This window comes from Coregonus lavaretus (assembly GCF_964263955.1).
Source record: "Coregonus lavaretus genome assembly, chromosome: 12".
Taxonomy (NCBI): Eukaryota; Metazoa; Chordata; class Actinopteri; order Salmoniformes; family Salmonidae; genus Coregonus; species Coregonus lavaretus.
The window spans coordinates 40,493,062-40,637,240 of record NC_139999.1 but is presented as its reverse complement, the minus strand read 5'-3'; the positions used below and the strand labels follow the sequence as shown (position 1 = coordinate 40,637,240).

General features: G+C 42.8%; 6 protein-coding genes across 8 annotated transcripts in view; 3 read left to right on the top strand and 3 right to left on the bottom strand.

Moving 5' to 3' along the window:
• LOC311138387 (isotocin receptor-like) overlaps positions 1–6,394 on the top strand; it is a gene marked incomplete at both ends in the record, with an annotated part of 17,211 nt that extends 10,817 nt beyond the window's left edge. Inside the window, one exon of the mRNA XM_084173054.1 lies at positions 6,141–6,394. Within this exon, the coding sequence (XP_084029180.1) occupies positions 6,141–6,394 (254 nt within the window). The remainder of the gene's footprint in view (positions 1–6,140) is intronic.
• A 9,117-nt stretch (positions 6,395–15,511) lies between these two features.
• LOC311138835 (caveolin-3-like) lies at positions 15,512–17,523 on the bottom strand (the record flags this gene model as incomplete). Its single annotated transcript, XM_084173640.1, has 2 exons — positions 15,512–15,853; positions 17,401–17,523. 2 exons carry the CDS (start codon positions 17,521–17,523, stop codon positions 15,512–15,514), a joined length of 465 nt encoding a protein of 154 aa, XP_084029766.1.
• Positions 17,524–20,453: 2,930 nt separating this feature from the next.
• On the bottom strand, positions 20,454–21,722 carry LOC311138049 (caveolin-2-like; the record flags this gene model as incomplete). Its single annotated transcript, XM_084172698.1, has 3 exons — positions 20,454–20,604; positions 20,893–21,080; positions 21,483–21,722. The coding sequence occupies 3 exons, from the start codon at positions 21,720–21,722 to the stop codon at positions 20,454–20,456; spliced, it is 579 nt and encodes a 192-aa protein (XP_084028824.1).
• Positions 21,723–56,016: 34,294 nt separating this feature from the next.
• LOC311138386 (synaptoporin-like) lies at positions 56,017–61,154 on the top strand (the record flags this gene model as incomplete). The annotated part of the gene is made up of 5 exons (XM_084173053.1): positions 56,017–56,040; positions 58,059–58,183; positions 59,607–59,805; positions 60,298–60,489; positions 60,774–61,154. 5 exons carry the CDS (start codon positions 56,017–56,019, stop codon positions 61,152–61,154), a joined length of 921 nt encoding a protein of 306 aa, XP_084029179.1.
• A 13,638-nt stretch (positions 61,155–74,792) lies between these two features.
• Positions 74,793–88,689, top strand: LOC311138642 (sodium- and chloride-dependent GABA transporter 2-like). 2 transcript variants are annotated; one of them, XM_084173417.1, is made up of 15 exons: positions 74,793–74,967; positions 79,875–80,083; positions 80,680–80,814; positions 82,082–82,222; positions 82,561–82,651; positions 82,792–82,924; positions 83,025–83,159; positions 83,538–83,641; positions 83,999–84,123; positions 84,308–84,420; positions 84,597–84,734; positions 85,081–85,183; positions 86,182–86,282; positions 86,694–86,864; positions 87,528–88,689. In XM_084173417.1, the coding sequence occupies exons 2-15, from the start codon at positions 79,879–79,881 to the stop codon at positions 87,687–87,689; spliced, it is 1,857 nt and encodes a 618-aa protein (XP_084029543.1). In that variant the 5' UTR covers positions 74,793–74,967; positions 79,875–79,878; the 3' UTR covers positions 87,690–88,689. The 2 variants fall into 2 exon arrangements, with proteins under 2 accessions (XP_084029543.1, XP_084029544.1); XM_084173418.1 differs by lacking the exon at positions 74,793–74,967 and adding an exon at positions 76,000–76,135.
• A 22,730-nt stretch (positions 88,690–111,419) lies between these two features.
• Positions 111,420–141,179, bottom strand: LOC311138647 (peptidyl-prolyl cis-trans isomerase FKBP5-like). Of its 2 annotated transcripts, none has more exons than XM_084173426.1 (11): positions 140,944–141,179; positions 121,652–121,784; positions 120,610–120,754; positions 120,167–120,309; positions 119,772–119,886; positions 118,552–118,708; positions 115,180–115,270; positions 114,850–114,933; positions 114,171–114,356; positions 113,591–113,830; positions 111,420–112,856 (listed from the first exon to the last, which is right to left on the bottom strand). In XM_084173426.1, the coding sequence occupies exons 2-11, from the start codon at positions 121,754–121,756 to the stop codon at positions 112,743–112,745; spliced, it is 1,380 nt and encodes a 459-aa protein (XP_084029552.1). In that variant the 5' UTR covers positions 121,757–121,784; positions 140,944–141,179; the 3' UTR covers positions 111,420–112,742. The 2 variants fall into 2 exon arrangements, with proteins under 2 accessions (XP_084029552.1, XP_084029553.1); XM_084173427.1 differs by lacking the exon at positions 140,944–141,179 and adding an exon at positions 125,131–125,151.
• Between the last annotated feature and the right edge of the window lie 3,000 nt (positions 141,180–144,179).

The following is a 144,179-nucleotide window of genomic DNA, read 5'->3' as shown; positions in this document are numbered from 1 at the left end:
GCTGGTAACCCAACACACATTGGAAAGGGGTTAGGTTAGTGGAGGAATGGCATAGGGAATTCTGGGCCATTTCGGCCCAGGGAACGTACCTGGCCCACTCCTCCGGCCGGTCCTGGCAGTATGTTCTAAGAAACCTACCCACATCCTGGTTCACACGTTCCACCTGCCCATTACTCTCCGGGTGGTAACCCGAGGTGAGGCTCACCGAGACCCCCAACCGCTCCATAAAAGCTCTCCAGACTCTGGAGGTAAATTGGGGACCTCGATCAGACACAATATCCTCGGGTACCCCGTAGTGCCGGAACACATGGGTGAATAGTGCTTCGGCGGTTTGCAGGGCAGTAGGAAGGCCCGGCATAGGGAGCAAACGACAGGCCTTAGAAAACCGGTCCACAACGACCAGTATAGTGGTATTCCCCTGTGAAGGAGGAAGGTCAGTGAGGAAATCCACCGAGAGGTGAGACCATGGTCGTTGTGGAATGGGCAGGGGTAGTAACTTACCCCTAGGCAGATGTCTAGGCGCCTTACACTGGGCGCACACCGAGCAGGAGGAAACATAAACCCTCACATCCCTCGCCAACGTGGGCCACCAGTACTTGGCACTAAGACAGTGCACTGTCCGGCTGATACCAGGGTGTCCAGAGGAGGGTGACGTGTGAGCCCAATAGATCAATCGATCCCGAACCTCGAGTGGAACGTACTTCCGACCCTCCGGGCATTGAGGTGGACTAGGGTCGGTGCGTAACGCCCGCTCGAGTTCAGCATCGACCTCCCACACTACCGGTGCCACCAGACAAGACTCCGGCAGTATGGGAGTGGGCTCCACGGACCTCTCCTCCGTGTCATACCGCCGAGACAGTGCGTCTGCCTTACCGTTCTGTGACCCAGGGATGTACGTGATCTTAAATGTGAACCGGGTCAAAAACATATTCCACCTCGCCTGGCGAGGGTTCAACCTCCTCGCTGCCCGGATGTACTCCAGGTTACTGTGGTCCGTCAAAATGAGGAAAGGGTGTTGAGCCCCCTCAAGCCAGTGCCTCCACACCTTTAGGGCCTGTACCACGGCTAACAGCTCCCTGTCCCCTACGTCATAGTTTCGCTCCGCCGGACTGAGCTTCTTGGAATAAAAAGCACAGGGGCGGAGTTTAGGTGGCGCGCCGGACCGTTGCGAAAGCACGGCTCCTACACCGGCCTCTGACGCGTCCACCTCTACCTGAAATGGCAAAGAGGGATCCGGATGCGCCAGCACCGGGGCTGAGGTAAACAGGTCCTTCAGCCTCCCAAACGCCCTGTCCGCCTCGGCTGACCACTGCAGACGCACCAGACCCCCCTTCAAAAGAGACGTTATGGGAGCTGCCACCTGTCCAAAACCCCGGATAAACCTCCGGTAGTAATTCGCAAACCCCAAAAACTGCTGCACCTCCTTCACAGTGGTTGGCGTTTGCCAATTACGCACGGCTGACACCCGGTCTACCTCCATCTTCACCCCTGACGCAGACAACTGATAACCCAATAAGGAGACCGACTCCTGGAAGAACAGACACTTCTCTGCCTTGACATACAGGTCGTGCTCCAACAGCCTCCGCAACACTCGGCGCACCAGGGCCACATGCTCGACTCGGGTAGGCGAGTACACGAGAATGTCATCTATGTACACGACCACCCCCTGCCCCTGCATGTCCCTGAAGATCTCATCCACGAATGATTGGAAAACTGAAGGAGCGTTCATCAACCCGTATGGCATGACAAGATACTCGTAATGGCCCGAGGTGGTACTAAAGGCTGTCTTCCATTCATCGCCCCCCCTAAAGGCGCCTACTCACCTGGAAGGACTCCCCAGTGCGAGACCTGTCGTCTTCTCCCCTAGGAGGCCATCCCCAGCACCTAGCCTTGGTGTGTCCTCCCCGACCACAGTTGGTGCAGGAGATGGACCCCCTCGTCATCCGGCCCCTCCTCTCTCTAGCGCCAGCGCCCCCAAGCTCCATGGGGCACGGCTCGGAGGCGCTGGAGGGTGAAATGGACGGACCCCCCTCGGGACGTCCGCGGGTAGCTAGCAGGGTATCCAGCCTGATGGACATGTCGACCAACTGGTCGAACGAGAGGCTGGTGTCCCTACAGGCCAGCTCCCTACGGACGTCCTCACGTAGACTACATCGGTAGTGATCGATGAGGGCCCGCTCATTCCACCCTGCATCCGCCGCTAGAGTACGGAATTCTAAGGCGAACTCCTGGGCACTCCTCTTCCCCTGCCGGAGGCAGAACAGACGCTCCCCCGCCGCTTTCCCCTCCGGGGGATGGTCAAACACCGCCCTGAAGCGGCGGGAGAACTCGTCGTAGGTGATGGTGGTAGCGTCGATTCTCCTCCACTCTGCGTTGGCCCATTCCAACACCTTACCGGAAAGGCAGGAGATCAGGGCGGACACGCTCTCGTGTCCCGAGGGCGCCGGGTGCACGGTGGCCAGGTAAAGCTCCACCTGGAGAAGGAATCCCTGACACCCGGCAGCGGTCCCATCGTAGGCCCTCAGGAGCGAGAGTCGAACTCCTCTGGGTTACGGAGCGGGAATGGGCTGACTTGCCGATGGTGCGGGCAGGGAGGATGGTGGTGGAGGTGTCCCTCGGGTCTCCCAGCCTCGGATGGTGGTGATCACCTCCTGCAGTGCGGACCCCATCCGCAGGATCTGGTCATTCTGCTCGCAAACCCGGTCCTCCAGCGTCGCCTGTGCTGCTGCGGCTCCTGTTGATTCCATTCTTAGGGTGTGTTATTCTGTCAAGGTAGATGTAGGTGGGTGTGGTGGTGGAATCAGGCGCAGGACGCAGAACGTTAGTCCAACAGACTTTAGTAGATGCACACAAAAACAATCACGAATAAATGCCCTGAGGCGAAAACTCCGCACGTAGGCGAAAATAACGGGCGCACTAACAGGTGCGACAAAACACTCCAAACAATATGGAGAGATAGCTCAACCGAGCAAACAGTAGAATAACAGCCTACCGGCACGACAGTAAAACAATAACACACAACACTAGACAAACACAACGAGAACTATTAGGACACTAATTACACTAAACGATAACAGGTGTAACAACAATCAGACAAAAGCAAACGAACATAGAAACATGCAACGGTGGCAGCTAGTATTCCGGAGACGACGAACGCCGAAGCCTGCCCGAGCAAGGAAGAGAGGCAGCCTCGGCCGAAACCGTGACAGTGTTAAACAAATCAAAATATATTTTATATTTGAGATTCTTCAAATAGCCACCCTTTGCCTTGATGACAGCTTTGCACACTCTTGGCATTCTCTTAACCAGTTTCACCTGGAATGCTTTTCCAACAGTCTTGAAGGAGTTCCCACATATGCTGAGGACTTGTTGGCTGCTTTTCCTTCACTCCGCAGTCCGACTCATCCCAAACCATCTCAATTGGGTTGAGGTCGGGGGATTGTGGAGGCCAGGTCATCTGATGCATCACTCCATCACTCTCCTTCTTGGTAAAATAGCCCTTACTCAGCCTGGAGGTGTGTTGGGTCATTATCCTGTTGAAAAACAAATGATAGTCCCACTAAGCCCAAACCAGATGGGATGGCGTATCGCTGCAGAATGCTGTGGTAGCCATGCTGGTTAAGTGTGCCTTGAATTCTAAACAAATCACAGACAGTGTCACCAGCATGCACCCCACACCATGACAACTCCTCCTCCATTCTTTACGGTGGGAACTATACATGCGGAGATCATCAGTTCACCCACACCGCATCTCACAAAGACACGGCGGTTGGAACCATAAATCTCCAATTTGGACTCCAGACCAAAGGACAAATTTCCACCGGTCTAATGTCCATTGCTCGTGTTTCTTGGCCCAAGCAGGTCTCTTCTTTCTATTGGTGTCGTTTAGTAGTGGTTTCTTTGCAGCAATTCGACCATGAATGCCTGATTCACACAGTCTCGTCTGAACAGTTGATGTTGAGATGTGTCTGTGACTTGAACTTTGTGAAGCATTTATTTGGGCTGCAATTTCTGAGGCTGGTAACTCTAATGAACTTATCCTCTGCAGCAGAGGTAACTCTGGGTCTTCCATTCCTGTGGCGGTCCTCATGAGAGCCAGTTTTATCATAGCGCTTGATGGGTTTTGTGACTGCACTTGAAGAAACTTTCTAAGTTCTTCATGTCTTAAAGTAATGATGGACTGTCGTTTATCTTTGCTTATTTTAGCTGTTCTTGCCATAATATGGACTTGGTCTTTTACCAAATAGGGCTATCTTCTGTATACCACCCCTCCCTTGTCACAACACAACTGATTGGCTCAAACACGTTAAGAAGGAAAGAAATTCCACAAATTAACTTTTAAGAAGGCACACCTGTTAATTGAAATGCATTCCAGGTGACTACCTCATGAAGCTGGTTGAGAGAATGCCAAGAGTGTGCAAAGCTGTCATCAAGGCAAAGTGTGGCTATTTGAAGAATCTGAAAATTTTGGTTACTACATGATTCCATATGTGTTATTTAACAGTTTTGATGTCTTCACTATTATTCAACAATGTAAAAAATAGTAAAAATAAAGAAAAGCCCTTGAATGAATAGGTGTGCCCAAACTTTTGACTGGTACTGTATGTTATGTCGGAAAAAGTCAGTTATACATTTTTCTGTCCTAGTTAAAAACAAGTTATCATCCATTAGGCTTTGATTAAATTTCCAATACCCTCGCCCATGTGGAAATTCTGTAATAGTACTATATATGCCAATTATTTGATGGTCCCACCGCATTCTGTCCCCTATCAACACTTTTTTCACTTTTGGTCCCAGAGAGAATGACATAAGAAAGTAGTCAAGAAGACTACATCCATGTGATACCAATTGACACCTGTTTAGCTGTTCAGCTCTCAACTGTCCTAATTGTTTGTCAGTGCATTCCTACTCATGTAATAATAATATGCCATTTAGCAGACGCTTTTATCCAAAGCGACTTACAGTCATGGGCGCATACATTTTTACGTATGGGTGGTCCCGGGGATCGAACCCACTACCCTGGCGTTACAAGCGCCGTGCTCTACCAATTGAGCTACAGAGGACCACGTAATATAATATAGTCATTCTATTTCTGTGGTTGTACTGTAACATTGGGTACTGCTGCGGTCTTCTTTAGGATCAAACACTTCTATACCAGATCGAGTTTGCCCTTGAGGCTTTGTCCTATATATCTTTATAGCCTAATGTATATTCAACAGTCTGTAGAATGAAGGAGAGGCTATGGGGAGAGAGAGAGAGAGAGAGGCTGTCACCATATCTCATCTTCAACTCTGGCTCTGATCATAACTCACACAGACAGGGAGTGGGAGAGAAGATGTACACACTCACTTCATCAGCCTCACATACAGTACTGTAAGGAGAATGGAAAACTGGTATTATTCTTTCTATTGTTCCTTCGCTTGTTTAGGTGTTATACATTATATATTAGGAAGCTTGCCTTGCATGAATGCATTATAAAACTAAATAAAAAGTTGAAAGTTCTCTGTTGATGATGGATTACATTTTAGGCCCACTTGATGCCTGAGGGATAAAAGTATATTGAAAGCAGGTGCTTTCACACAGGTGTGGTTCCTAAATTAATTTAAGCAATTATAATCCCATCATGTTTAGGGTAATGTATAAAAATGGTGGGCAGGCCATTATTTTGGCTACCATGGCTATGCCCCCATTGGATGACAATGCCCCCATCCACAGGGCACGAGTGGTCACTGAATGGTTTGATGAGCATGAAAACGATTTAAACCATATGCCATGGCTGTCTCAGTCACCAGATCTCAATCCTATTGAACACTCGTGGGAGATTCTGGAGTGCCACCGGAGATAGCGATTTCCACCATCAACAAAACACCAAATAATGGAATTTCTCATGGAAAAATGGTGTTGCATCTGTCTAATAGAGTCCAGACACTTGTACAATCTATACAGAGGTGCATTGAAGCTGTTATGGCTCGGGGTGTCCCAACATCCTATCAAGACACTTTATGTTGGTGTTTCCTTTATTTTGGCATTTACCTGTATATTGAAAGCCGTCGCCAGGTGGAAATTACAGTATTCAGGAAGCCTTCAATTTTGAATTCAAAGTCTCCTTCCTTCTCTCTCTCTCCCTCTCTCTATCCTAGACATGGCGTTCATCATTGCCATGCTGCTGGCAAGTCTGAACAGCTGCTGTAACCCGTGGATCTATATGTTCTTCGCTGGCCACCTGTTCCACGACCTGATGAGGTGCTTCATCTGCTGCTCCTCACTGTACCTGAAGGCCTCACAGTGCGGAGGGTGTGACCGCCAGCAGAGCCGCAGGAGCATCTCCACCCCCACCTACGTCATCAAGAACCATAGTAGTCAGAGGAGCATCACTCAGACCACCAGCACATGAGGAGTGAGGACCATGGAGGAGATGAGTGGGGGTGGGACAGGAACTCGCTACTCCCGAAAGCCCTTCTTCATACCAGTCAGAGAGGGGGTTGCATGGTGAAGACTTAGATCTTCACCATGCAAGGCTTGTGCAGCTAAGTGCATCGTTAGATGCTTTTTTTGCCCCTTTATTCACAGGATATCTTAGCTAAACATAGAATCAAGATGTTTAGGCTATCTGTCTGACTGTGACCGCGATAACTTCAGAACGAAGTTGAATACAAATATAAAGTTGCCCAAGTATTTTCAATTGTTACAAGTGAAGGATAAAACGATTCTTCAAATGAAAACCGAGATGACTGCATTGAAAGATAAATAAGCTATATGGGCCAATACTGTGCCTTCAGAAAGTATTCACACCCCTTGACTTTTTCCACATTTTGTTGTGTTACAGGCTGAATTTAAATATCCCATAATGTCAAAGTGGAATTATGTTTTTTTTAATCATTAAAAATGATAAGCTAAAATATCTTGAGTCAATAAGTATTCAATCCCTTTGTAATGAAAAGCCTAAATAGGTTCAAGAGTAAAAATGTGCTTAATAAGTCAACACACAAGTTGCATGGACTTACTTGGTGTGCAATTATCTGTAAGGTTCCTCAGTCGAGCAGTGAATTTCAAACACAGATTCAACCACAGAGACCAGGGAGGTTTTCCAATGCCTCGCAAAGACCTATTGGTAGATGGGTACAAATAAAATAAAAAGCAGACATTGAATATCCCTTTCAGCATGGTGAAGTTATTAATTACACTTTGGATACACTGCAAAGATACAGGTGTCCTTCATAACTCAGTTGCAGGAGAGGAAGGAAACCGCTCAGGGATTTCACCATGAGGCCAAAGGTGATTTTAAAACAGTTACAGAGTTTATTGGCTGTGATAAGAGAAAACTGAAGATGGATCAACAACATTGTAGTTACTTCACAATACTAACCTAAATGATAGAGTGAAAAGAAGGAAGCTTGTACAGAATACAAATATTCCAAAACATGTGTCCTGTTTGCAGTAAGGCACTAAAAGTAAAACTGCAAAAAATGTGGCAAAGAAATTAACTTCATGTTCTGAATAAGTGTTATGTTTGGTGCAAATCCAACACAACACATCACTGAGTACCACTTTTCATATTTTCAAGCATGGTGGTGGCTGCATCGTGGATATGCTTGTCATCAACAAGGACCATGGAGTTTTTTAGGATAAAAAGAAATGGAATAGAGCTAATCACAGGCAAAATCCTAGAGGAAAACCTGGTTCAGTCTGCTTTCCAACAGACACTGGGAGACAAATTCACCTTTCAGCAGGACAATAATCTAAAACACAAGACCAAATATACACTGGAGTTGCTTACCAAGACGACATTGAATGTTCCTGAATGGCCTAGTTTTTTATTAAATCGGCTTGAAAATCTATGGCAAGACTTGAAAATGGCTGTCTAGCATTGATCAACAACCAACTTGACAGAGCATGAAGAATTTTTAAAAGAATAATGTGCAAATATTGTACAATCCAGGTGTGCAAAGCTGTTAGACTTACCCAGAAAGACTCACAGCTGTTATCGCTGCAAAAGGTTAACATGTATTGACTCTGGGGTGTGAATACTTAGGTTAAATGAGATATATCTGTATTTAATCTTCAATAAATTTGGTAACATTTCTAAAAACATGTTTTCACTTTGTCATTATACAGTATTGTGTGTAAATGGGTGAGAAAATAAAAATATTTAATCAATTTTGAATTCAGGCTGTAACAACAAAATGTGGAATAAGCCAAGGGGTATGAATACTTTCTGAAGGCACTGTATATTTCAATCATATTGAAATCAATTTCATGTTCAATCAATTGAGTTCTATTTTGCCACTAGGCTACTGTCTGTAATTTTTGCCTCAATATGTTTAATGTTGTGTGACAACATATGCGCAATGATGTGCCCAATCTATGATTTAGTGTATTATTATTGGGTAAGGATACTTGCTTATTTGGGAAACACTTAAAAAGTTGGCACGATCATTGTAATGCTTAAGTTACATCACAACTGGGAAACAAGGCCCAAATCTCCAGCTCCTGAGGACCATGGAGGAAAAGCAGTGGACCACCAGATATCTGTAAGATCTTCTCATGTAAGGTTTGAGGTGGGATAGGTACTCTCTAAACCTGAAAGACCTTCATCCAAGGCCACAGAGTGGGGTGGGAAAGAGACCTTATTCATGCAAGGATCTGCAGTGGGTGGCCAGATACCCTGAAAGAGACCTTGAAAGAGACCCTCAACATGTGAGGGACTAGGGTGGCCAGGTATCCTATGAAAGACCTTCATCATGTGAAGAACAGGAATGGGTGGCCAGATACCCTGAAAGACACCTTGAAAGAGACCCTCAACATGTAAGGGACAGTACTGGGGTGGCTAGATATCCTAAGAGAGACCTTCATCATGCAAGGCCCCACAGAGGGATGGCCAAGATGTGCCCTCTACCCCTCACATAGGCCACCATATAACACTCAGAGGAGGAATCCATTATATATTACTCTCCACTCCACAGGCTATTCTCTACCTGTATGGCTTTTTCAGGAAAATATTAAAAGAGACTGTGTTTCCGCGCCAACCTTTTCTCCTCCCCCCTCTTCTTTAGCAAAATGGTTATATTGGATTCTAATTTATATAAGATTTGTTTCTACACACAGCTCTATGACTCTCTCTGTATTTCTCAGGTCTAGCTAGAGAGAAACTCAGCAGAGCTTATTCACACACCAAGCTGACCTTTCAGTCACCACAATAACAAAATGGGAAATAGAATGAAGTTTCACAATGAAACCTGTTCTCTTGGTGACCTTACTGCTCAGCCAGGGATATTGCATTATTATTGATCTCTACACAGAGAAATGTTAGATTAGATTGCCTATATCTTCAAACCATGGAGGGGATATCAAATACACCCTTTTCCCTATACACTATACTACTTTTGACCTGGGCATATAGGGTTCTGGTAAAAAATAGTGCACTATAGAGGAATAGGGTTCAATTGCTGACGCAACCTAAGTTATGCTGTAGCTTTGTAAAATATTAAAACGTGCATATGCTTTTAAATGTGCTCCAACACTATTGAATGTATCTTTTTTCTTTATCGTTGTGTGGGTGATTAGATCAACGCAGGTGTTATTTTGTGTGTATATGTATCTGCTCATTCACATTCACCTTTCTAATTCACCTTACAGCAGGGGTTGCCAAACTTTTCTAGCATGAGAGCTACTTAAAAATAAACAAAAACGTCACGCGCTACAATTTAATTTTATAGCTTTCAAATAGGCAATTCTTCTTTTCTCCTCTACCTCGGTGTACAAGAGATGTGTTTTTCTGTCAATATACCTTATAAAAGAATGGTTAATAAACAACTCTAAGGGGGCCCCATAACATTTTGAAAATGATGATAATGCCCCTTTAGTGTAAGAGCTGTTTGTAAAGACTGCCTGAAATTTCTGCCTGTTTTGGCTTTCCATGGTGACATAACCATGCGGTCAATTAATTAGACCAATAAGAAAGAGAGTTCCAAACCTTTCTGCCAATAACAGCTAATTTTCAGTTTTCCCCTCCCCACTCCCAGACAGTCCTAGCAAAATTATTACTTGAGAAATTGCTCTTTGCTAAGAAGCTTTTTTTTATTTTTTTTTTATAAATATTTCATTTGAAAACAATCACAGTAAGGTACTTAATTGTTACTCAGAAATGATTTAATATTGAGATAAAAACGGCTATATTGGACCTGTAAGTAAGAGAGGAATGTGTTGGTCTAGCGATGTTCTTCTGTTAGGCGTACTGCTGCAGCACACATCATGGCAGAGTTTGCAAAACAATGGCCACCCAATTGATACAAATAATCATGATATCTTTCTGTCAAGTAAGCCAGCCTGGTCTTATAGACTAAAGGTAACATAGACAATTTAAAACCGGGACTCTAAAATTAGCATGATACTGTATGTTACGTTTGGTATGGTTACATAAGACAGATGGTTACTTAAGGCAACAACGAAAGTGGGGTGGGCGTATTAAGCGAACATCTAGCAACCCAAAGGTTGTGAATTTGAATCAACTACTTAATACTTTTTTGCTACTTTGCAACTACTTAGCATATTAGCTAACCCTTCCCACAAACCCTAACCCTAATCTTAATCCTTTTAGCTAACCCTTCCCCTAACCCTAACCTTAAACCTTTTAGCTAACCCTTCCCCTAACCCTAACCTTAACCCTTTAAACTAACTCCTAAACTTAACCCTAACCCCTAACCCCTAGCCTAGCTAACGTTAGCAAGCTAGCTAACGATAGCCACCTAGCCACCTAGCTAGAATTCGTAGCATATCATACGAAATGGGTGATGGACATCCACAAATTAATACATACAATACGAAACATAATATATCATACTAAATTTAAGTACATACAGCACCCGATGTCACAGGAAGGCCAAAAAGATCAAGGACATCAACCACCCAAGCCACTGCCTGTTCACCCCGAAGGCGAGGTCAGTACAGGTGCATCAAAGCTGGGACCGAGAGAATGAAAAACAGCTTCTATCTCAAGGCCATCAGACTGTTAAATACAGTGGGGACATTTTTTTATTTAGTCAGCCACCAATTGTGCAAGTTCTCCCACTTAAAAATATGAGAGAGGCCTGTAATTGTCATCATAGGTACACGTCAACTATGACAGACAAATTGAGATAAAAAAATCCAGAAAATCACATTGTAGGATTTTTTATGAATTTATTTGCAAATTATGGTGGAAAATGAGTATTTGGTCACCTACAAACAAGCAAGATTTCTGGCTCTCACAGACCCGTAACTTCTTCTTTAAGAGGCTCCTCTGTCCTCCACTCGTTACCTGTTTTAATGGCACCTGTTTGAATTTGTTATCAGTATAAAAGACACCTGTCCACAACCTCAAACAGTCACACTCCAAACTCCACTATGGCTAAGACCAAAGAGCTGTCAAAGGACACCAGAAACAAAATTGTAGACCTGCACCAGGCTGGGAAGACTGAATCTGCAATAGGTAAGCAGCTTGGTTTGAAGAAATCAACTGTGGGAGCAATTATTAGGAAATGGAAGACATACAAGACCACTGATAATCTCCCTCGATCTGGGGCTCCACGCAAGATCTCACCCCGTGGGGTCAAAATGATCACAAGAACGGTGAGCAAAAATCCCAGAACCACACGGGGGGACCTAGTGAATGACCTGCAGAGAGCTGGGACCAAAGTAACAAAGCCTACCATCAGTAACACACTACGCCGCCAGGGACTCAAATCCTGCAGTGCCAGACGTGTCCCCCTACTTAAGCCAGTACATGTCCAGGCCCGTCTGAAGTTTGATAGAGTGCATTTGGATGATCCAGAAGAGGATTGGGAGAATATCATACGGTCAGATGAAACCAAAATATAACTTTTTGGTAAAAACTCAACTCGTCGTGTTTGGAGGACAAAGAATACTGAGTTGCATCCAAAGAACACCATACCTACTGTGAAGCATGGGGGTGGAAACATCATGCTTTGGGGCTGTTTTTCTGCAAAGGGACCAGGACGACTGATCCGTGTAAAGGAAAGAATGAATGGGGCCATGTATCGTGAGATTTTGAGTGAAAACCTCCTTCCATCAGCAAGGGCATTGAAGATGAAACGTGGCTGGGTCTTTCAGCATGACAATGATCCCAAACACACCGCCCGGGCAACGAAGGAGTGGCTTCGTAAGAAGCATTTCAAGGTCCTGGAGTGGCCTAGCCAGTCTCCAGATCTGAACCCCATAGAAAATCTTTGGAGGGAGTTGAAAGTCTGTGTTGCCCAGCGACAGCCCCAAAACATCACTGCTCTAGAGGAGATCTGCATGGAGGAATGGGCCAAAATACCAGCAACAGTGTGTGAAAACCTTGTGAAGACTTACAGAAAACGTTTGACCTGTGTCATTGCCAACAAAGGGTATATAACAAAGTATTGAGAAACTTTTGTTATTGACCAAATACTTATTTTCCACCATAATTTGCGAATAAATTCATTAAAAATCCTACAATGTGATTTTCTGGATATTTTTTTCTCATTTTGTCTGTCATAGTTGACGTGTACCTATGATGAAAATTACAGGCCTCTCTCATCTTTTTAAGTGGGAGAACTTACACAATTGGTGGCTGACTAAATACTTTTTTCCCCACTGTAGCCATCACTAGCACATTAGAGGCTGCTGCTGCCTATTGAAATCACTGGCCACTTTAAGAAATGGAACACTAGTCACTTTAATAATGTTTACATATCTTGTACTACTCATCTCATATGTATATACTGCATTCTATTCTATAATATTCTTCTGTATCTTAGTTCATGCCGCTTTGTCATTGCTTGTCCATATATGTATATATTCTTAAATCCCATTCCTTACTTTTTTGTGTGTATTGGGTATATGTTGTGAAATTGTTAGATATTACTGCACTGTCGGAGCTAGAAGCACAAGCCTTTCGCTACACCCGCTATAACATCTGCTAAACACGTGTATGTGACAAATAACATTTGATTTGATTTGAGAATAATTACAAATACTCTGAGACCAGGTTGCAGCGGTAAGCCTACTTTGCAGTTAACTACCCACAAGATGGTTATCATTAGCATCGATAACTGGCTACATACAGAATGATAGACAAATGCACGCACCAAACGGTTAGACGGGGAATATTGTTGGAAATTAATTGGCAGATATTGTGTTACGTTTGGCTTTTCAAACAATAGAGGCTAACCAGTAGTGGGATAATGTCAGTGTGGCTTTGATTGGATAGTAGCCGGGAGCTTTATGTTTATGGAAGTTTGTGATGGAACACATGAAAAAAATGCATGTACTTTCAGAATTACTTGGCGAGCAACTCATAGGTGGGCTGCGAGCTAATTGGTAGCTAGTGATCTACCTGTTGGAGACCCGTGCCTTACAGTGTTTAGAATATATAACAGGAACTAAAGATTCCCTTCATATTAATTATTTATTTGAATGTAAATAGAATAAATGTATCACTAATGTATGAGAAAAAATAAATAATTTGTCTGCTTAAATTTCTGTTCTTCTTTATGCATAGATAGAGGACCTTGGTCCATCCACACTAAATAAGCTAATAAGCAGTCAGATTGTTGTCAGTATGAATGAATGAATAAGGTGTCATGTTTGTAAAGGTCTTGTTTTACTCAAGTCCTCTCAATGTCTGATTCAGATCAAGTCACTCCCTGCAAGGGAGCGGTGAACAACATGCAGAGGCTGGAAAACGTACCTTATAGTTTGACCTAGTAGCCAAAAATGTAAGATATTTTTTCTCAAAAAAAGTGTGGGTTTACTTGGGTAGTGTTCATTAGGGCACGCAACAGAAAATATTTTGCAATGAAAAACTGAAATGAGTGTTTCTTATTGGACAAGTCCAGGTAGTCACTCCGTTTTTCAATCCTTTTTTCCCATTTAATGCCTAATGAACATGACCCTGGGTTCGGTTATAACCTTTACTCTGTGTTTATAGATCCATGTTTGGAGTGTACCATGGAGTGATGACAATTTGTCTCCACTTGGTAATTTTGTACATATGTAGATATTTGATTTTCTAGAATTACTACATGTGCCCATCTCATTGATTTCAAATTATTAGAGGTACACAAGTTATTTTTGAAATAGGTCACTGTAATTATATCTACTGCCACTGCGTGTCCTGCGCGTAATGGTCATATGGGCAGGTATTCCAACAGTTTCCAACGTAATCTCTTTTTTTACTGTTGCCTAGGTTTTAACTTGAACCGATTTGTATATATATAATCCTTTATGACCATATGTACCTCTGTGATTAATTATGATTGACTATGCTCTAAAGTGAATTGAATTGTTTCCACACACACCATGCGTCATCTGCGTAATGGTCATGTGAGGTGAAATGTGTATATTTCAGGATGTGAGCACTCAGTCTGTTTGACCTGATGAAGATCCATTTCAGATGAATTGGGAGCATAAACAGTCTGCAGGCCTTCCTGTTCTTTACTTTATCTTTAACATAAATAGGATTTTATGGTGAATCTTTATATCAGAAAACAGAATATTCCACATCCTTTGTTGATGGTTACCTGAGTTGAATAAGACCAAACTTGGCATCTTTATACTGGTCATCTCTAGGTCATCAGATAATTTTCTGATATGGCTAAACATGTTGTAAATTCCTATAGATTGCATTTCCATATCATTCACACATAGATACATTAGATATACTCTTCACTACTGGCACTAAGACATGTTTGTGTAGATCCATCTGGCCTCACCCTTGCCTGAGCATACTGGGAATTCCTTCACTGAATATTTTCTACATCAATCACGTACTGTAGGCAGATTCAAAGTCATGACTAGAACTAAAGACAGACATCACAGCTAACTGTAACAATAAACAATTCATTTATTGTACAATCAATGTGTGAAAAATGACTAAAAAGAGAACACAATCAAATAACATTTTGTAAAATAGAGCATGGAATTGGCTTAAGTAAACCATTAAATCAATCAAGCATGGGGGAGTGTTGTTTGTAGTGTACCATGTTGTATAGACCATGATTGACCCCCCCCATCTACATGTACAGATGTAGGATCTTAATTTGAGCCAGTTTGCTACAGCAGGGAAATAATCCTGTAGCAACAGGAAATTATAATTATTATGTAGATTATAATTAATGGACAGTTTTGTAGGGGTTGACACATTTTTCATTAGGGAAAATCAATTCTGACTTTTTAAAGTGGAAATGTAAAACTTTAGGAGCCTTTTTATACCTTGAATACACTAAAAGTTTGAATTCTCAGCAACAAAAGAGTGATCAAATTAAGATCCTACATCTGTATGGCAACCAGGTGAGAGCACTCTTCTTTTTGTCTTCTGATTGAACAAACTAATCTCCATCAATTACAAGCTCTGTTTGAGTCAGACCCAGACCCAGCATCAGCAACCAGACAGGAGGCCAAGGAATTAGCCTACTTTAGGATGGAGAGTAGACCGGGCAGGACCATCCCCACCCTATACAATTCTCAATCTGGCCCATGCTTCTGAACCTTACATCTCCTTCCGTAGCACCACCCGAACACTTGAGAATATCTTTCCCAGGGCTTCGAATAGCGGGTCACAGAAGGTGTGGATGGCCAGGGAGTAGATACGGCTGAAACACTGGGACTCTATCATGCAGCTCTTAATGCAAGGCACCACAGCCCAGATGTGGCAGAAGGAGAGACAGGCAAATAGGAAGCCCCACAGTAGAGCCATGGGGATCCCCAAAATGGCAGACAGGATGCGGTAGCACCAGTACTTGGACACAGTGAAGGTGGTGTAACTGGCCTTCCACACCCCGTCCAGACTGTGAGTCCCGTCAGGCTCAGCGATCACGTCCTCAAAGTCCACCTGCAGGGGGAGACAGAGAGGCCATTGTAATTGATATCAGGATCCCTCTTCTGACACAAATGCCAATTAGACAAGACAACATTATGCTAGCTTCAGGAACATCTGTACTACAATTAAACCTAATATCTTACTCAAAGCATTATGGGTATTGTAGTACATAATGCTACAGCCAATCACAGCTAGACCTTCTTTTAGCTAAATTATTTTAGCTCAAAACTGTTGCTTGACCATCATTATATTTTGTGAAACCTCTCACTGTCCCAAGCAAATACTTATATCATGAGCAAATATCTTAAAGTAACTGTCCAGTGAAAATCTCATACAGACATAATGTTGTTGACTTATCCTATACTCATATTTGTGGCCAAAGCATACATTTGAGAAAGAAAATAAAACACTTCAAAAACCCCACCTCAAACTTGTATTTCAAACAGACCGTTTCAAAATGCCTGCTACTCCTGAGGAAGATGAGCTGGCCAATCAGCGGTCTACTCGCATGAATATTTTAACGACCAGTATACGCCCACACCATTCTGTTGTTGAAGTAGGCCACACCAATCCAACACAGAAAAGCTGCTTTTTAACATACTTAATTGCAATTTTTTGGAAGAAAAACTATTTCAATCATATTATAATAATTAAGTATAATATTTTATATAATATTTCATAGAAATTTGGAGACACTGGACAGTGTCTTTAAGAAGTCACTTATGACAGGGCAAATGGATACATTCTCATAACATGAACACATAGATGTTCTCTTTCTAACAACCTGCCTGTTTTAAAGTCACAGATCTAATTAAAGGAACAGTATTTGTAAGCTACAGTCTATATGATATCACTACCGGTACTTACCAATACACTTACTGTATATCTATACAGAGGCCCATTTGTGCTATAAAAGCCACAAAAGCTGAATGCTTAATGAGCAAATCAAAGAATACCACAGAAAACCATCAAAGACATTATGTTAAAAAAATGAGATTAGAACAAATTCAATGATGTCAGTCTTGGCAGATAAACATGTTTAACTGCATCTCACACCCTTGCATTGGCCTTTCCAGAAATAGAGCTACTATCTGTAGCTGGGCTGGTAAAGCACTACAGGAATACAGGCTATTTCAGGGAACATTTTGATGGGGCACAATCGTAACCCAAAGGATAAACAGCCAGATCAAGTTATCCACCAGGCTACTCCATAGCACAAGCAATAAATTATAATTGAATAAGTCATTAACATAGACACATGTGCACATATAACAGAGGGACTTCCTTCGTTTTCCTCCCAACCTGACTCGGAACCCTCTGTACAATGAGACAACATACTGCCACTGACACAAAAAAGCCAAGGCATTTCCACATCCAGTCCGGGGCGACAAAACTTCAATAGGCCCATACTTAGCTATCTGGTGCACACACGCACATGCATGCACACACACACACACACACACACACACACACACACACACACACACACACACACACGCACACACACACACACACACACACACACACACACACACACACTTAAATGTAAAGTAGCCTACCTTCACTACATCCTCGTTGACTTGCTTGGGGTCTCTGTTGATCAGGTCAATCTCTTTATGATGTCTGTCCGTCTGGAACTTCTGTTCATAACCGTTGTTGATGTCAGCCATGGTCACGGTCATATGTTAGTCAGAGGAGGGGGGCAGAGAGGTACAAGGCAGGTCCCAGGTCCTGGAAGAGTACAGGGGTCCGAGACGAACGGTCTGAGCAGGGCTGTTATCTATCCTGGAGCTGGGCAGTAGTAGCTTTAGTAGAGTGGGGAGTGGGCAGAGTGGGGAGTGGGGCAGAGTGGGGAGTGGGCAGAGTGGGGAGTGGGGAGTGGGACAGAGTGTGGCTGTGCCCAGGCTTCTGGATCACCACTCACTGTGATGTCACTCCTGGAATTCCAGCAGCACCCAGCAGGCAGCTGCCACTACTGACAGCCCCTAGTTGTCCTGTCAGACTGTAGCCACTGTAGCCATAGCATGGCATAAACACACAAACACACATAGACTACAGGGGCAGCAGGTAGCCTAGCGATTAAGAGTGTTGGGCCAGTAACTGAAAGGTCACTGGTTCAAATCCCAGAGCTGGCAATAAATATCTGCCGTTCTGCCCTTGAGCAAGGCAGTTAACGCCAAACAACAACTGCTCCCTGGGCGTCGATTAAGTCAGAACCCCTCTGATTCAACATATTGTGGTTGAATGCATTCAGTTGTACAACTGACTAGGTTTCCCTTTCCTACACATTGACAATATATTGTAAACACACACCGGTGTGGCTCATTCTCCATCCACACTCATGCCATACCTCACACTGGGACCCTAATCATTTCTTAAAGGAGAGAGCAGACCTACTATATGTTGCATTTCACACTTCCCTGATGGTTCACCACAGTTATTATTGTAGCCTACTACATACAGTGTAAAGATATATCTTTTTTATTTTTTTATTAGGGGGTGAAAATGAAGATATTGGAAACAGTGTGAAGATATTGGAAACCTCCCACCAGTACACTAACTGTAAGTGTGCTTTGTCATATAGCAATGCTCAGATATAGACAAGTGGTGTCCCTACAGAGCATTGGATGACATTGGATGTATGATACTCATGCAAAAAAAAAAATTCAATTTTACTGAGCCATTTACTTTATGTTCGTATTCTTGTCTTACGTATTATTGTTGTTGCATTGTTGAGAAAGAACCTGCAAGTAAGCATTTAATTGGATGGTGTATACCATGTGTATCCCGTACATACAACTAATAAAACTTGAAACTTGACACTTTCTATGAGGCATCTATTTATAGTACCTTATGATACATTACCAAGATATGTTCTGGTTATTCCCTCCATGCAGAGACTTGTCGTATATGTTTGAGCGGGTGGATCTGCTGCTAGGACAGAAAACTGTGCAAAGATCTGAGACTGACGTAGGCCTATGCAGTATGATACATTTACTTCTATACCTTAAGTTGCGAGCAGACTGTGGTGATAAACAACATAAAAATAATTTCCCTTCTCCATAAAACCTGAGACTCACCTAAAATACAACTTGGCAGGAGATGTATCATGCTGCTGATGATGGAATGGACCATGAACATCTGCTTGTTTCCATAGCAACCACAAAACTGTAACGTAATTAATTAAGTGACACTCTTTTCATCTCCTAATTCACGTTGTAAGTATTTTGCAGTATACAGTAATAAAATGGTAGGACGACTTTACTTATGAAATGGTTTAAAACAACAACAACAAATATATCTGCTTTATTTCAACCACAGTTTCCTTCACTTGATTGTAATATCCATGGGGTTGGGTAACAGGATATTTTGTTTTGTTTTTGAAAAGTGGTACCGTATAATCCAAATGTTTGATTTATTCCTTCACACCCTTGGTTATCTGATCATGTAAAATCAAGCCTTTTTTATACTAACATCAGTACAGGACAACCTCCTCACCTCATTGAGTGGTGCCACTAAGTACTGTCAAGCTAATCACATTCAGACCAGTCACTGTGTGTGTGTGTGTGTGTGTGTGAAACATGGTTCACTTCAAATACAGGGAGTTTGCCTGTGCTATTGTTCAATTCATTGAAATGTCCCATTTCCTATTCTGGGGAATGCAGAGGGCTTTCCAATGGGAAGAGAGGAGTGTCCAGACCCTGAGCTGTGGAGTGAGGATAAAGGGAGAGCATCAGAAAGGAGTTCATCCTACTGGGTGTTAGCATAAGAAAGGCTAATCATACATAATGAGGTCACCTGCAAGCAGAGTGGGTGTAAATGAATAAATTCAACATTTGGATTGTACCACCTTTCAAGAACAAGAGCCCCTTTACCCATCTATTTGAATCTTATTACTGTACTCAGTACAACGTTGATATTCAGATAAGTTGTGTCTATTAGAAGAGAGGGGATATTTCAATGGATTGATTTTGTATAAGAAAACAAGTCTGATATTGATATATTGATCATAATCTATAACACTTTATTTAAGATATATTTCATTTTTATCAGAATAGATAAAGATAAACTTGATATTTTCTACAATACAACAAAAATAGTGGAGGCACATTTTGAAATGTGTGGTCAGATTTGAATAAGATAACACTATATTCCAGTGCTGTATCTGAATTATACTAAATGTGCTCATCAAACAAGTGAATAATCTAACACTATCGCATCATGTGAAAAAGTACACTTCAAAGCACACTTCCAGTGTAAACTAGTTAAAATGTTTTACCCTAAATGATTGTGGATCCTTTACACATTCTCCTTTTCACCTTAACTTGTGACAACTTCTCAGATAGGTAACCAATCTTCTTGTTGGAGCTTTATAAACACTTTTCTCCAGTCTTGATCAATCGCATTGATTTCAGTTCAGTTGTAAGGTCCAATGTTCCACCAAAAGGCCTGTAGTTGTGCCCCTGGTCTGATCCTAGAGCATCCTACAAAGACTTTGTCCAGCACTGATAGTCTCCCCAGAGGGCATTCCATAGTAGGGTAACGTTCTGAAAAATCCCATATACCCAATCCTGATATTCCCATTATCTCTGTGTGAAGCGCTATCAATCTTTCATTCCTGTGTCAGGCGAAGTCTGATTCCACTGTAGCACCTTGAGGCACTAGTGAGGAATGGGCGGACACCAATGTCCAGTATGATGCTCCATAGGCTCTGCAGCCAGTATGTGATAATAAGGATGTAATGGACGCATGGGCTAAAGAACCTGTCAGGGTTAGATAAAGAATACATGGAGTAACAGAAGAAAATAGAAGAGAAGAGAAGAGAAGAGAAGAGAAGAGAAGAGAAGAGAAGAGAAGAGAAGAGAAGAGAAGAGAAGAGAAGAGAAGAGAAGAGAAGAGAAGAGAAGAGAAGAGAAGAGAAGAGAAGAGAAGAGAAGAGAAGAGAAGAGAAGAGAAGAGAAGAGAAGAGAAGAGAAGAGAGAATTTCAACATGTTGACTTATGGTTCATAAACTGTACTCAGTGGGCAGTGAACTGATATTATATACTTACCATATGTGTAGGAAGCTGAGGATGGCGAAGAGCAGTCCAGTGATGATGGACATAGGGACGGCCAGCAGGACGGTTACTATCCGGTAGATCCAGACCCTTGTGACCTCGAACAGGGCATTACTCCAGATCCACACTCTGTCTCCGCTACGCACTGACACCGGCTCCGCTATCACATCCTCAAAGGTCACCTAAAGGCAGAGTCATAGTCTCAGGGTGGACGTTCACACAATGACTTATGTTTCCTTTCAAACTACTGCACAGAAAGTACATTTTTGCCACTCAAAGAAATATGGATAAAGTGCAGTCAATGACATGCCCACAAGAGGGCAGTACAAGCATTGAAAACCAACTGTGACATGCCACAGACTGTATTACCGTATAAAATGCTTCAGATCTGTTTGCTAGTTTAAGAAATTAGGTTTGACTAATTGGGTTAAGACAGATTATATGCTTGACCCCACATCACCTAATATTACGATTGTGACAGAATTACCCTTTTCAGATGACAATCCAGAAAGCACAAAGAACCCACTCATGAAGTCATGCAAATTGCTAAAAATGAATAAACACAACAAATGCGCTTGAAATACCTTCAGACAGTCGTTGACTCCTCTAGGGTCTCTCTCATTCAGCAGGGGCTTGGTGTCACTAACGTCAACTAACGGGGACACAGCCTCCTCCTCATCCATCCCATCCCCCAGTTCAGCTTTCCATAGCAGCTGAGGCTCCACACAGTCCTCATCCAGGTCTTCGGCAAGGTCTTCATCATCAGAGTCTCCCAGGTCAATCTCTGTCCCCACTGGATCTGTTTCCCTCATCATGGTGCCCATTCAAGGGAACAAATAACGTTTTTCTAATTGATTTGAATTGAAGAAAAAAAATGATTAAAACATGAGAGAGTAGAGAACAACAGGACTCACAAGCCCAGGGCCAGAAAGAGACTCGCTCTGCCCACACACATACCTACACACCCACCACACTCACACACACTGTCAAACTGTGACACTCTCAGGAAGAGGGCGACCAACCAGGCTGTTTACAAGGGCGTGGCTAGCAGCAGTGGGTTATATTGGGAAAGTGAGACTGGCCTGGCTGGAATTTTCAAAGGGGCTTTGGTGTGTGGATCACTTCGCCATACCCAGGCTCAGGCCCAGGGAGAGACCCTCCCTGCTGCAGGATATAAATACCTAGAGAGGGGACTATATTCAGCCTGCTTCTGGTCCTCTGTAGCTCAGCTGGTAGAGCGCGGCGCTTGTAACGCCAAGGTAGTGGGTTCGATCCCCGGGACCACCCATACACAAAAATGTATGCACACATGACTGTAAGTCGCTTTGGATAAAAGCGTCTGCTAAATGGCATATTATTATTTATTATTATAATATAGACTGATCTACTCATCTGATCCAATAGAGACTTTACATTACAGAGGACAATGACAACTCAATAGGTTACTGGTTTTGACTTGCAAAATGTATGAACAGAAGTAAAAAGACACTTTCCACTTGATATGAAAAGGAGAAAGAAGAAACATGGTGCACATGAAAGCTTCCTAGAGTGAGCCAAAACTGTGATATGAATGTCATAGTGATATGGCAACAGGATCTCACAAACACACTTACATACGGACACCAAAAATAGATAGGTTATGCGTTCTTGTGATATCGTTGGCCAACCCTGCACTCTGTGACTTATTCGAATTCATAACTTTCCCTGGCCCGGTTCCCACAGGAAGGTATTGTAAAACAGTCCAGGCTCGTATTCAATAGTGCACATGTAGCATAACGCTTTGCAAAGGAAAATGAAAACTAGCATTCTTAATTGACAAGTTCAGGTAGTCTCTCACTGTTTCGGCCCGTTTGCTCCCATTTTGTTCCTAATGAATATCACCCATACTTCGAAGAAGAAGAGGATCAACTAAAGTGTGTAAAGGCTGCGGCACAACACTGCCCCCTTCTGGTCTCTCAGGGAACATCATCCTCACTTTTGATAGAGGCAGCTGCCCTCAGACACCACAGCTGACCCAATTTTCTCCATGTTGGGGAATAAGAGATTTGTAAGTCTAGGTTGGAAATAAAATATGTCCCCAAATATGTCCCATGTTCCAAGAGGAATCAGATATTTTACCTAATGGTGACGCTCTAAACATGCTCAAATTCCCATTGGAACACAGCCATTTTAAAAGCGCAGGGCTTGGTCAACGTGCCATGCCTTCATTTTAAAGATACCTAAATAGGAGCTCCTGCATGACATGACTGCGCTATAGTTATGCTATGGATATATTTCATTAACCTTTAATAATGTGGTTGGGACCTGCTATAACACCTTCATGAAATGCTTAAAAATGTGTAATAAATATGTTATAGATATGTAGCCAAAGAAAATGGAAACCCAACCGGTAACCAAATGTGTGTTCATTGTGGAGCCATATTCTCAAAGTTTATTTGTCACGTGCACAGGATACAATAGGTTTAAAACCATGAGAGCTCTTTCCCAACAATGCAGTGATAATAATAATAATATTATATAATAATATAGATAATAGTAGAAAATATAATAAAAAATAAAAGTATGAATAAAAAACACACAAGAACTACGATGAGAGTTAAAGAATAAGAGAATGCAAGTATATACAGGTCAGTGCCAGTACCTTATTCAATGTGCACGGATACTGGAGTGGTTGAGGTGGGTTTATACATATAAAGTTAATTTTATCTGGATATACATGTAAACCGGGCTGAAAAGTGACTGGTAGCAGGAATACATAAATACTTATGGTAATAGTAATATATGCATGTAAACAGGCATAACAGTGACCATTAGCAGGATAAATAGATAAATATTAATAGTAATGGCACCCAATAATCAATGGACAGCAACATAATGGTGTAATAAATGTAATCAATAATCATTTTAGCAGCAGCGCAGGTTGTGTCTGAGTGGGTAGAGACCTGTGGACGGGCATAGAGAGAGTGTGGATAATCTGTGGGAGAGGGAGAGCAGTAGTTGTTAGCCATTTAACAGTCTTATGGCCAGGGTATAGAAGATATTTAGGATTCTGTTTGTCTGAGCCTTGATGCACCGGTACCGCATGTCGGACGGGAGCATAGAGAACAGTCCATGTCTCGAATGGCTGGAGTCTTTGGCAATTTTTCGGGCCTTTCTCAGACACCACCTGGCTCGCCTTCAGTGAATCACTGTGCCGTCCACACCACCCTCTGTAGGGCCTTCTGGACGTGGGTGGTGCTACAACCAGTCAGAAGGCTCTCAATGGTACAGCTGTAAAAGTTCCTGAGGATCTGAGGGGCCATTTCAAATTGTTTCAGCCGTGCCTTCTTCATGACTGTTCTGGTGTGAGAGGACCATGTTAAGTGATGTGGACACAGAGGAACTAGGAACAGAGGGTGTGCACCCCCCGTGTTTCCTCTAGTCCACAATCAGCTCCTTGGTCTTGCTGATGTTGAGGGAGAGGTTGTTGTCCTGGCACCACACTTCCAGTTCTCTGACGTCCTCCCTGTAGGAAGTCTCATCGCCGTTGGTGATCAGGCCTACCACCATTGTGTTGTCAGCAAACTTGATGATGGAGTTGGAGTCGTGCATGACCACACACTCGTGGGTAAACAGGGAGTACAGGAGGGGGCTAAGGACAGAACTTTGGGTGGCTCCTATGTTGAGGGTCAGTGTGGCAGAGGTGTTGTTGCCTACTCTCACCACCTGGGCTCTGCCCGTCAGGAAGTCCAGGATCCAGTTGCAGAGGGAGGTGTTCAGTCCCAGTGTCTCGAGCTTGGTGACGAGCTTGGAGTGAACTATGATGTTGAATGCTGAGCTGTAGTCGATGAACAGCATTCTCACATAGGTATTCCTATGTGGGAGAGGGCAGTGTGGAGCACAATTGGGATTGCATCATCTGTAGATCTGTTGGGGCAGTATGCAAATTGGAGTGGGTCTAGGGTGTCTGGGATGATGGAGGTGATGTGTGCCAGGACCAGCATTTCAAAGTACTTAATGATTACAGATGTTAGTGCTACAGGGCGGTAGTCATTGTGGCAGGTAGCCTTATAGTTATTGGGAACAGGAGTGATGGTGGTCAGCTTGAGACGTGTGGAAAACACACTGGGACAAGGAGAGGTTGAAAATGACCGTGGAGATGCCTGCCATCTGGCCTGTGAACGTTCCCTGGAATACTGTCTGGCATGTGGCTTTGCGAGTGTTGATCAGATTAAAAACCTTACATCACCCAGTCATCTGGGACGACAGGGGCCCTCGTGCACGGCTCAGTGTTGTTTTTGTCGAAGCGTGAATAAAATGCATTGAGTTCGTCTGGTAGAGAGGCATCATAATATAATACAATATAATATGCCATTTAGCAGACGCTTTTATCCAAAGCGACTTACAGTCATGAGTGCATACATTTTTTGTTTTTTTTGTTTTTTGTGTGTATGGGTGGTCCCGGGGATCGAACCCACTACCTTGGCGTTACAAGCGCCGTGCTCTACCAGCTGAGCTACAGATCACGGCTAGGTCTTCCTTTATATTTCATAATGGACTGTAGCCCCTGCCACATGCAACGAGCATCGGAGCCGGTGTAATAGGATTCAACCTTGTTCCTATGTTGTCCTTTTGCCTGTTTGATGGCTCTGCGGAGGTCATAGCGGGACTTCTTGTATGTCCTCAGCCGTAGCCTCAGGGTTGGCTGCGATAGCCCTGTGTGAGGTAGCCCTGTCCTTTATTTTAGAGCATACCTCTGTGTTAATCCAGGGCTTTTGAATGGGGAAGCAGCGAACCTTCATTGTGGGAACAATGTCAGCGATGCATTTCTTGATGAAGCCCGAGACAGAGGTGGTTAGCTCGTCGATGCTATCGGCGGAGTCCCGAAACATATTCCAGTCAGCACTAGCAAAACAGTCCATATCTCAATTTGGACCATATCTCTACGGAGCGTGTCACTGGTACTTCCTGTTTAAGCTTCTGTTTGTAAACAGGAAGCAGGAGTATAGAGACATGATCTGATTTGCCGAAAGGGGAACGAGGGAGGGTCTTATATGCTTACTTGTGGGTAAAGTAACAGTGGTCTAGCACTTTATCGCCATTAGTGGCGAAGCAGATGTGTTGATAAAAGTTGGGCATCATGTGTCTTAGTGACGTGGAATTACATTCACTGGCAACAAGAAAAGCAGCCTCCGGGTGCATGGTTTCCTGCTTGTTTATAGCCTCGTATAGTTCATTAAGTGCCAGCTTGGTGTTGTTGTTGTCCTGAGGTGGAATATACACTGAGTACACTAAACATTAAGGACACCTGCTCTTTCCATGACATAGACTGACCAGGGGAATCCTGGTAAAGCTATGATCCCTTGTTGATGTCACTTGTTAAATCCACTTCAATCAGTGTAGATGAAGGGGAGAAGACAGGTTACATAAGGATTTTTAAGCCTTGAGACAATTGAGACATGGACTCAATATTAGGAAGGAGTTCCTAATGTTTGGTATACTCAGTGTATACAGCAGTCACGATGACAGATGAAAACTCTCTTGGAAGGTAGAAGGGTCGGCATTTGACTATCAGGTATTCCAAGATGGGTCAAGACTTCCTCTGCACTAGAGTCAGCACCCCATCTGTTGTTGATGAAGAGACATACCCCTCCCCCTCTGGATTTCCATGAATCCGATGTCCTGCCTGCACAGTGATTAGAGAATCCATCGAGTTGTATCTCACATACATATCACAATTATTATAATGAATCATATTGTAATGTGGATAACGTAATACATTATAAGTGACACACCGATGTCCTCTCACATAATTAGTTGCATGAACTCACTCTGTGTGCAATAATAGTGTTTAACATGATTTTTGGATAACTACCTCATCTCTGTACCCCACACATACAATTATCTGTAAGGTGTCTCAGTCGAGCAGTGAATTTCACAAAGACCAGGGAGGTTTTCAAATGACTCACAAAGGGCACCTATTGGTAGATGGTAAAATAAAAATATGTATATCCCTTTGAGGATGGTGAAGTTATAAATTACACTTTGGATGGTGTATCAATACACCCAGTTACTACAAAGATACAGGCGTTCTTCCTAACTCAGTTGCCTGAGAGGAAGGAAACCGCTCAGGGGTTTCACCATGAGGCCAATAGTGAATTTAAAACAGTTAGAGTTTAATGGCTGTGATAGGAGAAAAACAGACATTGCAGTTACTCCACAATATTAACCTAATTGACAGAGTGAAAAGGAGGAAGTCTGTACAGAATACAAATATTCCAAAACATGCATCCTGTTTGCAACAAGGCAACTAAAGTAATACTGCAAACAAATGTGGCAAAGCAATTAACTTTTTGTCCTGAACACAAAGTGTTATGTTTGGGCCAAATCCAATACAACACATGACTGAGTACCACTCTCCATATTTGCAAGCATTGTGGTGGCTGTATCTATCACGTTTCAGGAGAAGACACAGATGCAGACAGTGTCGAAGTAACAAAAACGTATTACAAAAACAGGTGGCAGGCAAACGACAGGTCAAGGGCAGGCAGAGGTCAGTAATCCAGATCAGTGTCCAAAAGGTACAGAACGGCAGGCAGTCTCAGGGTCAGGGCAGGCAGAGGTCAATAATCCAGGGTGGTGTGACAAGGTACAGAACGGCAGGCAGGCTCAGGGTCAGGGAAGGCAGAATGCTAAAAACTGGGAAAACAGGAACAAGGGGGAAAATGCTGGTAGGCTTGACAAAACAAAATGAACTGGCAACAGACAAACAGAGAACACAGGTATATATACACTGGGGATAATGGGGAAGATGGGTGACACCTGGGGGGGGGGGGGGGGGGGGGGGGGTGGAGACAATCACAAAGACAGGTGAAACAGATGAGGGTTTGACAGTATCCCCCCTCTAGGGGGCGTCCTACCTGGCGGCATGCCTGGTTGACCGGGGTGCCGGTGTTGAAACTCAGAGACGAGGCCTGGGTCCAGGATGTCCCTAGCGGGGACCCAGCACCTCTCCTCCGGGCCATAGTCCTCCCAGTCAACGAGGTACTGGAATCCCCTGCCCCGAGGTCGATCCTTCAGGAGACGCCTCACCGTGTACGCCGGTTGGCCGTCGATGAGACGGGTGAGAGGGGTGGGCCTGGAAACAGGAGACAAAGGGCTGTGAGACATGGGTTTGATCCTAGACACATGAAAAGTGGGATGTATACGGAGGGTACGGAGCAACAGAAGACAAACAGCAGAGGGGCTAATGATCTTGGAGATGGGGAAAGGGCCGATAAACCGGTGGGAAAGTTTGCGGGACTCCACCCGGAGGGGCAGATCCCGAGATGATACCAGGGAGCCTGGGTCCGGTGGCGGTCCGCTTGTCATCGATACCTGGAGGTGGTCTTGAGAAGAGCCGACCGGGCTCCCCACCAGGTACGACAACAGCGGCGGACAAACATTTGTGCAGAGGGTATGCCGACCTCTTCCTCTTGCTCTGTGAAGAGTTAGGGCTGATAACCCAGGGAACACTCAAAGGGCGAAAGACCCGTGGCAGAGCAGGGAAGGGTGTTACGCGCGTATTCGACCCACACTAGTTGCTGGCTCCAGGTGGTGGGGTTGGCGGAGACCAGGCAGCGTAGAGTCGTTTCCAGGTCTTGGTTGGCTCGCTTCGACTGGCTGTTGGACTGAGGGTGGAAACCAGAGGACAGGCTGGCTGACAAACCAATGAGTGTGCAGAACGCCTTCCAGAACCGGGACGAGAACTGAGGTACCCCGGTCGGAGACCAAGTCCACTGGGAGTCCATGGATCCGGAAGACGTGCTGCACCATGAGCTGGGCCGTCTCTTTGACAGAGGGTAGCTTGGGGAGAGGAATGAAGTGGGCAGCTTTGGAAAACCGTACCACAACTGTCAAGATGGCGGTGTTTCCATCAGATGGGGGAAGACCCGTGACAAAGTCCAGGGATATGTGAGACCACAGATGGTTAGGAACAGGCAGAGGTTGGAGGAGACCAGCCGGAGTTTGCCGAGGAGTTTTGTTCTGAGTACAGTTGGTGCAGGCGGCGACAAACACAGAGACGTCAGGAACCATGGTAGGCCACCAAAAGCATTGTCGCACAAAGGCCAGGGTCCGACAGGAGCCCGGGTGGCAGGCAAGCCAGGAGTAGTGGCCCCACTCCAGGACCGAGGAGTGGACAGCATCAGGAACAAACATCTGGTTATCTGGGACCCCACCGAGGTTCGGCTGGGAACGCTGTGCCTCCCGGACCTGCTTCCCTATTCCCCAACTGAGTGCCGTCGCCAAGCACGAGGTGGGAAGGATGGTTTCAGATTCCGGGGGTGTAACCGCAGGGCTATAGCGGCGTGACAGCGCATCTGGCTTGACATTCTTAGAGCCCGGTCAGTATGAGAGGGAGAAGTTGAACCGGGGGAAATGCAGGGCACACCTAGCTTTCCTGGAATTGAGATGCTTGGCGGTGCGGAGATATTCCAGGTTCTTGTTGTCTGTCCACACAATGAACGGATGTTCCGCCCCCTCCAGCCAGTGCGTCCACTCCTCCAATGCCATCTTCACCACGAGAAGCTCACAATTCCTCACATCGTAATTCATCTCCGTGGTGGTGAGGCGATAGGAGAAGAAGGCGCAGGGAGGGATGTAACTTGAGGTCCAGGGCTGAACACTGGGACAGGACCCACCCCTCCGACATCCAAAGCATCGGCCTCCACCACAAACTGGGTCAGGATGAACCAAGATGGGAGTAGTGGTGAAACAGTGTTTGAGGTCCCGGAACACCCGGTCAGCAGCTGGGGACCATGTGAACGGAACTTTGAGAGAGGTGAGTGCACACAGGGGGTAAGCAAGGGTGCTGTAACCCCGGATAAAGCGGCGATAAAAGTTGACAAATCTCAGGAAACGTTTCTGCTGTACTCTGGACGTTGGATTCCCAATCCACCTCCGCTCTCACCTTCCTGGGATCCATCTGTACACTCCCTGCCATGATGATGTAGCCCAGGCAGGGCTTCCACTCGTCCCCCTCCCATATCCGCACCAGGTGGTAGGCATTCCGTAGATCCAGATTGGAGAACACGTTGGCCCCCTGGAGCGGCTCGAAGGCCAAGGAGATGAGTGCTAGCAGGTTGCGGTTCTTCACCGTGATGACGTTGAGGCCCCAGTAGTCGATGCACGGGCGCAGGGTTTTGTCCTTCTCCACAAAGAAGAATCTGCGCCGGCGGGGGGAGTCAGAAGGACGGATGAACCCGGCAGCTAGGGAGTCCTTAATGTAGGTCTCTATAGCCTTGTTCTCCGGACCCGACAGTGAGTACATTCGTCCCCGAGGCGGAGTGGTGCCTGGGAGAAGGTCGATTCCGCAGTCATAGGGTCGGTGCGGCGGAAGCGAAGTGGCCCGGGCCTTACTGAACACCTCCCGGAGGTCCTGGTACTTCGCAGAAATGGCGGAGATGTCCGAGGCAACTTCCGAGCCCCCAGGAAGACGTCCCGGGGCAGGCTGCGCTGACTTCAGACAATGAGTGTGGCAGAACAGGCTCCAGCCCATGATGGCACCAGTAGACCAGTCAATAAAGGGGTTGTGTCAGCTGGAGCCAAGAGAAACCCAATATCATGGGAACCTGAGGAGACTTAATTAGCAGGAATTGGATCGTCTCGCTGTAGTTCCCTGATACTCATAGGTTGATGGGGGTGGTATTGTGGGTGACCCGACCTATAGAGCGCCTGTCCAGCACTCTAACGTCCATGGGAATAGAGAGGAGCTGAGTGGGGATGCCCAGCTCGGATGCCAGGGTAGCGTCCATAAAGCTCTCATCAGCCCCAGAGTCGATGAGTACCCGGAGAGATTTCGACTGGTTCCCCCACAGCAAGATGGTTTGAAAAGGGGGTGCGAGTGAGGGGAGTGGAAAAGTTATCCATATGGCCCACCAGAGTACTCACTCCTACCGGTGAGGCTGGTCTTTTAGTGGACAGGTGGACACAAAATGACCACTAGTCCCGCAATACAGGCAACTCTTCGTGTGAAGCCTGTATTGCCGTTCGGCTGAAGACAGCCTAGCTCTGCCTAGTTGCATCGGCTCGGGGTGAGGTGGAAAGGCAGACTTCGGAGACTCTCTGGGAAATTCAGGTAGCCTTGGGTTCTCTCGGCCACGAAACCATCGGGGACTTCCGGGATGCCTCGGAGGTGAGGTGGAATCCTTGGGCGGGTGAGAGGAATCTGACTTCTTCTCCTTCCTTCATTCCCGTAGTCGCCCATCGATCCGAATGGTCAAGGAGATGAGCTAATCGAGATCCGTCGGTAGTTCCCGGGCTGCAAGCTCATCCTTTACTTCCTCCGATACTCCGTGCAGGAATGTGTCGAACAGCGCTTCCGGTTTCCAGGCACACTCAGCTGCCAACGTGCGGAAATCCACTGCATAGTCTGCCACACTGCGGGATTCTTGCTGATGCTGGAGTAACTTCCAGGCAGCCTCTCTCCCGGACAATTGAGCATCAAAAACCTTCTTTACCTCCTGCATGAACTCCTCCAGACTGAAGCATACAGCCGACTGTTGTTCCCATACTGCCGTAGCCCAGGCGAGAGCCCTCCTGGACATCAGCGTGATGAGGTACGCCATCTTAGAGCAGTCTGAGGGGAAGGAGGATGGCTGCAGTTTGATGATGAGCAAACACTGAGCGAGAAATGCCTGACAGGTTCCCGACTCTCCAGCGAAGCGTTCCGGGGGAGGTAAGCGGGGTTCTCTGGAAACCGGGGTGGCCGGGGAGGCCACGCTGCTAACAGCCGGGTTACTGAAGGGCTGGGAGGTTACCGTCATGGTATGCTGCCTAACAGACAACCCGCGAAATTGCTCCAGCAATGTGTTAAACGCTCGGTCATGGCGTTCGGCCAAGGTCTGGAACCCTTCCATGAGACCACGAAGCAACTCTTCGTGCCTTCTAATGGTGGCTCCTTAGGAGGAGATGGCATTGTGGAGCTGGTCCGAGTCTGCTGGGTCAGTCATGGCCAGTTCGTACTATCACGTTTCAGGAGCAGACCCAGATGCAGTCAGTGTCGAAGTAACAAAAGTTTATTACAAAACAGGGGACAGGCAAACGACAGGTCAAGGGCAGGCAGAGGTCAGTAATCCAGATCAGAGTCCAAAAGGTACAGAACGGCAGACAGTCTCAGGGTCAGGGCAGGCAGAGGTCAATAATCCAGGGTGGTGTGACAAGGTACAGAACGGCAGGCAGGCTCAGAGTCAGGGCAGGCAGAATGCTCAAAACCGGGAAAAATAGAAAACAGGAACTTGAGAAAGACAGGCGCAAGGGGAATAACGCTGGTAAGCTTGCCGAAACGAAACGAACTGGCAACAGACAAACAGAGAACACAGGTATAAATACATTGGGGATAATAGAGAAGATGGGCGTATCATGTTATTGGTATGATTGTAATCATTATGGACTGGGGAGTTTTTCAGGATAAAAAATAAACAGAATGGAGCTAAGCACAGGCAAAATCCTAGAGGAATACCTGGTTCAGTCTGCTTTCCACCAGACACTGGGAGTTGCCAAATTACAGTTTTGACTTAAAGCTGCTTGAAAATCTATGGCAAGACCTGAAAATGGTTGTCCAGCAATGATCAATAACAAATTTGACAGAGCTTGAAGAATTTTGAAAAGAATACAGGTGTGGAAAGCTCTTAGAGACTTACCCAGAAAGACTCACAGCTGTAACTGCTGCAAAGGTGATACTAAAATGTATTGACTCAGGGGGTTGAATAATTATCTAATTATACAATTACATTTACGTCATTTAGCAGACGGTCTTATCCAGAGCGACTTACAAATTGGTGCATTCACCTTATGATAACCAGTGGGACAACCACTTTACCATTTATTTTTATTTATTTTTTGTAGAAGGATTACTTTTATACTATCCCAGGTATTCCTTAAAGAGGTAGGGTTTCAATTGTCTCCGGAAGGTGGTCAGTGACTCCGCTGTCCTGGCATCGTGAGGGAGCATGTTCCACCATTGGGGTGCCAGAGCAGCGAACAGTTTTGACTGGGCTGAGCGGGTACTGTGCTTCCGCAGAGGTAGGGGGACCAGCAGGCCAGAGGTGGAAGAACGCAATGCCCTCGTTTGGGTGTAGGGACTGATCAGAGCCTGAAGGTAAGGAGGTGCCGTTCCCCTCACAGCTCCGTAGGCAAGCACCATGGTCTTGTAACAGATGCAAGCTTCAACTGAAAGCCAGTGTAGTGTGCGGAGGAGCGGGGTGACGTGAGAGAACTTGGGAAGGTTGAACACCAGACGGGCTGCAGCGTTCTGGATGAGTTGTAGGGGTTTAATGGCACAGGCAGGGAGCCCAGCCAACAGCGAGTTGCAGTAATCCAGACGGGAGATGACAAGTGCCTGGATTAGGACCTGTGCCGCTTCCTGTGTAAGGTAGGGTCGTACTCTGCGAATGTTGTAGAGCATGAACCTACAGGATCGGGTCACCGCTTTGATGTTAGCGGAGAACGACAGGGTGTTGTCCAGGGTCACGCCAAGGTTCTTTGCACTCTGGGAGGAGGACACAACAGAGTTGTCAACCGTGATTGCAAGATCATTGAGCGGGCAGTCCTTCCCCGGGAGGAAGAGCAGCTCCGTCTTGCCGAGGTTCAGCTTGAGGTGGTGATCCGACATCCACACTGATATGTCTGCCAGACATGCAGAGATGCGATTCGCCACTTGGTTATCAGAAGGGGGAAAGGAGAAGATTAATTGTGTGTTGTCTGCGTAGCAATGATAGGAGAGACCACAATTACCCAAGATGGCGTAGCAGTGCGGTCGCTTTTATTCATTGTCCCTGTGTAAATATCCCGTTTCTAGTTTTTTTGTCTATTTTGTATATATTTCTCAATTTTTACTTTTCATTCTTTAACTAAATATACTTTCCTGCAACCCGCCTCACCCAACGTGGAAAGGATTCTATTATTTCTTTATAACTTTCATCAAGAACCGTAAGCCATAAGCTGAAAATAGTGTAGCTGCAACTGAATGGCTACTTACTATTAGTCACCGTTAGCGTCTTCACCACTGTCCGTGGCCTACACTATCCACCAGCCATCTCTAGCTCTAGCCTGGACAATTCGTCGGCCAGTCTGCACAGCGTGCTATCGACCCAGCGTGTTATCGACCCAGAGCTTATTGGACTTTCTGCCGGAATCACTGGACCCTAGCGCCGGATCATCGCAACCAGCTAGCTAGCTGCAACCTGTTGTTGGCTGATTACCATTGCCCTATAGCAAGCACCAGTTAGCCTTGAGCTAGCCTCAGGCCCATCTCCCGGCTATCTACCTCTCTGTCAACCGGACGGGACCTCCTAGTGTTGACACTGAGCCCCGCCGATCCAACACGACTGGTCTGCCGACGAAATAGTCTGATGTGGTTTCCACAGGCTTCCCGTTGCGATGACCACGAAGATCCATCTGCCAGCCCCGGCCCGCTAGCACACGCAAACTACAACTGTGCTCCCTGCTAGCTGTGCTGAAGCACCAATTTGAACTGCTCTTATACTCACATATTGCTGTTCACTGGACCTTATGATCACTCAGCTGCACAGCTGATGCCTGCTGGACTGTTCCTTTACACGGTACCCTGTCCTGTTTATTCTGTTTAGCCTTAGCCCAAACGTTATCGCTATTTCCAATTGTTGTCTTAGCTCTCTCTAATAACACCTGTGACTGCTTTATGCCTCTCTCCCATGTCAATTATGCCTTGCCTATTGCTGTTTGGGTTAGTTCTTATTATACAATTTCACTGTAGAACCCCTAGTCCCTCTCAAACTGCCTCAAATAGTTCCTTTGTTCCACCCCCCATACACGCCGAGACCGGCTCAATCGGTGCCTCCAGTGACGCTATCTCTTTCATTGTTACCCAACGCTTAGGGTTACCTGAACTGTACTCATATCCTTCCATATCCTTTTCTGTACATAATGCCTGAATCTTTTCTACAATGCCCGGAGAACTGCCCCCTTCATTCTATGTACCCAACGCACTAGAAGACCAGTTCTTAAAGCCTTTAGTCGTATCCTTATTCTAGTCCTCCTCTGTTCCTCTGGTGATGTAGAGGCTAACCCAGGCCCTGCAGCCCCCAGTATCACTCCTACTCCCCAGGAGCTATCATTTGTTGACTTCTGTAACCGTAAAAGTCTTGGTTTTCTGCACGTAAATATCAGAAGCCTCCTTCCTAAGTTTGAGTTATTCACTGCGTTAGCACACTCCGCCAACCCTGATGTTCTAGCAGTGTCTGAATCCTGGCTTAGGAAGGCCACCAAAAATTCTGAAATTTCCATCCCCAACTATAACATTTTCCGTCTAGATAGAACTGCCAAAGGGGGTGGAGTTGCAATCTACTGTAGAGATAGCCTGCAGAGCTCTATCATACTATCCAGGTCTCAGAGTTCGTACTGCTTGGTGACCTAAACTGGGATATGCTTAACACCCCGGCCATCCTACAATCTAAACTAGATGCCCTCAATCTCACACAAATTATCAACGAACCTACCAGGTACAACCCTAAATCCGTAAACATGGGTACCCTCATAGATATCATCCTGACTAACTTACCCTCTAAATACACCTCCGCTGTCTTCAACCAGGATCTCAGCGATCACTGCCTTATTGCCTGCGTCCGTAACGGGTCCGCGGTCAAACGACCACCCCTCATCACTGTCAAACGCTCCCAAAAACACTTCAGCGAGCAGGCCTTCCTAATTGACCTGGCCCAGGTATCCTGGATGGATATAGATCTCATTCCGTCAGTAGAGGATGCCTGGTTGTTCTTTAAAAGTAATTTCCTCTCAATCTTAAATAAACATGCCCCATTCAAAAAATACAGAACTAAGAACAGATATAGCCCCCGGTTTCCGAGCTGGTCATGGGTGCACTTCAGCCACGCTCAAGGTCCTAAACGATATTATAACCGCGATCGATAATAGACAGTACTGTGCAGCCGTTTTCATTGACCTGGCCAAGGCTTTCGACTCTGTCAACCACCGCATTCTTATTGCCAGACTAAATAGCCTTGGTTTCTCAAATGACTGCCTCACCTGGTTCACCAACTACTTCTCAGATAGAGTTCAATGTGTCAAATCGGAGGGCCTGTTGTCTGGACCTATGGCAGTCTCTATGGGGGTGCCACAGGGTTCAATTCTTGGGCCGACTCTTTTCTCTGTGTATATCAATGACGTCGCTCTTGCTGCTGGTGACTCTCAGATCCACCTCTACGCAGACGACACCATTTTGTATACATCTGGCCCTTCATTGGACACTGTGTTAACAAACCTCCAAACGAGCTTCAATGCCATACAACAATCCTTCAGTAGCCTCCAACTGCTCTTAAACACTAGTAAAACTAAATGCATGCTCTTCAACCGAACGCTGCTTGCACCCGCCCACCCGACTAGAATCACTACTCTCGACGGGTCTGACCTAGAGTATGTGGACAACTACAAATATCTAGGTGTCTGGTTAGACTGTAAACTCTCCTTCCAGACTCACATTAAGAATCTCCAATCCAAAGTTAAATCTAGAATCGGTTTCCTATTTCGCAACAAAGCCTCCTTCACTCATGCTGCCAAACATGCCCTCGTAAAACTGACTATCCTACCGATCCTTGACTTCGGCGATGTCATTTACAAAATAGCCTCCAACACTCTACTCAGCAAATTGGATGTAGTCTATCACAGTGCCATCCGTTTTGTCTCCAAAGCCCCATATAATACCCACCACTGTGACCTGTACGCTCTTTTTGGCTGGTCCTCACTACATATTCGTCGCCAAACCCACTGGCTCCAGGCCATCTATAAATCACTGCTAGGCAAATCCCCGCCTTATCTTAGCTCATTGGTCACCATAGCAACACCCACCCGTAGTCTGCGCTCCAGCAGGTATATCTCACTGGTCATCCCCAAAGCCAACACCTCCTTTGGCCGCAATTCCTTCCAGTTCTCTGCTGCCAATGACTGGAACAAATTGCAAAAATCTCTGAAGCTGGAGACACTTATCTCCCTCACTAACTTTAAGCATCAGTTGTCAGAGCACCTTACCGATCACTGCACCTGTACACAGCCCATCTGAAATTAGCCCGCCCAACTACCTCATCCCTATATTGTTATTTATTTTGCTAATTTGTACCCCAGTATCTCTATTTGCACATCATCTCTTGCACATCTATCATTCCAGTGTTAATACTAATTGTAATTATTTTGCACTATAGCCTATTTATTGCCTTACCTCCATAACTTGCTACATTTGCACACACTGTATATATATGTATTTCTGTTGTATTTTTGACTTTGATTTGTTTTACCCCATATGTAACTCTGTGTTGTCGTTTTTATCGCACTGCTTTGCTTTATCTTGGCCAGGTCGCAGTTGTAAATGAGAACTTGTTCTCAACTGGTTTACCTGGTTAAATAAAGGTGAAATAAAAAAATAATTAAAAAAATGTGAGGATATGACAGAGCCAAGTGACTTGGTGTATAAAGAGAATAGGAGAGGGCCTAGAACTATTATAAAAAACGTATATATTAGTGTTTTCTTTTTCTTTTTTTACTAATGTTAGAATTTTTCTTACACTTTGACATTAGTATTTTGTGTAGATCTTTGACAGAAAAATGACAATTAAATCAATTTTAAGGGTGTGAATAAAAAAAGTCAAAGCGTGTGAATACATTCTGAAGGAACCGTATGCTCAGACACTCTCATTGTAAAATGTTTTAAACATTTTACTTGTGAGGGAGACACACCTTCACCCCTTCAGCAAGAACTGGGACCATACTGTACATACTGTATTAATGCTAAATTAAAAATACAGAATTTACCATTAAACTACATATTTAGTTATGGATATAGGGAGATAGAACACAAAATAAACCTGACATTGTACAGTATGAATTTGTGGATTGTAGCATGCACTGACTGCACACACAAAAATGGTAACATCAGATTCGATTTCTCTCCATAGTTGAAGTCAGACTAATCCCATTGATTTTAAACATCTGATCACTGTAGTAATCAGACACCAATTAGCCATCACTAGTGGTGACAAGGGCTACAGGTTCACTGATGATGACAATAACTAGCACAAGCTGTGAGGAGCAAATAGTTCCCATGTCAATTACTGTTCCTAGAAAATGTTTGCATCTAAGAGGCACTATATTGATTTAGAAACTGCATTACTCTATCTGAAGGAATGTGAATTTCGGATTGTTGTTTTACAACTGTTACCGTACCAAAAGATGGTGGTTGGAGTGTGTAATTGTGCCTGACCTGTGCTTCATGTGACGTCAAACTGTCATTCAAACTCCCTTTACCAAAACAATACCAGATCTCTTTTCCACTATTTCATTAGTGGAGAGGAGGGTAGGGCTGTAGTTCCATTGAAAGTTATCATTCTTCAAAGCGTGTCTTTAAATGAACATTTTGGACTGCTCCAGACTCCTGGTTACTATGGCAACTCGAGAGATTTATTTTGAGGAACTGGATCGTCTCTGACTCTGTGCTCAAGTAGACCTATGTAATTGTCTTCCCCTTTCAAATTAATATACCACCTGGTAAATAGAGAGAGAGTCGATTAACTACAGTTAATGAGAACATTGCCATGATGTGGGATTCCATGATTCTATATAATTTTAAGACGACTTGGGAAATTAGAGTTTTAATTCATGCTTTCATATGTCATCCTCTGGAATTTCAAATGAAGTCTGTTAACTTGTGATTTATGTTGTATTTGCAAACCCCAAATAAAATAAAATTAAATTCAGCTTATTGATGTTGCATTTAGTAGGTTAGGTACATACAAACCAAACTAATGGAACAATGCAATAATGGCCTTACTACCAAGTACCAACAATCTTTCCTCCCAGCATGATGGCTTCCCAGCTGGGCTTTAGAGAAAGTGGAAACCAGTGCTCATTTGTTGTCTACTAATTACTGTGATCATGATGTTGGACCGCCCATCTGCCCAACAAAACTGCCCAACAGAACTGTTAATAAAGTACTTTATGTTTAAAGGGGTGATGGTAAAAAGGGTAATGGGTGTCTAACATGGACCACTACCAAGGTTATAAAGGAATACTAGAACTAGAGATACAGTATATAGAGATGCAGTATGTATGTATGTATGTCTATCTCTATGATACTAGAGACATTCATTAGATTCAATCACTCCAACCCTTGACATTCTAGCATAGTCCACTATAAGGGTTATAAGGAAGGTACTACACATAAAGATAGGAACAGATTTTACAGATAGTACATCTGTCACCATGACACTAGAAACATTAATTAGATTCAAGGACTCCAACCCTTGGTATTCTCCACCAGGCTTCTTCCCTCCTTCTGTTCTGAGAGTCAGACCCTGCCAGAGGCTGTCATCTATTATCTGGGTCTAAGCATCTGAGCACCTTAAATCTCCTAACTCTGGACTGGAGTTTTAACAGTTGAAATAAGCTCTTCTCTAGTTCCCTGTCATTGAGCTTCACATGTTTCAGCACCATGGACAGCTCCCCAGCACTCTGGACCTTTAACAGGGTAATAGCTATGATCAGTGGGGCTGTAGAATTGTAAGCAGTTCAACGCCCACACCAGCGAAAATCCTATGAGCAACAGGTTGTAAACAGAAAATAAGGAGCCCACACGTGTTAGCTCTAACATGTTTGTGGGTGGTTCCAAATTAACTAAAGGCTCTTAGGAGTTTTAGTTATTGTAAGACCCCCTGAGGGCAGAAACTATTCTGATTGGTTACGTCAGGTGTCCAATATAAATGGGGCAGAGGCAGAACCTCACCACGGAGAGGATGCTGGTGAGCGGGACTAACTGGTTTGAAAATAAACTTAGTTGACAGCAGCAAAAACTTTTGTAGTAGAAAACGTAAGTTGGGTAGTGGCAAGTTTTTCCACATTTCATTGTTAGTGCACTGGGTTTGAGCTATCTACTAATTAGATACTGAATGCAAAAATTGACTCTAGTTGCCAGCTATCTTGCTACATTAGCTAGCTTGGAAGCTAGATAATCTAGCTAGCTAATGTAAGATAGCTGCTAGCTAGTTAGCTAGCTACAATATTCTCGTTTCCAATGTTAAGATAGCAAACTAGATACTTAGCTACCAAAAGCATGCTTACTACTTGGAATTCCACATTTTATAGATAAGATAAAACTATCTGGCTACTAAGCTAGCTAAGCTAGCTCAACTTTCTTCTGCCCTGGGGGAAACTTTACAACCTTGCAGCTTTGTGAGGGCAAATAGCGATAAGCATTTCTCTAGCTGGCGCAAATTATTTTGCCCTTGAGGAAACTGTACAACCTTGCTGCTTTGAGGGAACCTACTAACTTTTCTCTAGGTAGCTCTACTTTCTTCTGCCCTGGGGGCAACTGTACAACCTTGCTGTTTGAGGGAACCAACTAACTTTTCTCTAGGTGGCTCTACGTTCTTCTGCCCTGGGGGCAACTGCTTTGAAGGCATTTTGTTTGGTCTTTTATAACCTTTCAGTGGATTCATCATGGCCAGGGGCTGACCCAGGGAATGGTCAATGAACATGGTCACTCACTCCATACAGAGTGACAATGTGTCATGTGGCGTTTACACTGCAGTGGTAAATCTTTGTCTTCCACATTTTGTAATAAATCGTTTTTTCCTGTATGAAGAGCAGGGCACTGTGTTGAACAAAGTAAGGTTCCTCAACTTTGTGGCCCCTGTTTTCACACAACTATTGTCTTTTTCTGGCCATAAACTTATGCTCACTTTGTGTTGCTATTCCTGTCATCAATGGGTATTCTGTCTACTGCCTATCATATCATGATATCCCAATGTTAAGGGATTGGGCTTATTGGGCTTAAAGTCATTGATAATTTTGGGGGGTTATTTCATTACTTGAAATCAGGGAATTTTCAGTGCGACTTTGAAAGAGAGAATGCATATCATCCCCACATTTTCTGGTTAGCTTCTTAATAAATTGATCATCATTTATACATTTATTTGACTTCTCTTAAGTTTGCCACTGAATTTATGAAGAGAGGCTCCATGACCAACTTTACGTGTCCTCCGATTTCTGGGAGCACTCTTGTTCGATTACATTTCCATTTTAGTCATTTAGCAGATGCTCTTATCCAGAGCAACTTACAATTAGTGCATTTATCTTAAGATAGCTAGGTGAGACAACTACACATCACAATCGTATCAAGTACATTTTTCGACTCACTAGCAATAGACATGATTCAGGGTCTTCATGGGTCTGACAATGGATGTATGTGACATAAACTGCTCCTAAATAAAGGCATCAATAGAGATCTGGAATTTGTCAACACAAACTGTCTGACAGAGATAAGGCAAGTGTCTTATTTTACACCGTAACAATATCCTTCAATTGAATGTTCTGCACTTAGGCTATAGACATGTTTTTTAATATGTTTTTGTGGTGAGTGTGGTGAAAGGAGTCAGGCGCAGGAGGGTAATCACCGAATACAGAGTTTATTCCTTCGTTGGCACACAAATGCGCTCCAATAGCGATCAACGAAACAGGCACAGGGGAAACAAACATCCCTGGCAATTACACTGTAACGGAATCCAATAATACATAGGCACAGGGGGAAAATCTACCCTGGCAACACAATGTTATGAGTACCTCCACCGAGCTACATTACTCTCACAATTAACAATCACCCATAAGGACAAGGGGGCAGAGGGAACACTTATACACAGACTAATTAGGGGATATGAACCAGGTGTGTGTGATTGACAATTGTGATGATGATTGGGGCGGCAGTGGTTAGTAAGCCGGTGACGACGAACGTGAAGCCTGCCCGAACAAGGAGGGGAGGCAGCCTCGGCCGAAGTCATGACAGCACCCACCCCTTGTGGCGCAGCTCCAGCAGCACAACTACCCAGGCCTTGGGGACGGCCAGGAGGACGCGGAGCAGGGCGAGCTGGATGGCGACGGTGGAAATCCCGCAACAGGGAGGGATCGAGGATATCCCTCACCGGGACGCAGCACTGTTACTCCGGACCATACCCCTCCCACTCCACGAGGTACTGAAGGCCCCCCACCCGACGCCTCATATCCAGGGTGGAGCGGACAGAGTACGCCGGGGCACCCTCAATGTCCAGAGGAGGTGGAGGAACCTCCCGCACCTCAGACTCCTGGAGCAGACCAACCACCACCGGCCTGAGGAGAGACACATGAAACAAGGGGTTAATACGGTAATCAGGGGGGAGTAACAACCTATACATAACCTTGTTGATTCTCCTCAGGACTTTGAACGGCCCCACAAACCGCGGGCTCAGCTTCCGGCAGGGCAGGCGGAGGGGCAGATTCCGGGTCCAGAGCCAGACCCGATCCCACGGTACGAAGACCGGGGCCTCACTGCGGTGACTGTCAGCGTTGGCCTTCTGACGATGCACGGCGTACTGGAGGTGAACGTGGGCAGCGTCCCACGTCTCCTCCGCGTGCCGAAACCAGTCATCCACCACAGGCGCCTCGGTCTGGCTCTGGTGCCACGGTGCCAGAACCGGTTGGTAACCTAAAACACATTGAAATGGTGTTAGGTTATTGGAGGAGTGGCGGAGAGAGTTCTGGGCATATTCTGCCCATGGCAAGAACACCGACCACTCCTCCGGCCGGTTCTGGCAGTAGGACCGCAGGAACCTACCCACATCCTGATTTACCCGTTCCACCTGCCCATTTGACTCGGGGTGGAACCCAGAGGTCAGGCTGACCGAGACCCCCAGACGTTCCATTAACGCCTTCCAAACCTTGGACGTGAACTGGGGACCTCGGTCGGACACTATATCCTCTGGCACCCCGTAGTGCCGGAAGACGTGAGTGAACAGGGCCTCCGCAGTCTGCAGGGCTGTGGGGAGACCGGGCAGAGGAAGGAGGCGGCAGGACTTGGAGAAGCGGTCCACAACGACCAGAATGGCGGTGTTACCTTGGGAGAGGGGAAGATCAGTTAGAAAATCAATGCTAAGGTGAGACCATGGTCGTTGTGGAACTGGTAATGGTTATAGCTTACCCGCTGGGAGGTGCCTAGGTGCCTTACTCTGGGTGCACACTGAGCAGGAGGAGACTTACACCCTCACGTCCTTAGCCAAGGTAGGCCACCAGTACTTTCCGCTCAAGCAGCGTACTGTACGACCGATACCTGGGTGACCAGAGGAGGGTGACGTGTGTGCCCAGAAGATCAGATGATCACGGATAAGAGCAGGCACGTACCGCAGCCCAGCTGGACACTGCGTTGGAGATGGATCTGTGCGTAATGCCCGCTCTATATCCGCGTCAATCGCCCATACTACCGGCACCACAATGCAGGAGGCCGGGAGTATGGGGGTGTTGTCTCTGGGCCTCTCCTCTGTGTCATACAGCCGGGACAGTGCTTCTGCCTTCACGTTCTTCGTACGCGGAATGTATGATAGTGTAAAATCAAACCGGGTAAATAATAGGGCCCACCTGGCCTGGCGAGGATTCAGCCTCCTCGCTGCCCGGATGTACTCCAGGTTACGGTGGTCCGTCCAGACGAGGAGAGGGTGTTTCGCCCCTTCAAGCCAATGCCTCCACGCGGTCAAAGCTCGGACAACAGCCAACAGCTCCCGATCACCAACGTCGTAGTTCTGCTCCACCAGGTTGAGCTTCTTCGAGAAGAAGGCACAGGGGCGGAGCTTGGGTGGCGTGCCTGAGCGTTGGTACAGGACAGCGCCTATCCCTACCTCGGACGCATCCACCTCCACTACGAACGGTAGTGATGGATCGGGGTGATCCAGTACCAGAGCTGAGGTGAACAGACCCCGCAGTCTCCTGAAGGCCAGATCCGCCTCAGCAGACCAGCGGAGCTGGGATGGCCCACCCTTCAACAGGGATGTGATGAGAGCTGCAACCTTTCCAAAGCCCCGGATAAACCTTTGGTAGTAGTTGGCAAAGCCAAGGAATCGCTGTACCTCCTTAACTGTGGTTGGAGTCGGCCAAATACGCACGGCTGAAATGCAATCTCCTCCATCTCCACACCTGAGGTGGTAATGCAGTATCCGAGGAAGGAGACGGACTGCTGAAGGTCATTTTCCAACATTCTGGCCAGCACTTTGCGAACCAGGGACACATGCTCGGCGCGAGTAGCGGAATACACCAGGATGTCATCGATGTAGACCACTACACCGCGACCAAGCATGTCCTGAAACACCTCGTTCACAAAGGACTGGAAGACGGATGGAGCATTCATCAAACCGTAGGGCATCACCAAGTATTTATAATGTGCCGTGGTTGTGCGGAATGCCGTCTTCCACTCATCCCCCTCCCAAACACGCACCAGGTTGTACGCACTCCTGAGATCTAGCTTTGTGAAGACGCGCGCCCCATGCATTGACCCAATCACTGAAGGAATGAGGGGGAGAGGATAACTAAATCTTATCATCTCCTAGTTCAGTGATCGATAATCAATGCACGGGCGCAGACCGCCATTTTTCTTCTTCACAAAGAAGAAACTCGAGGAGGCGGGTGAAGTGGAGGGACGTATGTACCCCTGGCCCAGGGACTCGGCGACGTATTTTTCCATAGCCTCTGTTTCAGCCTGCGACAGGGGGTACACATGACTCCTGGGAGGTACAGCGTCTATCCGAAGGTCTATCGTGCAATCCCCTGCCTGATGAGGTGGTAATTTAGTACCACGCGTCTTGGAAAACGCTTGCGCCAAATCGAGGTATTCGGGGGCAATGCGCATGGTGGAGCGACCACCCCGTGAGAGCCCTCTGCGGCCATGAGAAGGTGGGGTTGTGGAGTGCTAGCCAAGGGTCTCCTGGGTGATCATGGTGACCGGTATAGTGACTTCCGTAACAAACCCGGACCCTAATGGTCGACTATCGAGTGCTCTGATAGAGAGTGGAATGGAGAGGGGAACCAATGAAATGCCTTGACGGCGTGCGAATGCCCTGTCCATAAAGTTCCCAGCTGCGCCTGAATCGATTAGCGTCTTACACTGGGGAACTACCATGTGATCGGGAAAGTGGATAGGTAGGGTACAGTGCGCAACAGAGGGCTCTGAACAAGTGTGGGTGTTCGATACCTGGGGTGATGCGTGAGTGCCCTGCCTGCCGCCTCCCGGCCCAAAAGAACGTTGACTACGACATGTGGTGTACACCAGAGTGGAACTGTTGCTGGCCTCCTCCGCTCTCTCGGCCGGCGGCTCCACCCAGCTTCATCGGCTCAGGATCCGAGTCGTCCGGGGTGGAAACGGGCAGACCCCTACCAGGACGTCCTCTGGCTGCCAGCAGGTTGTCCAAATGAATGGCCATGTCCACCAGTTTATCGAAGGACAACATGGTGTCCCGTCGGACGTCCTCCCGCAGATGGCACCGGAAGTGGTCGATCAGGGCCCGCTCGTTCAACCCGGACACCACTGCCAGCTTCCGAAACTCCAACGCGAAGTCCTGCGCGGTCTTCGTCCCCTGCCTCAGGTGGACCAGCCGCTCACCCGCCTCTCGACCCTCAGGCGGGTGATCGAAGACCGCCCGAAAGAGGCGAGCAAACTCCCTGTAGTCCTCCAGCGCGACTCCTCCCTCGTTCCACACCGCGTTGGCCAACTCCAGGGCTTTCCCACAGAGGCAGGAAACGAGGACAGACACCTTCTCCCGCTCCGATGGCGCCGGTCTGATGCTGGCGAAGTAAAGCTCCAATTGGAGGAGGAATCCCTGACACAGCGCCGCCGTCCCATCAAATGCCCGTGGTCGGGATATCTGGATCCCTCCGGATGCTGGGGTGTAGATGGCTGGATCCGGTTGGCCAGCTGGTCTCGAAAGATCGGGTCTTCTCCTCTCCAGGCGTTGGACAACCTGAAGAACCCGATCCATCGCTTCCCCCAAGCTGGCCAGCATCGTGGAATGCTCCTGGACCCGTGCCACGACTCCAGGCATGCGCTCTTCTCCTGCTGAGTCCATAGCGGGTGGGTAATTCTGTGGTGAGTGTGGTGAAAGGAGTCAGGCGCAGGAGGGTAATCACGGAATACAGAGTTTATTCCTTCGTTGACACAGAAATGCGCTCCAATAGCAATCAACGAAACAGGCACAGGGGAAACAAACATCCCTGGCAATTACACTGTAACGGAATCCAATAATAAAAAAGCACAGGGGGAAATCTACCCTGGCAACACAATGTTAAGAGTAGCTCCACCGAGCTACATTACTCTCACAATTAACAATCACCCACAAGGACAAGGGGGCAGAGGGAACACTTATACACAAACCTTTTTTGATATACTTAGAGGACCGTTATTAGCATGTTTAACCACTCCTATGTAAATGGTAGATTATCTGACACTCAAGAAGAAGATCTCATTATTACTGAAACAGGATACAAGTGGAAAATATAAAGATCCAGTCCATAAAAAAAATTGGAGGCTCCTTACACTTCAGTGTTGTGATGCAAAAATTCTAGCAAAATGTATAGCGCATAGAATTAAAAAGGTATTGTTGGATATTATTCATTCTAATCAGACAGGTTTTTTACATGGAAGATACATTGGAGATAATATAAGGCAAGTATTGGAAACAATAGAACACTGTGGAAAATCTGGGAAACCAGGCCTGCTATTCATAGCAGACTTCGAAAAGGCATTTGATAAAGTACGACTGGGGTATATATATATATAAATGCCTGGAGCATTTACATTTAGGAGAATCTCTTATAAAATGGGTCAAAATCATGTATAGTAACCCTAGGTGTAAAATAGTAAATAATGGCTATTTCTCAGAAAGTTTTAAACTGTCAAGAGGAGTGAAACATGGTTCTCCACTATCGGCATATCTATTTATTGTGGCCATCGAGATGTTAGCTATTAAAATCAGATCCAACAATAATATCAAGGGATTAGAAAGCCAGGGCTTAATAACAAAGGTGTCATTGTACGCTGATGATTCACGTTTTCTTTTAAATCCACAACTAGAATCCCTCCACAGCCTCATAGAGGATCTAGATACATTTTCTAACCTCTCTGGATTACAACCAAATTATGACAAATGTACTATATTACGTATTGGATCACTAAAAAATACAAATTTTACATTACCATGTAGTTTACCAATAAAATGGTCTGATGGTGATGTGGATATACTCGGAATACATATCCCAAAGGAAATAAATGATCTCACTTCAATAAATTTTTATAGAAAGTTAGCAAAAATAGATAAGATCTTGCTGCCATGGAAAGGTAAATACCTGTCAATTTGTGGAAAAATTACCCTGATTAACTCTTTAGTATTATCACAGTTTACCTATTTGCTTATGGTCTTGCCTACGCCTAGCGAACAGTTTTTTTAATTATATGAGAAAAAAATATTCCATTTGATTTGGAACGGCAAGCCAGACAAAATTAAACGGGCCTATTTATATAATGAATATGAATTCGGAGGACAGAAATTATTAAATATTAAAGCATTAGACCTAACACTAAAATCTTCAGTCATACAAAAGTTATAGTTAAATCCGAACTGGTTCTCTAGCAAATTAGTAAGATTGTCTCACCCAATGTTCAAGAATGGCCTTTTTCCCTTTATTCAGGTTAGAACCACTCACTTTCAGTTATTTGAAAAGGAGATCATCTCCCAAATACCACAATTTCTAAAACAAGCCATAGAAAGTTGGTTGCAATTTCAATTTAATCCTCCAGAAACTACAGAGCAAATAATGCAACAAATATTGTGGTTAAACTGAAATATAATAATTGACATAAAACCTTTTTTTTTGACAAAATGTTTAAAAAAGGTATAATCTTCGTAAATGATATCATTGGTAGGACTGGTGGAGTTATGTCGCACATGCAGCTAACAAAAACATATGGAAATGTCTGCTCTACCCAAAATTACAACCAAATAATTGCAGCCTTACCGCAAAAATGGAAGAGGAAAGTGGAAGGGGGAGAAAGTAAGAAACTTGTCTGTCGGCCTTGCATTAAAGAACCTAATTGGTTAAGGAAAACTGTGATAAATAAAAAAGTACATCAGTTTTATTTAAGGACCAAAGGATTGACAGCCGTCCCATATAGATTGCAAAATAGTTGGGAAGAGATTTTTGACGTACCGATCCCATGTTATAGTGTTTATGAACTGATACGCAAAACGACACCGGATTCAAAACGTAGAATCTTTCAATTTAAATTATTATATACAATTATTGCTACCAATAGAATGCTATTTATATGGGGGATACAATATTCCCAGCTCTGCAGATTTTGCTGCGAAGAGACAGAATCATTAGATAATTTGTTTTGGTACTGTCCATTTGTAGCTTGTTTTTGGACACAGGTCCAGGAATGGATAAAGGACTGCAATATTTACCTGGAGCTAACCTTGCAGATAGCATTACTGGGTGATCTGAAAAGTCATAGTCAATCGATCAATAACATAATAATACTTTTAGCAAAAATGTTTATTTTCAATTCACAATCTGTAGAAACAATGAGAATAGAAAGGTTCAGAACTTTTGTAAGACATCACAGTACAGTTGAAATATATATGGCAAATAGAAATCCTATATGGATGGTGTTAAAATATAGATGGGAGGTGTTGAATGGAATTGAAGGATGGGACTAATTACAACTAACAACAAATAATAACAAGATAACTAATAATGTAAGCATACTGTGTCCATAATAAGTATATAGGTTGTAGGTTGGGAGCTTTTGTGAAAGAGCACAGTTAGTGTCACGCCCTGACCTATAGAACTCTTTCTTGTTTGTTGAGTCAGGGTGTGGAATTCTATGTTAGATATTCTATGTTTAGGTTCTAGGTTTTCTATTTCTATATCTGGCCGGGTGTGATTCCCAATCAGAGGCAGCTGTTGCTCATTGTCTCTGATTGGGGATCATACTTAGGTAGCCCATTGCCTACTGTGTATTGTGGGATCTTGTTCCTGTTAGGCTGGTATGTGTATAGCCCTTTGGACTTCACGTTACGTTGTTTCTTGTTTTGTTGAATGTTTATTTAGTTAATAAATATGTACGCTTTTCACGCTGCACCTTTGTCCGACCCGTCTCTCAACGATCGTGACAGTTAGAAAGATATGGCATATAGAAGCAAACCGGATGGACATCATGAAAATGATCGGAGAGGTTGAGAGTAGAGGAAGTTCAGGCGACAAAACAAACAAAATATAATTATTGTAAAATTGACTGTGTCCATAAAATGTAGATAGTAGGTATAAGCTGGAAGTAGAGGCCTAAGCATTGTTGTTCACTAGTTTACTCCAAGTAGGGAAAGGGTGGTGGGGTTGGAAAGTAATAAAGGGGAATATATATATATTTTAAAGGATATGTATGTATGTATGTGTGTGTGTATGTATGTATATGTATATGTGTATATGTATGTATTTATATTTATATATATATAAAACATGGGGGATTGGAAGTGATGCAGACAATTACATTGATGGAAGTTACAATCTATCTGCATTTTTAAGCTGATCTACCCCCCCCCCAAAAAATATATATATATATAAAGATCACCCACAAGAACAAGGGGGCAGAGGGAACATTTATACACAGACTAATTAGGGGATAGGAAACAGGTGTGTGTGATTGACAAGACGAGACAATTGTGATGATGATTGGGGTGGCAGTGGTTAGTAAGCCGGTGACAACGAACGCAAAGCCTGCCCGAACAAGGAGGGAAGGCAACCTCGGCCGAAGTTGTGACAGTTATGTTATTCTTGTTAGACAAAATGCTGGACCTGTGCAGCCTTGCTGCACAACAAGTGTGCAGCAAAATATGTGGTTAATGCCAGATGATATAGCTGCAAAGATAATACATTTCGATAGTCTCTCTCTCTCCTCTCTCTCTCACACCCCCCTATGTTGACATTGACGTTAGCTAATATGGTGACAACAATGTAGGCTGTGTGTAGCTTTTAGCGGTTATGGTATGAAGGTTTGGCTTGGAAAGGTTTATTCGCCTGGTCACAGACAGCTGTTGTGTTGTGCACTGAAGTCCATAAGCGGAGGGAAAAGGTGAGAGGTGGAGAGCGCGTAGATTATACTACGCGCAAAGTGATCATGCTGTTTGTATGTGGCTGATATGAAAGTGAACTGTGTTTGCAGGTGATCAGGGGTGTATTCATTTTGACGATTCTGTTGTAAAACGTTTCTTTAACGGAAGCAACCAGAACAAAACGGGGATAAACATACCTGAATTTGTCCAATAGAAACTCTTGTTTGTAACTGTTGGACTAATGATTACACTCTAGATCAGCTAGATGCAGGCAAGAGTGTGCAAGGCAGTATTGAATGTGTCACTGTCTGTCACCTTGATTACTCACATTTTTCTCTCATTCGTGGGCTAGGTTGTAGCAACCTCATGATGGGTATAGGGAAAATTATAGTATCATGTAGTAGCCTGAATGACAGTCATCCAATATGTTGTAATAGAAATAAGGCCATGGCCATATGTTTAGTTTTTTTACACATATTGTGTTTTTTTCTACTTAAATCCAATTTAAAATACTGTAAATGACTGGGAAAGATGTGTATAAAAACATAACAATTTATTCAACTGATTCATACAATTTATAGAGTACCATAAAGTTATACAATTTGAAATATTTTTGTAGTTGCAGGCTACATGAGTTCGGCATTTCATTGGGCAGTGCTTACTTTCAAATGTCATGCACCATAACTTTACAAGTGGTGCAAACATTGCAATCATACGCCCATAATGAATCATGAAATGATGCTTAGGGATGAGCGGCCTAACTGGATCGAGGGTTTTAAATAGTTTGTGATGGTCAATAATCAACTGCTTTAAAATCACAGCTAGTCCATTTGTGATTACAGGGGAAAATATTATGCTGCATATTTCCCTCAGAAGAGTGAACTGCCAATTCAGACTTTGCACACTAACGAGGTCTAGTAAGAAAGGCAAGAAAAGGATGACACATCACATTTGAGTGGCCGTTTGTTTTATGGGATTTTCCGATATTACGCTCTGCTTATTCTTCTCATTCCCATACCCATAATACAAAATAGATATTCTGTTGTTTAACTGTTCCAAAGTGAACAGTTTTTCGTCATAGATAAAATGCCGTAACATCATTTTGACTTCCAAAGGGGCCACATCTTCTAATACATCATGCATTATGTCTACACAAACATGAAAGTTACATGAAAGTATTGAAGTGTGTTCAAATAGGAGTCCCCCTTAATACCTGTTGAGCTGGAATCATTAAACCTGACTTGCTGTTGATAATAATCTCTATTATGTTTCTCAAGCTTATCTTCATTAAACACATGTTGAGCAGTTTGTTTGTCAGTCAGACAAAAACGACAACATTTGTTAGCAGAAAAAAAGAGTGAATGACAAGCAAGGTTGTCAGCTGTCAAGAGGCAAATGGTTCCATAGAGCAAATGGCTCTGACCTTACATTTCGATCTCAATACCATGACTTTCAAAACGTCTAATGTCTAACAGTGGCTCCAATATTTTGCCAAACCCCAAAACTTCTCTTTCCATGGAATTAACAGGAGGCACAGGTGGATGTTTCTAAGGGAAGAGTTATACTCAGAAGGCAAGTTCCTCAAAGAGAAATATACAGCCCCCATTTTGTGCATTTTGGTTTTAGAACCCAAAGGATTGGTTGTTTCCAAATCATCAAAGTACAATTGTATCCGTAAGGCATCTGGACACCTACTGTACAATGGATGAGTTTCAAACTGTGCACCATCACAATAGTCACCATTTTACCATCTACACTGCATATAGAGGCTCTGCATTCTCTCATTACTAAATAGAAACTTAATAGTGTTAATGATAGAAATATACTGACATATGTCAGATGCTAGTACGTTTGTCACTTTCTGGCTGTATCAGCTCTGTGCCCAAGGAATATTTCTATGGGCTTCACAAGAGAGAGTTTTTCAGAGAAGTATTAACACATTTTATAGGCAGTGTCCACCTCTACAAACATGTTTCTTGCACTTTCATATTCCTGCATCAAAGCTTGAACAGCGACATCAACTGAAGTGTCTAGGCCGGTATTTTCCACAATGTTAGTGGATGTTGTTGCCCTGTCTTGGTCAAAAGGTTCCTCTAAGAGACCTTGGACATTGTCCGTTAATTCAAGCTGTCCTGTGTTTGAAATCTCAGAATGATCTATATAAAGATGTTTAGATTCTTTGGCAACCATTTTGACGACAAATAATAGTAAAGTCCTGTCCATCGGACATGGCATGGATTCCTCTGATTAGTTTCCTGACATTTCCAGAGATTGATTGCTTACATTTCGGACACACGTACATAAGTTAAATTAAGACATATTGTCCAGCCTGGAGCTTGGCAATGAGCTCCATGACTCCATGACCAGATCTTTTTCCACCAGAGATGGGCATGTTATAAACATACTAGAAGAAAGAGAAAACTGACTGGAATTGTAAAGGGTATGCCAAGTTGCAAAACCAGTAAAGCTTGAACATCTTATCGGTAGCACAGGTTAGGCCCTCACTGCAATGTTGTCATTCTTTGTGAGGACCATGTACTGGCAGGTTGGTCCGTTAGGATGACCAAGGCACACCAGCTAGGGTTGTTGGATTTTCAGAGAGAGAGAGAGAGAGAGAGAGAGAGAGAGAGAGAGAGGAGAGAGAGAGAGAGAGAGAGAGAGAGAGAGAGAGAGAGAGAGAGAGAGAGAGAGAGAGAGAGAGAGAGAGAGAGAGAGAGAGAGAGAGAGAGAGAGAGAGAGAGAGAGAGAGAGAGGTCATTTCACCCCCTGTTCGCCGGTGGTCCGGGGGCATCACTTGGCTTGAACTTCTGCGTGTATCGTCTTTGGTCATCCTGAAGAGTCCTCCGGAGGTTCCTAAGTTTGAGCTCTATAAATCCATTGTTGGATGATGGATCGTAGAAGTGTTCCTGGACAAGGGTTGAACAAAGGGGCATAAATAATATGCTTTCATTGACATAAGCTATTAAAGCTGCAAAACTGCTATCAATGAGAATGATAGATCTATACTCGCATTTCTATCTGAAATCTGTCGGGTTTTTTCAAAACTTATTTTCAATAAATCAATGAAGATGAAAACATGTTCTTAAATCTATATCAGTGTAATTCAGTAAATGGGGCATCACTTACAAATCCTTCATTCTGCCTCATGGGGGGATCTGAACCCTCAACGATAGGAAGACAGTGATCGTGTTCTTGGCCAGAGAGCTTGTCAGCACTAGATGGGTAACTGGAAAGAGTGAGAACACATTTGACTTGGTAGTCTTCAACAAATCTACTTTGAAACAAAAGTATAGACCTCACACACATGGTTTGAAAAAAAAGAAGACACCTGTACCATGTCAGATATACAGTTGAAATGTATTCAATTTTGAGTTTGCATCCAAATATTATACTTTGTATACATGACAGAAGACTGAAATATAACAAAACCGTTTGACATAGAAACACATGATTTAAAAAAAATTATGTTGATTAATTATGAAATTCTGAAACATATTAATAACATTCCACCCATGAGGCCTCTACTGCAGGAAAGGGGTCTACCCCCCAGACCAGAGGATGCCCACGTTTTTGGACTTGGTGGGCAGAAATGTAATTTCAGTAATCAGATGCGGCCCACACTTTGGTCAGCCCTGCTCTAAACAAATGTGTGCCGGAAGTCTGATAATCTGCCAATATGCTTAGGGCCTTCCTTTAAATCAGTCCAGCATCAACCAGCCCTCCACCAACCTGGACAGGCAGAAAACAGAGTGAAATGTAAAACTATGAATCATTCACAATGGCAGAATTATAAGTACAATAACTACAATTACAAACAAAAAATTATCAGAGGGATCCACAACCACAGAGACACTGACAGACAGAGATAGGTAGATACAGACACACACAGAAAGAAGGAGACAAAGACATCAGAGAGGGGCATCAGACAACTGGACAAACCGTTTGAGTCTGTGATCTGTTGGCTGTCTGGTTGACTTGAAGAAGATTATAAATGTATCACAATCTTTGATGTCTGTATTGGAGTCTGCATTAATAAAGTCATGATATTAAAGTCTACATTGTATTTCAAAAATCTGTCCAACTCTATGGTGCAAGGCACTTGAGATTTGCTTGCATCTATTATTTCAGCAGCATTGTAGAGTTGAAATATCATCTTGCAGATCTCCCTGGAATATTGTCACAAGGGTCTTTACTACGGCCTCTTCCATTTGCTACAGTAGGTACAAAATTAATAATTGTGTAACTTGTTTTGTTGCAACTGGATGGAAAATTATCACATATTACAAAGAAGACTTTTTTGGACACATCTGTTTTGATTTTATTTATTAGTATCCCCATTATCATGGATTCACATACAGAACTGATGTCCTCTCTCAATGACAGATTGCTGTCATCTTGCCGTTCTCCTGTTTAAACTCATCGAGCTGACCCTGGGAGAACTGCAAACTGTTCTTCAGGTCCTGGACCTCTCTGGTCAGGTCGTCCATTCTTTTATTAGTTGACTCCACCAGTATTTGGACAAAACACTTCAAGCAATTTTTTTTTTTTGTAGCAACTGCTTGTAGAACTATTTTTGTTCACAGAAATTATATTTAGAGACTAAATTGTAATTAGGAATTAATAAGTAACTAAACCATTCCCAACAAGGCTACGCATCATGAATAATTATATATGTGTTCAAATGTATTTGTTTTTATTTAAGTTTAGGCCCAAGTAATTTTTATAGTTTGGACTAAAGTATTTTATTTTATTAAAAAAGGTTAGGCACTACTGATCACAGATTACACAAAGCACTTATGAGGAAGCGTTTTCCCCTCTGGCTAGCTCACTACATTAAAATGATACTTCCACAAAATGGCAAAATGCTGATTATCACTATTCTCAAGCACACTTGGCTCTTGGTGGTTTGGGTATTTGTATTTGTTTTGTCAAGCTACATTTCGAGTACAGTAGCTAGCAAACTACTAACTACCTAACCTTTACCTTTCAGATAATTAGGTTATCAGAAAAACAGCTGAATGGTTGCTAGCTAGAATATTTACACCTACTCTTCTGCTTGAAACGATTTTGGAACCAATTATCCACAGTTGCTAATAGTTACCAGTAGCTACCTGGCTACGGATAGCCAGGGGCACGCTCCAACACTCAGACATAATTTACAAACAAAGCATGTGTTTAGAGAGTCCGCCAGATCAGAGGCAGTAGGGATGACCAGGGATGTTCTCTTGACATGTGTGTGAATTAGACAATTTTCCTACCCTGCTAAGCATTCAAAATGTAACGAGTACTTTTGGGTGTCAGGGAAAATGTAAGGAGTAAAAAGTATATAATTATCTTTAGGAATGTAGTGAAGTAAAAGTAAAAGTTGTCAAAAATATAAATAGTAAAGTAAAGTACAGATATCCCAAAAAACTACTTAAGTAGTACTTTCAAGTATTTTTGCTTAAGTACTTTACACCACTGGCAACTTATTATGTGACTTGTTAAGCACATTTCTACTCCTTAACTTATTTAGGCTTGCCATAACAAAGGGGTTGAATAGTTATTGACTCAAGACATTTCAGTTTTTCCTTTTTAATTAATAATTATATTTTTTAAAGATAATTCCATTTTGACATTATTGGGTATTTTGTGTAGGGCAGTGACACAAAATCTCAATCTAATCGATTTTAAATTCAGGCTGTAACACAACAAAATTTGGAAAAAGTAAAGGGTGTAAATACTTTCTGAAGGCTGTATCTCTGTCTCTGTCTCTCTGCTGAAACTATGAGTGGAAATCTGCTAGGTGAATCCTCACACTTTTACAGTTATGTCCATCTGGTATCTACCAGTGTCTGGTAGGTAGGTATGTCCTCAAAGAGAGGAACAGAAACATCCAGTTATACTACAGAGGAGTCTCTACACTACATCCTCTTCTTTCCCCTACCCCCCAACACCTACCCCAACCCCAGATAGCTCCCTTTGCTCTCTCCTCTCCTCCCTTCAGATATCTGGTCTCTGCTCTCCCCTCCCTCCAGGCAACCTCTGCACTCTGCTATCTCTTTCTCTCTGCTCTCTCTCTTCCTCTCCCCCTTTGTACCATCTACATCAGTGACAGTACAACAGTATGAGGAGAAAGCTGCTAACACCCTCTTGTGGAGTAGAACTTGTTCACTCTGCTTTTTAAATGTGTATGGTCATATTTGCTCCGGTAAGTAGTTTTTTCTTTCATATTTGGAATGTGGGTAATTTATTTTCATTCTTAAGTACATTCCTGGTTAAACACTATAATAAAGCATTATAATTATCCAGTTATGAGGTATGGATGTGTTCTATGGTAGAAGGAGACAAAGACATCAGAGAGGGGCATCAGACAACTGGACAAACCGTTTGAGTCTGTGATCTGTTGGCATACATCTGTTTTTAAAATATTTTTTTTCAATTTCAATTTAGTTTGTAGGGAATATTATTTATGTTTAGTGGGTGGAATGTTATCAAACGTTGTTTCCAGGGGTGTCTTTTAGTGTGTGTGTGCGTGTACCTGTGTGTGTGTCATGTACAGTATTCCAACAGGTTGAGTCACTCTATGGGGCTCTGCCCACCCTTTAACCCACAGTAGGTGACTCTTTGTTTGCAGTCAGTCCATTTCTAAATTATTCAGTTGTTTTCATAATAATCCCAAACCTGGATCATCATTCTGCTTAATAGATATGGTGCCAAGATTAGGGCTCAAATAAATACGCAGCGCTGAAGTTCAGCATTATAGTGCGATTTAAATTTAAATGTAGTTTCCGATTGAACCGACACATCTAGTGTTTACCGTGAATGCAGTTTCCGCTAACATTGCCTTTAAATGTCAATCACTCTACAACGCAGCTCTTCAGTGCTAAGGATTGAATCGAGCCCTAGCTTTCATCTACCACCTCTCTCTCTCTAATGTGTCATTAATGATCAGAATAATTTAGAATGCATCCTTTTCCCATTTGAATATTAATGAGTGAATGACCAGGTGGTTTGCAGAAAACAGACAGATCAATCCTTCTATAAATCCATCCAATCACTGACTTTTAATTATAGCCACACATACTTAATTAGATGTGGTATCCTGGCTGTATGTTATCCCTTTCAGGAACTCTCTCTGTCTCTGTCTGTCTGTCTGTCTCTCTCTCTCTCTCTCTCTCTCTCTCTCTCTCTCTCTCTCTCTCTCTCTCTCTCTCTCTCTCTCTCTCTCTCTCTCTCTCTGTCTCTCTGTCTCTCTCTCTCTGTCTCTGTCTTGCCCCTGTCAATCTCTCTCTTTCTAATAGATAAACAAACCCACACAAACAAACACAACAAACAAACATAACATTTTCATCAGAGAGATGAGTTTTGTTGTCTTTCTAAATTATGATAAAGGCTAAATATGATGGCTAATTACTTGGTGTGTGTGTGTGCACGTGCGTGGGAGTACTAGGTCTTGATTAGAATTGACCAATGCTTCAGTCCTTTCACAGGCGTCAAAGTCAGATAACAAAAATAGATTAGTGCCAGTAGCCTACAGTATCTGACTGCCTGCCATGCCCACGGACGGATCCTGAAAAAACGGTACCACATGCTGATGTCAGTCTCCCACAATCACTGACAGACGTTATAGACAAATCATCCCTTTGAAAGATTTGCATGCCGTATAGACTCCCAATATAGATCAATACAGAGATATAAAATGAATTCACCTGTTTGCATTCATCAACAGCAGTTGAAGCTCTGACAAACACAGAGTGACTTAATAAACCTAAGCGATACTGGCAAGAGCAGGTTTTCTTTTCTTTAAGGATCGATCAACAGTCCCACGTTGACAAAACCTAAAGACAACCAACTGTAAAACTCCTTCCAACATATACTGTATCCACACCATATGCCATATTACACATACGTTCCCTAATTACTTTCACAGAGTCAGCCTCTGTCTGGGTGTTGATATAGATGGTCCACTGTGGCCCATTAATTCCAGCTTCTGGTCTAGCAGCTCTGTAGAGGACCAGACAGGAGAGGTGAGACCAGGAGCAACTATGGGTGCATTCCAACTGGTACCCTATTCCCTATGTAGTGCACTATTTTTTACCAGGCCAAGGGCTCTGGTCGAAAGTTGTTCGCTATGTAGGGAATATGGTGCAATTTTGGGACACAGCCTGTGTCTAGAATGCTCAATGGGTAGCAGTCTAATGAGGTATTTTCTTTTTGTTTTCCAAGATCTTTGCCGTCTGTGCATTTGCAACATGTGGAGGATACTCTGGTCACCTGCGGGTTAAAGTGGAATGTCTAGACAAGAGCCAGAGCAACCTCAGCATCACCGTAAACTTTGCCTATCCCTTCAGGTAATACATGCTGACATGTTTTTCCACAGTCTGACTACTATACTTGTACCCATTTTATTGTGGTTCATGGTCAAAATTCTCCAAAACATGAATTCAACATAATTTACATTGAAATACACTACAGTCATGTGCAAACTGGAGCAGAAGGCTCATACCATTGTCACATGTCCTTTCTCACACATGGGTATGTCACGTTGAGAGACAAGTCACATTTATCCAGATAAATGCTCTACAACACCTGACTAAGAGACATTCTCTAATCTACTGTGCATGTGGGGATACAGCCTTGATGAGACAATGATAGTGTTGTTTTCTGCCTGTGAATGTGTTTTGAAAGATAGGGTGGCAATGTGGTGGCTGAGTTTTATTTTTCATCTAGAAAAGATGGATGAAAAAGAAAACAACATTGAGTTGATGAAATATGGAGCTGTCAGACAGACAGTGGTGTCAGAGTCGTTGTCTGACCCCCAGAAGTAAAAAAAATGGCTATGTGATGTCTCTATTGCACAAAAATAGGCGTATTGTAGCCTACCCATACTGTAAAATATTTTAAATAGGCTACTGGTCTGTTTGCTTTCCAGCATGCTTGTCTATTGGAGCGATGGACAAATGGGAGCCTAATATTTGCTGTGTAGCAGGAATAAACCCCATCATGTCAGAAAATATGATTATGATTTAGGCCTATATAATACAATTAAAAGAAACATATTACGCTATACATGCTGTCATGCAACATCCTTACCAACGGCAAATGCATCGATATTATCATAGGCTTACGCTCTAATGTTTTGATTATCAAACCATAATTCCCGTGTGTCAAACACCTCCATTTTCCCCAAATTAACAATAGAAGCATGTAATACAATTCTTCAACCACTAGACGTGCAAACGCATGGTCTGAGCTGTGCATGGAGATACGCACACTTACCCGTCAACTTCAAAATGGATAAATACCAACCTTTGTGGGAAACCTGGCGCATGCAAGGTTTAGTCTCTTTTTGTGTGCAAACACCTTTGATAAATGAGGCCCCTAGAGATCAGTGGAAAGATGTATAATTGAGACTCCTGAGCATCATGTGGTGACTCTGAGGAATACATATACCCCTATCTCCTTAGATGTGTCTTCTCTCTCTCCCCTCTCCCCCTTTCTCTTCTCCCGCCCTCCCTCCCTCCCTCCCTCCCTCCATCCCTCTCTCCCTCCATCCCTCTCAAAGCCTGTCAAATCAGGTCAGATCCCATTAGTAATGGAAGGATTTCACCTCCAACCTAGTAACGAAATAACGTCTTTGTTGTTGTAATTTCACAAATGGATCTGGCAGTTTCACTGCTAAGTTTTAAATTACTTACACTGTGATCAGAGCCTTGCATTACTCAATTAAAGTTTTTAACTGTGACCATGTTCCTTGTTCCTGTCATCTAATAGGTTACAGCAGATCCATTTCAAGCCCACACTGTGTGAGGGGAACAGACAGGAGACCATCTTCCTGGTAGGAGACTACTCCTCCTCAGCTCAGTTCTTTGTGACTGTGGCAGTCATTGCCTTCCTCTACTCCCTGCTGGCCACCGTGGTGTACATCTACTACCAGAACAAGTACCGCGAGGGTAACAGAGGGCCACTGGTGGTGAGTTGATTTATTTATCAAGAGCTGCCTTTGGTTCATTCATGCCATGGGATTTGTATAATTTATGTGTGTATTAATTGAGATACATTACATTTAATAATTTACAGGGCAAGTGTAGCTTAGCATATAAAGAAATGTGATTCAAGATGATTACCTATGAAAGGTGTGGTAAATCATTGCATTCTATAAATACCAGTTAGCTGTACGTTTGTGTTACTGCTGTTACTCCTGCTGTTACTCTTGCTGTTACTCCTGCTGTTACTCCTGATGTTACTCCTGCTGTTACTCCTGCTGTTACTCATGATGTTACTCCTGCTGTTACTCCTGCTGTTACTCCTGCTGTTACTCCTGATGTTACTCCTGATGTTAGTCCTGCCTTTTTGTCCCATATCCCTTTAAATTTCATTTATAACTTCACCCTATTCTCTTCCTCAACTCTCACAATCTCATTAAATCTGATAATAACCTCCTCCATCTCTCCCTCCTAACCAGGACTTTGTAGTGACCGTGCTCTTCGCCTTCATGTGGTTGGTAAGCTCCTGTGCCTGGGCCAAAGCTCTGTCTGATGTGAAGTCAGCCACAGATCCCACCCAGGTCCTCCTGCTCATCTCCGCCTGCAGACGCCCAGCCAACCGGTGTTCAGCTTCCCACCACCCAGTCTGGTCTGAGCTCAACACGTCTGTGGTGAGTCATTGGTTGCATCCCTAATGGCACCCTATTCTCTATATAGTGCACTACTTTAGACCAGAGCTCTATGGGTCCTAGTCAAAAGTAGTGCACGTTATATGGCAGGGGTATTCAACTCTTACACTACGAGGTCCGGAGCCTGCTGGTTTTCTGTTCTACCTGATAACTAATTGCACCCACCTGGTGTCCTAGGTCTAAAACAATCATTTTCTGATTCTGAATCTGTCATTTTTATGTTTAGACCCAAACTCTAAATACCCTCTTTCTATACCTCTATGCAGGTCTTTGGTTTTGTAAACTTTATCCTCTGGGCCGGCAACATCTGGTTTGTTTTCAAAGAGACAGGCTGGTACAAGACAGGCCAGAGGTACCCAATGAGAAGCGCCTCTGAGAGACGGGCCAATGGGATGAGCCAACGACTCTTCAGCCAGAGCAGTTTCGACCAATCAGGGGACAGCTTCTATCGTCACCCAAACAGGCAGGCTAGTTTCGACCAATCACGGGAGAGCTTTGGCCAGCAACACTACAGCCAAGGCAGCTTCAACCAATCAATGGGTAGCTTACGCTTGCCGCAGACCAGTCTAGGACAGCCAATCATCATCAGTCAGGGGGATGTCAACTCTAAAGGGCCTAATCCTATCATATGTATCAATGACATTTAGATCACATTTCATATACATTTTGCCCTCATCTACTTACCCTCACAAACTTGACTAGATCTGAAAATACTATTGTATATTGATACCTGACCATAAGGTATAGGAATAAGCCATGTATATTTTCTGATGTGAAGTTTACAAGGGCCAGTGGACGAGGTTGTAATTATTAAGGGGGTGGACTGTAAGAGGGAAATAAGATAGTGTAGTAAAAGGGAAGTAAGGGGTATTTAGCAAGTGAGTTTTTAAGAGGTGATCGGAGTGGATTGGAGATATGGGGATGTGCTACCGAAATCAATTAGATATGGGGATGCGCTACCGAAATCAACGAATAGCGGGAAACAACGCAATCGTACATTACACATTCTCAGCATGCAAAAATAGAGTATGTGAATTTTAGGAAATTGAGTATGGTTTAAATGCCAGGATATTATACTCATTTCGGCTCTTCATCTAGTAAAATTCGATGCACACTTTTCCACAATGCATTGGAAGAGGTGGGCTGCGAGTGACAGGCCCTAGTTCTCTTCAAGATGCCAAACAACAAAACTAGGCTACTTAATTGGAAAGAGACCGAATAGCGAAGCTTCTGCGGTGGTGTTCAAATGTAGGCTAAGTAGTTTTTGTTCTCCTTAAAATGATCACCAGTATTGCATTGTAGGTTACATCTTTGAAAACAGACATTTTCTTCTCATTGAAAAGTGTTTCTTGTTCTCTTGGCCTTCATTAAACGAAATAGTCTACTTTTTTTTATTCTGAATGTGTCTGCACCGTGGACTCTGGATGTGGCTGTGTTATTGATGTCACGTTAATCAGGCCTTTTGATTTGAACATATGGATTGTTTGTTTTTTAAGGTAGGCTTCCTATAAAACCTTTTTATTTATGGATCAAGCCTCGTTCCCAATGATCAGTACTTTAGTTTATTATGTTACTGTCCAGCAGTTCTGAATTTGCGATGTACCCGACTGTCCATGTTTCTCTGTGCAATAGCCTTTTGATTTGAACATTAGTACATTTTTGGTGTGTGTACTAGGCTATTTGATTTAATGTATATATGCTACAGCACTTTGGTTTTACTAATAAATATGTTGAAATGGAACCAAATTAGGCTATATTGTAATTATCTAAGGAGGTGGACTGTAAGAGGGAAATAAGATAGTGTGGTAGAAGGGAAGTAAGGGGTATTTAGCAAGTGAGTTTTTAAGAGGAGATCGGAATGGATTGGAGAATGTATCAGAAATCGAAATCGTGTGAGAGAAGACTGTCTGTGTGAATAGTGTGAATGTGAGAGGTTTGGCTTTGCTCACATTCTATCTACAGAATTTGACTTTTTTGGACTTTGCATTACTTGTGGTGGCTGTCTTATGGAAGTGGTTTTATTGGTGTTTAGTCTATAACTTGGTGTGTTTAGTCTATAACTTGGTATGTTTAGTCTAGAACTTGGTGTGTTTAGTCTAGAACTTGGTATGTTTAGTCTAGAACTTGGTATGTTTAGTCTAGAACTTGGTATGTTTAGTCTAGAACTTGGTATGTTTAGTCTAGAACTTGGTATGTTTAGTCTATAACTTGGTGTGTTTAGTCTAGAACTTGGTGTGTTTAGTCTATAACTTGGTATGTTTAGTCTAGAACTTGGTGTTAGTCTAGAACTTGATGCATCGGTGCACAGGTGTTATCTGTATTTCACTTGAGGTTCAATGATTGATGTTTTTATTTACAAATTGTTTTATGCTTCAGTAGGTTTGTGCTGTTGAATTTAAAATTGCGGTGGGGACATACGTTTGTGAACTGCGTATTATATATACTCTAATTATACCATCTGGTTCTTCAATTGATGCAGTGTGCTTGATTGGTGGTGGGTGGCTGTGCTGTGTGTTGATATTGTTATGCAGTGATGTTCCACAGTGAGTCGTTACACACTTTTTGTATACTTGTTGTCATTTCTCAATGGTTTTAAAGTGATGGTGATATTTCACAGGGATCTTAATAATACTGACATTGAAGATGCACAAATAAAGTATTACATTGGCATTGTCCAAACAGTTTGCCTCTGTGTGAATACTGTACAAAGCCTTTTGAAACTAAAGTCAAACCAGTCTGTCTGTCTCTATACAACAACCAACTACAAGGGCAGTTTATGAACACACCTATGCCCAGAGATAGAGCAGAATGTCCTATTTAAGGTGGAAACTTAGATCTGACATTCCAAAGATATGAACACTTACTGCTGAACTCTAACTCTGAGCCCTGACAAACATGTGGTTTCCATATGTTTGATACCATTCCATTTATTCCATTCCAGCCATTACAGTGAGCACGTCCTCCTATATCTCCTCCCACCGGCCTCCACTGCTCTGTGCCCTGACTTTCCAAAGATATGAACACTTACTGCTCAACTGTAACTCTGTGCTCTGAATACACTGTCTATCACACAGGTGAAAGGTGTTCTGATATTCTGCTGTCCTGTCACAGTGATCAGATCTACCTGAGAGCTGTTACCATGGCAATGCTGATATGGTAGGTAAGAGCTGTCATCCTCTTCTGCTTCAGAGGGAGTTGAGGTACTAGCTCCCGCTAGTCTGTAACAAGACAAATAAGATTCAGCACTACTTCGTTTCCATGGCATTGTGGGCTATTTGATACAGAACAGGGAAGAGAGAGAGAGAGAGAGAGAGAGAGGAGAGAGAGAGAGAGAGAGAGAGAGAGAGAGAGAGAGAGAGAGAGAGAGAGAGAGAGAGAATATTAAAAGACATATAAGTAACAGAAGAAGGAGAAAAGGGCAGAAAGCACATTGATAAGAGAGAGAAAAATAAAGTGTGTGAGTAGGTGTGAATGTCTAGTTTGTGTTGAGGGGAGTGCTAACTGCACCTGCCCGGTCCCCTAGATACTGTCATGCCTTATTTAGCTCTGTGGCTAGACTAGACAAGTGCGTAGAAAGGCTGTCAGATGAATGGCTCATACAGGCACAGACACAAGAGCCCATGAGGCCCCTCTCTCTGGCTCAGGGACTATTCTATTCCTTTGAATGCAGGTATTTTAATGGGATCCAAGCCTTCTCACATCACAAAACATGGATTCTCTTTCAATTTCTTCCGTTCTGTCTCTTACTAAGGGTCATGCTAAGACATTATAGTACTGTGTCTTGGCTGAGTATTCTAAATACATGCCTTTCAAATACTGTAGCTAATGCACTGCAGCTAGTGCTGCAATATCAGATCTCTGCAATATCAGCAATCAAATGTTCTTCAAAGTGCCCTAAAGATGTTGACATTATAAAAACACATGTTTTATTCCAGATAAAGTCCTATTTGTGAAATGCAACAGCTTTCCATCATTTCATTCCCTATAATTGAGACGAAGTGGGAAACAAGCTTTTATCTTTTTTTTTTTATCTCCGCGTTATTTGAATTCAGCAGGCTCCCAAGGAGCAAGCTAATGGAATGAGGAATCCAACTAAGTCAAACACCATGACGAAATGCCAAACACTGAAATGGGCCAAACATCCGAGAATGACATTTACATTTTAGTCATTTAGCAGACACTCTTATCCAGAGTGACTTATAGTTAGTGAGTGCATACATTTTCATACTGAAATGACAGCTGGAATGTAAAAGACATGAGAACAGATGAGACAAGAAAAGTACAGAAGAGAACAGAAGAGAACAGAAGAGAGCGGATGGACGGACGTTACCCATGGAAAGCCTGTTTAATAACGTGGCACGAGGGGTGTAATTAAGTTTCTGTGGGTTGCATGGCCTCTTCTGTGTGTGAGAAGCCATTAAACACAGTGTGGAGAGAGAGAGAGGCAGTGTTTCTCTGGTCACATCCCAAATGGCACCATATTCCCTATATAGTGCCCTTCTTTTGACGAGGGTCCATAGGACTCTGGTCAAAAGTAGTACACTATTGTATAGGATGTATCCTCTGTGTGTTAGGCCGACCCTCCACAGAGATTTTAGCTAAACGCCAAAACAGCAGGTGTCCAGGCCACAGAAAGACACAAGGATGGAAATTGCAGTGTAGATGCCCCACAGTATAACAATTAAGATCAGTTTATCAGCAGGAAATTAAGGGTTAGAATGCACATGCCAAGGCTGTGTGGAGGGCGGGAGATGGGGAAGGATTTGGGAGAGATGGAAGGGGCCGGGGGTTGATGGGTTCAGATACTGGCCGTGTCCGAATACCCATACTTGTGTCCTAAATAGTAGGCCATTTTGAGTATGTGAAAAAATTAAGTTTAATAGTATGCAACGTTTCTAAAATCAACTATACTTTAAATGCCCAGATGGCATACTCTTTTCGGCTTTGACAACAGCTGATCAATTAGATATGGGGATGCGCTACCGAAATCATCAAATAGCGGAAAACAACGCAATCGTACATTACACATTCTCAGCATGCAAAAATAGAGTATGTGAATTTTCGGAAATTGAGTATGGTTTAAATGCCAGGATGTTATACTCATTTCAGCGCATCTTCTAGTAGAATTCGATGCACACTTTTCCACAATGCATTGGAAGAGGTGGGCTGCAAGTGATAGGCCCTAGTTCTCTTCAAGTAGCCAAACAACAAAACTAGGCTACTTAATTGGAAAGAGACTGAATAGCGAAGCTTCTGCGGTGGTGTTCAAATGTAGGCTAAGTAGTTTTTGTTCTCCTTAAAATGATCACCAGTTTTGCATCGTACCTTACATCTTTGAAAACAGACGTTTTATTCTCATTGAAAAGTGTTTCTTGTTCTCTTGGCCTTCATTAAACGAAATAGTCTACTTTTTTTTATTCTGAATGTGTCTGCACCGTGGACTCTGGATGTGGCTGTGTTATTGATGTCATGTTAATCAGCGATGTACCCGACTGTCTATGTTTCTCTGTGCAATAACCTTTTGATTTGAACATTAGTAAATTTTTGGTGTGTGTACTAGGCTATTTGATTTCATTTATATATGCTACAGCACTTTGGTTTTACTAATAAATATGTTGAAATGGAACCAAATTAGGCTATATGTTTCTGTCTTCAGTCCTTTTTAAATAGGATAGATGGGCTATATGGGCTGCGGTATAGGTTGAATGTGATAGTCTGCCTATAACCAGCCTGAGTAGGCCTATAACTCCATTCCTATTCTGTTCAGAGTTTAAAGAAAATAATCAAATTGGAAATGAGCTATCAGGCTGGTTAATGCGATGCATGTCTGTTGAATTTGGACAAATCCACCCTCACTCGGCCCCACCCCACCTACTCAGCCAGTCAGGAGCCGCTACTGCGTTGCGGCTGGTGGCATACTGCATACTTTCTACTAAAGAGTACATGCTAAATAGTATGCAATGATGATTACATAGTATGCAGTTTAAGCATGTATTATGCTAGTATGGGTATTCAGACACGGCCAGTGTCTTGATCACGACACAAGGGCTATTTTCTATTTATTTTTTACGGGTTTTTTGATTCCTGGATGCTGATTGGTTGATAGCAGGGCGTTATTCATGACAATCCCAGGTTAATACCTGTTAACAGTTCCATTTTAATTATCATTGCACATCCACCAGGGTTGGGATCAATCAATTCCAATTTAATTTGAAATTCCAATTCAATTCTTGAATTACCTCATGAAGTGGAAAATGTATGTTGAATTAAATTAGATTTGTAAAAAATCTTCAAGTTATGGAATTGAAATTGAATTGGGATAAGTTGTTTGGACTTTTTAAATTTGAATTGAATTGGAATTGTAAAAACATTTCATCTTTGGAATTTAATTGGAATTCAATATCTGTACATTTCCCAGTTAATGGAATTGATGCACATAGTATTGAATTGAGAATTGAATTCTTGGAATTTAACTAACATTGGAATTCAGAGGAATTTTATTCTCTCTAAATTGAAAGACTGACCTGGAATTTGAATTGAATTAAATGGAATTTACAGGGAGAGAGAATTGAATTAGAATTGAATTTGTGGAATTGACCCCAAACCTGGCATTCACTGTCCCACAGCCCAGCCAGGCAATTCATAAATGTAAAATCCCCTGGAAAAAAGCATCTAGACATTATTTTCCAATGATTCTAGCCTAGCATTTGGTTTGCAACTGTGGGGGTTTGTCTAAATCTTGCTGCCTACCTCTCCAACCTGTGCAACAAAGTTTTTTTTGGCGATCTCCACCAGAGGGATGTAGCTCAGTTGGTAGAGTATGGCGTTTGCAATGCTAGGGTTGTGGGTTCGATTCCCACGGGGGTCCAGTATGAATAATAATAATGTATGCACTCACTAACTGTAAGTCGCTCTGGATAAGAGCGTCTGCTAAATGATTAAAATGTAATGAATGAACGTGTCAAGTTGAGGCTGACAGCTCCACTTGACTAGTAACTTTTTTTTTTTTTTTTTTTTTAGTCATTTAGCAGACGCTCTTATCCAGAGCGACTTACATATTATTATTATTTTATACTGGCCCCCTGTGGGAACTTCAGTGTCTCAGAACTAATTACTGGCTTTTGCCCAGACTATATTGTCTGGTGGAATGATGAAATAACTAATTGCATTAAAATAACATTTTTAAAATAAACATGTTAATCTTTTTTCAAATATCTGGCAACCGTTTAATAAAACCAATAAGGCACTCGAACCCGGGAACTCACGATAATCCCCGGGTACTCATTCCTTAATGCTTAAATCTCTCCTTCCTCCGAAAGTGTGCATTTGTTCACTTCCCTTCACTGATTTGAAAGAAAATGATTGGTATAATAAATATGGTGGAAACCAACTAGCCCATGCCTCCACCAATCCTATGCTTTTAGATGTATGGGAAGTAGTGAATGAGTGTACACTTCAGGAGAAAAACATATTATTAGGATGAACCCAGGGTTTCTAATGCTACAGTATATTTAAATATGGACATGCAAAATATACAAAACACCGCCAAACACCATTATAAAAGCTTAGATCTTGATTGCATTATGATTGCCCCAAAGGCCTTATTTCAAATCCACAGTGTTACTCTTACTCTGGAACCTGCAGGGGGAGCCAGACACCTTTAGAAGACATTCAGAGACTATACCTTTTCAGTGACTTTCAAGATCCCCCAAACCTGACATCGTTCCCACAACCTACATAGATGGTTCCTATCTTTAACCAGCAGGGTGTGAAAGCCACCTTTCAAAAACGTGTGCTGCTTTCAAGAGCCGTCATTCCTGACACCTTCCCAACGCAACAGTATCTAGGCTGGGTTCACATGTAGCAGCCTGTAAGGGTGTTAACCACCTCTCATAAACTTATGCATGTTGTACATGCTCCAGAGTGGCGCAGCGGTCTATGGCACTGCATCTCAGTGCTTGAGGCGTCACTACAGACCCCCTGGTTCGATTCCAGGCTGTATCACAACAGGCCGTGATTGGGAGTCCCATAGGGCAGCGCACAATTGGCCCAGCATTGTCCGGGTTTGGCCGGTGTAGGCCGTCATTGTAAATAAGAATTTGTTCTTAATAGACTTGCCTAATTAAATAAAGATAAAAAGTAAATCTGCCTCTGGAGAAGCTATAGTTTATGGAAAAATAATTTTAAATCTGGGGAAGAAATTGTTACTTCGGAGGTGACTAAGAATATTTGAATACAGATCCCCCCAAAATACTACTTTTTAAAACTATTTGAATACAGATCTCAGACGTGGCTACTTTTTTTCAAAACTATTTGAATACAGATCTGAGCAACTACTTAAATATATATATATTTCAATACTGATAGTTCTAGGAAAGTGACTACTTTTCAGACACTATTGGATTGGCTGCCTTCAACTAGTGGCAGATCTGTGTCTGGAACTGCATGTTGAATATAGAAATTGGATGAATAGAGAACACACAATCTCCTATACTATTCCAATCTATAGTGCCTTCAGAAAGCATTCACATCCCTTGATTATTTTCCAAATTTTTTTGTGTTACAGCCTGAATTTAAAATAGTGAATTATAGATTTTGTGTCACTGGCCTACACACAATACCCCAAAATATCAAAGTGGAATTATGTTTTTAGAAATGTTTACAAATTAATTACAAATGAAAAGCTGAAATATCTTGAGTCAATAAGTATTCAACCCCTTTGTTATGGGTAAAAATGTGTGTAGCAAGTCACATAATAAGTTGCATGGACTCTGTGTGCAATAATAATGTTTAACATGATTTTTGAATGACTACATCATCTCTGTACCCCACACATACAATTATCTGTAAGGTCCTCAGTCGAGCAGTGAATTTCAAACACAGATTCAACCACAAAGACCAGGGATGTTTTCCAATGCCTCGCAAAGAAGGACACCTATTGGTAGATGGGTAAAAAAAAAACAGACGTTGAATATTTACATTTTACATTTTAGTCATTTAGCAGACGTTCTTATCCAGAGCGACTTACAGTTAGTTAGTGCATACATTTTCATACTCCCTTTGAGCATGGTAAAGTAGTTATTAATTACACTTTGGATGGTGTATCAATACACCCAGTCACTACAAAGAAGGTGCCCTTCCTAACTCAGTTGACAAAGAGGATGGAAACCGCTCAGGGATTTCACCATGAGGCCAATGGTGATTTCAAACCAGTTACAGAGTTAAATTGCTGTGATAGGAGAAAACTGAGGATGGATCAACAACATTGTAGTTACTCCACAATACTAACCAAATTACAGAGTGAAAAGAAGGAAGCCTGTACCGAATAAAAATATTCCAAAACAAGCATCCTGTTTGCAATAAGGCACTAAAGTAAAACTGCAAAAAATTTAGCAAAGAAATTAACTTTATGTCCTGAATACAAAGTGTTATGTTTGGGGCAGATCCAACACAATATATCACTGAGTACCACTCTTCATAATTTCAAGCATGGTGGTGACTGCATCATGTTATGGGTATGCTTGTCATCGACAAGGACTAGGGAGTTTTTTGGGATGAAAATAAATGGAATAGAGCTAAGCACAGGCAAAGTCGTAGAGGAAAACCTGGTTCAGTCTGCTTTCCATCAGACACTGGGAGACAAATCCAACTTTCAGTAGAACAATAACCTAAAATGCAAGGCCAAATACAGTGCCTTCAGAAAATATTCATAGCCTCAAGAATTCAAGATGAAATAAACTGTGTAAGTCAATGTCCCTCAATAGCACAATTCAAATATCATGACCAAATAGTCTCTGACCTGTTCTTTCATACACTCAGTCCATTACTCAAGGCCCAGAGTTTTTCCTAGACAGGACACAAGTTGATTGAGATTTTTGGTTAGAAAATGCTAATATTAGCGGTCGAAATTGCTGCAAACATTTGCACCAACATTGTGGATTGTAGTACTGGCAAGACAAAGCCATTAAACATGAAATGCATTCCATGAAGCATTCCACTCATATCAAACAAAAGAGGGCACAATGTTTGGAACTTTTTCAAATGTAATTGTATAATACATAATGCATTTGTTGCCTGTTGTGTACAGTAAGATCCTACCATTTACCATACAGTAAATGTCTGTAGCCTATAGTGTCAAGTAGCCAGGGGCGGACTAGCCATCTGGCAAATGCCAGATGGGCTGGTCCATTTTTAGTCCACTGGCTAATAATGGGGGCCTTGAGAAGAAAAATGGGCTGGTGTGGGGTCCTCAAGGAAAAAAATGGGTCGGTGTGTTTTAAATGCCAGGGCCGATTTCTGGTCACAGTCAGTAGCTGCCAGTAGCCCACTACAGTCTTACATTTTGCCATCATTCAAATCAAATCAAATCAAATTGTATTTGCCACATACGCCGAATACAACAGGTGTAGACCTTACAGTAAAATGCTTACTTACAAGCCCTTAACCAGCAATGCAGTTTTTAAATGGGACTGACAGCATGACAAGTGCTTGAGACTAGTGTGCTATTGCCACCTACAGTACAACTAGATTTAGGTAAATGAATGACTTTCAGTGGGACAAAAACAATACCACTCACTCACCAAGGAACTCAGAACCACCTATAGTAATATTACATGAACAGTGGGTGGTCCTAACACTACAACTGTGACATGGATATACAGTGGGGGAAAAAAGTATTTAGTCAGCCACCAATTGTGCAAGTTCTCCCACTTAAAAAGATGAGAGAGGCCTGTAATTTTCATCATAGGTACACGTCAACTATGACAGACAAAATGAGAAACAAAAATCCAGAAAATCACATTGTAGGATTTTTAATGAATTTATTTGCAAATTATGGTGGAAAATAAGTATTTGGTCAATAACAAAAGTTTCTCAATACTTTGTTATATACCCTTTGTTGGCAATGACACAGGTCAAACGTTTTCTGTAAGTCTTCACAAGGTTTTCTCACACTGTTGCTGGTATTTTGGCCCATTCCTCCATGCAGATCTCCTCTAGAGCAGTGATGTTTTGGGGCTGTCGCTGGGCAACACGGACTTTCAACTCCCTCCAAAGATTTTCTATGGGGTTGAGATCTGGAGACTGGCTAGGCCACTCCAGGACCTTGAAATGCTTCTTACGAAGCCACTCCTTCGTTGCCCGGGTGGTGTGTTTGGGATCATTGTCATGCTGAAAGACCCAGCCACGTTTCATCTTCAATGCCCTTGCTGATGGAAGGAGGTTTTCACTCAAAATCTCACGATACATGGCCCCATTCATTCTTTCCTTTACACGGATCAGTCATCCTGGTCCCTTTGCAGAAAAACAGCCCCAAAGCATGATGTTTCCACCCCCATGCTTCACAGTAGGTATGGTGTTCTTTGGATGCAACTCAGCATTCTTTGTCCTCCAAACACGACGAGTTTAGTTTTTACCAAAAAGTTATATTTTGGTTTCATCTGACCATATGACATTCTCCCAATCCTCTTCTGGATCATCCAAATGCACTCTAGCAAACTTCAGACGGGCCTGGACATGTACTGGCTTAAGCAGGGGGACACGTCTGGCACTGCAGGATTTGAGTCCCTGGCGGCGTAGTGTGTTACTGATGGTAGGCTTTGTTACTTTGTCCCAGCTCTCTGCAGGTCATTCACTAGGTCCCCCCGTGTGGTTCTGGGATTTTTGCTCACCGTTCTTGTGATCATTTTGACCCCACGGGGTGAGATCTTGCGTGGAGCCCCAGATCGAGGGAGATTATCAGTGGTCTTGTATGTCTTCCATTTCCTAATAATTGCTCCCACAGTTGATTTCTTCAAACCAAGCTGCTTACCTATTGCAGATTCAGTCTTCCCAGCCTGGTGCAGGTCTACAATTTTGTTCCTGGTGTCCTTTGACAGCTCTTTGGTCTTGGTCATAGTGGAGTTTGACTGTTTGAGGTTGTGGACAGGTGTCTTTTATACTGATAACAAGTTCAAACAGGTGCCATTAATACAGGTAACGAGTGGAGGACAGAGGAGCCTCTTAAAGAAGAAGTTACAGGTCTGTGAGAGCCAGAAATCTTGCTTGTTTGTAGGTGACCAAATACTTATTTTCCACCATAATTTGCAAATAAATTCATAAAAAATCCTACAATGTGATTTTCTGGATTTGTTTTTCTCATTTTGTCTGTCATAGTTGACGTGTACCTATGATGAAAATTACAGGCCTCTCTCATCTTTTTAAGTGGGAGAACTTGCACAATTGGTGGCTGACTAAATACTTTTTTCCCCCACTGTAGTTGTAGTAAAGTCATATTGATTGAACTGCATGCATTGATTCTACTTTTGTAATAACAATAAGAGGATTGTTAGGTGTCATGCACCAAATTATTGGAGGGCCATTGATGGCCAAATTCGATATATTTAAATTAAATAATATCTTACATTTTACATTTAGCTAATTTAGCAGACGCTCTTAGGCAGAGCGACTTACAGTCATTTCATGTAACTAAAGGTTGCTAGGTATCACAGTATTTGTAAAAATCAGTCATTACAAAATCAGTGCTAGTAAAAAAAGACACCTGCAAGGGTTAGTACAAGAAAAGCAAGTGAGGTGTTCATTTGCTTTATTAGGGTGTAGGGGTTATAGGGGGATAACACTGAAGGAGCCTAAATGGGTCTGTTTATAAGTAACTAACATCACTTTTACATCACAGATTTACATAACTTTTTGTGTAGTGACACTGTTTTGTGATCTCTAACCTTTGGCCAAAATTGCGAAATGAAGATCATTTATTAACATTTAGTATAAAGGAGCATCTTTCTCAGATTTGTCTTTTCAGAGCACTCTGCCATACAATAGGTCCACATCGGCAATTACAGCACAACAATAAAATAATAAAAATACTATAAAAGCATTGTGATGAATGAAGTTGAGAGGCGATCAGAGGAAATGCTTGAAGGATGCTGCTCAGATACACAGAATGGAGAATGGTGAGCACTACAGTTTTCATTAATTGCTTTGAGCTAGATGTTTTGGTAACACTTTATATTACAGTGCCCTTATTACAGTGGAATTATTCCTGTAAGTACAGTGCAACAGTATTGTAATTACTAATTGTTATACTGTACTTACACTGTATTGTAAAATGTAACTGATTTTCTTGACGTGACCTTCAACTGAAAGTCACTGGATGTGTGTACACTACTTTAACATAATTACTGTGTCATTAACATTGTACCATGTTATTTCTTAGTAAATGGCTGATTATTTATGTGCTGTAATATATAGTGCTATTGCTACGGCCCTTATAGAGGCCTTGACAGAATGCTTTTGTTCACAGTTTTAGATTCCATCCACAGTCATTAGACACCATCCAACCAACCAAACAGACAGTAGTTGTTGGAGGGAAAGCATAGGGGATGATGGCCACCACTCAGTTAATGAATAATGTAGAACAAATATTAGTGGGGCTTACATTTCCCATCAAGGCACTCTTGAAGAATGAACAAAGGTGCTTCTTGATTTAAATACACATAAGTTATTTGGATGACTGCTTGCACAGTGTGAGAGGGGAATTAAACTAATGTATTGTTTTATATTCACAATCGCCACAAATATTTGAATGAATGCATGTACAGTCTCAAAGGGAAATTGTTTATTATTCACAATTGTCAGGGTGAGAAGCCAAAGCATCTATGTCATGTTCTCAATCCCTTGTTTTTGAGACTGCCGCTATTTGTGGAGGCAACAAGTGCATTGTTTTGGTGTGAAAGCACTGACATTTACTGCACTTCCCCAACATAAATGTATGATTAGGTTCACTGCATTACCACTTGACATTCAGAATAGTTCATAGTAAAATAAAATAGCAGCAATTGTTGATCATGCTGATATGTTGAAATACTACATAATGTACAGCATATTTTAGAAAGTTGAAATCAGTGGACTTTGGTATGAGGCAATGAAAAAATATTAAGAGATTGATACATCTGTCAAACTAGATGTAACATTATCACGCTCCATTACATTTCAAAGGCTTTGCAAGTGATGTACATTAGATGTATTAGGCCCCCTTTTCCTATTAATTTAAGTGTTCAAGTTCTGTCACTCCTCTATCCTCCATCCACTGTAAAGTTATAATGCAGAGAGTTAATTTGTTCACATTCCACAAATCCATTCCCCTTCAGCATTCAAAAGAAGCCCGCCTGCTGTTGCCGCTTTCACAGAGCAAATCCCCTCCTCTTTCCCTCACTGAAGGAGCCAGTGTTGCCTTGACTCAATAGCTCCGCCTCAAACACACAGATGCATGAACACCGACACACACACACACACTCCAAACTCTCCACATGGGTTCACTCATTGTTAGTTCTGGAAAGGGCATTTGACAGGGAGAAACGCAGGTTCTAGATTTGCTTCTAATGAAAGGGACCAGAACAAGTCTTCTTTAATGGAGAAGTAGACTACTACAACAGACTAAAGAACTACAACTTCCTCCTTAAGGTACTTTCTCTCTCTCTCTCTCGCGCGCGCGCTCTCTATTCACCTCTCTTTCTATCAGGAAACCTTTTACTTAGACTGTTTATCACTGTTTGTATTTGAAATCTAGCAGACTTGGCAGGCGGGGGCTGTGATAACACCTAGACATCTCCCTAGTTGTATAAAGAGACAGAGACAGACATGGGGCTTCAGTCAGTGGTAGCTCTCTCTCGCTCTCTCTCTTTTTCTCGCTCTCTCTCTATCTGCAGTCTGTCACACTTGTTGTAGCTGCAGAATGTAGGCCAAAGGTTACAGACTGGAGGCTCAGCAGTGCCAGTGAGAGCAGCAGTGTCTTCCTGTTTTGTGCAACTGTACAGCATGTATAAGTCCTCTTATCGCATGCTTTCGATTTGAAAACAGAATGACTGGTTCTTGAGGTAGATATTATTTTCATAATTCATGCTACAAATCTTAAGAGAAAAAAAAGAAACACTACAGTATGTTAAAATATTAGACACAGAGACTACTCAGAAATGAACAGTGAACATAGAAAATCGAATGTATTTATAAAGCCCTTTTTACATCAGCAGACGTCACAAAGTGCTATACAGAAACCCAGCCTAAAACCACAAACAGCAAGCAATGCAGATGTAGCAGCACGGTGGCTAGGAAAAACTCCCTAGAAAGGCAGGAACCTAGGAAGAAACCTAGAGAGGAACCAGGCTCTGAGGGGTGGCCAGTCCTCTTCTGGCTGTGCCGGGTGGAGATTACAAGAGTACATGGCCATTAAAGCCAGAACGTTCTTCAAGATGTTCAAACATTCATAAATAATAATCATAGTGGTTGTAGAGGGTGCAACAGGTCATCACCTCAGGAGTAAATGTCAGTTGTTTTTTCATAGCCGAGCATTCAGAGGTCGAGACAGCAGGTGCGGTAGAGAGAGAGAGAGAGGGGGGAGGGAGAGAGAGAGATAGAGAGAGAAATAGAGAGAGAGAGAGAGAGAGAGAGAGAGAGAGAGAGAGAGAGAGAGAGAGAGAGAGAGAGAGAGAGAGAGAGAGAGAGAGAGAGAGAGAGAGAGAACAGGTCAGGGTTCCATAGTCGCAGGCAGAACAGTTGAACTGGAGCCGCAGCATGACAAGGTGGACTGGGGACGGGGACAGCCAGGAGTCATCAGGCCAAGTGAAGACTGGAGGTCAGCATGATGAACAAAACTACCCAATAATCCATGTAGCCTAATTCACACACACAATCAAACATGTTTTTTCTTGTATACTGAGTATATCATGTACAATTCTAATTTACATGCTTTGTTTAACTGATTGAATATTTTTCTTATATTTGTGGTGTGGTTTTCGTATAAGCCATTTTGGGCTTCCAACCTCACCTGCACACTATTTTGACCAATTCTATCTGTACTGTTTTGTCTTTTACTTCTTTTCTTTGGTGCAAATAAATAAAACCTAAAGGCCAGGTAGTCCCGAGGCATGGTCCTAGGGCTCAGATCCTCTGAGAGAGAGAGAGAGAGAGAGAGAGAGAGAGAGAGAGAGAGAGAGAGAGAGAGAGAGAGAGAGAGAGAGAGAGAGAGAGAGAGGGGACAATTATAAGGAGCATACTTAAGTTCACACAGGACACTAGATAAGACAGGAGAATTTCACCAGATAAGACTGACCCTAGCCCCCTGGCACATAGACTATTGCAGCATAGATACTGGAGGCTGAGACAGGGGGAGGTCGGGGGACACTGTGGCCCTGTCTGACGATACCCCCAGACAGGGCCAACCAGGCAGGATATAACCCCATCCACTTTGCCAAAGCACAGCCCCCACACCGCTAGTGGGATTTCAATAGACCACCAACTTACTACCCTGAGATAAGGCTGAGTATAGCCCAAAAACCTGACCTGAAAAAGATATCTATGTTGCAATTAACGTTCATATTTAGCTGTAGTAACACTCTATATTTATCTTATTGTGCCCATAAATTGTTACATCTTCTCTATCGACTCTGTCATTCATTTAAAACAGGCTGTACTGTATTGAACCAAGCAATATTAGATTATCAAAGATATACAGTCAGTACCTACTCTTAGTATCACAAACCGTACCCTGGCTCTGGCGGGTTGTCTTCTGGGTGTCTAGTAGTGTCACAGTAGTTTCCTCCTCTGATGCATGCCCAGGAAGTTCCTCATACTTTAAATAGTAAAGGCAAAGGTAACTTTTCAGAACACATTGTCCTAGCAACAGACCTTACGGTTGTGCTTCTTATAACTGTATAAGTTCTGGGTGTTCATTTTCAGAAATCACCATAATGGTAGTAGCAGCAGCAGCACATATTTTCCACTATATGTGTCCCACTCCTACAGGGATACTAGGCAAGGACACAAAGGCAACATTGATGACAGAATTACACTAGTCCCACCAAGCAGTGCTGATCCCCTCCTACTCTAATGCAACAAGACTGGTGCCACAGTGTGGGATTTGAACATTCATACAGTACAGTCGGAACGTATTCAGACCCCTTGACTTTTTCACATTTTGTTACGTTACAGCCTTATTCTAAAATGGATTAAATCGTTTTTTCCCCCTCATCAATCTACACACAATACCCCATAATGAAAAAGCAAAAACAGGTTATTAGAAATTGTTGCAAATGTATTGAAAAAAATGGAAATATCACATTTACACAAGTATTCAGACCCTTTACTCAGTACTTTGTTGAAGCACCTTTTGCAGCGATTACAGCCTTCTGCACACCTGTATTTCGGGAGTTTCTCCCATTCTTCTCTGCAGATCCTCTCATGCTCTGTCATGTTGGATGGGGAGTGTCGCTGCACAGCTATTTTCAGGTCTCTCAAGAGATGTTTGATCGGGTTCAAGTCCGGGCTCTGGCTGGGCCACTCAAGGACATTCAGAGACTTGTCCCGAAGCCACTCCTGCATTGTCTTGGCTGTGTGCTTAGTGTTGTTGTCCTGTTGGAAGGTGAACCTTTGCCCCAGTCTGAGGTCCTGAGCGCTCTGGAGCAGGTTTTCATCAAGGATCTCTCTGTACTTTGCTCCGTTCATCTTTCCCTCGATCCTGACTAGTCTCCCAGTCCCTACCGCTGAAAAACATCCCCACAGCATGATGCTGCCACCACCATGCTTCACTGTAGGGATGGTGCCAGGTTTCCTCCAGACGTGACGCTTGGCATTCAGGCCAAAGAGTTCAATCTTGGTTTCATCAGACCAGAGAATCTTGTTTCTCATGATCTGAGAATCCTTTAGGTGCCTTTTGGCAAACTCCAAGTAGGCTGTCATGTGCCTTTTACTGAGGAGTGGCGTCCGTCTGGCCACTATACCATAAAGGCCTGATTGGTGGAGTGTTGCAGAGATGGTTGTCCTTCAGGAAGGTTCTCCCATCTCCACAGAGGAACTCTGGAGCTCTGTCAGAGTGACCATTGGGTTCTTGGTCATCTCCCTGACCAAGGTCCTTCTCCCCCAATTTCTCAGTTTGGCCGGGCGGCCAGCTCTAGGAAGAGTCTTGGTGTTTCCAAACTATGTTCTTGGGGACCTTCAATGCTGCAGAAATTTTTTGGTACCCTTCCCCAGATCTTTGCCTCGACACAATCCTGTCTCGGAGCTCTACGGACAATTCCTTCGACCTCATGGCTTGGTTTTATATCTGAAATGCACTGTTATCTGTTGGACCTTATATAGACAGGTGTGTTCCTTTCCAAATCATGTCCAATCAATTGAATTTACCACAGTTGGACTCCAATCAAGTTGTAGAAACATCTCAAGAATGATCAATGGAAACAGGATGCACCTGAGTTAAATTTCGAGTCTCATAGCAAAGGGTCTGAACACTTATGTAAATAAGGTATTTTTGTTTAAAAATATATATATATAAATTAGCAAAAATGTAAAAAAATCTGTTTTCACTTTGTCATTATGGGGTATTATGTGTAGATTGATGAGGAAATTTTTTATTTGAATTAATTTTAGAATAAGGCACCAACATAACATAATGTGTGAAAAAGGAAAGGGGTCTAAGTACGTTCCGAATGCACTGTACACATTGCCAAGCAGTGAGATGCCGCCCTGGCTCTTCACAATACCAGATTCAATTGGAATCTCACCGCTTGTGTGGCCAATGCCAAATATATTGGCTATTCCCAGATAATTAGGCTACTCCCGATACTCAGGCTACTCCTAGAATAGACCCTAGTATGGATCAGCGTACAGGAACCGTGACTTTTTTCAGGATCAATAAAGAATAAAAATCTATGTGTTCTCATAATGTCTTGTGTAGTTCAGTTGGTAGAGCATGGCACTTGCAATGCCAGGGTTGTGGGGTCGATTCCCACAGGGGAACAGTACAAACATATGTGTATTCACTACTGTAAGTTGCTCTGGATAAGAGTGTCTGTTAAATTACTAAAAATAAGACACAATACAACAGTTGATTCCACTGTTATAAGTCAACATTGCTGTAATTTACCTTCAGAACAGTACATTTTAACAGTGCCCCACTAATTTCCATTGAAAGGAGGGGTTTTTACGCACATCCAAAGTAATAACAGGAGCTGGACAAAAGGAAGATCCAATTTATTGAATAAAAGGGGCTCATGTTTTGCTGCACTGGACCTTCCCTTTTTCCTCCTATTAAATTTTTCTTGACAGGTCATATGTAGCTGGTCATATGTAGCTGGTCATAAGTAGCTGGTCGTATGTAGCTGGTCATATGTAGAAGGTTATATGTACTGTAGCTGGTCATATGTAGAAGGTCATATGTAGCTGGTCATATGTAGCAGTCATATGTAGCTGTTTGCTGTGTGTCACTGTTCACTACATAAAAACCAACTGCTTTGTCCATATACTGGCTTCATAGCATACAGACTATGTTAGATAAATGTGTGTTGACTGCATAAAGCCTTTGTCTTTGTCTCCCTCAGTGTCATGGCGAAGCATAATGATCCCGAATTGAGGTTCAATAAGTTTGCCCAGCAGGAGATGGGTCTGGTCCAGCCTGTCCCTGTGCCAAGCACCCAGACCAGGGGACAGTGGTCCAGTAAGCTGGAGTTCCTCCTGGCTGTGGCCGGACAGATCATAGGCCTGGGGAATGTATGGAGGTTCCCATATCTGTGCTACAAAAATGGAGGAGGTGAGTATCACATCACATCTTTACATGGTCATACATTTAAACACACATTAAATGTATGGCGAGGTGAGTCTTTGGCTTTTACATCATCAATGCAAAAGAGCTAGTCACTTCATATAACTTCATTGTGGTGGAGACAGTACAGAATCGTTATTTTCATATCTTAGGCTAATATTGAAATCACACAATGGCAAGAAGGTAATGGAATAATCATTAAGAGATGTGTAAACATGGCTTGATATAAGCATATCTGTGGTTGTTATAATATTATAGGGATATTGACACAATAGGGCTAGATGTTATCTGGCAGGCACTATCATAAAAACAACAGTGCGTGCCTGGGTGCACAGAAGGCACCAAAACCTTCTAAGTGCTTCCAGAATCTCTATACTGATATGCACATCACTACTTTACAATGTTTTTTTTATGCTCATTTCTAAATATGCTATGTAGAACAAACATGCCTCTCAGTTGAGATGATTGAGATGGCTTCGGGGATACATTTTTGTTTTGTGAAACCACATTCACGTGAAGTGAAACATGAAGTTATGGTCTTGGGCCATATGTTTACTTGTGGTTTAACTTGTCTTGTTCTTAAGGGGTGTTCTTCATCCCTTATGTGCTCTTCCTGTTCACCTGTGGCATTCCACTCTTCCTCCTGGAGACCTCCCTGGGCCAGTACACCACGCAGGGCAGCATCACCTGCTGGAGGAAGATCTGCCCCCTGTTTGAAGGTAAATACCAGGGCTCATATTCATAAAGCGTCATTGCGTAAGACTGCTGATCTAGAATAAGGTCCCCTCTGTCCATAAGCTTAGTCATTATGATCTAAAAGGCTAATCTGATCTAAGATCAGCCATCCTACTCTGGTATGCTTTATGAATGCGGCCACGGGGTCTTGTTGTACGTATTGCATCCATATTAGGAATTGAGTTGTCAGAGTTTGCCTGACCATTGATATCATTTACTTCCTAATATGGATGCCATATTGGTGAAATAGACATGAGTGCCTGATAGCTAGAAGGAAGAAAGGCTATAGCCTTCAGATAAGTGAAGATGTCCTAGTACTGTAAACTGTGCCCAAAGAAAAGACAACATTCAGAGGGACTGTAGACCAAACTTTGTCTGTTTGTTCTATTTGTACTCAGGAAAACTCCTTGCTGCAATATCCAAACTTGAGAAAGTAGCGTTGTAATCCAAAACAATGTCAATACAATTTAAATTGGTATTCAGCACATAAACTCAAGGTTTCTGTCTGGAGCCTTTGTCAAGAATGTGCTGGTTGAGGTTGACATGTATCCATATAGGCACAGTACATGCATGCTTTTCCTTCTGTAAATGATATTGCACTATTGTATTTGTAAAAGTAAATCCACCATGATTTTAATCACATTGCTTTACCAGTTTGAAATAATATAAGGATACATTCTATATTGCTTGTAATGGCACTCTGGGGATGACTGGTCTGTTTCTGACCTGATGTAACTTCAAAAATGGAAAAGGGATCAAAGTAACAAGACACTTCATTCAAGTTATTGGATGAATCTTGGATTAAACATCAACATTATTACACAGGCTCACACTAATGCATGAGCTATTACATGATAGAGTAAGTGATTGTCCTTCCTGTGACATGACACGTGCATTCAGGACACTTGTCCTGTGTTCAAACACTCACGTCTATCTTGTTGCAATGGCACAATAACTTATTAATCAGGGCTGGTGACTTTGAAAGGAGTCTAATCCACATCAAAGATATACACAGTTACAGAAGAAGCATTTATTTTCCGAACATTTACATCTCCATATTTGTCCGTAAAATCTTCTTCTTCTTCTTCTTCTTCTTCTTCTTCTTCTTCTTCTTCTTCTTCTTCTTCTTCTTCTTCTTCTTCTTCTTCTTCTTCTTCTTCTTCTTCTTCTTCTTCTTCTTCTTCTTCTTCTTCTTCTTCTTCTTCTTCTTCTTCTTCTCCTCCTCCTCCTCCTCTTCCTCCTCCTCCTCAGGACTGGGTTATGGTAGTCAGGTGGTGGTTCTATATTCCAGCACCTACTACATCATCATCCTAGCGTGGGCCTTCTTCTACCTCTTCTCCTCATTCAGCTCTGAGCTCCCCTGGGCTAGATGTAGAAACAGCTGGAACACAGGTACGTACTTCAGTCCAGCCAGTCTGCTTGTGCTATCATACCAACTGCTTGTCAATCATTGTCATGCCAAACCTGTTTGGATTGACAAGGACAGAAATGGAGTTGGCATTGCCAAGAGCACAAACAGATCTGGGATCAGGTTGTTGATGGTGACGTACCTTTGTCATGCTCAAATGATAGATAGTATCTTACATTTATGGACACCACTTCAAACTGAGATATTCCGTTTTTGACAAGTGATTTGATTAATGTTTTAAAAAATTAAATGTCTCCTTATCCAGGAAAGATTCAGAGAGTTCTGAGACTTGCTTGTTATTGTGTAATTTCCTCCTAACCAGCAACCTGCATGGAGTTTGACAGAAGAGTAGTGGGACATCTAAACTGGACAGTAGCAGGAAACGCAACATCGCCAGTGAGAGAGTTCTGGGAGTGAGTATACAAAATTGTTCCAATTGATCAACTCCTTATTAAGTCCTTACAGATGGAAATAATGGCTATGTGCCTTAGGAGGCGCTGAGAGAATGGTGAAAAGCAAGTGGTGGGATTGTAACTGAAAATATGATTTTCAGGAGAAGAGTTTTGAATCTAACAGACAGTCCAGACAAGCTAGGCAATGTTCGCTGGGAGCTGGCTCTGTGTCTTCTACTGTCATGGATTCTCTGTTACTTCTGTGTCTGGAAAGGAGTGAAGTCTACTGGGAAGGTAAGGTGGGATCTCTGCCATTCAGCCTGATGACACCATTAATACTGTAGAGCCAAAGACTGAGGGAATGTAATGCTGGTCTGGTCCCCCCTCCCCTCAGGTGGTCTATTTCACTGCCACCTTCCCCTATTTGATGCTGGTGGTGTTGCTAGTCCGTGGACTCACACTGCCGGGGGCAATAGATGGTATCAAGTTCTACCTCTACCCAGACCCAGCCCGCCTCGCTGACCCACAGGTAGGAACACACTTCAATGTATAATTTGAGTTCAGGTGTAACAAAAACCATTCGTACATACTGTAGTGATTCGTCTCTACCTGTGTTTGAACCCTGGTCTACATGACCAAGGGCAGCAACCATAACCACTGGGCCAAGACACTTAACTCCCTTGGAGGAACAGTTTGCGATCTTAAGAACATCAGATTTGTTACAATATCAATACCTGATAACAATAAGAGGAATCTGAATTTCAAAGCAAATGCATTTCCTGTTGACCTATTATAAGGTCAAAATTGGTACCATTTGAATTCGCCTCTGATACCCTGGGATGAGACTAGTGTATCGAAACTCTGAAACTATGAAGACTATTGTGTCTCTCTCTGGTGTGTCTCACAGGTGTGGATGGATGCTGGAACACAAATCTTCTACTCCTATGCTATCTGCATCGGCTGTCTGACTGCTCTTGGCAGCTACAACAAGTATGACAACAACTGTTACAAGTGAGTGGAAGAATGAAGTACACTGACAGTAAATGTGCCTTGCTAGATCAAATGTGCAGGCAGAACGTTTTCTCTTGCCTGCAAAAACATCCCCTGTGCACATAATTATTGGGTTGGGTAGTCCCCTGTAGCTCAGTTGGTAGAGCATGGTGCTTGCAACACCAGGGTTGTGGGTTTGTTTCCCACGGGGGGCCAGTATGAAAATGTATGCACTCAATAACTGTAAGTTGCTCTGGACAAGAGTGTCTGCTAAATGACTGAAATGGTAGGGTGTCTGGAAAGATTGATGATCTCCATATTGTAATTCATTTGGATGCCTTTGTGTTGTGACTAACAGGGAAGTTAATCTATTTTTAGGGACTGTGTGTACCTGTGCCTTTTGAACAGCGGAACCAGCTTTGTGGCTGGCTTTGCTATCTTCTCTGTACTGGGCTTCATGGCTTATGAACAAGGGACAGACATCTCAACCGTGGCCGAATCAGGTAAGTGTTGCAGCAGTGAGATATGAATGAATGAATTAATAAATGAATGAATAAACAAATGAACAAATGAACAAACCCTTTTATGTTCTGCTTTGTTACAAGACAGGTGTCTTAGCATCTAACTATTCCCTCTTCCCTGCCCCTGAGAGTTCAGTAATGAGTTTACCTGTGTTGCTGCACACAGGTCCTGGCCTGGCGTTCATCGCCTACCCTCGTGCCGTGGCCATGATGCCAGTACCCCAACTCTGGGCCATCTTCTTCTTCATCATGATCATCCTACTGGGGTTAGACAGTGAGGTGTGTTAGAGTGGCCCTGAAGGCCTATGAAATATTTGCTTAGTGACGGATAATTACATAACTTACAATAGATGCTACAATCATCACTAAACCCAATGGACGTGAAGCTGTGAAGGAGTAGCTAGTATTTCAAAGAAGAGAATTTCCACTAAACTTCCCCATCATCTCTTCTTCAGTTTGTAGGTCTGGAGGCTTTGATAACAGCTATCTCAGACATGTATCCCTCCTTCTTCCTGGTTGGCCATCGGCGTAAAATCCTCCTCATCATCATCAGTGTGGGTAGCTTCTTCATCGGCCTGGTCATGGTCACAGAGGTGAGAGGTCATTTGAAGTCATCATTCTATAAGGATATAGGATATAAAATATAGAATTTCAAGGCCATCGTTATTAGATCAATCATGACAGTAACCAGATATATGATTGATAATCTACCTCTCAAGTAATCTGTTTCAACATATCCCTGTGTTTCAACATACCCCCCTTAAGGGAACATAACTCGTTCCGCAGAATTGTTCCGTAAGCGATTGGACCGCTGGACACACTTACGATCATTGTCTGAGTGTTTTGTACACCATGGAATTAGATTATAGTCTTATTGTTGTGCTCAGTGAGACTGTACTTTATACTTTCTTTCTCTTTCTTCCCCTCCTCTATTTGCAGGGAGGCCTGTATATCTTCCAGCTGTTTGATTACTATGCCTGCAGTGGGATGACTCTCCTTCTCTTCGCTATACTACAGTCAGTGTGTATCAGCTGGGTTTATGGTGAGTTAGCCCTGCCTGCTCCCAGTGCAGTTTCTAGGTATATTAGAGGCCGCTTAGGGCCGCAACCACTTTTTTTCAAAGTTAGTCGGGGTCTCAACTTACTGTTAGTTAAGATGGTAGAATACACAACGTGACATTTTTAAATGTGCTAGTGCATCCGCAGTTTTCCTCTTGTTATGTCAGTCACTGACAGTCACCCAATTAGCCCATATCAGCTAATATGTTATAGATTGCAAGGTAAGTTAGTCTAGCCGGCTATCTAAACCTTGTATTATATTACAAACATTTATGAAGGCGTTTTAATGTAAGTTATTGTAAAGTGTTACCGCTATCATTGTAGGACATCATAGTAAAAGACGGTCAGTGCTATCTGGAATCTTTGGGACGTCCCTACCTTAAACCCTAACCTTAACCCCTACCCTTACCCTAACCATGAGCCTTACCTTAACCCTAACCATTTTAAATGTCAACTTCAATGGGGTAGGAACGTCCCAAGGATCCCGGATAGCAAGGAGCGGTAAAAGACCCTGCATGGCCCCATTCCATCAATCACAGATAATCAATCACAGAAACCCTAATTGCAGGTCAGCTTCCCTCAGGATGTTTCTGTTCGAGGTGTTTATGGCGTTATCCAAGCTGTTCCTCTGGCAGACATTGTCACTTTGGACATTGATGTGAAACGACACCTCGTTACCTTGGGACTATAAGGTTCTATCTGACATGTTGGTCAAAAATTAGTTATTCTCATGGAGTTGCTTTTTAGGTGGTCCTAAAATATGTCAAGGACCGAGTTTGGGAAACCCTGCCTTAGAGATCTTGTCCAGGTTTCCTAATCTGCAATTGTTTGAACCTGTCTGTAACTTGGTGGTTTGAGAATGTTTACCTGGGTATTTGACAGACCAACTGGGTTTTTGACAGGGTATTTGACAGACCAACTGACCAAACCCTTTTCTTGACTGCTGTGATTTTGAGTTCCTGTTGATATGCTTACTCCACAGGTGCAGACCGTCTGTACGATAATATAGAGGACATGATCGGTTATCGACCATTACCCCTCATTAAGTACTGTTTGAAGTATGTTACTCCAGTCATCTGCACTGTAAGTTTGACTTCTTTACACCCCACTCTCAACAGCAAATTAATTTGTTATTTTTCCAATTATAGTTATAGTAAACATGATGTTGATGTCACAGTAATACAAGTGATTTACAGACAACCAAAAGTTAATAAGTTGACAATACAGAGAAATAGAAATCAAATGGTGTCTATGTGTAACCTATGTAATGTAGATCATCCTAACTTTATGTTCATTATAAATGCTTCACCAGAAGCCTGACCTAAATGTACTGGAGAAACCATAACCTTGTTCTTGACCTTATCTTGTTCATCTCTGTCCTCACTCAACCCTCACTGTTACCCTACTATGTTATAATTAGTACAATGCTATCGGAAAAGACATTGTGTTCTTCAATGTTTATTATACAACCTCCTACCATATCTTTTGTTCTAGGCTACATTAGTCTTCTCCTTGATCAAGTTTACCCCGCTGAAGTTCAACAACACCTTTCAGTATCCTTGGTGGGGTTACGCCATTGGCTGGTGGTTCACTCTCTCCTCCACACTCATGGTTCCGCTATGGATGGTGTACATCGTGAGCATCACTCCTGGTACACTGCGACAGGTAAATAGTGACATCATTTATTACGTTTCTATAGAGTTTCACAGTGCTTGACTTGGGCAGGAGCTGAGTACCGGCACCTAAAATGTTCAACTGCTTGAGATCCTGTTCCTCTTATGGAATATTAGCTCAAAAGTATTGTGGAGCTCCTGCACCTAAATATAAACAGTACCGGCACACAACATGAGTACCGGCACCTGTTTCAGCCCAAGTCAAGCACTGGAGTTTCATAACAGAAAAGCATCTTAAAGTGCTCCAAAAGCAACAAAAAAAATAGCAATATATCATGGGTAGCCTAACTATTGCTAGCTACGTAGGTCGACCGATAGAGGCTAAGTCTTTGAGTACATCCTCCAAAGATGGAGCGATGGTCATGAGAGGCAATGGTTAATTTCTCACTATCAATTCCAAACTTCAGATCTTTTAAAAGGTGGCAGATACCACTTTTGTTGTTATCGCTAGTTATGTCTCTATTTATACAATGATCAGAACCATAACCCAAACCTCATTTACTCCCCATTACACACTGATGGTGTTGTTTCTTCTACCAACTAAGAAAAGAAGACAAACAAACAATGCTCTGCAAACATCACCAGTTATTGTACGTCTCATTCCTTTGGTGGTTTCTCTTTGAAATGCTCCTCTGTCCTCTCTCTTATTCCTCAGAGACTGTCCATCCTCACCACGCCCTCAGAGGATCTCCCCATGACCAAGGCCCAGAAGAAGGCCCTCCTGGCCAAGCAGTCAGAGAAGGACAGACCCCTGGTGGACATGGAGATACCAGCCTGGGGCAACATCCTCCTTGACAGAGACACTGGCCCCCTGTAGACTCTCTCGCTCAGCCATCATCTCTACAGGACTAGAGATAAGCAGGTCCAGCAAGTCTCTCACTCTCCCAAAGGTCCTGACATAAACAATACATATACTTTCCGTAGTGTAACAGAGGCTTATGTGACCCTTCACTTGGTCTGAGTGGGTTAGAAAAGTATACTACAGAATACAATCCACCCCATGCCTTTTTATAATAAAAAAATAATATGCCATTTAGAAGACTCTTTTATCCAAAGCGACTTACAGTCATGCGTGCATACATTTTTTTTTTTGTGTATGGGTGGTCCCGGGGATCGAACCCACTACCTTAGCGTTACAAGCGCCGTGCTGTACCAGCTGAGCTACAGAGGACCTTTTTCTTGGGAGGGCAATGTGGGCAAGTGTTTCCAAAACACACACTACTTCCTGTATGTAGAGCTGATGAGACGTAGAGGCACTGGATCTGGGAAAGTCTTGATGTGGAAAGAGAGATGGGCCATTCTGTTTGGTCTAGAAAACACTACCTAGAATTACTAGAATTACAGGTCAATCTGACTGACTCATGTTAGAATGCAGAGAAAGCCTCTGAAGTGAGATATTGAGTAAGGTTCGGCACAAAAGATGGACCTTTGAAGTTGTGCTTTAACCAGGACTTGGGTGATGGAAGACACAGTATTTCAGAGAAATGGATGAATGGTTCAGACACCTGTCACACCACATGGTGGAAACAAAAACATGACGGTCATGCTATTGGTCCCGGTTGGTTAACTGAGTCTGTATATACAAGTGAACAAACACTTTTTAAAGAGAAAGGTCATCTTTGATTTGGCTAGGTTTAATAATCAAACATGCTACTAATTTCTTAAGACTTTGTGAAGTATGACATTTGTGAAAATATCGATGGTTGGCGAGAAGGGATTGTGTAGATGTATATACAGGGGCTTGCGAAAGTATTCAACCCCTTGGCATTTTTCCTATTTTGTTGCCTTACAACCTGGAATTAAAATTGATTTTTGGGGTTTGTATCATTTGATTTACACAACATGCCTACCACTTTGAAGATGCAAAATATTTTGTTTTGTGAAACAAACAAGAAATAAGACAAAAAACTTGAGCGTGCATAACTATTCACCCCCCCCCCCCCCCCGCAGGTGTACAGCAACCACCACCCTGCTTCACTGTGGGGATGGTGTTCTTGGGGTGATGAGAGGTGTTGGGTTTGCGCCAGACATAACGTTTTCCTTGATGGCCAAAAAGCTACATTTTAGTCTCATCTGACCAGAGTATCTTCTTCCATATGTTTGGGGAGTCTCCCACATGCCTTTTGGCGAATTTTTTTCTTTAAGCAGTGGCTTTTTTTTGGCCACTCTTCTGTAAAGCCCAGCTCTGTGGAGTGTATGGCTTAAAGTGGTCCTATGGACAGATACTCCAATCTCTGCTGTGGAGTTTTGCAGCTCCTTCAGGGTTATCTTTGGTCTCTTTGTTGCCTCTCTGATTAATGCCCTCCTTGCCTGGTCCGTGAGTTTTGGTGGGCGGCCCTCTCTTGGCAGGTTTGTTGTGGTGCCATATTCTTTCCATTTTTTAATAATGGATTTAATGGTGCTCCGTGGGATATTAAAAGTTTAGGATTTTTTTTTATAACCCAACCCTGATCTGTACTTCTCCACAACTTTGTTCCTGACCTGTGCTCGTTGGTCTTCATGGTGCCGCTTGCTTGGTGGTGCCGCTTGCTTGGTGGTGCTGCTTGCTTGGTGGTGCCCCTTGCTTAGTGGTGTTGCAGACTCTGGGGCCTTTCAGAACAGGTGTATATATACTGAGATCATGTGACACTTAGATTGCACACAGGTGGAATTTATTTAACTAATTATGTGACTTCTGAAGGTAATTGGTTGTACCAGATCTTATTTAGGGGCTTCATAGCAAAGGGGGTGAATACATATGCACGCACCACTTTTCCAATTTGGACCATTTTGTGTATGTCCATTACATGAAATACAAATACAAATCCATTTAAATTACAGGTTGTAATGCAACAAAATAGGAAAAACACCAAGGGGGATGAATACTTTTGCAAGGCACTGTATAGTAGAAACACTGTTCAATACTGTGATAGGATTTGTTGCCAATATCAATACAATCATCAAACCTTGTGCCATGCTTTATATGTCAATTTTCCACCCTTATTTTTTGGAGTACTATAAATAAAAAGTGTAATTCGCTGCAGAAATCTCTTCCGATATTCAGACGTAACATTCATCTGAGACCTGGGCTCGTATTCATAAAGCGTCCTAGAGTAGAAGTGCTGATCTAGGATCATAGAAAAGGCTAAACTGATCCAAGATAAGTGCTCCTACTCTGAGGTAATTGAACAGAGACATCCACATTCCACAGACTTTAAATACGTTCTTCCCAGAGGGTACAGATTGTGTTATATAGCCGAGCTGAAAACTAATACAGGAACAATGCCCTTCTATGAATTACTGGTAAGACCAGTAGGTAACAGCAGTTATCATTAACAGCCAGTTCAGGCTAAACCAACACAGAGCACACCCCACCTGCATTGGTGTCTGAGGTGAATTTAGCCTGATATGAAAATGAATTTTAGATGGTTGTTTGTACAATATCTATATTCATCCTTTAATGAAGTATTATGATCTGTATTACAGTGTACAAATGGCTCTGATGATTGCTGACCAAAGGCGGTGGCAGCTCCAGCTCTACTATCCCTGATGACAGTTTGTGTTTTTTCATTCATAGATACCATAACGACCCTCAGTGTAGCAGGTTAGGGTGATAATAATGTTTCAAGATTTGGACATATTATTGTTGTTCTCATGATTATTTTACACAATTCCCCAGCTACACATGACGTATTCCACTAGTATTTGACATTGTGGTCCATTGATTGGTTGTGTCATTCCACATGTGTCAGGCTATCTATCATCTGGTGTGCTTCAGCAACTTATAATACTAGTTCTAACAGAGGTTCTAAACTCCACTGAGTTTAAATACTAGGGGCTCTATTCAATCTTTAAAGCTGAAGTGTTACAGATTCCGCGATAGAAAAAGGTCATTTCCGATTGGGCCGACATATACATGAATTCAGAAAGTATTCAGACCCCTTGACTTTTTCCACATTTTGTTACATTACAGCCTTATTCTAAAATTGATTAAATAAATAAAAATTCTCATCAATCTACACACAATACCCCATAATGACAAAGCAAAAACAGTTTTTTTGAAATGTTTGCACATTTATAAAAAAAAATATTTAAAAAATACCTTATTTACATAAGTATTAAGACCCTTTGCTCTGAGACTCAAAATTTTGCTCAGGTGCATCCTGTTTCCATTGATCATCCTTGAAATGTTTTTACAATTTGATTGGAGTCCACCTGTGGTAAATTCAATTGATTGGACATGATTTGGAAAGGCACAGACCTGTCTATATAAGGTCCCACAGTTGACAGTGCAAAAACCAAGCCATGAGGTCAAACAAATTATCCGTAGATCTCTGAGACAGGATTGTGTCAAGGCACAGATCTGGGGAAGGGTACCAAAAAATGTCTGCAGCATTGAAGGTCCCCAAGAACACATAATTGATGGCCTCCATCATTCTTAAATGGAAGAAGTTTGGAAACAACAATACTCTTCTTAGAGCTGGCCGCCCGGCATAACTGAGCAATCGGGGGAGAAGGGCCTTGGTCAGGGAGGTGACCAAGAACCTAATGGTCACTTTGACAGAGCTCCAGAGTTCCTCTGTGGAGATGGGAGAACCTTCCTGAAGGACAACCATCTCTGCAGCACTCCGCCAATCAGGCCTTTATGGTATAGTGGCCAGACGGACGCCACTCCTCAGTAAAAGGCACATGACAGCCCACTTGGAGTTTGCCAAAAGGCACCTAAAGGACTCTGACCATTTGAAACAAGATTCTCTGGTCTGATGAAACCAAGATTGAACTCTTTGGCATGAATGCCAAGCGTCACGTCTGGAGGAAACCTGGCACCATCCTTATGGTGAAGCATGGTGGTGGCAGCATATTGCTGTGGGGATGTTTTTCAGTGGCAGGAACTGGGAGACAAGTCAGGATCGAGAAAGATCCTTGATGAAAACCTGCTCCAGAGTGCTCAGGACCTCAGACTGGGGCGGAGGTTCACCTTCCAACAGGACAATGACCCTAAGCACACAGCCAAGACAACGCAGGAGTGGCTTCGGGACAAGTCTCTAAATGTCCTTGAGTGGCCCAGCCAGAGCCTGGGCTTGAACCCGATCTGAAAATAGCTGTGCAGCGATGCTCCCCATCCAACATGACAGAGCATGTTGAATGGGAGAAACTCCCCAAATACAGGTGTGCCAAGCTTGTAGTGTCATCCTCAAGAAAGCTCGAGGCTGTGATCGCTGCCAAAGGTGCTTCAGAAAAGTACTGGATAAAGGGTCTGAATACTTATGTAAATGTAATATTCACTCAATATATCTCTCAGAATCTCCATTGAGAATGCCTTTTAGTCTTGGATCTGGGAAACTGGCCCATTATTTCCTACCTTTTTTAATACTCATTTGAAATTTGAAAGAGTAGCCAATCCAGGGAGAGACTGAAAATACATAATGCCGATGTCATCTTAACATAAACAAGCGTTTGAAAGGGTCACTGTTATGGTATTGCATTAACAGTAAATAAAAAAGAAAAGTACAAAACCTGAAGAAGTCTAATATTGTGTGCTCCTTGCAATTCAAATATGAGGAAGCTTGACGTTGTTTGTAAGGTAAGACAGAATGCCTATTAAAAGTGTGCCAGTTATCAGGTTATACAACATGCCTACAGTATGTGGTACTATGAGATCATTCTGTTAGAGACTTTCAGTGTGACTGTGTTGAGTGACAAGTTGTACTTTGTACTATTGCCTTCTGCATTCATATGTCAAATGATAAAATATGACATTTGTACCCTTTCTGTATTTGACATATCAGGCCAGAAGTGAAGAGAGCTGATAGCTTAGTGCCTGGGTATAACAACCCTTATTTCTGGTTGAAGATATTTTACATTACCTCCACCAGAGAACTTATGGGTTCGGCAGTAAAATATAAAACACGAGTTACAACAGGAAATATATGACTTGTAGTGAAGATATAATACAACTAAGCCTACAACAGGGACACACTATCTCATCAACTGAAATGGTGTCTGACTCCGCTTTTATTTCCATAGATACACATTGTGTCCTACCTACAGTACATCACCCTTGTTTGACACCTCAAGTAATATAGGTTTTTGTTCCACAAAAACATATCGCTAGAGAGCAACACTAGACTCATGATATTACCTAACTTATACAGCATTTGGTTTAAAACAGAGTAAAAAAAATACAATTTCAAGTTCTCTTTACAGGCAATTGATATTGGGGCTTTTTGACTGGGTTTTCTTTGTTCCTTTCCAAGTTATGTTATCTTAAAATGTTTACACACAGAAGGACATCATCTTGTTCCTCTGACTGAACACCATTGAGATCCAGTCACTTTTTCACTAATGTCCCTTGGTAAAGAACACTTATCACTAACAGTACAGTTGGGGTAGGTGGCAGGTCAATGCAAACTAAAAGCTTAATCTCTAATGCCTGAATTTGCAAATTTGCAAAAATCATTGGATCTCTGATCATTGAAATCATTGGATGATACACAGTTTCAATAGCATCTGTGTCATGTTAATAACACTTACAGCAGGCTTCTGTACAGTACGTGATATATAGCATTATAACACTCTAAGACCCAGTTATATCTAACGCTCAGTGTAGTCCAATATCATTAATAGTTGGCTCCCATAGAAAACAGTATGAATTGAAGCAGGCCATTTGTATCCAAAGCATTGGTGAACAAATATTATGGACGTTATTAGCATAGAAACTCTTGATAAGGTTTCTATGCTCTGATATCTAATCCTGGCAACACTACACTCAACTCCTAACCATGTGGCATTACTGTAGGTATAAAAAAACAGAAAACTTTAGCGTGCATAACTATTCCCCCCCCCCCCCCCCCCCCCCCCCGCAGGTGTACAGCAACCACCACCCTGCTTCACTGTGGCGATGGTGTTCTTGGGGTGATGAGAGGTGTTGGGTTTGCGCCAGACATAACGTTTTCCTTGATGGCCAAAAAGCTACATTTTTGTCTCATCTGACCAGAGTACCTTCTTCCATATGTTTGGGGAGTCTCCCACATGCCTTTTGGCGAATTTTTTTCTTTAAGCAGTGGCTTTTTTTTGGCCAGTCTTCTGTAAAGCCCAGCTCTGTGGAGTGTATGGCTTAAAGTGGTCCTATGGACAGATACTCCAATCTCTGCTGGGGAGTTTTGCAGCTCCTTCAGGGTTATCTTTGGTCTCTTTGTTGCCTCTCTGATTAATGCCCTCCTTGCCTGGTCCGTGAGTTTTGGTGGGCGGCCCTCTCTTGGCAGGTTTGTTGTGGTGCCATATTCTTTCCATTTTTTAATAATGGATTTAATGGTGCTCCGTGGGATATTAAAAGTTTAGGATATTTTTTTTATAACCCAACCCTGATCTGTACTTCTCCACAACTTTGTTCCTGACCTGTGCTCCTTGGTCTTCATGGTGCCGCTTGCTTGGTGGTGCCCCTTGCTTGGTGGTGACCCTTGCTTAGTGGTGTTGCAGACTCTGGGGCCTTTCAGAACAGGTGTATATATACTGAGATCATGTGACACTTAGATTGCACACAGGTGGACTTTATTTAACTAATTATGTGACTTCTGAAGGTAATTGGTTGTACCAGATCTTATTTAGGGGCTTCATAGCAAAGTGGGTGAATACATATGCACACACCACTTTTCCAATTTGGACCATTTTGTGTATGTCCATTACATGAAATACAAATACAAATCCATTTAAATTACAGGTTGTAATGCAACAAAATAGGAAAAACACCAAGGGGGATGAATACTTTTGCAAGGCACTGTATAGTAGAAACACTGTTCAATACTGTGATAGGATTTGTTGCCAATATCAATACAATCATCAAACCTTGTGCCATGCTTTATATGTCAATTTTCCACCCTTATTTTTTGGAGTACTATAAATAAAAAGTGTAATTCGCTGCAGAAATCTCTTCCGATATTCAGACGTAACATTCATCTGAGACCTGGGCTCGTATTCATAAAGCGTCCTAGAGTAGAAGTGCTGATCTAGGATCATAGAAAAGGCTAAACTGATCCAAGATAAGTGCTCCTACTCTGAGGTAATTGAACAGAGACATCCACATTCCACAGACTTTAAATACGTTTTTCCCAGAGGGTACAGATTGTGTTATATAGCCGAGCTGAAAACTAATACAGGAACAATGCCCTTCTATGAATTACTGGTAAGACCAGTAGGTAACAGCAGTTATCATTAACAGCCAGTTCAGGCTAAACCAACACAGAGCACACCCCACCTGCATTGGTGTCTGAGGTGAATTTAGCCTGATATGAAAATGAATTTTAGATGGCTGTTTGTACAATATCTATATTCATCCTTTAATGAAGTATTATGATCTGTATTACAGTGTACAAATGGCTCTGATGATTGCTGACCAAAGGCGGTGGCAGCTCCAGCTCTACTATCCCTGATGACAGTTTGTGTTTTTTCATTCATAGATACCATAACGACCCTCAGTGTAGCAGGTTAGGGTGATAATAATGTTTCAAGATTTGGACATATTATTGTTGTTCTCATGATTATTTTACACAATTCCCCAGCTACACATGACGTATTCCACTAGTATTTGACATTGTGGTCCATTGATTGGTTGTGTCATTCCACATGTGTCAGGCTATCTATCATCTGGTGTGCTTCAGCAACTTATAATACTAGTTCTAACAGAGGTTCTAAACTCCACTGAGTTTAAATACTAGGGGCTCTATTCAATCTTTAAAGCTGAAGTGTTACAGATTCCGCGATAGAAAAAGGTCATTTCCGATTGGGCCGACATATACATGAATTCAGAAAGTATTCAGACCCCTTGACTTTTTCCACATTTTGTTACATTACAGCCTTATTCTAAAATTGATTGAATAAATAAAAATTCTCATCAATCTACCAATACCCCATAATGACAAAGCAAAAACAGTTTTTTTGAAATGTTTGCACATTTATAACAAAAAAATATTTAAAAAATACCTTATTTACATAAGTATTAAGACCCTTTGCTCTGAGACTCAAAATTTTGCTCAGGTGCATCCTGTTTCCATTGATCATCCTTGAAATGTTTTTACAATTTGATTGGAGTCCACCTGTGGTAAATTCAATTGATTGGACATGATTTGGAAAGGCACAGACCTGTCTATATAAGGTCCCACAGTTGACAGTGCAAAAACCAAGCCATGAGGTCAAACAAATTATCCGTAGATCTCTGAGACAGGATTGTGTCAAGGCACAGATCTGGGGAAGGGTACCAAAAAATGTCTGCAGCATTGAAGGTCCCCAAGAACACATAATTGATGGCCTCCATCATTCTTAAATGGAAGAAGTTTGGAAACAACAATACTCTTCTTAGAGCTGGCCGCCCGGCATAACTGAGCAATCGGGGGAGAAGGGCCTTGGTCAGGGAGGTGACCAAGAACCTAATGGTCACTTTGACAGAGCTCCAGAGTTCCTCTGTGGAGATGGGAGAACCTTCCTGAAGGACAACCATCTCTGCAGCACTCCGCCAATCAGGCCTTTATGGTATAGTGGCCAGACGGACGCCACTCCTCAGTAAAAGGCACATGACAGCCCACTTGGAGTTTGCCAAAAGGCACCTAAAGGACTCTGACCATTTGAAACAAGATTATCTGGTCTGATGAAACCAAGATTGAACTCTTTGGCATGAATGCCAAGCGTCACGTCTGGAGGAAACCTGGCACCATCCTTATGGTGAAGCATGGTGGTGGCAGCATATTGCTGTGGGGATGTTTTTCAGTGGCAGGAACTGGGAGACAAGTCAGGATCGAGAAAGATCCTTGATGAAAACCTGCTCCAGAGTGCTCAGGACCTCAGACTGGGGCGGAGGTTCACCTTCCAACAGGACAATGACCCTAAGCACACAGCCAAGACAACGCAGGAGTGGCTTCGGGACAAGTCTCTAAATGTCCTTGAGTGGCCCAGCCAGAGCCTGGGCTTGAACCCGATCTGAAAATAGCTGTGCAGCGATGCTCCCCATCCAACATGACAGAGCATGTTGAATGGGAGAAACTCCCCAAATACAGGTGTGCCAAGCTTGTAGTGTCATCCTCAAGAAAGCTCGAGGCTGTGATCGCTGCCAAAGGTGCTTCAGAAAAGTACTGAGTAAAGGGTCTGAATAGTTATGTAAATGTAATATTCACTCAATATATCTCTCAGAATCTCCATTGAGAATGCCTTTTAGTCTTGGATCTGGGAAACTGGCCCATTATTTCCTACCTTTTTTAATACTCATTTGAAATTTGAAAGAGTAGCCAATCCAGGGAGAGACTGAAAATACATAATGCCGATGTCATCTTAACATAAACAAGCGTTTGAAAGGGTCACTGTTATGGTATTGCATTAACAGTAAATAAAAAAGAAAAGTACAAAACCTGAAGAAGTCTAATATTGTGTGCTCCTTGCAATTCAAATATGAGGAAGCTTGACGTTGTTTGTAAGGTAAGACAGAATGCCTATTAAAAGTGTGCCAGTTATCAGGTTATACAACATGCCTACAGTATGTGGTACTATGAGATCATTCTGTTAGAGACTTTCAGTGTGACTGTGTTGAGTGACAAGTTGTACTTTGTACTATTGCCTTCTGCATTCATATGTCAAATGATAAAATATGACATTTGTACACTTTCTGTATTTGACATATCAGGCCAGAAGTGAAGAGAGCTGATAGCTTAGTGCCTGGGTATAACAACCCTTATTTCTGGTTGAATATATTTTACATTACCTCCACCAGAGAACTTATGGGTTCGGCAGTAAAATATAAAACACGAGTTACAACAGGAAATAAATGACTTGTGGTGAAGATATTATACAACTAAGCCTACAACAGGGACACACTATCTCATCAACTGAAATGGTGTCTGACTCCGCTTTTATTTCCATAGATACACATGGTGTCCTACCTACAGTACATCACCCTTGTTTGACACCTCAAGTAATATAGGTTTTTGTTCCACAAAAACATATCGCTAGAGAGCAACACTAGACTCATGATATTACCTAACTTATACAGCATTTGGTTTAAAACAGAGTAAAAAAAATACAATTTCAAGTTCTCTTTACAGGCAATTGATATTGGGGCTTTTTGACTGGGTTTTCTTTGTTCCTTTCCAAGTTATGTTATCTTAAAATGTTTACACACAGAAGGACATCATCTTGTTCCTCTGACTGAACACCATTGAGATCCAGTCACTTTTTCACTAATGTCCCTTGGTAAAGAACACTTATCACTAACAGTACAGTTGTGGTAGGTGGCAGGTCAATGCAAACTAAAAGCTTAATCTCTAATGCCTGAATTTGCAAATTTGCAAAAATCATTGGATCCCTGATCATTGAAATCATTGGATGATACACAGTTTCAATAGCATCTGTGTCATGTTAATAACACTTACAGCAGGCTTCTGTACAGTACGTGATATATAGCATTATAACACTCTAAGACCCCGTTATATCTAACGGTCAGTGTAGTCCAATATCATTAATAGTTGGCTCCCATAGATAACAGTATGAATTGAAGCAGGCCATTTGTATCCAAAGCATTGGTAAACAAATATTATGGACGTTATTAGCATATAAACTCTTGATAAGGTTTCTATGCTCTGATATCTAATCCTGGCAACACTACACTCAACTCCTAACCATGTGGCATTACTCTAGGTATAAAAAAACTGAAAACTTGCATAACTATCCCCCCCCCCCCCCCCCGCAGGTGTACAGCAACCACCACCCTGCTTCACTGTGGGGATGGTGTTCTTGGGGTGATGAGAGGTGTTGGGTTTGCGCCAGACATAACGTTTTCCTTGATGGCCAAAAAGCTACATTTTAGTCTCATCTGACCAGAGTACCTTCTTCCATATGTTTGGGGAGTCTCCCACATGCCTTTTGGCGAATTTTTTTCTTTAAGCAGTGGCTTTTTTTTGGCCACTCTTCTGTAAAGCCCAGCTCTGTGGAGTGTATGGCTTAAAGTGGTCCTATGGACAGATACTCCAATCTCTGCTGTGGAGTTTTGCAGCTCCTTCAGGGTTATCTTTGGTCTCTTTGTTGCCTCTCTGATTAATGCCCTCCTTGCCTGGTCCGTGAGTTTTGGTGGGCGGCCCTCTCTTGGCAGGTTTGTTGTGGTGCCATATTCTTTCAATTTTTTAATAATGGATTTAATGGTGCTCCATGGGATATTAAAAGTTTAGGATTTTTTTTTTATAACCCAACCCTGATCTGTACTTCTCCACAACTTAGTTCCTGACCTGTGCTCCTTGGTCTTCATGGTGCCGCTTGCTTGGTGGTGCCCCTTGCTTGGTGGTGCCCCTTGCTTAGTGGTGTTGCAGACTCTGGGGCCTTTCAGAACAGGTGTATATATACTGAGATCATGTGACACTTAGATTGCACACAGGTGGAATTTATTTAACTAATTATGTGACTTCTGAAGGTAATTGGTTGTACCAGATCTTATTTAGGGGCTTCATAGCATAGTGGGTGAATACATATGCACGCACCACTTTTCCAATTTGGACCATTTTGTGTATGTCCATTACATGAAATACAAATACAAATCCATTTAAATTACAGGTTGTAATGCAACAAAATAGGAAAAACACCAAGGGGGATGAATACTTTTGCAAGGCACTGTATAGTAGAAACACTGTTCAATACTGTGATAGGATTTGTTGCCAATATCAATACAATCATCAAACCTTGTGCCATGCTTTATATGTCAATTTTCCACCCTTATTTTTTGGAGTACTATAAATAAAAAGTGTAATTCGCTGCAGAAATCTCTTCCGATATTCAGACGTAACATTCATCTGAGACCTGGGCTCGTATTCATAAAGCGTCCTAGAGTAGAAGTGCTGATCTAGGATCATAGAAAAGGCTAAACTGATCCAAGATAAGCGCTCCTACTCTGAGGTAATTGAACAGAGACATCCACATTCCACAGACTTTAAATACGTTTTTCCCAGAGGGTACAGATTGTGTTATATAGCCGAGCTGAAAACTAATACAGGAACAATGCCCTTCTATGAATTACTGGTAAGACCAGTAGGTAACAGCAGTTATCATTAACAGCCAGTTCAGGCTAAACCAACACAGAGCACACCCCACCTGCATTGGTGTCTGAGGTGAATTTAGCCTGATATGAAAATGAATTTTAGATGGTTGTTTGTACAATATCTATATTCATCCTTTAATGAAGTATTATGATCTGTATTACAGTGTACAAATGGCTCTGATGATTGCTGACCAAAGGCGGTGGCAGCTCCAGCTCTACTATCCCTGATGACAGTTTGTGTTTTTTCATTCATAGATACCATAACGACCCTCAGTGTAGCAGGTTAGGGTGATAATAATGTTTCAAGATTTGGACATATTATTGTTGTTCTCATGATTATTTTACACAATTCCCCAGCTACACATGACGTATTCCACTAGTATTTGACATTGTGGTCCATTGATTGGTTGTGTCATTCCACATGTGTCAGGCTATCTATCATCTGGTGTGCTTCAGCAACTTATAATACTAGTTCTAACAGAGGTTCTAAACTCCACTGAGTTTAAATACTAGGGGCTCTATTCAATCTTTAAAGCTGAAGTGTTACAGATTCCGCGATAGAAAAAGGTCATTTCCGATTGGGCCGACATATACATGAATTCAGAAAGTATTCAGACCCCTTGACTTTTTCCACATTTTGTTACATTACAGCCTTATTCTAAAATTGATTGAATAAATAAAATTTCTCATCAATCTACCAATACCCCATAATGACAAAGCAAAAACAGTTTTTTTGAAATGTTTGCACATTTATAACAAAAAAATATTAAAAAAATACCTTATTTACATAAGTATTAAGACCCTTTGCTCTGAGACTCAAAATTTTGCTCAGGTGCATCCTGTTTCCATTGATCATCCTTGAAATGTTTTTACAATTTGATTGGAGTCCACCTGTGGTAAATTCAATTGATTGGACATGATTTGGAAAGGCACAGACCTGTCTATATAAGGTCCCACAGTTGACAGTGCAAAAACCAAGCCATGAGGTCAAACAAATTATCCGTAGATCTCTGAGACAGGATTGTGTCAAGGCACAGATCTGGGGAAGGGTACCAAAAAATGTCTGCAGCATTGAAGGTCCCCAAGAACACATAATTGATGGCCTCCATCATTCTTAAATGGAAGAAGTTTGGAAACAACAATACTCTTCTTAGAGCTGGCCGCCCGGCATAACTGAGCAATCGGGGGAGAAGGGCCTTGGTCAGGGAGGTGACCAAGAACCTAATGGTCACTTTGACAGAGCTCCAGAGTTCCTCTGTGGAGATGGGAGAACCTTCCTGAAGGACAACCATCTCTGCAGCACTCCGCCAATCAGGCCTTTATGGTATAGTGGCCAGACGGACGCCACTCCTCAGTAAAAGGCACATGACAGCCCACTTGGAGTTTGCCAAAAGGCACCTAAAGGACTCTGACCATTTGAAACAAGATTCTCTGGTCTGATGAAACCAAGATTGAACTCTTTGGCATGAATGCCAAGCGTCACGTCTGGAGGAAACCTGGCACCATCCTTATGGTGAAGCATGGTGGTGGCAGCATATTGCTGTGGGGATGTTTTTCAGTGGCAGGAACTGGGAGACAAGTCAGGATCGAGAAAGATCCTTGATGAAAACCTGCTCCAGAGTGCTCAGGACCTCAGACTGGGGCGGAGGTTCACCTTCCAACAGGACAATGACCCTAAGCACACAGCCAAGACAACGCAGGAGTGGCTTCGGGACAAGTCTCTAAATGTCCTTGAGTGGCCCAGCCAGAGCCTGGGCTTGAACCCGATCTGAAAATAGCTGTGCAGCGATGCTCCCCATCCAACATGACAGAGCATGTTGAATGGGAGAAACTCCCCAAATACAGGTGTGCCAAGCTTGTAGTGTCATCCTCAAGAAAGCTCGAGGCTGTGATCGCTGCCAAAGGTGCTTCAGAAAAGTACTGAGTAAAGGGTCTGAATACTTATGTAAATGTAATATTCACTCAATATATCTCTCAGAATCTCCATTGAGAATGCCTTTTAGTCTTGGATCTGGGAAACTGGCCCATTATTTCCTACCTTTTTTAATACTCATTTGAAATTTGAAAGAGTAGCCAATCCAGGGAGAGACTGAAAATACATAATGCCGATGTCATCTTAACATAAACAAGCGTTTGAAAGGGTCACTGTTATGGTATTGCATTAACAGTAAATAAAAAAGAAAAGTACAAAACCTGAAGAAGTCTAATATTGTGTGCTCCTTGCAATTCAAATATGAGGAAGCTTGACGTTGTTTGTAAGGTAAGACAGAATGCCTATTAAAAGTGTGCCAGTTATCAGGTTATACAACATGCCTACAGTATGTGGTACTATGAGATCATTCTGTTAGAGACTTTCAGTGTGACTGTGTTGAGTGACAAGTTGTACTTTGTACTATTGCCTTCTGCATTCATATGTCAAATGATAAAATATGACATTTGTACCCTTTCTGTATTTGACATTTCAGGCCAGAAGTGAAGAGAGCTGATAGCTTAGTGCCTGGGTATAACAACCCTTATTTCTGGTTGAAGATATTTTACATTACCTCCACCAGAGAACTTATGGGTTCGGCAGTAAAATATAAAACACGAGTTACAACAGGAAATATATGACTTGTAGTGAAGATATTATACAACTAAGCCTACAACAGGGACACACTATCTCATCAACTGAAATGGTGTCTGACTCCGCTTTTATTTCCATAGATACACATGGTGTCCTACCTACAGTACATCACCCTTGTTTGACACCTCAAGTAATATAGGTTTTTGTTCCACAAAAACATATCGCTAGAGAGCAACACTAGACTCATGATATTACCTAACTTATACAGCATTTGGTTTAAAACAGAGTAAAAAAAATACAATTTCAAGTTCTCTTTACAGGCAATTGATATTGGGGCTTTTTGACTGGGATTTCTTTGTTCCTTTCCAAGTTATGTTATCTTAAAATGTTTACACACAGAAGGACATCATCTTGTTCCTCTGACTGAACACCATTGTGATCCAGTCACTTTTTCACTAATGTCCCTTGGTAAAGAACACTTATCACTAACAGTACAGTTGTGGTAGGTGGCAGGTCAATGCAAACTAAAAGCTTAATCTCTAATGCCTGAATTTGCAAATTTGCAAAAATCATTGGATCCCTGATCATTGAAATCATTGGATGATACACAGTTTCAATAGCATCTGTGTCATGTTAATAACACTTACAGCAGGCTTCTGTACAGTACGTGATATATAGCATTATAACACTCTAAGACCCCGTTATATCTAACGGTCAGTGTAGTCCAATATCATTAATAGTTGGCTCCCATAGAAAACAGTATGAATTGAAGCAGGCCATTTGTATCCAAAGCATTGGTAAACAAATATTATGGACGTTATTAGCATAGAAACTCTTGATAAGGTTTCTATGCTCTGATATCTAATCCTGGCAACACTACACTCAACTCCTAACCATGTGGCATTACTCTAGGTATAAAAAAACTGAAAACTTGCATAACTATCCTATGAATTACTGGTAAGACCAGTAGGTAACAGCAGTTATCATTAACAGCCAGTTCAGGCTAAACCAACACAGAGCACACCCCACCTGCATTGGTGTCTGAGGTGAATTTAGCCTGATATGAAAATGAATTTTAGATGGTTGTTTGTACAATATCTATATTCATCCTTTAATGAAGTATTATGATCTGTATTACAGTGTACAAATGGCTCTGATGATTGCTGACCAAAGGCGGTGGCAGCTCCAGCTCTACTATCCCTGATGACAGTTTGTGTTTTTTCATTCATAGATACCATAACGACCCTCAGTGTAGCAGGTTAGGGTGACAATAATGTTTCAAGATTTGGACATATTATTGTTGTTCTCATGATTATTTTACACAATTCCCCAGCTACACATGACGTATTCCACTAGTATTTGACATTGTGGTCCATTGATTGGTTGTGTCATTCCACATGTGTCAGGCTATCTATCATCTGGTGTGCTTCAGCAACTTATAATACTAGTTCTAACAGAGGTTCTAAACTCCACTGAGTTTAAATACTAGGGGCTCTATTCAATCTTTAAAGCTGAAGTGTTACAGATTCCGCGATAGAAAAAGGTCATTTCCGATTGGGCTGACATATACATGAATTCAGAAAGTATTCAGACCCCTTGACTTTTTCCACATTTTGTTACATTACAGCCTTATTCTAAAATTGATTAAATAAATAAAAATTCTCATCAATCTACACACAATACCCCATAATGACAAAGCAAAAACAGTTTTTTTGAAATGCTTGCACATTTATAAAAAAAAATATTTAAAAAATACCTTATTTACATAAGTATTAAGACCCTTTGCTCTGAGACTCAAAATTTTGCTCAGGTGCATCCTGTTTCCATTGATCATCATTGAAATGTTTCTACAATTTGATTGGAGTCCACCTGTGGTAAATTCAATTGATTGGACATGATTTGGAAAGGCACAGACCTGTCTATATAAGGTCCCACAGTTGACAGTGCAAAAACCAAGCCATGAGGTCAAACAAATTATCCGTAGAGCTCTGAGACAGGATTGTGTCAAGGCACAGATCTGGGGAAGGGTACCAAAAAATTTCTGCAGCATTGAAGGTCCCCAAGAACACATCATTGATGGCCTCCATCATTCTTAAATGGAAGAAGTTTGGAAACAACAATACTCTTCTTAGAGCTGGCCGCCCGGCATAACTGAGCAATCAGGGGAGAAGGGCCTTGGTCAGGGAGGTGACCAAGAACCCAATGGTCACTCTGACAGAGCTCCAGAGTTCCTCTGTGGAGATGGGAGAACCTTCCTGAAGGACAACCATCTCTGCAGCACTCCGCCAATCAGGCCTTTATGGTATAGTGGCCAGACGGACGCCACTCCTCAGTAAAAGGCACATGACAGCCCACTTGGAGTTTGCCAAAAGGCACCTAAAGGACTCTGACCATGTGAAACAAGATTCTCTGGTCTGATGAAACCAAGATTGAACTCTTTGGCATGAATGCCAAGCGTCACGTCTGGAGGAAACCTGGCACCATCCTTATGGTGAAGCATGGTGGTGGCAGCATATTGCTGTGGGGATGTTTTTCAGTGGCAGGAACTGGGAGACAAGTCAGGATTGAGAAAGATCCTTGATGAAAACCTGCTCCAGAGTGCTCAGGACCTCAGACTGGGGCGGAGGTTCACCTTCCAACAGGACAATGACCCTAAGCACACAGCCAAGACAACGCAGGAGTGGCTTCGGGACAAGTCTCTAAATGTCCTTGAGTGGCCCAGCCAGAGCCTGGGCTTGAACCCGATCTGAAAATAGCTGTGCAGCGATGCTCCCCATCCAACATGACAGAGCATGTTGAATGGGAGAAACTCCCCAAATACAGGTGTGCCAAGCTTGTAGTGTCATCCCCAAGAAAGCTTGAGGCTGTGATCGCTGCCAACGGTGCTTTAGAAAAGTACTGAGTAAAGGGTCTGAATACTTACAGTGGGGAGAACAAGTATTTGATACACTGCCGATTTTGCAGGTTTTCCTACTGTGATACTCTGGCTCCATGGACTTTGATTATTTGAGCCAGGGTTGTTCATTTTCATTGTTTGGGTGTATTTCTATGTTGGGTATTCTAGTTGTTCATTTCTATGTTTGGGTATTGTTCTCGATTAGTCATATGACTCCCAATCGGAGGTAACGAGTGTCAGCTGTCGGCTCGTTATCTCTGATTGGGAGCCATATTTAAACTGTGTGGTTTCTCCTTGGTTTGTGGGTTTTTGTTCCATGTTTCTGTCAGTGTTACAGAGGACTTCACTATCGTCATTTGTTGTTTTTCGTGGTTGCTTTATTAAATAAAGTCATCATGTTCTTTTCACTCGCTGCGCCTTGGTCTCCTTCACTCCTCGACGATCGTGACAGAAAAACCCACCATCAAAGGACCAAGCAGCGTGTGAAGCGGCAACAGGACCCAGCTCCAAAGGCTTCCTGGACATGGGAGGAGATTTTGGACGGAAAGGGGTCCTGGACTTGGGAGGAGATCCTGGATGGGATGGATCGCCGTCCATGGAGCGAAACGGTGGAGAGGCGACGGCGAGAGGAGCAACGGCGTCAGCAGGGCCATCATCGTTGGAAGGACGAGAGGCAACCCCAAAAAGTTTTTTGGGGGGGGCACATGGCTTGGACGGCGGGGCTAACGGAGGCAGAGAAGGGGCGAATTCAAGAGGCAACCAGGTTACGGGGGTCACTGGCCAAAGTAGGGAAAGGAGATGTAGAGGCACGGCGTGAGAGACTGAGGTGTGTATCCAGTCCGGTCCGGCCCGTTCCAGTTCCCGGGGTAGAGCCAGTGGTGTGTGCCTCCAGTACGGTCCGGCCTGTTACGACCCCTCGCACCAAGGATACGGTGCGCTTCGCCAGCCCGGCCCGGCCTGTTCCGGCCACTCGCACCAGGGATACGGTGCGCTTCGCCAGCCCAGCCCGGCCTGTTCCGGCCACTCGCACCAGGGATACGGTGCGCTTCGCCAGCCCAGCCCGGCCTGTTCCGGCCACTCGCACCAGGGATACGGTGCGCTTCGCCAGCCCAGCCCGGCCTGTTCCGGCCACTCGCACCAGGGATACGGTGCGCTTCGCCAGCCCGGCCCGGCCTGTTCCGGCCACTCGCACCAGGGATACGGTGCGCTTCGCCAGCCCGGCCCGGCCTGTTCCGGCCACTCGCACCAGGGATACGGTGCGCGTCGCCAGCCCTTTCCCACCAGTGCCTACACCACGCCCCAAGCCTCCTGTGTGTCTCCCGAGTCCTGTGCGTCCTGTTGCTGCTCTCCGCACTAGGCTTAATGTGAGTCCCCAGGGTCCAGCATGCCCTGTTCCGGCTCTCCGCACTAGCCCTTATGTGCGTTCCCAGGGTCCAGCATGCCCTGTTGCTTCTCCCCGCACTAGCCCTGAGATGCGTGTCCTCAGCCCGGTACCTCCAGTTCCGGCACCACGCATCAGGCCTACGGTGCGTCCCCAGGGTCCAGCATGCCCTGTTGCTTCTCCCCGCACTAGCCCTGAGATGCGTGTCCTCAGCCCGGTACCTCCTGTTCCGGCACCACGCACCAGGCCTACGATGCGCCTCAGACGGCCAGAGTCTGCCGTCTGCCCAACGGGGCCTGAACTGTCCGTCTGCCCAACGCCGTCTGAACTGCCCGTCTGCCCAACGCCGTCTGAACTGTCCGTCTGCCAAGCGCCGCAGGAACTGCCCGTCTGTACTGAGCCTACAAAGCCGCCCGTCTGCCATGAGCCTTCAGAGCCGTCCGCCAGACCGGAGCCGCTAGAGCTCTCCGCCAGACAGGAGCAGCCGGAGCCTTCCGCCAGACAGGAGCAGCCAGAGCCTTCCGCCAGACAGGATCAGCCAGAGCCTTCCGCCAGACAGGATCAGCCAGAGCCTTCCGCCAGACAGGATCAGCCAGAGCCTTCCGCCAGACAGGATCAGCCAGAGCCTTCCGCCAGACAGGATCAGCCAGAGCCTTCCGCCAGACAGGATCAGCCAGAGCCTTCCGCCAGACAGGATCAGCCAGAGCCGTCCGCCAGCCAGGATCCGCCAGAGCCGTCCAGCCAGGATCCGCCAGAGCCGTCCAGCCAGGATCCGCCAGAGCCGTCCAGCCAGGATCCGCCAGAGCCGTCCAGCCAGGATCCGCCAGAGCCAGCCAGCCAGGATCCGCCATTCAGTCCGGTGCTGCCCCTTAGTCAGGTACTGTCCCTCAGTCCGGTGCTGCCCCTTAGCCCGGTGCTGCCCCTTAGTCCGGTGCCGCCCCTTAATCCAGTGGGGTTTAATTGGGGGGTGGTCAGGTGGAGGGGGCTACGGAAGCGGATAGTGACTAAGGTGGGGTGGGGACCACGACCTGGGCCAGAGCCGCCACCATGGACAGACGCCCACCCAGACCCTCCCCTAGACTGTATGCTGGTGCGCCCGGAGTGCGCACCTTTAGGGGGGGGTACTGTGATACTCTGGCTCCACGGACTTTGATTATTTGAGCCAGGGTTGTTCATTTTCATTGTTTGGGTGTATTTCTATGTTGGGTATTCTAGTTGTTCATTTCTATGTTTGGGTATTGTTCTCGATTAGTCATATGACTCCCAATCGGAGGTAACGAGTGTCAGCTGTCGGCTCGTTATCTCTGATTGGGAGCCATATTTAAACTGTGTGGTTTCTCCTTGGTTTGTGGGTTTTTGTTCCATGTTTCTGTCAGTGTTACAGAGGACTTCACTATCGTCATTTGTTGTTTTTCGTGGTTGCTTTATTAAATAAAGTCATCATGTTCTTTTCACTCGCTGCGCCTTGGTCTCCTTCACTCCTCGACGATCGTGACACCTACTTACAAAGCATGTAGAGGTCTGTAATTTTTATCATAGGTACACTTCAACTGTGAAAGACGGAATCTAAAACCAAAATCCAGAAAATCACATTGTATGATTTTTAAGTAATTAATTTGCATTTTATTGCATGACATAAGTATTCGATACATCAGAAAAGCAGATCTTAATATTTGGTACAGAAACCTTTGTTTGCAATTACAGAGATCATACGTTTCCTGTAGGTCTTGACCAGGTTTGCACACACTGCAGCAGGGATTTTGGCCCACTCCTCCATACAGACCTTCTCCAGATCCTTCAGGTTTCGGGGCTGTCGCTGGGCAATACGGACTTTCAGCTCCCTCCAAAGATTTTCTATTGGGTTCAGGTCTGGAGACTGGCTAGGCCACTCCAGGACCTTGAGATGCTTCTTACGGAGCCACTCCTTAGTTGCCCTGGCTGTGTGTTTCGGGTCGTTGTCATGCTGGAAGACCCAGCCACGACCCATCTTCAATGCTCTTACTGAGGGAAGGAGGTTGTTGGCCAAGATCTCACGATACATGGCCCCATTCATCCTCCCCTCAATACGGTGCAGTCGTCCTGTCCCCTTTGCAGAAAAGCATCCCCAAAGAATGATGTTTCCACCTCCATGCTTCACGGTTGGGATGGTGTTCTTGGGGTTGTACTCATCCTTCTTCTTCCTCCAAACACGGCGAGTGGAGTTTAGACCAAAAAGCTCTATTTTTGTCTCATCACACCACATGACCTTCTCCCATTCCTCCTCTGGATCATCCAGATGGTCATTGGCAAACTTCAGACAGGCCTGGACATGCCCAGGCTTGAGCAGGGGGACCTTGCGTGCGCTGCAGGATTTTAATCCATGACGGCGTAGTGTGTTACTAATGGTTTTCTTTGAGACTGGTCCCAGCTCTCTTCAGGTCATTGACCAGGTCCTGCCGTGTAGTTCTGGGCTGATCCCTCACCTTCCTCATGATCATTGATGCCCCACGAGGTGAGATCTTGCATGGAGGCCCAGACCGATGGTGATTGACCGTCATCTTGAACTTCTTCCATTTTCTAATAATTGCACCAACAGTTGTTGCCTTCTCACCAAGCTGCTTGCCTATTGTCCTGTAGCCCATCCCAGCCTTGTGCAGGTCTACAATTTTATCCCTGATGTCCTTACACAGCTCTCTGGTCTTGGCCATTGTGGAGAGGTTGGAGTCTGTTTGATTGAGTGTGTGGACAGGTGTCTTTTATACAGGTAACGAGTTAAAACAGGTGCAGTTAATACAGGTAATGAGTGGAGAACAGGAGGGCTTCTTAAAGAAAAACTAACAGGTCTGTGAGAGCCGGAATTCTTACTGGTTGGTAGGTGATCAAATACTTATGTCATGCAATAAAATGCAAATTAATTACTTAAAAATCATACAATGTGATTTTCTGGATTTTGGTTTTAGATTCCGTCTTTCACAGTTGAAGTGTACCTATGATAAAAATTACAGACCTCTACATGCTTTGTAAGTAGGAAAACCTGCAAAATCGGCAGTGTATCAAATACTTGTTCTCCCCACTGTATGTAAATGTAATATTCACTCAATATATCTCTCAGAATCTCCATTGAGAATCCATTTTAGTCTTGGATCTGGGAAACTGGCCCATTATTTCCTACCTTTTTTAATACTCATTTGAAATTTGAAAGAGTAGCCAATCCAGGGAGAGACTGAAAATACATAATGCCGATGTCATCTTAACATAAACAAGCGTTTGAAAGGGTCACTGTTATGGTATTGCATTAACAGTAAATAAAAAAGAAAAGTACAAAACCTGAAGAAGTCTAATATTGTGTGCTCCTTGCAATTCAAATATGAGGAAGCTTGACGTTGTTTGTAAGGTAAGACAGAATGCCTATTAAAAGTGTGCCAGTTATCAGGTTATACAACATGCCTACAGTATGTGGTACTATGAGATCATTCTGTTAGAGACTTTCAGTGTGACTGTGTTGAGTGACAAGTTGTACTTTGTACTATTGCCTTCTGCATTCATATGTCAAATGATAAAATATGACATTTGTACCCTTTCTGTATTTGACATTTCAGGCCAGAAGTGAAGAGAGCTGATAGCTTAGTGCCTGGGTATAACAACCCTTATTTCTGGTTGAAGATATTTTACATTACCTCCACCAGAGAACTTATGGGTTCGGCAGTAAAATATAAAACACGAGTTACAACAGGAAATATATTACTTGTAGTGAAGATATTATACAACTAAGCCTACAACAGGGACACACTATCTCATCAACTGAAATGGTGTCTGACTCCGCTTTTATTTCCATAGATACACATGGTGTCCTACCTACAGTACATCACCCTTGTTTGACACCTCAAGTAATATAGGTTTTTGTTCCACAAAAACATATCGCTAGAGAGCAACACTAGACTCATGATATTACCTAACTTATACAGCATTTGGTTTAAAACAGAGTAAAAAAAATACAATTTCAAGTTCTCTTTACAGGCAATTGATATTGGGGCTTTTTGACTGGGTTTTCTTTGTTCCTTTCCAAGTTATTTTATCTTAAAATGTTTACACACAGAAGGACATCATCTTGTTCCTCTGACTGAACACCATTGAGATCCAGTCACTTTTTCACTAATGTCCCTTGGTAAAGAACACTTATCACTAACAGTACAGTTGGGGTAGGTGGCAGGTCAATGCAAACTAAAAGCTTAATCTCTAATGCCTGAATTTGCAAATTTGCAAAAATCATTGGATCTCTGATCATTGAAATCATTGGATGATACACAGTTTCAATAGCATCTGTGTCATGTTAATAACACTTACAGCAGGCTTCTGTACAGTACGTGATATATAGCATTATAACACTCTAAGACCCCGTTATATCTAACGCTCAGTGTAGTCCAATATCATTAATAGTTGGCTCCCATAGAAAACAGTACGAATTGAAGCAGGCCATTTGTATCCAAAGCATTGGTGAACAAATATTATGGACGTTATTAGCATAGAAACTCTTGATAAGGTTTCTATGCTCTGATATCTAATCCTGGCAACACTACACTCAACTCCTAACCATGTGGCATGACTGTAGGTATAGGTAACTACCTTCCAATAAATAGTGTTGGGTACAGACATTTTTAATAAAAATAAAAAAGCATACACAAGGAGTCAATGGTTTCTTTTTATATTGAGTTTAACCTTGCCTTTTTTTGTTTGTTTCACAATGATAAATAATATCATTAAGACACCCAAGGGCCTGATGTCCAACGAATGCATAAGCAAATGTAAAAAAAAAAAAGAAAAAGCCCAGATTGTATCCAAAGCTTGAATCATTGAGTGTTATTTTTCATAAAAAGACAACATTGGTGGTTTTACAATCTTAGCTGAAGATCGAAGTGAATCCCTGTCCATAATTGAACACTCCTTTAGTAGAGGATAATAAGAGGGAAATAAGTGTATTAAACAGAGTCAGACAGTACAGTCACCCATTCCAGGACTGGGGAGGAAGAGAACTACACAACTAGAACCTATATGCCCTATTTATCAGTCACATAACCCAAATTCTAACAGCGTAGATGGAAAAAAGCATTTGTCCAGGAGAGAATGAAAGGTTGAAGTCAGACAGGACTAGACAGCAGCTTGGAAAGCTGAGACTTAAAGCTTCATTATTGGACTTCCCGGACAGTCAAAGAGAGTAGCAAACACATAACAGTATGTAACATCTGTAGCATGCAATGGTCCATGAGTCTGTACTTGTTTATTCTCTATGTTCAAGAGTAAAGAGTGGGAGGTTCTTCAGCCAAACTGTCTGTGCAAATATACTGTATGACTCATTGTCTAAACATAACTAGTCTTTTGGGACTGCGGGTGTCATGAAAACTAGCTGACGATGATGCCAGCTGTTTTATCTGTTATAGTGGCTCAGCGTCGCACCACTGTTCCACATGGCCAAATATATATATTTAGGATTCCAATGGTGACTGTAAGCCCAAGGTGCAAGGCAACCCCAGACATCCCAACCAATAGATCAAAGCAACCAAAATACAATGATTCCTGTTGTTCATCTGCATGTGCAAAATGGGAAAATGCAATGCCAAACAAAATTATATTGTATTGTATTATCTTATATGATTCATTTGATTTCATTTGATTTGATTATCAACAGAATGCACGCTGTGGATTTGAGTTCAATTGAGGTGTGCATTTGGAGGAATTGCGCAACACAAGAGGTTGAGGATTGGACCTGGACGGGATTCCATGTTATAGACTGAAGGAAGGATTGCGGTTTGGCTTGCACCCTTCCCCACTCACTCATGCCCCCTGTCTGTCGTGCGGGGTACAGCACACATGGTGGAGGGGTAGGTAGGGGATGATGAGATCAGGGTGGAGGGGTATGGTCCAACCCCTGCCTCAGACCCATGGTCTCTGTTTGGGTAGCGAGGGGAGACCTGCCCCCCTGGCTTTGCCCTCCTCCAGACATCCTCTGGAGCATCAGGGACAGTCCTGGCCATGGTCCTGACTTCTGCGTCGCCTCTTAATGGCCACTTGATGGTTCTCGTTCATCGCTCCACTGTCCTCCCCCCTCCTCCTCTTCCCTTTCCCTGCCTGTTGAGCAAACAGATACAAAGGAGCAGGACTTGAGTAAAGCATGTTTATGGAAGTCATGTGTAGATTTCTTCCATTTTGCTCAAATAAATCACTTTTTTTACATTTTGTTTTGCAATATTAATTAGTATAATATAAATGTTTATGTTAAAGAAGACACAAATTGATTATAGATTATGGAGTAAAAAGGAAGCATCAATGAGTGGTCCTTTGTAGCTCAGTTGGTAGAGCATGGTTCTTGCCACACCAGAATAGTGGGTTTGAGTCCCAGGACCACCCATACATTTTAAAAAAATATTAATGAGTCACTTGGATAAAAGTGTCTGCTAAATGGCATATATTATATTATAATGAGAGAATTTGATAACTGAAGATCAAATAAAGTTGCTACTCAGTACTACCACTAGGTGTCAGCCTACTACCAGTAAACGTGAATATCTAAACCATGAACAATGGACCACAATAGGTCTTCAGCACAGCAGAGATGATTGAAATAGATAAATGTGTGAAATCACATGTATCCATTTACTCAAACAGAACAGTGAACCAGCAGGTCAGATTGTACAACTGATTACACATACAGACTACGTCCCAAATGGAACCCTATTCCTTATATAGTGCACTACTTTTGACCAGGGCCCTTAGGGCTCTATTTAAAAGTAGTGCACTATATAGGGAATAGGGTGCCATTTGGAATGGAGCCCATCTAGACTGTGAAAGACGTTGTTACAGACCTTGACGTCATGCTCAGCGAACTTCTGGAACATGTTGGCATAGATCTTCTTGTCCTTTTCGTGGTGTTCCCGGATCTTGCGTTGACAGTTGGATACTTGACCGCGTGCGGCCCGGTTGGAGGAGTTGACCTGCAGCACCAGTTTAAAGTCAGACATGGCCAGGCTGAACTCGTTACGGAAGAGACGAGCCTCCCCACGCCGGTACAGAGCCTTCTCATTCTTCTCATCCAGCTCTATCACCTAGGAGATACACGCATAGACACATTTGTAACATATTACATGAAGGTGTACCTACAGGGATTTATAAAGGGCTTTATAAGTAGTTTTAAAGAGCTAATTATTAGTTTATAAAGCTGATTAAAAAAGTTGAAAATGTGTAATTGTAAATTTAATGCTTCCAAACAGATGAATACATGTATACAACCCCACTGACCCAGCAAAAAGTCATAGACACACCACACCTTAATGCTATTCAATGAACAGGCATTAGCTGCATGCTCTGTGTGGCTTCAGTATATGGTATACGTGTATATGTTTGTGTGTGGGGTTTCTCATGCGTAGTGCCAGGTATGCAGTGTACCTTGTTGCAGTTCTCCACAACCAGTGCGTACTCTCTCAGCTTCAGGTAGCACATGGCCAGGTTGAGCTGGGCGGCCAGTAGGAAGTCCTGGAGCTTCTGCTGCTGCTCCTTGCCCACACCAAACTCCATCTCCAGCCAAGACACAATGCGCTGGTACTGGACCACTGCCTGAAGGTAACGGCCAGCCTACAACCAGGGACAACACATGGGCTAAGTTTAGTAGGTTTGTTCAAAAGCAATGTACAAAGTACAAAAAAAACTGTGAACCTAATTATAATCTCACAGTGTGATTTAATTTGAAGCTTCTCTTCAACAATGTGTGGTATGAGGAGACCATTATTTAACTAGAGTTTAGTAATACATAAATAGTCACCTCTTCATAACGCATGTTGTTGAAGAAAAGTTTCAAATGAAATTACGCTTCCAGGTTATAATGAGGTTTATGGTCATTTTTACACTTCGTACAATGCTTTTGCACTACGATAATTTCGCTATTTGTCTCAATAAAACGTTAAATAAATGAAAAATTCTGAAACGTACTTGTGAACTCGTTTGCAGGGTTGAAGTTCTGCAAGTTCACAGGGTTTGGTTCAAGTTTTTTGAAATATTCATACACAGATGCATCCAATGGCCATGAGATTTTGTCTATTGTCTGAATGACAGAGATGGCCCACTATACCTTGAAATATTGGGTCCCTTTCTGTTTGGCTGCAGCAGACAATTTCAGTTTCTCCTTCTGATCCAACTCCCAGGATTCTTTGGCCTTGAAAAGAAAACATATTGTTATCAATTTCAGAGGAGGCGATTTGACTTTCATTGAGATGATGCCTGTTTCGACCCATTACTTTCTCCAGGGTCACTCTGCCATTATGCAATATCTAACTGAGACCCTCATTGTTTAAACTCCACCAGCTCAAATAAAAGCAATCTGTTGGTATCTTCCAGAGACACTATTAGGATACTTGAACACATTGTTGTTACCCTGTCTAATCCAGCAAGTGGAACTCACCTTCTGAAAGTTGTTTAAAGTCACTTCGTACACGAGGTCTGAGTTTGGTCCAATCTTATACTGTGCTCTACCCTCTTTCCCGAAACCATACCTACAAAAAACAAGACAGAGTATTGTATGGCTGATTAGTCCTGACACACACCTGTTCCATGAAAGGCATACCTAAAATCAAGATTTGTCTATAGGGATGCTTGTTTAAAGTAGCAATCTGCAGTTGAAACAATAACACAGCGTTTTTCCCGACCCTGTTTCGGTAAAAAGCTGAGGGATGGGGCTGGAGAAATGTAACCACTCTCAAATTCATAGACAGAGCTATGGATGCAAGGTCTGACCATCCATGATATCAAAATTATAGTTTTAACCATGTTTTGAGGCAATGTTTGTTTACAAACATTGGAGTTCTCATGGGGTATGACAGTTGAACTAAGCTCTAGAGGCGTTTATAAGTTGTAGTCTTCAAGAATCAATGGGTACATATCATTAATTTATAAATCAAAAAGTATATGTAGCAAATGCAGATTGACCCTTTAAAGTAACTGCAGCGTTTCCAGATTTCTATGAAATATTATCTATAATTAATTACAATATGAGTGAAATAGTTTTCCTTCCAAAATAATGCTTTTATATGTTGCAATGGTGTGGGCTTACCGCAACAACAGAATGGTGTGGACGTATACTGGTCATTAAAAATAATTCATGCGAGTAGACCACTGATTGGCTAGCTCTTCCTCCTCAGGATGATGGCATCATCCTCTATGAGGAAATAGCAGGATTTCTTTTTTTTATGGTCTGTTTGAGATACAAGTTTGAGGTGGGGTTTTTGAAGTGTTTTTTATTTTTATTTATTTATGATCTGGCCACAAATACGAGTCTAGGATGAGTCAACAACATTATTTGGTTATGAGTGTATCTACTTTGTGTTGCAACAGGGACACTTCAGCGATAGGTAGTGATGTTACGTTTGATACCGGAGCTCCGAGGCATGCGTCAAAATCACTGACGCCTCGATCACACCGACAGCGTCATTGCGCAAAATGGTACACAGCATCATCTGGATATGTGTGCAACAAAAGTTCAACATTCACCTTCTGCTACCATTTCTGTAATGCCGTTTATGCATACAGTTTGACGCATACGTTCAATAAATCCAACGTATGCACCACACAGAATGCACTGCAACTGCCTCTGCAACACAACGCTGCCAGAGGGTAGTGCGTACAGCCCAGTACATCACTGGGAACAAGCTTCCTGCCATCCAGGACCTCTATACTAGGCGGTGACAGAGGAAGGCCCAAAAAATGGTAAAAGACTCCAGCCACCCTAGTCATAGACTGTTCTCTCTGCTACCGCACGGCAAGCAGTACCGGAGCGCCAAGTCTAGGTCCAAAAGGCTCCTTAACAGCTTCCACCCCCAAGCCATAACACTGTTGAACTTTTAATGAAATGGCCACCCGGACTATTTGCATTGACCCCCCCCCCCTTGCTGCTACACTGCTGCTACTCGCTGTTTATTATCTGTGCATAGTCACTTTACCCCTACCTACATGTACAAATTACCTCAACTAACCTGTACCCCCACACATTGACTCGGTACCGGTATCCCCTGTATATAGCCTCATTATTGTTATTTTATTGTGTTACGTTTTTCATTTTTCATTTTATTTAGTAAATATTTTCTTAACTCTATTTCTTAAAATAAAACTGCATTGTTGGTTAAGGGCTTGTAAGTAAGCATTTCACAGTAAGGTCTACACCTGTTACTGTCACGCCCTGACTCAGGGGACGCTTAAATGTTGAGTCAGGGTGTGTATATTCTTTGTTGTGCGTTTTCAATGGGTGTTTATCTAGTATGTGTATTTCTATGTTGGCCGGTGTGGTTCCCAATCAGAGGCAGCTGTCGCTCGTTGTCTCTGATTGGGGACCATACTTAGGCAGCCTATTGGCACTGTGTAGTGGTGGGATCTTGTTCTGTGTGAGGTATGTTGTTTGTGTACCTTGGACTTAGTTTGTTGTTTTGTCGTTGTTTATTCGGTTCAAATAAACATGTATGCATATCACGCTGCACCTTGGTCTGACCCGTCTATGAACGAACGTGACAGTTGTATTCGGCGCATGTGACAAATACATTTTGATTTGATTTGAAATTAATGTACTTCTGGTGTACCAAAATGCAAAAACGCTATCGGTGTGATCGAGGCGAAAGCAGAACATTTTGAAGCAGTGTGCCAATGCATGTATCAATGACGTCCGAAGCTTAGTCTGTTCATGTGATTTGTGATTTGATTTCGCAATGATTCCAGTGCTTTCTTCGATTTCAAGCTGCTTTCAAACACCGACCTCTACTGGACATAGTACTTACAAATATAGGTAGGATTTTGTATAATTGTAGGATTTTGTATAAAAAGTTTCACCTGACCGGTAGCTTACAACTCCCATCACACTGACAGCCTCACTGCATTTTGGTACATTAATTTCCAATGGAACGCTGCATTTGCCTTGCTGCATTGCAGAGGCAGTTGCAGTACGTTCTGTGTGGTGCATACGTTGGATTTATCAAATGTATGTGTCAAACTGTATGCGTTCACGGCTTGACAGAAATTGTAGCAGAAGGTGAATGTTGAACCTTTGTAGCACACATATCCAGATGATGCTGCCTACCAGTTTGCGCAACATTTTTACATTTTAGTCATTTAGCAGACGCTCTTATCCAGAGCGACTTACAGGAGCAATTAGGGTTAAGTGCCTTGCTCAAGGGCACATCGACAGATTTTTCACCTAGTCAGCTCGGGAATTAGAACCAGCGACCTTTCGGTTACTGCCACAACACTCTTAACCACTAAGCTACCTGCCGCCCCTATTGGTGTGATCGAGGCGTTGGCGGGTAGTCCTGTGTGGGTGAGGTAGAATCCTGTTGAAGGCATACTATTTTGAAAATAGTTTTATGTGAAACCACACTTTCTGCACTGTTGTTCTGATAATTTGATGTATTTAGTATTGTATAAGCTTCTGTCTTAAGCATCCTAACTAATGCCATAAATTCAGTTTTTAAAAAATGGTAAACTTGAAGGCAAAGGGAAGCATGATGTGAACCTGGAATTCAAACTGATTATAGGCTACTAAAGCCAACAACTTACTGCTGCCCCATGGGAGTTTTGATAAAAACCAGTGGAGAACGAAAACGTCTATCTGATAATCACTTTCTGCTATTTATTGTTGACCAGCAAATGTCACTAATGTGCATTGTGAATAAATAATGAAGCTACGAGTAATTCACAGTTTTTTGGCACAATTTGGTGAAAGTGCCGAAGCCTTCAGAAAGCCTAGTTTTCCCATCACTAGCGATAGGGAGTAGAGTAGATTAGAAGCCCTTACTTGGGTTTTAAGTAGAGCATGCAGCATTCTCCTTTCTGCATCTTCTCCATGGCCCTGTCTACACCCAGAGGAACGCCCATGTCCTCTGACTCGCCCACCACGAAGTGCACATCCCTGGAGTCAAACAGACGCTCTTCACAGCGACCCTCCAGGTGCACTGTGGGATACAGGAGGCAATTGAAAACAAGATTTTTTTAAATGGAAAATATTAATATTATTATATTTTACTTAATGGGAATAGGCTGTTCAGATCACATAATGTAGTTTTCATTGTTCACAACATGTTTAGTTTGAGTGTTCAATATGTTTTTTTGTCTTGTTTGAGACTGTATAAAAATCGATAAATATTTTGATCTCAATCAATCTGATCACAGTCATTAGCTAGGTTTCCATCCAAAAATCTGCATAAAAACAATATGCGCATTTTCCCACCAGATATGCGATTCCATCAAATTGACTTGTTGCAGATAAAAGGCTGTGAATGATGACGTACTGCACATAAAAATAACTTTTGTGGTTAAATTCCCATGTACCGAATAAAAAAATACAAGTTAAATAGGTTTCCATCGCATTTTCAACTTTACTGATGGTTTTGTCACAAAATAAATTGCAGTTATATAGCGAATATGCCCACTCTGGTCTTGGCACGTGCACTCTACCCAACAGCTTGCAGATATACAGTGCGGGTAGGCTAGCCTACATGATGACATTATTATGGACAAAATATTATTTTTATTTGTCAAACAGCAGCCAAGCATCGATCATCATGTCACCAGAATAAGACCCTCAATATTTATTGGAAAGGAGCATTAAGCTCATCACCTTGCACTTTCACCACCCTGTGAAGTTCAACATAACTTATTTCATCTGCAGCCTAATAAATTAAACTGCATGCTTTCCCGAGTTGTAGTGAGAGGACCACACAACATATAATTGCGTGACCAAGTTTACTTTGATATGATGGTTACAATAATACCGCCATTTCTCACATAATGCATTTTACCAACACAAAAAGAGCTCACTTTCTCTAGCATAATTTGTTTTGTCGACATTTGGAAAGTTGACTGACGAATTTGTCATTTCCATGTACTGTACTCACATAAAAAGGTTGGATGGAAACCTGGTTAATGTGAGACAAAGCCTTTGTACCAAAATCAGTTAAACATATTGATCACCAAGATCACAGTGAATGTGATAGAGAGAGAGCATGTCCGCCTTACCGTGGACAGTTGATCCATCGTTGGGGTTATTATAGCCCTCCCCTTTGACCTTTATCCTCCTTGTGATGCCGCCGTCGTCCGTCAGCACCTCCCCTTTGAAGCTCAGCAGCTCCACCTACAGGAAGTGAATAAACACGTAAGGACACAATAAAACGTCACGTTACATCCATGTGTTGCCATAGCAACACTAGCAGCAGTGGCACACTTTTACACAATGGTAATCATAAGATTCCATAATGATGAAAATTATGACAGAGACAGTGTTATGTGTTCTGTTCACAATGCCGAGAGAGAATCTAGGACAATGTGCAGTCAGAATATAAAGGGGAAACCTGTTACGTGCAGAGGAAGGCCTATTTCCATCATCCCCTTGGAAAGCACTATGCTTTACCTACCTCAAACTGTAGCATGGCGTTGGGAGGTATTTTGGGCGGGCATCCAGCTGACCCATAAGCATATGCTGGTTTACAGAGGAGCATGCACACCTCTCCTCTCTGCATAGAGGAGACACCAATATCCAAGCCCTTAATCACCTGACCTGTGGAGTGATATAAAATTAGAGACATGATGAACAGATGTAGGCTACATATGCATTGACATATGCAGTGACATATGGGCGATACATACGACGGATTAATAAGATGTTACACCCCCCCCCCCCCCCTTCACACTCATTGCCCCTTCCACACATACAGATGTCACACAGGTGCCACATAAATGTGAGATGTAAGTATAATATATGCTATATGTACATCTGTATGTCCTGATGACAGTTCCTCTTCAGCTGAAAAGGTATCTGAGAAACAAGTAGTGCAGTAAGAGGCAGACTCGGACATACCCTTTCCCAGACTGAAGGTGAAGGGTTTCTTGCGTTCCATACTGGAGTCAAACTTCTTCCCATTGAGTAGTTTGCCAGTGTAGTGCACTGCTACCTTGTCCCCAATCATGGGTCTGTCCCCATCCTCTCCCTGGTTTTTCACCACCTGTACAAAGAACAGATGTCAGCCCTGAGATAATCTCCTCAGCATGCTAGTACTTGTTTCTCTAGCTAGACAGTGATGATGGTTTCTTCATGTAAAATATTTCTTTTTCATGTACCCCCTATTATTATTTTTCATCCTAACAGTTATGCATTTTTTGCTATGCTCTGTTTTAGAAGTAACACCGGGACAGGAGGATGTGCTCAATACAAAGGAATACTCTTGAGTGGTGGCAGAATTATGAAAGATGCATTTCTCTGAAGTCTCTCTGATTACTGTGCCAAAGGGAAGACTTTGTGTGCATGCTTCATTTAATATGTTGAGCTGGACTCCTGTATGCAGCCTGGTCTCATAGACTAGATGTAACATAGTAAATGTAAACCTGAAACACTCAAATTAGTGGGATATGTTACATTTGGTATGGTTACAGGCAAAAATGGAGGAGGTGGTTGGCCGGGGTGGATGGGTGGGCGTATAACGCGAACATCTAGCAACCCAAAAGTTGCGTGTTGGAATCTCATCACGGACAACTTTAGCATTGTAGCTAATTAGCAACTTTTCAACTACTTACTACTTTTTAGCTACTTTGCAACTACTTAGCATGTTAGCTAACCCTTCCCCTAACACTAACCTTAACCCTTTAACCTAACTCCTAACCTTAACCCTTTAACCTAACTCCTAACCTTAACCCTAACCTTAATCCTAACCCTTTGTATCATACGAAATGGATCATGCACATCCACAAATTAATACATACCATTCGAAACGTAACATATCATACCAAAAGGAGTGTCTCAGTTTACGTACAAAATAATACGAAATGCTCTGAGACCAGGTTGCTGTATGTCAAGACAGAGTTTGTCCCTGACAGAGGAGGTTGGGAATGAGGTTGAAGCCTACCTTGAGAACTCCCTCATCTTTGTTAGGAGTGACGTCGATGCCCTTGGCAGCAAAGACCACAGCAGGAGACTGGTCATCCATGGACTGGTCCTTATCTGTGGTCATATCTGCACCTGGGCATGCCACTCTAACCCTGCACAAAAGAGTCCCACACACATTGTTAAAACTGGGATGCGCACCAATGTAATAACACACACACAAAACCCCACCAACACACAAAGCCCCCCTTAGAAAAGGCCTTCAAGGACCACCTGAATGTCAATTAAACAGTAATCAATGATATGCATATGCTTTAAGTAGGTACATTTGTTAGCTATGCTATATTTCTGACATTCTGTGAGTCAGGGAATGATGTTTCTAACATCTCAACTCTTCATTCTGATAAAATGCATGAGCTGACACACACCCCAAAGTATATGTAGAGGTGCTGACTAACGGAGAGAAAACTCTGTGCCGTCACTCTTTGTGAGACATGCAGCACAGTACATTATTGGGAGACTGTTGAAGAGCCAAATAAACCTTCTGATTAAGAGCTACAGAAATAATATCCTCATATGCCTCAATGGCCGCCTTCTCCCAGCCCACAGTAGATCATGCTAACTCTGGGAATTTGCTGCAGTCATACCATCATACTAATGTCAAGACTCCAGTACACATAGGTCTGCTTGGCACAAGCTGTAATGAAGACAATGTACATATATCTATGATGTTTCATTGCAGTATACAACGCCCACATTCACTATAGACAATGCCAAAAGTTTTAATGCAATCAAAACTGCAATGTGGTAACCTATTTACGCAGTAGCACTTTTTTTCCCATGGTCAAATAAAATGACCCAAAAAAAGTGTTTCTTCTTCATTCTGGAAAAACTGGACCCTGAAATATGAGATCTGATGGTGCAACAGTGCCGTCACTCTGTGCCGTCACTCAGTGCCATCACTCTTTGTGAGACATGCTGCACCATCGTTGTCGGGAGACTGTTGAAGAGCTTTCTGGTGATGAGTACATTATAATATTATCCTGATATCTTTCTATAGCAGCCTTTATCTCTCAAACCACAGTACATCAGTACATCATTTCAACACATTTTAATTCATACCATAATACTAGTGTCACGTGTGCAGTGGACGTAGGTCTGACATAACTAACTAATAAACACTTCTCACATTTAATGACTGAAAATGCTACACACAAAAAAAGCCAGGGGTCATATACAGTAAAACCTGCAATGTGGTATTTATATGTTAGCTCTAATAATGTAGGGTTCCTGAAATAATCTACTAGTCTATCTGGATCATCTTGTAGAGATCACAGAGTAGAGCTAGGACGATAAACCAAAAATGATCGACACCGACCATACCGATCACTTATCGCAGGCATTTTGCTGATATCGTTCATTACGATAAGAAGCCTATACTAGAGAAATGTAACGTTTGAAATTAAATATGTTTGCTAACATGGGTGATTGTTAATGGGACAATTGATGGCTACAACCAGTAGTAGTTTATAGGATAAATATAATTATCATAATTAACACATTCGCATGAATCGTCAGATTAAACTAGAGATATCCGTTTTTTTAAATTGGATGCATCTCAATCCACTACATCAGCCTATGTAACAGTTCCGCATCTGGGGTGAAAGTTTACAGAGCTAGAGCAGTGTTTGTCAGACCATAAGACGTCACGAGACATCCCGAAAATCTGTCTTCTCACAAAATCGTCTGTAGCGTCCGAACGGTTTGGCCTACAAACTATTATGACCCATCTATGGAAAATTAGACTCTCACGAACACGATGGCTTTTTACTCTAGGACACCCACAGGCCTCACAAGACTCGTCTGAAGGTCCCTGGTACCAGTCTAAAAAATGTATGGAAGTATACAGTACCAGTCAAAAGTTTGGACACATCTTCTCATTCAAGGGTTTTACTTAATTTTTTACTATTTTCTACATTGTAGAATAGTGAAGACATCAAAACTATGAAATAACACATATGGAATCATGTAATAACCAAAAAAGTGTTAAACAAATCCAAATATATTTTAGATTTTAGATTCTTTAAAGTAGCCACCCTTTGCCTTGATGACAGCTTTGCAAACTCTTGGCATTCTCTCAACCAGCTTCACCTGGAATGCTTTTCCCACATATGCTGAACACTTGTTGGCTGCTTTTCCTTCACTCTGCCGTCCAACTCATCCCAAACCATCTCAATTGGGTTAAGGTCGGGTGATTGTGGAGGCCAGGTCATCTGATGCAGCACTCCATCACTCTCCTTCTTGGTCAAATAGCCCTTACACAGCCTGGAGGTGTGTTGGGTCATTGTCCTGTTGAAAAAAAAAAAGATTGTCCCACTAAGCGCAAACCAGATGGGATGCTGTGGTAGCCATGCTGGTTAAGGGTGCCTTGAATTCTAAATAAATCACAGACAGTGCCACCAGCAAAGCACCCCCACACCATCACAGCTCTTCCTCCATGCTTCACGGTGGGAAACACACATGCGGAGATCATCTGTTCACCTACTCTGCATCTCACAAAGATACGGCGGTTGGAAACAAAAATCTCACATTTGGACTCATTAGACCAGAGGACAGATTTCCACCAGTCTAATGTCCATTGCTTGTGTTTCTTGGCCCAAGCAAGTCTCTTCTTATTATTGGTAGTGGTTTCTTTGCAGCAATTCGTCCATGAAGGCCTGATTCATGCAGTCTCCTCTGAACAGCTGATGTTGAGATATGTCTGTTACTTTAACTCTGTGAAGCATTTATTTGGGCTGCAATCTGAGGTGCAGTTACTCTAATGAACTTATCCTCTGCAGCAGAGGTAACTCTGGGTCTTCCATTCCTGTGGCAGTCCTCATGTTAGCCAGTTTCATCATAGCACTTGATGTTTTTTGCGACTGCACTTGCAGAAACTTTCAAAGTTCTTGAAATGTTCCGGATTGACTGACCTTCATGTCTCAAAGTAATGGACTGTCATTTCTCTTTGCTTATTTGGGCTGTTCTTTCCATAATATAGACTTGATCTTTTACCAAATAGGGCTATCTTCTGTGTACCACCCCTACCTTATCCCAACACAACTGATTGGCTCAAACACATTAAGTGTCACGATCGTTAGAAACAGCGGACCAAGGCGCAGCGTGATAAGCGTACATTCTTTTAATGAGTACAGACACGAACAAAACAATAAACGATACGTGAAGTCCTAGGGTTAAACACAAACCTTACGGATCAAGATCCCACAAAACAAAAGTGCCAACAGGCTGCCTAAGTATGGTTCCCAATCAGAGACAATGAGAATCAGCTGCCTCTGATTGGGAACCACCCTGGCCAACATAGAAAACACGAACTAGAACACAACATAGAAAATAACACATAGAAACTCCACACCCTGGCTCAACAATATAAGGGTCCCCAGAGCCAGGGCGTGACATTAAGAAGGAAAGGAATTCCACAAATTAACTTTTAACAAGGCTCACCTGTTAATGGAAATGCATTCCAGGTGACTACCTCATGAAGCTGGTTGAGAGAATGCCAAGAGTGTGCAAAGCTGTCATCAACGCAAAGGGTGGCTACTTTTAAGAATCTCTTTTTTGGTTCCATATGTGTTATTTCATAGTTTTGATGTCTTCACTATTATTCTACAATGTAGAAAATAGTAAAAATAAAGAAACACCCGGGAATGAGTAGGTGTGTCCAGACTTTTGACTGGTACTGTATATGAAGACTGTTTAGTGAAAAAAATAAGTGGTTAAATACATGTCAAAAATTAAATAAAAATGTTTGCTGATCTTTCCTATCTCTCTTAGATATAGGATAGACACTTCAGAACAAATTTCTTTTAGATTTTTTGGGGGGACTATCTGTTGTTCCATGTAGTGAATATGTTATTCAATGCGTTTGTGTAGGCTAATAGCAGTAAGGCCAAATCTTTTTTTTAATCAAATATATATATTTTGGGGGGGGATACTTCAAAGGGTCTTAAAATTCATAATCAAATAGTAAAATGATCCTTGGTATGACCTTCTTAAAACAATTCTATATAGCTTAGTAGAACCCCCCCACCCCCACCTCCCCCGGCTTTTGTTGAAAGTACATTTTATATCAGAGAAATTAAGCTAATTGATTGCACCCAAATTGGCCATTTTAATTTATAGGATTCAGATAATTTTCAATAAATATAGTACCTAACATTCGATTTGGACCAAACCTCTTCCTACCAATAAGTAAAGGCGTCCGCATTCTTCCCACCAGAAACAGTTCGTAAGAGTTCGTGCATATATTATGATGACATTTTGTGATGTTTTTTTGTTCGGTTTGGAATTCAGTGAGGGTTTTATTCGCAGTTCGGGCACACAACATTTTTTTCTGGAGGCAAGCCGAAGTTCAGAGCCAAAGTCTACGCCCCTTCGTCGGTGATTGGTGAACAGTAGGGATTCTTCAATAAAGTCTTTGTTGTCATTCAACGAGAGACAATTCGTTTACATGCACATTTTTCATTGAGAAATACTGCACCAAACATCTTAGATAGATGTAAAATTTTACGACTAAGATCTCCTCGGCAAAAACGTCAAAATGAATGACAGATTTCTTGAGTTATCTTAGATTAATTATGACTATTTTGAAGAATACTGGCTATGGCGTCTCAAAATGGACAAACAGTACTATTGCCACTTTTGTCTCGTTTTTCAAGCGAAGGTCTTTTAAGGGATTATGCAAGCACACTTGTTCGGTTCGGCTAGCCGAGTTCGGCTAGGCACCAGTCGTACTGAAGCATGCTGACGCCTTAAGACATGAGGAATCCCAAAAAATTGTCAAAAGCCCCCCACCATTTTGCTGGTCTCTTGTGTTTGGCTCATGATAAAATAAATAATAATAATTGGTCATTTAGCAGACGCTCTTATCCAGAGCGACTTACAGGAGCAATTAGGGTTAAGTGCCTTGCTCAAGGGCACATCGACAGATTTTTCACCTAGTCGGCTCGGGGATTAGAACCAGCGACCTTTCGGTTACTGGCACAACGCTCTTAACCACTAAGCTACCTGCCGCCCTTATTATTAAAGGAAATGTGATCTATTTTTTTTTAAACACAAGAGACCAGCAAAATTGATTCAAGAGTGTGGCGGTATAGCCAGAATAGCAGCATCTAGTGGTCAAAACCATGGGGCGGCGCGCAATTGGCCCAGCGTCGTCCAGGGTAGGGGAGGGAATGGCCGGCAGGGATGTAGCGCAGTTGATAGAGCATGGCGTTTGCAACGCCAGGGTTGTGGGTTCGATTCCCACAGGGGGTATGAAAAAATAATAATGTATGCACTAACTAACTGTAAGTCGCTCTGGATAAGAGTGTCTGCTAAATGACGTAAATGTAAATAATAAGTTGCATGGACTCATCTCGTTTTCAATAACAGTGGTTAACATGAGAGATGGGCACCGATTGGTAGACGTGTAAAATATAAATATAAATATATATATATATATATATATATATATATATATATATTACAGATGATGAATACCCCTTTGAGCGTGGTGAAGTTATTAATTAGCCATTGGATGGTGTATCAATACGCCTAGTCACTACAAAGATACAGGCGTCCTTCCTAACTCAGTTGCTGGAGAGGAAGGAAACTGCTCAGGGATTTCACCATGAGGCCAATGGCAATTTTAAAACAGTTAGAGAGTTTAATGGTTGTGATATGAGAAAACTGAGGATGGATCAACAACATTGTAGTTACTCCACAATACTAACCTAAATGACAGAGTGAAAAGAAGGAAGCCTGTATTAAATGAAAATATTCCAAAACATGCATCCTGTTTGCAATAAGGCACTTAAATAATACTGCAGAAAATGTGACAAAGAAATTTACTTTTTGTCCTTAATACAAAGCGATATGTTTGGGGCAAATCCAACACAACACATCACTGAGTACCACTCTTCATATTATCAAGGATGATGGTAGCTGCATCATGTTATGGGTATGCTTGTCATCGACAAGGACTAGGGAATGTTTTAGGATTAAAATAAACAGAATACAGCTATAAGCACAGGCAAAATCCTAGAGGAAAACCTGGTTCAGTCTACTTTCCAACAGACACTGGGAGAGGAATTCACCTTTCAGCAGGACAATAAGAACAAATACACTGGAGTTGCTTACCAAGATGACATTGAATGTTCCTGAGTGGCCTAATTAAAGTTTTGACTTAAATTCGCTTGAAAATCTATGGCAAGACTTGAAAATGACTGTCTAGCAATGATCAACAATCAACTTGACAGAGCTTGAAGAATTGAAAAAATAATAATTGTACAATCCAGGTGTGTAAAGCTCTTAGAGACTTACCCAAAAAGACTCACAGCTGTAATCACTGCAACGGTATTGACTCACGGGTGTGAATACTTATGTAAATTAGATATTTCTGTATTACATTTTCAATAAATTTGCAAACATTTCTAAAAACTTGTTTTCACTTTGTCATTATGGGGCGTTCTGTGTAGATTGGTGAGAGAGAAAAAAATATATTTAATCCATTTTGAATTAAGGCTGTAAATCAACAAAATGTGGAATAAGTCAAGGGGTATGAATACTTTCTGAAGGCACTGTAACTTCCCCTTTAAGGAAAAATGTTTTATATACACTACCGTTCAAAAGTTTGGGGTCACTTAGAAATGTCCTTCTTTTCGAAAGAAAAGCAACATTTGTTGTCCATTAAAATAACATCAAACTTATCAGAAATACAGTGTAGACAGTTTGAGAAACAGACGCCTCACAGGTCCTCAACTGGCAGCTTCATTAAATAGTACCCGCAAAACACCAGTCTCAACTTCAACAGTGAAGAGGCGACTCCGGGATGCTGACATAGGCAGAGTTGCAAGAAGGAGAGGGATGGAGTGCTGCATCAGATGACCTGGCCTTCCCCCGACCTCAACCCAATTGTGATGGTTTGGTTTGAGTCGGACGGCATAGTGAAGGAAAATCAGCCAACAAGTGCTCAACATATTTCATTTACATTTTAGTCATTTAGCAGATGCTCTTATCCAGAGCGACTTACAGTTAGTGAGTGCATACATTTTCATACTGGCCCCCCGTGGGAAACGAACCCACAACCCTGGCGTTGCAAGCACCATGCTCTACCAACTGAGCTACAGAGGACTACTTGAAGGAGTTCCCATATGTGGGAACTCCTTCAAGACTGTTGGAAAAGCATTCCAGGTGAAGCTGGTTGAGAGAATGCCAAGAGTGTGCAAAGCTGTCATCAAGGCAAAGGGTGGCTATTTGAAGAATCTTAAATATAAAATATATTCTGATATGTTTAACACTTTTTTGGTTACTACATGATTCCATATGTGTTATTTCATAGTTGTAATGTCTTCAATGTCATTCTACAATGTAAAAAATAGTAAAAATAAAGAAAAACCCTTGAATGAGTAGGTGTGTCCAAACTTTTGACTGGTAATGTATATATAACAAATATGACGACACAGTATTTATATTATTGCACCCCACAAATATGCACAAAACACAGCTTTTAGCTAGAATGAGTTGTTGTTTTAAAACTGTAAATTGTGGTTTAAAATGCAACACTTTTTTTAATAGAGGAGAGAACCTCATTTTTGAAAGTGTTAAATCCACACTACAGATTTGGTACAATAAGAAAATATGATTGGAGTAGAGAGCTGAATCATGTGGATGGCAATGTTGTACAGTTCTGGATAAAAAAAGTATAAATTGCTGAAAAACAAATACTTGGGGTAAAGAAAATAAAGTAGGGGTGGAGACCTGCTCTATATTTATTTATAAATGTGTGTATTTAATTCAGACATTTTGGCTATGCTTATTATTCCATAAGCCTACAAAATTCAATTTGATTAAATGAAAGCAGTCAGAAACCACATTTATGAGTAGATAAATATTTGGAACTTTCAGGTGCATGAAAAATGTGCAAGAGATGGTAAAAGAGAATTGAATAGAGGTAGAGAGGGGGTGAAAACAAATGTATGATTGAGACAGGGACTTGGCTAACCCTTTTTCCATTGTATTGTGAATATTTTGTTTAGAAGCCTCAATACAACAGTTTATGTGCCCCAGATATTACTAATGTTTTTCTGTAAACAACATCTGGTTATGAACTGAAAATATGAGATTTCAAGCAAAACTATCTCAATCAATTCAATCAATTTTATTTTATATAGCCCTTCTTACATCAGCTAATATCTCGAAGTGCTGTACAGAAACCCAGCCTAAAACCCCAAACAGCTAGTAATGCAGGTGTAGAAGCACGGTGGCTAGGAAAAACTCCCTAGAAAGGCAAAACCTAGGAAGAAACCTAGAGAGGAACCAGGCTATGAGGGGTGGCCAGTCCTCTTCTGGCTGTGCCGGGTGGAGATTATAACAGAACCATGCCAAGATGTTCAAAAATGTTCATAAGTGACAAGCATGGTCAAATAATAATCAGGAATAAATCTCAGTTGGCTTTTCATAGCCGATCATTAAGAGTTGAAAACAGCAGGTCTGGGACAGGTAGGGGTTCCATAACCGCAGGCAGAACAGTTTAAACTGGGATAGCAGCAAGGCCAGGCGGACTGGGGACAGCAAGGAGTCACCACGGCCGGTAGTCCCGACGTATGGTCCTAGGGCTCAGGTCTCTCAGTTGGCTTTTCATAGCCGATCATTAAGAGTTGAAAACAGCAGGTCTGGGACAGGTAGGGGTTTCGTAGCCGCAGGCAGAACAGTTGAAACTGGAATAGCAGCAAGGCCTGTGTATACAGTGAAAGTTGATGGTCATGTACAGTGGCTTGTGAAAGTATTCACCCCCCTTGGCATTTTCCCTATTTTGTTGCCTTACAACCTGGAATTAAAATTGATTTTGGGGGGTTTTGTATCATGATTCAAACAACATGCCTACCACTTTGAAGATGCAAAATATTTTTTGGTGTGAAACAAACAAGAAATAAGACAAAAAAACAGAACTTGAGCGTGCATAACTATTCACCCCCCCAAAGTCAATACTTTGTAGAGTCACCTTTTGCAGCAATTATAGCTGCAAGTCTCTTGGGGTATGTCTCTATAAGCTTGGCACATCTAGCCAATGGGATTTTTGCCCATTCTTCAAGGCAAAACTGCTCCAGCTATTTCAAGTTGGATGGGTTCCGCTGGTGTACAGCAATCTTTAAGACATACCACAGATTCCACAGATTCTCCCGAGTGGCGCAGTGGTCTAAGGCACTGCATCGCAGTGCTAGCTGTGCCACTAGAGATCCTGGTTCGAATCCAGGCTCTGTCGTAGCCGGCCGTGACCGGAAGACCCATGCGACGGCGCACAATTGGCCCAGTGTCATCCAGGGTAGGGGAGGGAATGGCCGGCAGGGATGTAGCTCAGTTGGTAGAGCATGGCGTTTGCAACGCCAGGGTTGTGGGTTCGATTCCCACGGGGGGCCAGTATGAAAAAAATATATATATAAAAAATAATAATGAATGCACTCACTAACTGTAAGTCGCTCTGGATAAGAGCGTCTGCTAAATGACTAAAATGTAAATGTCTGGGCTTTGACAAGGCCATTCCAAGACATTTAAATGTTTCCCCTTAAACCACTCGAGTGTTGCTTTAGCAGTATGCTTAGTTGTCATTGTCCTGTTGGAAGGTGAACCTCCGTCCCAGTCTCAAATCTCTGGAAGACTAAAACAGGTTTCCCTCAAGGATTTACCTGTATTTAGCGCCCTCCATCATTCGTTCAATTCTGACCAGTTTCCCAGTCCCTGCCGTTGAAAAACATCCCCACAGCATGATGCTGCCACCACCATGCTTCACTGTGGGGATGGTGTTCTCGGGGTGATGAGAGGTGTTGGGTTTGCGCCACACATAGCGTTTTCCTTGATGGCCAAAAAGCTCAATTTTAGTCTCATCTGACCAGAGTACTTTCTTCCATATGTTTGGGGAGTCTCCCACATGCCTTTTGGTGAACACCAAACGTGTTTGCTTAATTTTTTCTTTAAGCAATGGCTTTTCTCTGGCCACTCTTCGGTAAAGCCCAGCTCTGTGGAGTGTACAGCTTAAAGTGGTCCTATGGACAGATACTCCAATCTCCGCTGTGGAGCTTTGCAGCTTTTTCAGGGTTATCTTTGGTCTCTTTGTTGCCTCTCTGATTAATGGCCTCCTTGCCTAGTCTGAGTTTTGGTGGGCGGCCCTCTCTTGGCAGGTTTGTTGTGGTGCCATATTCTTTCAATTTTTTAATAATGGATTTAATGGTGCTCTGTGGGATGTTCAAAGTTTCTGAAATGTTTCTATAACCCAACCCTGATCTGTACTTCTCCACAACTTTGTCCCTGATCTGTTTGGAGAGCTCCTTGATCTTCATGGTGCCGCTTTCTTGGGGGTGCCCCTTGCGTAATGGTGTTGCAGACTCTGGGGCCTTTCAGAACAGGTGTATATACTGAGATCATGTAACAGATCATGTGACACTTAGATTGCACACAGGTGGACTTTATTTAACTACTTAGGTGACTTCTGAAGGTAATTGGTTGCACCAGATCTTATTTAGGGGCTTCATAGCAAAGGGGGTGAATACATATGCATGCACCATCTTTCCGTTATAGAATTTTTGAAAGAAGTTATTTTTTTCATTCCACTTCACCAATTTGGACTATTTTGTGTATGTCCATTACATGAAATCCAAATAAAAATCCATTTAAAATACAGGTTGTAATGCAACAAAATAGGAAAAACGCCAAGGGGGATGAATACTTTTTAAGGCACTGTAAGTCAGCATGGAAAACACACCTACTGAACAATGTAAAGTTGTAAACTATATGAATGAAATACAAAGTATGTGGACACCCCTTCAAATTAGTGGGTTCGGCTATTTCAGCCATACCAGTTGCTGACAGGTGTATGAAATCGAGCACACAGCCATGCAATCTATATAACAAACATAGGCAGTAGAATGGCCTTACTGAAGAGCTCAGTGACTTTCAACGTGGCACCGTCATAGGGTGTCTCCTTTCCAACAAGTCAGTTCATCAGATTTCTGCCCTGCTAGAGCCACCCCAGTCAACTGTAAGTGCTGTTATTGTGAAGTGGAAACATCTAGGAGCAACAACGGCTCAGCCGCGAAGTGGTAGGCCACACAAGCTCACAGAACGGAACCGCTGAGTGCTGAAGCGCATAGCGTGTAAAAATCGTATGTCCTTGGTTGCAACACTCACTACCGAGTTCCAAACTGCCTCTGGACGCAACGTTAGCACAAGAACTGTCAGTCGGGAGCTTCATGAAATGGATTTCCATGGCCGAGCAGTAGCACACAAGTCTAAGATCACCATGCGCAATGGCAGGCGTCGGCTAGAGTGGCGTAAAGCTCGCCGACATTGGACTCTGGAGCAGTGGAAACGCGTTCTCTGGAGTGATAATTCACACTACACCATCTGGCAGTCCAACAGACAAATCTGTGTTTGGCGGATGCCAGGAGAACGCTACCTGCCTGAATGCATAGTGCCAACTGTAAAGTTTGGTGGAAGAGGAATAATGGTCTGGGGCTGTTTTTCATGGTTCGGGCTTGGCCCCTTAGTTCCAGTGATGGGAAATCTTATCTCTACAGCATACACTGAAATTCTAGAAGATTCTGTGCTTCCAAATTTGTGGCAACAGTTTGGGGAAGGCCCTTTCCTGTTTCAGCATGACAATGCAAGGTCCATACAGAAATGGTTTTTATCGAGATCGATTTGGAAGAACTTGACTGGCCTGCACAGAGCCCTGACCTCAACCCCATCGAACACCTTTGGGATGAATTGGAACCCCGACTGCGAGCCAGGCCTAATCGCCCAACATCAGTGCCCGATCTCACTAATGCTCTTGTGGCTAAATGGAAGCAAGTCCCCGCAGCAATGAGCCTGTTTAGCAGCAAAGGGCGGACCAACTCCATATTAATTCCCGTGATTTTGGAATGAGATGTTCGACGAGCAGGTGCCCACATACTTTTGGTCATGTAGTGTGTAATCCATGTACTCATTTTTTATTTGGAAGAGAATAAGGATAATGGCCTGTACAGTACGTAACAGTAGTATTGACAATGTGAGTCTAACTGCAGACTTGACCTTGTCAATGATTAACCTCTTGGATCTTCGTCAACAGTACAACTTTTCTGGATATTCTCGTGTGAACTAACCAGTTGTATGATGATGTAATGTCCTTGACTTGTATGTGTGTTTATTTCTGCAGCTCATCCAGGATGGCACATCAATGCGAGCTGTGGCAAGAAGGTTTGCTGTGTCTGTCAGCGTAGTGTCCAGAGCATGGAGGCGCTACCAGGAGACAGGCCAGTACATCAGGAGACGTGGAGGAGGCCGTAGAAGGGCAACAACCCAGCAGCAGGACCGCTACCTCCGCCTTTGTGCAAGGAGGAGCAGGTGGAGCACTGCCAGAGCCCTGCAAAATGACCTCCAGCAGGCCACAAATGTGCATGTGTCTGCTCAAACGGTCAGAAACAGACTCCATGAGGGTGGTATGAAGGCCCGATATCCACAGGTGGGGGTTGTGCTTACAGCCCAACACCGTGCAGGACGTTTGGCATTTGCCAGAGAACACCAAGATTGGCAAATTCGCCACTGGCGCCTTGTGCTCTTCACAGATGAAAGCAGGTTCACACTGAGCACATGTGACAGGTGTGACAGAGTCTGGAGACGCCGTGGAGAACGTTCTGCTGCCTGCAACATCCTCCAGCATGACCGGTTTGGCGGTGGGTCAGTCATGGTGTGGGGTGGCATTTCTTTGGGGGGCCGCACAGCCCTCCATGTGCTCGCCAGAGGTAGCCTGACTGCCATTAGGTACCGAGATGTGATCCTCAGACCCCTTGTGAGACCATATGCTGGTGCGGTTGGCCCTGGGTTCCTCCTAATGCAAGACAATGCTAGACCTCATGTGGCTGGAGTGTGTCAGCAGTTCCTGCAAGAGGAAGGCATTGATGCTATGGACTGGCCCGCCCGTTCCCCAGACCTGAATCCAATTGAGCACATCTGGGACATCATGTCTCGCTCCATCCACCAACGCCACGTTGCACCACAGACTGTCCAGGAGTTGGCGGATGCTTTAGTCCAGGTCTGGGAGGAGATCCCTCAGGAGACCATCCGCCACCTCATCAGGAGCATGCCCAGGCATTGTAGGGAGGTCATACAGGCATGTGGAGGCCACACACACTACTGAGCCTCATTTTGACTTGTTTTAAGGACATTACATCAAAGTTGGATCAGCCTGTAGTGTGATTTTCCACTTTAATTTTGAGTGTGACTCCAAATCCAGACCTCCATGGGTTGATACATTTTTGTGTGATTTTGTTGTCAGCACATTCAACTATGTAAAGAAAAAAGTATTTAGTAAGATTATTTCATTCATTCAGATCTCGGATGTGTTATTTTAGTGTTCCCTTAAATATATATATACACTGCTCAAAAAAAGTATGTAAATTATGTTTAGTTTACATAATATAATTAAAAGTATGCATTAAGGTGTCTGTAATAGAATAAATATGGCAAAAACAAATGTAGACGATAATAAATGCGTTTCCTGTAGCTCAGTTGGTAGAGCATGGTGCTTGCAACGCCAGGGTTGTGGGTTCGATTCCCACAGGGGGCCAGTATGAAAAAATTTATGCACTCACTAACTGTAAGTCGCTCTGGATAAGAGCGTCTGCTAAATGACTAAAATATAGCTTCCAAAATATTTTTTGCAATGGTGGGTGAGTGTCAAGTTGGAGGTGCGGTGGCTTCAAAACAGCGCCCCCTGTCAGTAATTTAGTGTATATATAAACCTTTGGCCGTAACCTTTCAATGTTTGTAGATCTGAAGAGTCTGGACGGGTACTGTAATAAGCAGGGTTGTGGTGGAGCTTCCACCATATTGCTTAAACCTTACAAATCTGCTAACATTGAAGGGTAACAGGGAAAGTGAGCAAATTGGGAGCAGCTGACACAGTTGATCTGTTGGCCCTCTAGATACCAAGTGACCTGCTTCACTGCTGGTCTGGACAATTCATGCCAAACATGAGACTAAGTTAATTGGCTTACTATTAATCGTTGTGCTCAGTCTTTCCTCCTTACATCTCTTCCACCCCTCTACCCCCTCACCGCCTCCCCTGATATATATCTGCCTCTTTCTTAACCCCTCACTCTCACTCTCACATTTCACATTTAATTCAGCTTCCTCTCTTCCTCTTTCTGATGGAGAGTACCTAACTGTGTACTGGTGCTATTGTTCATAATGTACAGAGGTGCCTGTGGGACACACCCACACATACTCTCTCACTCTATCTCTCTAATACACACACAAATCACACACAAACAGATTTGGTGCTTAATTTAGATCTACAGTGCATTCAGAAAGTTTTTTTCCACATTTTGTTACGTTACAGCCTTATTCAAAAATTTATGAAATAACATTTTTTCCTCATCAATCTACACACAATACCCCATAATGACAAAGCTAAAACTGTTTTTTAGAAATGTTTGCACATTTATAAAAAATTAAAAACAGAAATAAGTATTCAGACCCTTTGATATGAGACTCGAAATTGAGCTCAGGTGCATCCTGTTTCCATTTTTCATCCTTGAGATGTTTATACAACTTGATTGGAGTCCACCAGTGGTACATTCAATTGGTTGGACATGATTTGGAAAGGCACACACCTGTCTATATAAGGTCCCACGGTTGACAGTGCATGTCAGAGCAAAAACCAAGCCATGAGGTCGAAGTAATTGTCCTTAGAGCTCCGAGACAGAATTGTGTCGAGGCACAGATCTGGGGAAGGATAGCAAAACATCTCTGCAGCATTGAAGGTCCCCAAGAATGCAGTGGCCTCCATCATTCTTAAATGGAAGAAGTTTGGAACCACCAAGACTCTTCCAAGACTCTTCCTAGAGCTGGCCAAACTGAGCAATCGGGGGAGAAGGGCCTTGGTCAGGGAGGTGACCAAGAACCCTATGGTCACTCTGACAGAGCTCCAGAGTTCCTCTGTGGAGTTGGGAGAACCTTCCAGAAGGACAACCACCTCTGCAGCACTCGACCAATCAGGCCTTTATGGTAGAGTGGCCAGACGGAAGCCACTCCTCAGTAAAAGGCACATGACAACCCGCTTGGAGTTTGCCAAAAGGCACCTAAAGGACTCTGACCATGAGAAACAAGATTCTCTGGTCTGATGAAAACCAATATTGAACTCTTTGGCCTGAATGCCAAGCATCACATCTGGAGGAAACCTGGCACCATCCCTACAGTGAAGCATGGTGGTGGCAGCATCATGCTGTGGGGATGTTTTTCAGCGGCATGGACTGGGAGACTAGTCAGGATCGAGGGAAAGATGAACGGAGCAAAGTACAGAGAGATCCTTGATGAAAACCTGCTCCAGAGCGCTCAGGACCTCAGACTGGGGCAAAGGTTTACATTCCAACAGGACAACGACCCTAAGCACACAGCCAAGACAATGCAGGAGTGGCTTCGGGACAAGTCTCTGAATGTCCTCGAGTGGCCCAGCCAGAGCCCGGACTTGAACCCGATCGAACATCTCTGGAGAGACCTGAAAATAGTTATGCAGTGACGCTCCACATCCAACCTGACAGAGCTTGAGAGGATCTGCAGAGAGGAATGGGAGAAACTCCCCAAATACAGGTGTGCCAAGCTTGTAGCGTCATACCCAAGAAGAATCGAGGCTGTAATTACTGCCAAAGGTGCTTCAACAAAGTACTGAGTAAAGGGTCTGAATACTTATGTAAATGTCATATTTCTGTTTTTTATTTGTAAAAAATGTGCCAACATTTCTAAAAACCTGTTTTTGCTTTATCATTATGGGGTATTGTGTGTAGATTGATGAGGGGAAAAAACTATTTAATCCATTTTAGAATAAGGCTATAACGTAACAAAATGTGGAAAAAGTCAAGGGATCTGTATACTTTCCGAATGCACTGTATGTAAGAATCTCACATTTGTTCTCACATACATCAGAAGGATATAAGTAGCATGTAATCACTTGCCATTGTTAACGTAAACAGCAATAACCATAGTAATAAAGCTTAAAAGTATCATTATTTTCTGGGACTGGGGCCTTTCTTAATACGGAATGGACATCACTTCTAAAAAAAGTTGGAACAGAACATCATGTTCTGGGAGCTGTAACATTATAGCTTTCCACATTGACAGGGCCAAATGCATTAACACACACACACACACACACATCAATAACACGTAAGAATAATTAGTTGATTTAATGATCTAGTAAAATAATTATAAATTTAACCTAAAATATGAGTGGCTCTGTGCGGGGGAATGCGTGTATGCCTATGTGTGCCAGTGTGTCGGTCTGACTCTGTCTGTCTCTGTCCACCTCTGTGTCTGTGTCTGCCTCTGTCCATCTCTGTCTGTGTTCATCTGCACAGTAGTGTGTGTGCATGTGTATGTGTGTGTCCATCTGGGTTGTGTGTCCATCTATGTATGTGTCTGCGCAGAGTGTGTGTGTGTTTGTGAGTAGTGTGTGGGGGGGAACACGATGTTCCTTCTGTTCTGAGTTCCTGGCACAATCTGATGGTGTTCACCAATCTGAAACCTACTCAGTCACAACACAGCATCTGCTTCGGATGGCAATACCCAAATAGGTTCCCCTCAACACAAATAGAGACTAACGCACATTACGTCTTTTTTTTATTGGGGAAATGCAGGGATTGACGCAGAAAAACAAAACAAAATCATATTTTTATTGCTGAAATGTCCAATCTGACTTTGGAGGGGGGAAAGTCTCAATTCTAAATATTAGAAGTACTCTGTAAAAAAAATGTGTAACACAGGCTACGGTACTCTAATAACTGAATGTGTAATGTCATTCTGTATCACAGTATTTCATCCAATCATCAGTCATTCAGAATGTTTGTGCATTTGTCTTTAACTTCATCTTTATGATGAATAAATGTAAACCATCTGGGTATAGGATTTTCAATATAAGTTACAGCTGTGGTAGAGCCAGCAGTGCGTCAGTGCGTCTTAGTCAGAGAGAGCGTGGAACTCAGAGACCCTGTGGAGAAATGCAGAGACGGAACATAACAAAGTAGAGAACATTCAGTCCTGAGAGCTCCAGCAGCACAGTCACTCCACAGATACACATTGTGCCTCAAAGCACTTTATCACAAGTCAATGCTTCACGCTAATCCACATATAAAGAGCAGTGGTAGCCAAACTGGAGACACTGTCTGGCTGTCCTGGCTGACAAAGGCTGACATGGTTACGGACTGGGATACTGTCTGAAAGAACAGGACATTGTCTAAAAGAACAGGACATTTTCTGTCATAGTGGACATTGTCTAACATAGGCTAAGTAGACATTGTCAGTCCTGGGGAGAGGGACATTGTCTGCCATGGTTCAAAGTAGGAATTATGTGAAAAATATTAATCAAGTATTGGAGGACAAAGGAAGTTGACTAGAAAAAAAACATTTATTTACTATTAAAACAAACTTAATTGGAAATATAGCCCTCATCAGGGTTTTCTACGGAGGTGCTTGGGTCTTTCATCGGGGAAACACGTTCCTAATGGTTTTGGTTGAATTTATCTGCTTTAATAGGACACAAGAGGAAGAGTGTTGGTTTTAAATTATACACACTTATTTTACAAGTCAACTTCCATTGTCCTCCAAGACTTGCTGAAATTTCCACATTTCCAATTTGATATTTTATTAAGCACCTTGGTTGGAAAGAAAGCCAGGTAGCAGCAGAATACCCTTTCATCTAGAAGCAGGGAATGGGGTCTGATATGTAATGACATGGGCATTATATGACCCAAGGTACGAGGTATCTGTGCTGCTAAGTCAATACTGTCTGGACTCATTTCATTCAGGGCGATCGCTGGATGCCATTTCTTGGAAATGCTCTCTTTTTCTCTCTCATACTCTCTCTCTCTCTCTCTCTCTCTCTCTCTCTCCAACACTCTCTCTCTCTGATTTATTTCCACAGGGTCACGTCGTCTCATCTATCCGTACCATACCACTCTTGGCCCCTTAATCATAGAGTGTCTAGGAGTAGAATTGCTGATAAAGGATTAGTTTACCCTTAATAATGAATACAATACAGTACTCATACTCTGAGACTTTATGAATATGGGCCAAGTTCTCCCTCTGACTGTCAGCTTTACCACCATAAAATACTAAAGACATGTGCCCAATGCCATGCACTCTCCCACAGGACCAACCTACCTGCCCCCACAACATTGGCAAATAGATAGGAAGGCTGAAATGCAGTAAACCATTATGTGGCCAAGCAGACCTTGGGAGGAAACCTTGGTCTGATAATACTGAGGGTACTGTATGTCCACGTAAACCCCCACACATAACAAGCCTTGAACATGTGCTGAAATAAATGCCATGGTTGCCTTCCAACATGCAACCTGCAATTTTATACATTTATTGTGGCGCAAAGGCAATTACAGATAAATGTATTTCTAAGTGTCCTAGTTCATATCTGTTCTGCTCAGTCTTCAAGTCACTAACTAGACTGAAACAAGAAATTGATCAAATCATGTTGTTGTTTTTTCAAACGAGAGTCACACCTATATGCTATGATTCATTCACTGCATCACCAATGGTTCTGAAGATACATGTTGAATAAATGTAACGTAAACGTCAAATAAATGTTACTGTCTACCATATATCAGATTAATTGCCATTTCTTAACTACCTGTAATAGGAAGACATGGGGCTACATTTTCATTGTAGGTCAATTTGATTTACCTTTAATGAAATTGAAAATATTAATTGAGAGTAAGATGATAGATACATTATTCACAGTGTGTGTGTGTGTGTGTGTGTGTGTGTGTGTGTGTGTGTGTGTGTGCATGTGTGTAAGAGAGATTGAGAAAGAAATAACCGAAAATCATAAAGAGTTATCCTTTATAATAGCATTTGATTAACACCTTCAATTGATGTAAATTCATTCCACTCTCATTAAAAACATTGACAAGTGATAAGTAGAGGAATAGAACATGAGCATGATATCCACATGTATCTGGAAAAGAAGCCTAGAACACAACTTAATAGTGCTGAACACTGATTCTAGATAAGACAAATAAGCTGAATCATAAGTATATCAAATGTAAACTTTTATGTTTTTTATTATCTATTTATAAATCTTATTCTGAGGCACCTTCATTTCTAACCGGGTACAATTGGATACATTGTAACTCGATACCTACTCGGTCTTGATGGTTAAAACATGCCCAATAAAGCAAACCAATTATCCTATTTCCATAAAATAATAAGAAATAGGCTAAAGCTGTAACTTACCTTTTTATATTTATTATATTGCTCGTGTGCTGCTTTCGTGCTATTACTTCAGCCGGTATATCGCCACACTGGCTCCGCAACGCACGTAAGCACCGTGATTTCAAACCCGCCCTCTCATAACCAACCAGGGTACTAAATGTTCTGCCGGCAGTTTTTTTTTACAGTCAATACCCCCGGACACTAGTGACGATCAACACGCGAGTTTGAGCCACATGGAGAAGAGAATTGAAATGACACTGTGAAGAAGGTGGAAGGAACTGAGGGGGGGGGGGGGGGGGGTGGACATTTAGTGTACAAATTAAGGGCAGGTCTTGGAAAGTGGCCACAAAGTAACACAATGTTCCGGCTGTACTGTAGCTGCACTCTGGTGAGGACACAGTGTTCTAGTAGACACCCTGACCCTTTAACCCATTCTGTGCCGAGCGCCGCCGCAGCTCGCGCAGCGCAACTACCGGGAACAGTCTGTACAGCAGCAGTGTACTCACGGACTGTCCTCGATTTTGAACAGAACATTTCACAGATTTCAGAAGGGTTCAATGCTTTATTGGAGGACAGAAAGGATAGGTACGTCATCTGGATTGGAATAATTTCTTAAGCGCGCGATATACTGGCTGCCGAGGTTATTAATGGGATGTGGAAAGACGGTTGGGGGGGCGGGGGGGGGGGGCATTTAGTGTACAAATTAAGGGCAGGTCTTGGAAAGTGGCCACAAAGTAACACAATGTTCCGGCTGTACTGTAGCTGCACTCTGGTGAGGACACAGTGTTCTAGTAGACACCCTGACCCTTTAACCCATTCTGTGCCGAGCGCCGCCGCAGCTCGCGCAGCGCAGCGCAGCGCAACTACCGGGAACAGTCTGTACAGCAGCAGTGTACTCACGGACTGTCCTCGATTTTGAACAGATCATTTCACAGATTTCAGAAGGGTTCAATGCTTTATTGGAGGACAGAAAGGATAGGTACGCCATCTGGATTGGAATAATTTCTCAAGCGCGCGATATACTGGCTGCCGAGGTTATTAATGATGTGGAAAGAAATTTCATTCAATTTGTTATGTAGGCTAAATTAAAACTCGTTTTTTCCCTTAGAATAATATTTACATGATCAATTTCCACATCTCGATCACCATAACAACCAACAGGCTATTAGGAGCGTTGATTGCCAGCCACGATTAATTAGGTTAATCAAGCACATGAGACATTTTATATAAGATTCAACAGATTGAAGAGTGGTTTGGGAGGTTTCTTGCCTACAGTTGTTTTTTAACAAAGCAGAATCCAGTCACTGATTTAGGCCTAATAAAAGTGGCCTCTGTGCAGAACCATCTTTTTGGACTAATACAAATAAAATATACCAATATATAAATCATATGGACAATATATAACGTTTTTAGTTAGTTTCAGTGTAGCCTAATGCAGTAGTTCTCAAACCTCTTCTCGGTGACCCCTAGCGTTCCATGTTTTTGATATATTCAAAGCTAGCACACCTTATTCAACTACTCACCAAGCCCTTTAGGTAAATCGGATGAGATAGTTCAGGACTACAACAAAATTGTGAAACGTCTGAGGGTACCTGAGGAGAGGTTTGAGAACCACTGGCTAAAGGCATAATACACTACAGAGTCAAAAGTATGTGGACACCTGCTCGTCGAACAATGGAGTTGGCCACCCCTCTGCTACTATAACAGCTTCCACTCTTCTGGGAATACTTTCTGCTAGATGTTGAAACATTGCTGCGTGAACTTGCTTCCATTCAGCCACAAGAGCATTAGTGAGGTCGGGCACTGATGATGGGCGATTAGGCCTAGCTCGCAGTCGGCCTTCCAATTCATCCCAATGGTGGTTGAGGTCAGGGCTCTGTGCAGGCCAGTCAAGTTCTTCCACAATGATCTTGTCAAACAATTTCTGTATGGACCTCGCTTCGTGCACGAGGGCATTGTCATGCTGAAACAGGAAAGGGCCTTCCCCAAACTGTTGCCACAAAGTTGGAAGCACAGAATCATATAGAATGTCATTGTATGCTGTAGCATTAAGATTTCCCTTCAATGGAACTAAGGGGCCTAGCCCGAACCATGAAAAACAGCCCCAGACCAATATTTCTTCACCACCAAACTTTACAGTTGGCACTATGCATTTGGGCAGGTAGCGTTCTCCTGGCAACCGCCAAACCCAGATTTGTCCATCGGACTGCCAGATGGTGAAGCGTGATTCGTCACTCCAGAGAATGCGTTTCCACTGCTCCAGAGTCCAATGGCAGTGAGCTTTACACCACTCCAGCCGACGCTTGGCATTGTGCATGGTGATCTCAGGCATGTGCGTGGCTTCTCGGCCATGGAAACCCATTTCATGAAGCTCCCGACTAACAGTTATTGTGGTGACGTTGCTTACAATGGCAGTCTGGAGTGTTGCAACCGAGGACAGACAATTTATACGAGCTACGCGCTTCAGCACTCGACAGTCCCATTCTGTGAGCTTGTGTGGCCTACCACTTCACGGCTGAGCCGTTGTTTCTCCTAGACATTTCCACTTCACAATAACAGCACTTACAGTTGACCGGGGCAGCTCTAGCAGGGCAGAAATGTGATGAACTGACTTGTTGGAAATGTGGCATCCTATGACGGTGCCACGTTGAAAGTCACTGAGCTCTTCAGTATGGGCCATTCTACTGCCAATGTTTGTCTATGGAGATTGCATGGCGGTGTGCTCGATGTTATACACCTGTCAGCAACAGGTGTAGCTGAAATAGCCGAATCCACTAATTTGAAGGGGTGTCCACATACTTTTGGTGTATGTTATAGGCCCTATTGCCTACTAACTTGGCTTATAGGCTCCTGTATGTTGTTGATGTTTTTCTAATTTTTCAAGGATACACACATATTCTATCAAATCAGGCTCAATATCTCTCTCAGGTACATGATGTACATTACCTAAGATTTCATGTCACAAAATATCACCAATCATACATAGCTTGTCAGTAAGAATTACAATTTAAATTAAATTAAATTTTATTCGTCACATGCTTCGTAAATAACAGGTATAGACCAGCAGTGAAATGCTTACTTACAGGCACCTTCCAACAATGCAGAGAGAAAGAAAATAGAGAAATAATAGAAAAGTAAAACACATAATAATAAAAGTAATAATAAATACACAATGAGTAACGATACCTTGGCTATATACACAGGGTACCAGTACCGAGTCGATGTGCAGGGGTACGAGGTATTTGAGGTCGATATGT

What these genes read in the sequence shown, in the direction of transcription:
- LOC311138642 (XM_084173417.1), top strand. Translation starts at nt 79,879, where the DNA reads ATGGCGAAGCATAATGATCCCGAATTGAGGTTCAATAAGTTTGCCCAG. An exon ending in GTGCTACAAAAATGGAGGAG is followed by an intron (nt 80,084 to 80,679) that starts GTGAGTATCACA and finishes CTTGTTCTTAAG; the next exon opens with GGGTGTTCTTCATCCCTTAT. An exon ending in CCCGCCTCGCTGACCCACAG is followed by an intron (nt 83,160 to 83,537) that starts GTAGGAACACAC and finishes TGTGTCTCACAG; the next exon opens with GTGTGGATGGATGCTGGAAC.
- LOC311138647 (XM_084173426.1), bottom strand. Translation starts at nt 121,756, where the DNA reads ATGACCACAGATAAGGACCAGTCCATGGATGACCAGTCTCCTGCTGTG. An exon ending in CTTTAAACAACTTTCAGAAG is followed by an intron (nt 114,934 to 115,179) that starts GTGAGTTCCACT and finishes TTTCTTTTCAAG; the next exon opens with GCCAAAGAATCCTGGGAGTT. An exon ending in AAGGGACCCAATATTTCAAG is followed by an intron (nt 114,357 to 114,849) that starts GTATAGTGGGCC and finishes CCCTGGTTGTAG; the next exon opens with GCTGGCCGTTACCTTCAGGC.